The sequence below is a fragment of the Lontra canadensis genome, unplaced genomic scaffold, assembly GCF_010015895.1.
Source record: "Lontra canadensis isolate GAN:19392208 unplaced genomic scaffold, GSC_riverotter_1.0 scaffold35, whole genome shotgun sequence".
Lineage (NCBI taxonomy): Eukaryota > Metazoa > Chordata > Mammalia > Carnivora > Mustelidae > Lontra > Lontra canadensis.
In genome coordinates this window covers 10211494-10320884 of record NW_022631029.1, presented here as the reverse complement: position 1 = coordinate 10320884, position 109391 = coordinate 10211494, and the positions used below count along the sequence as shown (strand labels likewise).

Sequence of the window (109391 nt, the reverse complement as noted above, 5' to 3'; positions counted from 1 at the left end):
CACACACACACACACACACACACACACACACATATTGAGGACAGGGCAGACAAACACTCAAACTTCTGCCACTGGCTCGGCCCTCCTATCCTGCTCTTGCCTGGAACTTGACACCCTGCACTAACACTCACACTCCCAAGGGCAAGGATTGAAACAGGGAGGTTGTCAGAGGAGCAACAGGGCGCAGGCATCTCCACGTAGGGATCGTACCCCCAGACTACGACCCCGCCATCAGAGGAAACTCCACACCAGTAGAGAAGGAAAGGAAGCGGTGCCCTGTATCCGGGGGGTGCCTACTCCCCTCTTCCCTAAACCTCCCTGGCCTAGTTCACGTGACTCGCCTCAGCTTGCCTCCAGGTCACGAACCATGTGCCAGCTAGGCTGTCCAGAGCCCAAGTAGGCGAAAGGGAGACACTTCCCAGGGAGAGGGCGTGCCAGCCCTGGCCCAGAGCCCCTCATACCCCTGGAGACGAGGGCACAGCCAGGGTGGAGGGGACCAGCAGGAGCAGCCCCAGGCCTCGCTGTTCTCTATGGCTTTTTATTCCTATGTGATTTTACTGCTCACTCATATAGGGATTGGAGCCGTGGTGTACGGCGGGGGCGGCCAGCGGAGGGCTCGGATCCTGAGCAAGGGGGCCCAGAGAGAGGTAGGATGGCAGCCCTGCCCTCTCCTACCACAGGCTGCTAGCCTAGCCAAGGGAAGCCTTCCTCTTGCTCTCTTCCCCCACTGACCTCTTCCCTAGCCAACAGGTAACAGGGGGGCATGTGGCTGCTGGACCCCCTCCATCCTCTGACCCACCATCTCAGCACTGGAGACCCCCACTGCAAGGCTGGCACCAGGAACTGCACCGTGTCCCAAAGCAGCAGCTACAGAAACCGGGACTTCAGCTTGAGGAAATGGGCCTGACACAAGGAAACAAGGTCCAGAATCCTGCGTGGTGGCGAATAGCCGTTGGACACACAAAGGGCAGCTCAACCAACAGTGTGGCCTGTCCCTAAGGGCTGTCCAAACACAGAAGGGGAGATCAGCCCTAGCGGCTAGTGGCTCACACCCAGCAAGGTATGTGGCACAGCCTGGAGGCTGTAATGGGGAGACCACAGGGGTCACAGATGGACAGCTGGCCCATCCCTCTCAGACCCCACAGGCTGCAGGCCTTTGGCCTGTCCTCCAAGGGGTCTCTGCTGGCCTACAATGAGTGTGTCAGAGGCCAAGCTCTACCTTCCTAAGCTCCTGTTTCAGGGAAACAAGTGCGGAGTGTGCCCTGCAGAGAGGGGGATAGGGAACCTCTAGAGAGGCGCAGTGCTGGGGCTACAGCCTGACCCCATTTCCAGCAGCTCGGAGTCTTTGCTCTGAGGGAGAAGACACAGAGAACCCATAGTGTGGCTCTGTTTATTTGCAGCCCTTCTCACTTCAACCCATAGAAAAGACACTCAAGAGCTCGGCAGAGGGGCTGCCTGCTGTTGGGGAGAAGACCAGGAATAGGCAACGGGCCAAGGGGCTCATCCCAATCTTCAGGGTTAGCTGCTGTCATGGCCAAGAGGAGGGAAAGGAGAGGGCCCCCATCTGCCAGTCTGGCTGGGGGAACGAGCACAGAAAAGAGGCCCAGGGTCAACAGAGCAGCCACTGCCAAGGACAGAAGGGGCCCTCAGGCCTGGTTAGGCCTTGGGGACCAACGCTGTTCTGCCCCAGGTTGCTGCCCTGTAGGTCTCCTCTGTACTCAACCATGATCCATGCCATCACCACGGCCGCAGGAACAGGAGATGGGCGTCCATGACGTTGGTCCCAGTCAGCCCCGTGTGCAGCAGGTGCGCCCCGCCTCGGAAGCAGCGGAAGAAGGTATGAGAGTCATTGCGGGATAGGAAGGCAGCCACGTCCAGGCCCTCAGCAGCAGCCTGGCTGGCAAGCTCGGGTACGACCCAGGCCCCAGCTGCCTCTGTGGGCCCATCCTGTCCATCAGTGCCACCACTCAAAAACAGCACCTCCAGAGACCCCAGTGGCTGTTGTCCCAGCTCTGCTCCGACACGCAGAGCCAGTTCCTGGTTCCGGCCACCCTTTCCTGAGCCCTGCAACTGCACAGTGGGCTCACCACCAGCCAACAGGCAGACAGGGCCTCTGGCCCCCATCACGGCCTCCAGGGCCTCCTTGAGCTGCAGGTCTGGGAGCTGGAGCTCAGCTGCCAGCTCCCAGAGTTGTGCCTCCTCCTCCACGGAGGCCCCAGTCCCAGGCTGGGTGAGGTGGGTTCCGGCCACTCGGGTGAGCAACCCGTAGAACCGGGCCACACTTTTCACGTCACCCTGTATGGCTGCACTCAGCACCACGGCCCGGTACCCAAGTGCCTCGGCCTGCCGCTGGGCCTCAGCGAGGGCCAGCGCATTTGAGCCAATGATCACGTTGAGCACGTGACCACAGCTGTGTGGCCTGTGAGGGTCAGAGTCAGACCGAGCCAACACGGTCTTCACTGAACGGGGCAGGGCAGCTCGAAGGCCATAGTGATTGAGGATGTGCAGGCAGTCTTGCACGCTGTGGATGCTGGCCACGGTGGGACCGCTGGCGATCACCTCCACCGGGTCCCCCACCACGTCTGACAAAATCAGGCTCACCACCTGGGGAAGGGTCGCAGAGGCAAGGCTCAGTCCCTCCAGTGCCTCACCCCACGGTCACTGAGGACAAGCTGCCACGTATTCTAACCCCTCTCCTGGGGGTCTGCAGACCATGTGGCCATCTGGACACCCCACTCCCATCCTCTCTGGGGCCCCTCCCAGCCAGCCCTGTGGACTCCCACGCCGGGATCCTGCCAATTTGTATGCTGTTCCAGGCTTTTGTCTCCCTGGCACGTGGGTCTGGCTCTACCAGCCCAGGGATGCCTAGGGAAGCAGGGACCCACACACCTGGGCAGGGTAGGCAGCTTGAGCCAGCCCCCCACCCTTGAGCTGGGACAAGGCCTTCCGGATGGTGTTTAGCTCCTGGATGTTGGCTCCACGGGCTGCCAGCAGCTTGGTGAGTGTCTGCTTTTCTTCCAGTGTCACAGGCGGAATAGGGGCAGGGAGCAAGGCTGAGCCCCCACCTGCAGAGACAGTGAAGAAATTGGACAGAGGGGATAAGACTGCAAAGGAATCTCTCCACTTAAGGAAGCAGGCAAGCAGTACCCACATTAGGGAAGGGGCTGCTGGAAAGCTGGGGTTAGGGTGACCCCGTGTGGACATGTACGGAATGTGTATACAGTCACCACAACCTGGGCACCTGAGGCTGTGCTCTGCTTCGCAGCCCAGGTCCCAGCAGGCACTGGAAGAACTATTCCTTTAGCGCTTGAAATAGTGTAGACCAAGAGGAGACATTGAGACCAAGGACGGATTACATAGGAGCTAGAGACCTGGGTTCTAGCCCCAGGTCACACTGGCACAGCTGGCAGCAACAGCAGGGACAATTTACCCATGACACCCTGAGTTACATGCTCCCTATATTCCCTCCCATGGTCACCAAACAAAATCAGTCAGGGGAGGACCCCACAGCTCCAAGGAGGCCAGATAACCTGCCCAGGGCCACCCAGAGGTCAGCCATCCAAGCTCCTTACTGTCTCCCTTGCTCTGGGACCCTGGGGGTTCAGACCAACCATCTCTCGCAGACCTGGTATTTGCAACCACAACAACAACAACAACAACAACAACAACAACCACCACCACCACCACCACCACCACCACCACCACCACCACCCCCCCGCTACACTGTCCTGAGCCAGTCTGGCACCCACACCTGAAATGAGTACAAGCAGGAGATCGTCAGCTGTGAGACCTTCGGCCAGTTGCCGGATGGCCAGTGCAGCCCGAAGTGCATCTCGGTCTGGCAGGTTGTCCTCTGCACCCTCAAATACCTGGACACGGCTGTGTGGCTTCAGCAGCATCTCCCTGGAGAGAGAGAGAGAGAACAGACAGCAAGAGATGAGGTGGGCTTCTTTCCTCCCACCTGATTTCTCAGCTGTATGGGTGAGGAAGACCAACTGACACCCATCCCGGAGCCAGTCCAGACCCTGAACAAATGGGATGCTGGTGAGGGAGGGAGGCCTGATCCAGCACTGGGTTTGGGCCTAGCTTCCCCTCCCGGGGCACAGTGGGCAGAAGCCTCCCCCCAGGGCTCTTACTGCTTGCCAGAATGCTCCATAGCAGCACGAATCCCCTTGGGCACGCTGATCACACCCTGCACGAGATGCTGGCCCAGGAGCTCCTCTGCTGCAGCAGCCATGCCTAGCACAGCCTTGCCAAAGCCCACCAGATAGAGGTTTTGACGCAGCTGAAAGCTCCGATCCCGCACCTTCAGCAGCCCACTGCCAGGATCCAAGCACAGTGCCCGGTGCAGCATGGGGCCTGGAAGCACGGCCCCCACAGTGCTCTCGAAGAGCTGCTGTGCCTGCTCTGCCAGGGCCATGCCGCTGGCCAGCCGGACCACCGGGCTCCCCATGAGGAGCGGGCGTAAGAGGGCTCGGGCCACGCAGGGCAGAACCTGCAGGACCACAGCCATGCCCCACTGCTCTCAGCACCACTGGGCACCCATGGCTGCCTAGGGGAAAGAAAGCACCAGTGAGGCTGCTGGAAGCAAGACCAGAGACAGACAACCCCCACAACAGCCACCTCTCTGAGGGCTTAGGGCCGCTGGACCCCACAGGGGCTGCTAGTGGGCCATCTGCCAGCCCAAGACTTTCTGAGGCCCTCAGCTGCCTGATCTCATGCCAGTTCTCAGAACCCAAGCCTGCCACCTACCATAGCCTCCTCTTCAGCAGGTTATCCTCTGGCCCTCTGGCCACTCTGCCCTGAGTCCAAAGGTCCTGTTAGCTGAGCCCTCCCCCTAGGCCACCCGTTCTGGCCAGAGAGTTAATCATTCACAGAGGCAGCAATTCCTATCCGCAAGGTCCTGCCCCAACCCTTTTCCACCCCCTGTACTTCTGAGCGTTCATCCAGAGGCAAAACCCCTTTCTGGGACAGCGTCCCTGCCCCTTTATCACTTCTGTTGCCAAGAGGCTGCTGGCTGTCCCACCAACTGACTGAGCCTTACGACCTGCAGCATGCTCTGTGTCACTGGCTCACAGATCTGGGCTGGGGAGGCTGGGAAGGCTAGGTCTGTGTGGGGAGGCTGTAGGCTCACAGGAGCACTGACAGGCAGGCTCAGAGCACATCCTCAGGACACACAGCCTGAGGAATCCCAGCAGTCCAAGGTCAGTCTAGCAAAATGTTCAGGTTCAAATGAGAAGTGGCAGCAAAGACTGGCTCATGCAGGAAACTTAGAGAAGTCCCTAGACACCACACTGAGGCGGGGCCCAAGCTGCAGGACAGAAAAGAACACCCTTCCACCTACCTGGCTGGCCAGACCCAGCCCTGCCGAGAACACGCATTTCACTCTAACAAGACAAGTCTTGGGTCATACATACCACCCACCCACAGGAGTGAGAGCTGAGTGTCTGGAGCAGGAAAGACCAGGCTCCTACAGCTGAGGCCAAATAGTCTTTTTCCCCACTGGGCAAGGTAAAGGCCAAAGAAGCCTTGGGGTGAAGGTCAGGAGGCTGTAAAGGAGTTCAGGGACAATGAAGCCCCAAAGAGATCATCTCTAAAAAAGGCATCTACTTTAACAATGCCCACCGTAAATGCTAGTGGCCGACTGCAGCAGCAAGCGTGGACAGCAGGGGAAGGAGGCTGGGAATCAGGCTCCAGCTCCACCATGGTGACAGCTCCTTTCTTCACTGGGCGTCATGTGCAAAATGAGAGGTGGGATCAAAGACTAATGCTTCCCCCTTGACATCCTTGGCCTCTCTGAAGCTGCGAGGTTAATACAGAAAGCCTGAATTCAAGACACTTTATCCCACACTCAAAAAAACCTAACAACCTGTAGCCCTCAGCCATCTCGCCAGCATGGTTCTCACCTTTCCCGTAAGACCAATGCTGCTTGACTCCAGCCCTGAAAGGGAACACAGAGGACGCTGCCTTGGGGACTCAGAAAATGGGCTCAGCTTTTGCCAGGAAGCCCCTGGGACTGGCCCATTGGGCTAGGAACCAAAAGCGGCTTAGAAACTAGCAACAACTTGACAGCCTGGGTGAACTTTGTACCTGTTTCCCAGATGGACACAAGCCTAGAGGACCCCAGCCCGGCCACGGTCTACCAGGGCCCAGGAGAGGATGGGGGTGAGAATGGAGGGTCTTCAAGGGTTAAAATACAAGACGTCCAGTTAAATTTGAACTTCAAATAAACGAGAAAGTTTTAAGAATGTAAGTATGTTCCACACAATATTTGAGACATGCCTACACTAAATAATTATTGGTTGCTTATCTGAAATTCAAATTTCAGAGCTGCTAACCAGCCACTCTCCAGCCAGGACAACCTTCCAAACTAACTCTCAAGCACTCCAGAACCAACCGTGGAAACCCCGCGAAGCCCCTCCTTGACTCCGCCCCGCCACCAAGTAGGGCTGGAGCCACTTCCGGCCTTCTCCAGCCGCACGTGCCCCGGAAGTAACGTCAGTCTCAGGTCTTTGCTAGGGAAGTGGCTGCTGAGAGATGTCCGGTGGTGACCGGAGAAAGAAGTGCCCGCCGCCACCTGGACCCGCCACTGCCCGGCCCATGGACTGCTTCCGTGGGCCTTCGCGCCGTGGACTTACAGCTCCACGGCTCCCGGCCGCAGTTTCCGGTGCCGGGGGCCGGAAGTACTCCCGGGTGGGCGGAGCGGAATCCGGAAGTGTGGTGGGAGGGGCGGGGTTGGCGTGCCGGCGGGAGCTGGACGCGGTGCGGTGGGTAGAAGGAGTCCCGGCTGGGGGATTGGCTCCGCCCTGACCTCTGGCAGGCTTGGATGGAATACCCTTTTGGCTTCATTGCCTTCGTCTCTGCAGTGGGGGCAACAATCCCTGATTTATCGATTGCCTTAACCGTCCGCTGCTTTATCCCCTAGGAGCCCATCCGTCAGCACGTACATTCCTTGCTCCTGTTAGGTGCCTGGCACAGGACTGAGCAGACGGGCTGAGAATTACTACTTCCCCACAATCCACCCCTCTTGGAGCCAGATTAAATCACCCTGGCTCTTCCCCACCGCTATAATCCCCCAACAATTTTGTGTTCGCCCCTCTCCCTCTTGGCCAACCTAGTAACAGCTCGGACTTGGCAAGTTCAGTCCCGTGATCCTTGAACACACAAGCTGTGTATAAACAACGAATGACCCTGGGCCAGCCTGTGTGCACCCTTGAGCCCTGTGGAGGCCGAGAAAATTAAGGCCATCCCACCTCAAGTTTAACGTTAGCACAAGTACAGCCCTCTTAGCTTCGGCATCCATCTCAGCTGTGACCAGGGGCTGAACTCTACCCTATTTTAGTTACAGAAAAAACCGCTATACCCCACCCTGCAAAAACCCCGGCAACAGCTAATCAGCTTGCTGCAGGGAAGTCTGAAATTTCCCCACTTCCCCCCAAGCCTCCGGTAACCACACATAAAAACCCCTTGCTTGGCAGGTCTGGGGCTCTCGCTCCTGTGCCTCTGTGCTGGTGACAGTCGTGAGCCAGGGCTCGAATCCGAATAAAGACCCTTGTGTGTTTGCATCGGTGTTGGCTCCTTGGTGGTCTCTCAGACTCGAAACTTGGGCACAACAAGCCCGACTTGATGCCTTCCCACATTCGAAAGACAAGGGCTGACCAGACTCTAAAGACACAAAAGAGTGCATTTTTATTTTTTTAATTTTTTTAAAAAAGATTTTATTTATTTGACACATTCGAAAGACAAGGGCTGACCAGACTCTAAAGACACAAAAGAGTGCATTTTTATTTTTTTAATTTTTTTAAAAAAAGATTTTATTTATTTATTTGACACAGAGAGAGAGATCACAAGTAGACAGAGCAGCAGGCAGAGAGAGAAGGAGAAGCAGGCTCCCTGCCAAGCAGAGAGCCGCATGTGGGGCTCGATCCCAGAACCCTGGGATCATGACCCTAGCCGAGCTTAACCCACTGAGCCACCCAGGTGCCCCAAGAGTGCATTTTTAAAACTGATGTTTTCTTGGGGAGGAAGGGAAGGGAGTTACATCACAAATCACACAGTAGACTTTCCAAAAAATCTTAAACATATGCCCCCCCTTCCCTTTTTTTTTTTTTAAAGATTTTATTTATTTATTTGACAGACTGAGATCACAAGTAGGCAGAGGCAAGCAGAGAGAGAGAGAGGAAGAAGCAGGCTCCCCACCGAGCAGAGAGCCCGATGTGGGACTTGATCCCAGGACCCCGAGATCATGACCTGAGCTGTAGGCAGAGGCTCAACCCACTGAGCCACGCAGGCGCCCCCCGCTTCCCTTTTGCAGTTGCCACATCTCTCCATATCATGTTCTGCTCTCATGAACTCCTACCTCCTTCCTAACTTTGTCTGGATTTTTCTTTCCGTTTATAATAGGACCTCTTATTCCCTATCATTCTCTCCCAAACTTCCCCACTCCATCCTTTAAATGAAGGCACCTTCAGGAGGATCTGCCCTCTTTAGATGTGGGGAGATGATAAATACTTGAGTGTTCAGTTTTTCCTTGCTTATAGTAAGAAGTCTTTATCCATTTTGAATTTATTCATTCCTCCACCATGCAACAGACATTTCCTGACCTATGTGGGTCAAATACTATAGCTACGGGGATGAGTAAGAAGTGGTACTTTTCTGTTGATAATTTTTCTTTGCTTTTGTAATGATAGTCCCACACTGCTAGAAGGAATGTGTATTTAAGGACCTGTTTCATTATTTACTGCCAGAGATGGATGAACAGACACCACTTACGGTGCCATTGCTATTCTGTTGGAGTGTAAGCAGGATTATGCCCATTTTTGAAATCCCCCATCCCAGCTTTGTGCAGTGGCAGTATCGTAGCCAATGAGGTTTATCCGAGGCGCGATTATTGCCAATTGAAATCCCCCATCCCATCCCATAGCTACTCACAAGATATATTTAACATCAGGTTTAGATGCCCACTGGACTGTGAGGTCTTAGAAGGTGATGACTTGGTCTAATTCATATTTACATCTCTACTGCCTTGCATAGGACCAGGCAGGGTCCTATAGCTGGGATTGCTTTTTTTTTTCTTTTGTCCCCCCACTTTATTTCCTTCTTTTTTTTTTAATATTTTATTTATTTATTTGACAGACAGAAATCACAAGCAGGCAGAGAGGCAGGCAGAGGGAGAGGAAGGGAAGCAGACTCCCTGCTGAGCAGAGAGCCCAATGCAGGGCTCGATCCCAGGACCCCGAGATCATGACCTGAGCCGAAGGCAGCGGCTTAACCCACTGAGCCACCCAGGCGCCCCTATTTCCTTCTTTTTTTAATGAATTGACTAGAGAATACTGAAGTACTCGGCTACAAAGTGCTGCAGACCCAAGCTGGAAAGAATCTCACAAAAGGAAAAGAGATGGTGGTGAGTAGAAGTAGAAGCCTTCATGAAGCAGTGGGATTTAAGTCTAAGAAAACAATTAGGCTCATGAGACTGCATACACATACCTTGAGAGTAGGCATGAATATGTCTACCTTTTTTTATATATGATGTTAGCTATTTTATTGTTTCCAAGATTTTATTTATTTATTTGAGAGAGAGAGAGAGCATACGCAGAGGAAGGGGCAGATAGCAGACTCCCTGCTGAGCTTGGAGCCCAACGCAGGGCTCCATCCCAGGACCCTGAGATCATGACTGAAGGGGAAGTCAGAAGCTTAACTGACCAAGCCAACCAGGCTCCCCTGTCTATAGTATTTTTAAGTGCACTTGGGCTAAATAAGTAGAGCTAAATAAGTATCAATGTCAAAAATGTGACAGGCGATTTCAGTCCAAGGAAATAACTGGTTGTGTAAACGAACATGATGCAGGGGTGGGGTGCCTGGGTGGCTCAGTTGGTTGAGCATCCAACTCTTGGTTTCAGCTCAGGTCATGATCTCATGGGTTGTGAGATCGAGCTCTACCTAAGGCGAATGCACGCTCTCTCTCTCTCTCTCTCTCTTACTCTGAAAATAAATCTTAAAAAAAATAAAGTGATTGTAGGAGAGGAAAAAACTTTTCCCTCTATTCTCTTAGGTTCAGTGGCTGATATTCTGGGACAAACTAAACTGACAGAAGACAGATTAACAGGAGAAAAAAAGTTTCTTTCCTATGTATATGGGGGGGCCTCACAGAAACAAAGTAAAAACCCCAAAGAAACCATTAGGCCTGAGAGCTTATATACCATTTTCAACAAAGAGTGATAAATTTGAGAAATGTGACAAGACAAAAGGAGTTCAAACTTCTCGGGGCAGTAAATTGTGGGAAAGTATACATGGGGGAAACTAATGGAAGATAAGGATTGCTGTAGTAAGATTTGTTTGTACAGATTCACCTTGGCCTTGGCTTTTCATCTCCTGGTACAGGCAGGACTCCTTTCTCATGGGAAATTTATGACCTGCTTTTAGGTAGGAAGGAGGAGGGCAGGGAGCCTTTTCTGCATCTATTCTCAAATGCCTTCAACTCAAAATAATCCTTATTCCGAAGTGGCATGTTTTGGGGTGGCATATTCTAATCCCCTTCAAATGGACCTGAGATATTCAGCCCAGAGCTGTTAGGATCTAAAAACCCGTTGATAAGAGAATTTATACAAATAAGTTATAGTACTTCTAAACACATTAAAAATGGTTTTCTAATGTTACTAAGACTTATATACATGTTACTTTTTTGCAGTGCTATTTTATGTTTTAAAAAAAAATTTGAGGGGCGCCTGGGTGGCTCAGTGGGTTAAAGCCTCTGCCTTCAGCTCAGGTCATGATCCCAGGGTCCTGGGATCAAGCCCCGCATTGGGCTCTCTGATTAACAGGGAGCCTGCTTCCTCTTCTCTCTCTCTCTCTGCCTGCCTCTCTGCCTACTTGTGATCTGTCTATCAAATAAATAAATAAAATCTTTAAAAAAAAAATAAAGACTATACCTAAGAAAGCATTAAAAAAAAAAAAAAACTATTGAAAAGACCACTTAAGGGGCACCTGGATGGCTCAGTGGGTTAAAGTCTCTGCCTCCGGCTCAGGTCATGATCCCAGGGTCCTGGGATCGAGCCCCGCATCGAGCTCTCTGCTCAGCAGGGAGTCTGCTTGCTCCTCTCTCTGACTGCCTCTCTGCCTACTTATAATCGCTGTCTGTCAAATAAATAAATAAAATCTTAAAAAAAAAAAAAAAGAAAGAAAGAAAAGACCACTTAAGGGGCGCCTGGCTGGCTTATTTGATAGAACACATGACTTTTGATCCTGGGGTTGTGAGTTCAAGTCCCACACAGGGTGTAGAACTTACTTTAAAAAAAAAAAAAAAAAGATCACTTAAGTCAAGTATAAGCCTTCCCCATTATTCAAGCAAGCCAAAAGAGAGAAGGCAATGTCCTGGGGTAAGTACTCATACACGTTTGAGAGAGAGTTTACTAAATTTATTGATTTGGATTAAGCTTTAACTTAAATGTTCCCATTTAGAGCAAAGGAGGAGGTCCCCCCGTGTGATGTTAGGTCATCAGTGACCAAGGGAAGGTGGTACTAATGGCCCCCATCTCCACTAACAGTGCTGCATCTCAGGAGTTCAATGTGGATAAAGTACTTGGTCCCTATAACTCTGAAATCACCCTCCCACCCCTGCACACAAGCTCAGGAGGCTCACTGGGGTAGTGAATGGTACAAATACAAATGAACAGTGCTCAGTCTTGGGCTTTCTGACTTGGAACTTTGCTATAAGTAAGTCCGGCTTGAGGGAGAAACTGATTAAATGTGACTGCAGCCATCTGAGGTTTCAGATGCCTGAGGAGGTCAAGAGTGCTAGTGCATACTGTCAGTCCAGCAGAGCCAGCAGCCAGCCCCCTAAACTACCCACTCCTCTATCAACATCCACCCTGCTGTCCTCCAACCTCAAACCAGGGCGGTGGTTACAAGTGCTATTTACCACCCAAGTCCAGTTCTCTCCCCCTCCAGCACTTCCTGGCCCCCTTTTGCTTGAGAAGGGTCATTCGACTAGTTCTGGGCAGTGAGTAGCAAGTAGAATCGGTGTGATTCATTTGGGGGCAGTTAACTGCCCAAGTGAGGCCTTCCTGAGCATTCTTCCCCTGGACTTGGCAACCAGCAACATTCAAGATGGTGGCTTCTTTGCCAACCTAAGCCCTGAGTGACTGATGGGAAGAGCCACCCTGCCAACCTACAAAGGATGGGTATTGAAAGTGGAAAATAAACCTTTGATGTTTAGAGCCACTAAGATGTGGGAAAACAAAACAAAACAAAACAAAAGTCACTAAGATGTGGGGGACTGTGTTATTGCGCCGCGACCTAGCCTATGCTGGCTGATATGCACACTTTACCCTGTTGCAACTCGGTTTCAGGTGCATCTTAGAATCTTGATCTACTCTTGGTATCGTATCATCTGGAAAACATTGGTTCTCACTGGCGTTCATCCTGCTAGATGCACCAAGAGCTGAAGAATATCTTGCTGTGCATTCACAAACCCAGGAGAGGCTTACGCTCTAACCACTACTACAAGGCAGGAGCACAAAGCAGAAAGCAGCTTACACGAAGATAAGTTCTTTGCCTCAGTCTTGGGTTTCTGTGGCACAGCAGATTTTCCGTCCATCAGTTCATGCGGAGTCTTTCTTCTTTATTGCATTTTAATTGTGACTGGACAAAAATAAATGATAGCAAGGATTCAGGACCGGCAAGAAATGTAGGATGGATGTAGAACCAAGCATAGTGAATAGGAACGTATTTGGTCTTTTCTCCAGTAAGATGCACTCAGTTTGGAGATTCAGTGTGGAAAGATTGTGAATATCATACTGCATCTGTAAGAGAATCTATGACATTCTGTCACCTTAAAGTCCACTGTGAAAATAAAGTCATGATTTTTAAAATGTATTTATTTATAAAACCGGAGATAAGTCAGAGGCTCTCCGTCCTCAGCTCCAAACTGGAAGCAGGTGCCTCCGCAGGGAGGCACTCCTGAGTTCGATGTGAGGATGGGGTAGTGAAGGGCCACTTGATGGGAGGGAGAGGGTCAGGAGGCAGGGAGGGGCAGAGCTGACTTTACTGAAGGCCGTGAAACCCCTCAGCTATTTTCTTTGGTAGAAGGGGTGGGGGATCCAATCGGTGCACCCGGAAGCAACTCCGCAGGGACCAATGGGGGCTGCTTAAGTTCGATCAGAAAGGGTTTTTAAGCCTTTTGAAACAGTTCTGTAGGCTTAGAGGCAGAGGCCCTGGGGCTCTAGGCAGCCCTTCCTGGATCTGGGCAGTCTAGGCTTATCTGGGAAGAACCCATCCCTTCCTTCCAGAACAAAAAGGCATTGTTTACCAACAATGGACTTTTTAAAATGTGAATGATTACCTACCCTTTGCCCTAGAAACAGGGCTGGAACGTTCCAGTCGGAAGCAGAATGTGAATCCAGGCTCCAGGCTTATTGGCTGTGTGACTCTGGAAAAGTTACCTGAACTCTCAGAACGTCAGTCCTCATCATTAAAATGGGATTGAGGGCATTAAATTAACAAGTATTTTAAAGTGCATACAGGGGGTGCCTGGGTGGCTAAGTTGGTTAAGGATCTGACTCCTGATCTCAGCTCAGGTCTTGATCTCAGATCCTGCGAGTTCGAGTCCTACATTCAAGCCCTGCGCTGGGCTTAGGGGCTCCATTATGAGCATGGTGCCTACTTTAAAAATTTAAAATAAAAATAACAGTGTACGGGGGCACCTGGGTGGCTCAGCCAGTTAAGCGTTTGCCTTTGGCTCAGGTCATGATCCCAGGATCCTGGGATCGAGCCCCGCATCGGGCTCCCCGCTTTGCGGGGAACCTGCTTCTCCTTCTCCCCCACTTATGCTCTCTCTGTGTGTCTCTCAAATAAATAAACCTATTTTTTTTTATTTAAAAATAATGTATGTAGAAAGGCTCTAAGTTGCAGCTGGACCAGCTTTGTGGGTGTGTGTCCTGTGCAATTCACACAGGGAACCAAGGTCAGAAGGGTTCCACACTTGAATATTGAATATTGTTGAATATTCTACTGCTGCTGTCTTGCATTTGTTAAATTTTTCGAGAAGGGGCCCATATTTGTATTTTATACCAGGCAGTGCAAATCATGTGGTTGGTCGTGCTACCTGGAGAAGATGCCCTCCTTTCAGATTCCCCTGGTCTGGAGCTCAGGATCTCTCTGAAGAATTCCAGTAAGTGGCCACATGTTAGGAGTGCCAACGCTCCACACCAGGTGTGGGGGGGGGGGGACAGAGGTGGCACTACGCTTCCTGAGCAGTGCTGAGGCTGTCCTGAGAAAGTCTGAGTCCCCTTGCCAGGACAGACACATCCTGGCCACTTGGCTCAGGGGAGCTCTTTAAGCAAGAGACCTAGAAACCCTGGGCTGGGCTCACTCAGTAGCTGAGGGCCACACTTTGAGTCTTCCACAGGCTGATCCCTTGGGGAACTGAACACTGCCTATAATTCAGGCAGGGTACAAGCCACATGAATTATATGAAATCAGCCCAGGGTTCCTGGGGGAGGGGGGAATCAAATGTTCTAATCGTTTAAAATGCTCTTAAGTATATATTAATTTGATCAACAGAAGGAAAAAACAAAAAACCAGTAGAAAATATGTTTCACTGAATGAAACCCCTGCTGAGGTGCCTTTAATGCCACTGGAAGAGGTTTATAACTTCCATTTTGATGAGGGAGAGAAGGCTGACTGAGGACAAAGCAAAAGGCTGACACCTTGCAATCTCCCCCTCACCCCCACCACTCCTGGGTGGGACAAATGTGACATTTTTTTTTTAAGATTTTATTTATTTATTTAACAGATGGAGATCACAAGTAGTCAGAGAAGCAGGCAGAGAGAAAGGAGGAAGCAGGATCCCTGCTGAGCAGAAAGCCCCATGTGGGGCTCGATCCGAGGACCCTGGGACCATGATCCAAGCTGAAGGCAGAGGCTTTAAACCACTGAGCCGCCCAGGCGCCCCCAAATGTGACATTCTTTAGGAATCTCCCAACTATCTTGATATTAATGGCTTGTTAAAAGGGAAAGACAACCTTGATCAACGCCGCAAGACCTCCGGTATCTGGTACCTCATAGGCCCTCTTTAGCATATGACAGTGTTCTGTTGAAACCTCCCTTTCCCTTACCTTCCCCCAACCGCGTGGTACATAACCTGCCATCCCTCACAACCCGGGGCAGCAGCTCTCCCTGCCCACGGGTCCTGTCCCCGTGCTTTAATAAACCACCATTTTGCACCAAAGATGTCTCAAGAATTCTTTCTTGGTCATCTGTTCCGGACCTCACCCCACCGAACCTCATATGTTCTAGAACTTTATCCATTTGATGTCAGGTGTTCCCTCCACTCCTGGCCATCATTATTTCCTCTTGGTGGTAAGTGAAATAAATGAAGCATTCATTTAGCGAATCAGGCAGTTTGTCAGGTACGAAGTGGTTCTCTGCGAACGGAGAGTGACAGCCGAAACGTGCTGTGTTGTCACCGTGGGCGGCAATTGTGTTCCAACCTTCTGCTCCTCCTCTGTGGCCATTCTGTGTACACACACACACACACACACACACACACCCCTTCCCAGAGAAGAGTCACCTAACTCTGGGTATTGTGAGGGCTGGGTTTTAGAAGTTGAGGGGGAGGGGGCGCCTGGGTGGCTCAGTGGGTTGGGGCCTCTGCCTTCGGCTCAGGTCATGATCCTGTGGTCCTGGGATCGAGCCCCACATCAGGCTCTCTGCTCAGCAGGGAGCCTGCTTCCTCCTCTCTCTCTGCCAGCCTCTCACCTACTTGTGATCTTTGTCTGTCAAATAAATAAATGAAATCTTAAAAAAAAAAAAAAAGTTGAGGGGGAGAAGGAAACACCACCAGTAAAGGGTGCCTCTTTGACACCTGGACTGTTTTAGCGGAAGGCAATCGAGACCTAGCCGACTCTGAAAAAGCTTCTCACCTCTCCCTCAGCTGCCTACGGAATTCAGAGAGGGGGACCTGTAACAGGAAGGGAGCTGTTACCAGAGATAACTGTTTACATCAGAAAGTCTTACCTGCAGGGCATGGCAAACATTTGTTTACCAACCGTTTGTGAATTGTCTTCCTCCACCTTCCAGCCCCCGCCCCCTACCCTTTTCTCCTTAGCTCGGATGGTAAAGAAACCTCAAAGGCGGGAGCGCCCAGCTCGCTCTGTGGGAAGCCTGCGACTCCTGTACTGACGATTGTTGAGTTTGAGCCCCACGTTGGGTGCAGAGTTTAAGTGAATAAATAAAATAATAATTTTATTTTAATAAAATAAAAAATAAATTAAGTGAATAACTAAAAACTAAAAACAACAACAAAAACCCAAAACCCTCCATTGCCTGACTGTTGAGGGGCCAAGGGCACACTGCCCAAAATAGGCCACTTGGATATACTGCTTATTTTAAATAAAATTTACTGAAGAGAAACCTATAGCAGTTCTGTCCCCCTGAAAGCAGGAAATAAATCTCCCCGGTGAAAGGCGCCCTCCCTGTACCAGGAGCTAAAGAGACATCCTTATCATCAGAGATGGGAAATTTAGAGCCCAGAAGGCTATATATACAGCTCTTGTTACTTTTTACTAATTTATGACCCCACCCCAAATTCTGTTTAGAATTCCTTACTAACTGAAGCTCCCAAAGTGAAGTTTTCTTTGGTCTGTCAATTCCTCATAGATTTATTCTCTTTGTGTAAAGAGTATAAGCACTGCTCACCTTGGTTATTTCTTAAGGTCTCAGTTCCATAACCGGGCCTCCAGGCACGTGTGATGAAACTTTGTTTTTTCCCTCCTGTTAATCTGTCTCATGTCAACTTAATTCTTAGTCCAGCTGGAGGAGTTTGGGAGTAGAGAAGACTTTTTTCGTCCCTTCTGTTGGCATAGTTGGCGGGGTACTTGAACTCGCCGGACATCACTCACTCCAGATCCAGCAGCAGCTCAGAGATCCCGGACATCTGACATACAACTGGCCAAAGGTAATATTTCTTACCTTGTCAGCTCCCTGGAGTCTCTGTGGAGTCCGATGGAGCCAGAGTGGGGAGAATCTTTTTTTTCTTTTTCCCCTTTCTCTAAATACCGATTAGCAGAAGATATTGTAGAAGAAAAACCTTGGCTTAGCAACTCTTTGTAAAAAATTTGTTAGAGTAGCCTTTGGTTATTGGTCCATTTCCTCCCAGAGATTGTCTTTGTTTTCTTTCTCTGTGTCTTTTGTGTTGTTTGTCATAAAAAGGAATTACCATAGGGCAGAGCACAGACAGAGGCCCAGTACGCTTGCTGTTCCAGCTGGCCTCTAGAAGGGAATCTATTGGGACAAACTTTGTTGTGGATCCTCTATGTAAAGACAGGATGAGGTTTTTCTTTTTGTTTTGGTCTGTGTCCTAAGAGCTTGGCTTTGTGACCTGCTAGAACGTTCTCTCTGGTCTCTGCCTGCGGGAGGGTATACTTACCAGAGTGCACTTTGGTGGCCCGTGCAGGAGATGCAGTTGTAAGTCGCCCTCTTGTCTGCCCATGACAGCCTGCAGGGGAATTTGTCATAAAAGGTCCCAGAGCATAAGGAGCCTTTGTTGTCTAACCTTTGTTGCTTGTCAGTGCTGGAAAAATTCTATTCCAGTAGCACCTGCCCAGTGACATAGTTTAGTGGGTCTACGACTAGAGGCATCCTTCAATTTCAAGGGAGACCGGAGACATCCTTACCTCCTGTGCAATGAAAGTCTTTGTTCTTACACTAATTTGGGAGTGAACTTCTGGATCATGGAGACTGCATCATCCATGCCCTCTCCAGATGCCTCTTGCATCTTTGGTTAAGCCATTAAAAGGCTTATTGGGGGCGCTTGGGTAGCTCCATCGTTAAGTGTCTGCCTTCTGCTTATGTCATGATCCCAGGTCCTGGGATTGAGCCGCAGGCATCGGGCTTCCTGCTCAGTGGGGAACCTGCTTCTCCCTTTCCCACTCCCTCCGCTTGTGTTCCCTCTCTCGCTGTGTCTCTCTCTCTGTCAAATAAATAAAATATTTTTTAAAAATAAATAAAATAAAAAGGCTTCTTGGTTTGAGTCACTATTAATGGATCCTATTCATCAATGGTGAGACGATAAATCCTTAAATTGTCTTTATTTGAAAAAAACAAAAACAAAAACCCTTTACAAAGAGAACTCTCAAGGTGCCTGGGTGGCTTAGTCAGTTAAGCTTCTAACTCTTGATCTCAGCTCAGATCTTGATCTCAGGGTCATGAGTTCAAGCCCTGTGTTGAAAAAAAAGAACTCCTCTCTTAAAAAAAAAAAAGGGCGGAGGTGGGGAGCCACTGCGCTCAGAGTGGCTCAGTTGGTTAAGTGTCTACCTTAAGATCAGGTCTTGATCCTGGGCACCTTGCTCAGCCGGAGTCTGCCTCTCTCTCTGCTCATGCTATTTCACTTGCTCAATCTCTCCAATAAATAAATAAAATCTTAGGGGGAAAAAAAAGAAATCTCAATTGTCTTGTTAGAATAATGCTAGCCTTAGGATTCCCTTGACAAAAAAAAAGACTTGGGGCACCTAAGTGGCTCAGTCGGTTAAGTGACTGCATGCAGCTGCATGTTGGTAAATTTACAAACCTCACCTATTTCTCTAAATATGTTTATGGATATTATACTTTTCTTAAAGTAGTCTCCTTGCCCAGTATGGGGCTTGAACCCACCCTGAGATCAAGAGTCACATGCTCTCAGCAGGGGAGTCTGCTTCCCTCCCCTCACCCCTCATGCTCTCTCACTCACCCTCTTTCAAATAAATAAAATCTTTTTTTTTTTAATTAGACTTAAGACAAATAAATGACTACAACTAAGGTAAATTTACTTTCTCAAAATCCAGTCCCACCCGCCGATTTTAACTTAACTTCTCTTTCCCTAAAAGACTTGCAGAGAGCATTCCAGCCTAATCTCTAGGTTCAAAACATACAGGCTAATCTTGTAAATGCCACAAGCCAGAAAGTGAATTTAGCAGAAGCACCTGGGACAGGCAGTAGGGCTCACTTTGCTGTAATCAAGTCTGCCAGCTTCAGGCATTTCTATGCAATAACCTTCACAGATTTATTGGACACCACCTCCCTACTCTCCCGCGCCCCCATTTCAAAGAACTCCTATCCCTTGAAGAGCAGCAGACTTTTTAAATAATAAAGACCTTTTTCCTCCACTCTCAAAAGATCCTACCAAATTTAGAGAGGATTTAGAAAGACTAATTGCTCTTCACAACCCCACTCACAGAGACCTTGACTAGCTGCTAAGGGGAGTTCTTCCGGCCCAAGATTATACTATGGTCATTACACAGGTCACTTTACCTCCTTGAAGAAAACCCCCTCCCCCTTCACAGAAGAAACAGGTGACCAAAATTTCTCCTAGACCCTCCTACAAATGATCTGCAAAAGGGCAATATTCAGAGACGAATAAAAGCCTAGGTTAGGGCACCTGGGTGGCTCAGTGGGTTAAGCCTCTGCCTTCAGCTGGGGTCAAGGATCCTGGGATTGTGCCTCCGCATTGGGCTCTCTGTTCAGCGGGAAGCCTGCTCCCCACCCCACCCCCGCCCCCCTTCTGCCTCTCTGCCTACTTGTGACTTCTCTCTGTATCAAATTAAAAAAAAAAAAAAAGGCTAGGTTAAACTGTTGTACTCAGAAAGAAGGCTTTTGTTAAAATGCTTTAAGCAGACTGTACAAAGGCATAGATCTTTTAATTCCGATGTTAGATTTAAAAATCTCCATGATAAAAAGAAACAAACTTAGTTAAAAGTTGGACCAATCCCTTGATATTCAGGCTGTGATCCAGTTCTTTGGGGGAATTAAAAATGTCTTTGTCTTACAAATATCTATAAAACCAGATATTCAGTCGTAGAAGCAAGTCACAGCCAACCTTGCTTTACAAACCTCACCTATTTCTCTAAATATGTTTATGGATATTATACTTTTCTTAAAGTAGTCTCCTTGCCCAGTATGGGGCTTGAACCCACCCTGAGATCAAGAGTCACATGCTCTACCAACTGAGACAGCCATGTTTATGGATATTATAAAAGATCAAGATACTAGAACAAAATTGTCCTATACTTAGAAAACACCATTTACATTCTTTCTCTGCCCCTTAAAGTTATAAATCTTATATCTTTGAAATGACATAGCCTACAACTGCCTGAGAAGAAAGGGGAAGAAATTGGGGACAGGGGTAGGCCTTTTAAAATACAAGTTGTTAAAAGGCTCAATAAGACGGCACCTCTGATAACAGGCAGATATGCTCCAAATGTGAGATACTTTGTCCACTTCCGGATGGTCTTGCTAAAATTAATTTGTAAAAGGGCTCTATTTAGTTGGTATGAAGGCAAGTGCTTGTAAAGATTGGGCATTCTAAAATTCAGAAATCTAGAAACTGAACCAAATGTTTTTCAAGTTTATATAATCTGGAACATATTTGGTACCAAAGCTAATTTAAAGTTGGTTTAATCAGGGTAGACATGTCTTTAAAGTTATCAGCTGAAAATTAAAACTCTTTTTTCGTGGGGCGCCTGGGTGGCTCAGTGGGTTAGAGCCTCTGCCTTCGGCTTGGGTCATGATCTCAGGGTCCTGGGATTGAGCCCCACATCTCTGAGTCTCTGCTCAGCAGGAAGCCTGCTTCTCCCTCTCTCTCTTTCTGCCTACTTGTGATCTCTGACTGTCAAATAATTAAATAAAATCTTTTTTAAAAAAAAACTTTTTTTTTTTTAATTTTATTTATCTCTCAGAGAGTATGAGCACAAGCACTGGGAGTGGCAGGCAGAGGGAAAAACAGGCTCCCCACTGAGCAGGGACCCTGATGCAAGACTTGATCCCAGCACCCTGGGATCATGACCTGAGCTGAAGGCAGACATTTAACCAACTGAGCCACCCAGGCGTCCTGAAAATTGAAACTCTTATTCTGCCTATGTTTATTTAAAGTCAAGTAAGCTGATGTTACCTCTGTTACAAATTTTTTAAAAATAATAGTGGTAGTTTGAAAGAATGACTAACTTTGAAGTCTCAAGGTTTTTTGTTGTTTTTTTTTTCTTATTTATTTATTTGACAGACAGAGATCACAAATAGGCAGAAAGGCAGACAGAGAGAGAGGAGGAAGCAGGCTTCCTGCCAAGCAGAGAGCCCGATGCAGGGCTTGATCCCAGGACCCTGACATCATGACCCGAGCCGAAGGCAGAGGCTTAACCCATTGAGCCACCCAGGTGCCCCTGGAGTCTCAACGTTTTTATAGGTAGTCTAAGCATAATTGTCAAGAACAAGTAAATTAAATGGATGTAAAGAAGATAAAAAACTTTTAGGTAAGCTTTTTAAATAGTTTCTCCCAATCTTTTTGGAACCTGAAACTTTAAAGATTTGCTAAGTTAAATAATTCATTTAATATCTAATAATTCATTTGATTAATTTAATTTAAATCATTTAATTTTAAATTAAATTAAGTTTAATGTCTCATTGCCAAACAATATAAAATTATAAACATTGAGTATTGGACATAGGTTTATCGACTTTTGTTTTATTACAAAGAAATGAAAGATAAATTTGGGTCTGTTGGAAAACAGGTTTTGAGCTCTAATGAAATATTACACTATAAAGAAACACGTTTCTAAATTATGAAATGTATTTTTTAAAAGATTTTATTTATCTATTTTACATGAGAGAAAGAGGGAGCATGCAAGCGGTGGGGGGAGGTGCAGAGGGAATGGGAGAGAAACTCAAGCAGGCGCCCTGCTGAGCACAGAGCCCCATGTGAGGCTCAGTCTCAGGACCCTGAGATCATGACCTGAGCTGAAACCAAAAATTGGATGCTCAACTGACTGAGCCACCCAAGTGCCCCAGAATTATGAAATGTATTCATAATTTTACCAATCTAAAGAGTTCTAGTTTAACAATTCACAATTGCTTACTTCTGAACTTTTCACTAGAAATTGAGGTTTCTAAGAGTTAGGCATTCTAATAAATGTAGTAATTAAGATGACTCAAAATAATAACGGAAAGCAACTCTGTACACAAGGAAAATAAGATATGTGCTTTTGGTAAGAAAAATATGTGAAGAATGGGAACACATTTTCATTGAGGGAAAAGAAAATAATTTTGTCCTAAAGTGAGGCTGGTTATATAAAGAAGAAAAACTTAGGACAAAATCTGAAAGTAAAAAGAAAGTTATACGAGCTCTGGGTGGCTCAGTTGGTTAAGCGTCTGCCTTCGCCTCTGGGTGGCTCAGTTGGTTAAGCGTCTGCCTTCCCCTAAGGTCATGATCTCAGGGATCTCATGATTCCCTGGAAATCAAGTCCCACATTGGGATCCTTGCTCAGCAGAGGTCTGCTTCTCCCTTTCCCTCTGTGCTCACTCTCTCTCTCAAGTAAATAATTAAAATCTTTAAAAAGAAAAAAGAGGGGCACCTGGGTGGCGCAGTCAGTTAAGTATCTGCCTTCAGCTCAGGTCATGATCCCAGGGTCCTGGGATTGAGCCCCACATCGGGCTCTCTGCTCGGCAGGGAGTCTGCTTCCTCCTCTATCTCTGCCTGCCTCTGCCTACTTGTGATCTCTCTCTCTCTCTCTCTCTCTCTCAATTAAATAAAATACTTAAAAAAAAAGTTGTAAAATATTTATGAAAAAAAAAAAGAATCTTTGGTAAGAAACTTCTGTGGTCAGTAATGGCCACTTAGAATAAATGTATTTATTATTTTTTTAAAAGATTTTATTTATTTATTTGACAGAGAGAGAGATCACAAGTAGGCAGAGGCAGGCAGAGATAGAGGAGGAAGCAGGCTCCCTGCCGAGCAGAGAGCCCGATGTGGGGCTTGATCCCGGAACCCGGGATCATGACCTGAGCTGAAGGCAGAGGCTTTAACCCATTGAGCCACCCAGGCTAAAAAACCCAAAGTGAGGGTTTAAAAAAAAAAAAAAAAAAGATTTTATTTATTTATTTGACGGAGAAAGACACAGTGAGAGAAGGAACACAAGCAGGGGGAGTGGGAGAGGGAGAAGCAGGCTCCCCACTGAGCAGGGAGCCCGATGCAGGGCTCCATCCCAGGACCCTGGGATCATGACCTGAGCCCAAGGCAGATGCTTAATGACTGAGCCATCCAGGCACCCCTAAAAATAATTTTTTTTTATATTTATATTTACCCTGAGATTAAACCCTGAATCTTCTTAGTATTAAAAGAGCTAAGTTTGGGACACCTGCGTGGCTCAGTGGGTTAAGCCTCCACCTTCGGCTTGGGTCATGATCTCAGGGCTCTCTGCTCCATGGGGAGCCTGCTTCCTCCTCTCTCTCTGCCTGCCTCTCTGCCTGCTTGTGATCTCTGTCAAATAAAGAAATAAAAATCTTTTAAAAAATAAGTAAATAAAAGCTAAGTTTGGGGCACCTGGGTGGCTCAGTCGGTTAAGTGTCTGCCTTCAGCTTGGGTCATGACCCTCGGATCCTGGGATTGAGCCCCACATCAAGTTCTCTGCTCAGTGGGGTCCTACTTCTCCCTCTCCCTGCCGCTCCTGCTTGTACTCCCTCCCTCCTCTCTGTCTTAAAAAAAAAAAAAAAAAAAAAAAGGGAGCTAAGTTTTATTCATAACAATGCAACCTTCTGTATTTGCCTTTAAAATCTTCTATTGTCACTTTGGTTAAATAGATAAATACTGTTTCATAATGATCTCTGATCCAGGTTAGCCAAATATTCAAACATTATGGTATTTTTTGGACAAACTTCCCAAAATCAAATTCTAAAATTAAGTCTTTTGACCATAATCTAGTTCCAGAGAGCTCCCGGAGCATTTAAAAGATTTTGTGAGAGATTAAACTAATTAGGTTTATTTCAAATGTTGAATTACCTGGGAAGCATTGTCAAGTTAGTGTTCTTAAAATTTTATGAAACTCCTAGAAATTTGATATGTTGTGGTATGTTATTAGCATTAAGTGCTGTATGTCACAGACATAACTGAATTTCCTTGTCGATCGCATTGTAATGAACTTTAATCAGATCTTTAACCATGGCCATTTTTAACTCTTTTATCATTTAAAGAGTAACGCTTTTACTCAGACGCTTTTACTAAAGGTTCCTACAAACGTGTTTGATCTTCAGAGAGATTCATGGAAAAGACTTTTTAACAAATATAGGTTTCTGATAACCCTTAGATCATAAAACTGAACTGCTTAAGAATTTCCAGAACTGGTGGAAGAAGTGGATTCAAGCAGAACAAGAATTAATAACATGGGATTAAAGAGACTGAGGAGGATGGTTGTATTTTTATTAAATTTTGTTTAAAACTTTGCTGATTTTTTTTTAAGGTTTTATTTATTTATTTGACAGAGAGAGACACAGCGAGAGAGGGAACACAAGCGGAGGAGTGGGAGAGGGAGAAGGAGGCTTCCCACAGAGCAGGGAGCCCAGGGCATGGCCTGATCCCAGGATCCTGGGATCATGACCTGAGCCAAAGGTGGCTGTTTAATGGCTGAGCCATCCAGGCTCCCCAAAACTTTGGTGACTTTAAAAAGTTTATTTATTTATTTGAGAGTGTGCATGTGCAAGAGCAGGAGGCGGAGTGGAGGTGGCACTAGGTAGGGGCTGAGGGAGAGGGAGATAGAGAATCCCAAGCAGACTCCAAGCTCAGTGCAGAGCCCCACATGGGACCTGATCCCATGACTCTGAGATCACCACCTGAGCACAAACCAAGAGTTGAATGCCCAACCGACTGAGCGACCCAAGCGCCCCACATTCCTGATTTTTTTTAATGTTTTATTTTTCCAGGTTTAAGGAAACTTTCTCTTCGCTACCTGATTATAGCAATTGATAAAATAGACCTTGGTGACCAAATGGAAACATTTTATTTTCTCCCTACCTGATCCCTCCAGAATTCAGAACTCTCAGTAAGAATTCTTATATTTTCATGGCAATGTGTTTATTTGCCTAAGTTCAATGAGAAACTGTTCTCCTTGTAACGGGACACAGTTGGAAGCATCAATTATATTATCAAGGCTTTGGAATGTCTATTTGAGAGACATGCATAGACTCAGATATGACCAGATAGCTTTAAGGACTTAAGGTTGACACTATGGAGCCAAAAAAGGCCCTTAGATAAAAAGCCCGGTACCTTACTTCTGGGGTTCCTAGCAGCCTTTACCAGGTGCATAAAGAAGGTTACTTCCTGGCAGGTGCAGAACTCAGGATATTTGGGGGACCAAAAGAGAGGAATTAACTCAGATCTGTAAGTATTGCAGGTAAAGTCTGATGGTAAGTATTTGGCTTAACTTCTGGCCTCAAGACGTTAAAAGTTCAACCTAGAGGGGTACCTGGCTGGTTGTTGGTGGAGCATTTGACTCTTGATCTCTTAGGGTTGTGACATCAAGCCCCATGTTGGGCATAAAGCTTACTTAAAAATAATAAAGTTGAAAGATGCATTAAAAAAAAAAAGTTCAACCTAGAAAATTCCTTATTAGAAACTTCCAGAGGCACATGGGTGGCTCAGTTGGTTAAGCGTCTGCCTTCAGCTCAGGTCATGGTCCTGAGCATCAGCCGGGAGTCTGCTACTCCTTCTCTCTCTCTCTCTCCCTTTCAAATAAATAAAATCTTAAAAAAAAAAATTCCAGCAAAGCAAGTTTAAAAGCCTGTATGACCAATCACTATTCTTGCTGCACTTACAAAGAATCAGGCCAAGTTGTTGTTTTTTTTTAATGATTTTATTTATTTGTTTGAGAGAGAGACAGATAGTGACAGAGATAGTGAGAGAGAGAGCACAGGCAGGGAGAAAAGGGAGAAGCAGGCTCCCACTGAGCAGGGAGCCTGATACAGGGCTCAATCCCGGGATTCTGGGATCATGGCCTGAGCTGAAGGCAGATGCTTAATGCCTCACCAATGGGTGCCCCAAGGCCAAGTTTTTTGAAACTAGACTTATTTTGCAAACAAATTGCAAAATAAGTCTAATTTGATGACAGTCTTCGGTTTAAAAAAAAAAAAAAGGTGATTTCAGAGAGCAAAATTATGTTCCCATAATACACCTGTGTAAATATTGGATTCTAATACAGCTTATTATAAACTGGACTAGATCCTGACTTCTAGCTTCTTCGAACTCCTGGCTACAACTCTCCAAACTGTTTTTTTCTTTTCTCTCATCCTTTTGACTTGGAAATATTTGATAACACTGCCCATTTCCCCGAAGCCCTGAAAACCAAATACGAACAACTTTATATAAACATCAGAGAAATCAGCACAACAGCTTGAATATAGACAATCTTTACGCCTGTTGCTCTGTGGGCCACTCAAGAGATTGCCAGAGACATTGGAACTACTGACCAGGAAAATCTGTCAGACTGTCACTTTTTGTTCTCTATCTGAAGATGCTTTGAGCTTGACATCTAGAACTCTTGACTGGCTTGCCTAAAAATTCAAAACCTGGTTTACAGTTTGATCTAATCATTAATCATTACTTTTCTTTTGTTTCTATAGGAATGCCTCTTATTTAATACCTTATCTGAATCCTAGGCCTAATTTTAAGAACACACCTGCATCATTGCCCCCGAGAAATGAGTTTAGCTGAACTAACCTATTGTCAAGACTAAGAGACTGATTCAATCAGATGGAACAGTCTAGCAGCTCAACTTTGAATGTACGAAATTTCCAGGGAAGTTTCAAAGGAGGAAACTCTAGGGGCCCAGGGCAGGCTGCCCCAAAATATGCCACTTGGACATACTTATTTTATATAAAAGTTATTGAAGAGACAACATATGTGGGAAGGACACTCAGAGCTTCCTCTGTCCTACCGGAAAGCAGGAAATAAATCTCCCCGGTGAAAGGCGCCCTCCCTGTACTAGGAGCTAAAGAGACATTCTTATCACCAGAGATGGGAAATTTAGAGCCCAGAAGGCTATATAAACAACACTTACTTTTTACTAACTTATGACCCCAGCCCAAATGCTGCTTAAAATTCCTTATTAACTGAAGCTCCCAAAGTGAAGTTTTCTTTGGTCTGTCAATTCCTCACAGATTTATTCTCTTTGTGTGAAGTATAAAAACAGCCTGCCCTGATCATTTCCTGGTCTCATTTTCATAACTGGGCTTCTGTGCACAAAAAAAACATTTGTTTTTTTCTCCTGTTAATCTGTCTCATGTCAACTTAATTCTTAGTCCAGCTGGAAGAGCTTGAGAGTAGAGAATTTTTCCTTCCCTTAATGCCTTTGACTCTGTCTTTGTGGGGTTCCCAAACCTACATACGTAGTTAAATTTGTTTTTCTCCTGTTGACCTGTCCTATTTCAAAGATTTTATTTATTCAGTTATTTGAGAGACAGAGAGAGTACAAGCTTGGGTGCCATTGAGGGGAGGGGCAGGGGGCAGAAGCAGAGGGGAAGGGAAAGAATCCCAAGCAGACTCCACACTGAGTGGGGCTCATGAGATCATGAGATCATGACCTGAGCCAATATCAAGCTTAAATGACTGAGCCACCCAGGCGCCCTTGTCTTATTTCAATTTAATTATTAGACCAGCCAACAAACCTAGAAGGAAAGAAGGGAAAACTTTTCCTCCAAAACCATCTTAATCAGCTCCAGGGAAGCCTGGAGAAGTGGGCATTCTTTTTTTTTTTTTTTTTAATATTTTATTTATTTATTTGACAGAGAGAGAGAGATAACAAGTAGGCAGAGAGGCAGGCAGGAAGCAGGCTACCTGCTGAGCAGAGAGCCTGATGCAGGGCTCGATCCCAGGACCCTGACATCATGACCTGAGCTGAAGGCAGAGGCTTTAACCCACTGAGCCACCCATGCACCCCAGGAATACCCCATTGGGCATTCTGTCTCAGAAATTTATCTCAAAGAATTGGAATTCATAAGGAGCCCTCAGTTTTAGAAGCTATATTGTTTAGGAGACATTCCACTTTAAGTTGTGTAGCATTAAGTTTAAAAATGTAATAAATGGGCCAATCCTAACCCAATTGTGATACTAATTTCACAATATGTAAGTGTATTCAATAATCATCATCTTGTACAGCTTACGTAATGTTACATGTCAATGATGATACCTCAATACAGTTGGGAAAAAACCTTTCCACATAGCTTAAAATATAAGGAATAATTGTTATTTCACATAACAAGTGATCTCAAGGTAGGATGGCTGTAGGGTTGGTGTGCAGGTCACAAAGACGGGAGATCAGTGTCTTGGGGCTGCCCTAACAGTTACACAAAGTGGGTGGCTTAAAATAATAGGATTTTATTGTCTCAGTTCTGGAGGCCAGTAGTCCAAAGTCCAAAATCAAGTTGTTAGCAGAGTCATGTTCCCTCTGAAACCTACAGGAGAGACTTGCATCTCTACCTCCAATGTCACCTTGCTGTCTTCCTTCCGTCTCTTTTTATAAGGACACCAGTTGTATTGGATTTAGGGCCCACCTGACTCCAGTATGAGCTAATCTTTACTAATTACATCTACTACAAATCTATTTCCAAATCTGGTCACATTCTGGGGGGTGAGGACTTCAATATACCTTTTGGGGGGACACAGTTCAACCCATAACAGACCTTTCCCAACTTTCTGCTCTGCCATTCTCATCCTCCTGGCTTGCCTTTAGGCTGCCTTCCTCATGGTCCAATGTGGCTACGGCAGTCCCAGACATCACCTCCGGCACAGCAGTGAGCACCAGATGGAGAGGGATCATCTCCTCCTTGTATCTCTTTTAGAAGCAAAGAAACCTTCCAAGGCCCCCGTCCCCAGGACACTTCCGCTCATTTCTCAATGGCAATAGTATCATCACACCTGTAAGCCTAATCCCATCACTGGGAAGGGAAACAAGACCACTCATCCTGATCGGCTTAGATCAGAGGTTCTCAAATTCGAAAAAGTCTCAGGATCACCTGGAGGGCTTGTGGACTGCTGGCCTCCACCTGCAGAGCTTCTGGTTCAGTAGGTCTGCTGTGAGTTCTAAGGATTTGACTTTTTGATGAGTTCTCAGGCAAGGCTGCTGCTGCTGGTCGGAGACCACACTTTGAGAAGAACGAGTGGTTTAAACTTAGCAGGATTTATCTCAGAGAACTGGGGTCAACTCTTGGAAAATGCATTGCTATCCAGAGGAGGGAGGAATACCTGGGGGGGGGGGGGAAGAAGAAGAATTAGGATTTCATCAGAAAAGAGCCAAGAGGAGGAAACTCTTTGGTAGGCAACCAGTAGTATCTGCCATACAGTGGCCAAAGAGCAGCTAGGAAGAGACCAGGAGTGTGTCCAGACGGGTGAGAAGAGAGAGCAGAATGGTCAAGGGGCCATAGAGAAGAGATTGGGGAGTGGTCAACCCCATTAATGTCACAGACAGGAAAAGGAGTGTAAGCACTGAAAAGTGATTAGTGGATTGGACCACTAGAAGATGTTTATATTAGCAAGAGCAGTTTCATTTTGAAGACAACACACAGGAATGATCATACGAAATACAGAAATTAACTCCCTTATACTACTGGTGGGAATGCAAAGCGGTGCAGCCACTCTGGAAAACAGTATGGAAGTTCTTTAAAAAGTTAAAAATAGATCTACCCTATGTTCCAGCAATTGTACTACTAGGAACTTCCTCAAAGGATACAAAAGTACTAATTCAAAAGGATACATGTGCCTCCATGTTTGTGGCAGCATTATCTACAATAGTGAAAATATGAAACAGCCCAAGTGTTCATCAACTGACGAATGGGTAAGGAAGAGGTGGTATGTATACATAGACAATAAAAATGGAATATTACTCAGCCATGAAAAGAATGAAATCTTGCCTTTTGGCAAGGACACAGATGAAACTAGAGAGTATATCGTAAGTGACATGTCAGTCAGAGCAAAACAAATACTACATGATTTCACTCATAGGTGGAATTTAAGAAAACAAAACAAATGATCCTAAGGGGAAAAGAGAGGCAGACCAAGAAACAGACTCTCAACTACAGAGAACAAACTAACTGATGGTTACCAGAGGGGAGGTGGGTGGGGGGAGGGGTTAGTAGGTGATGGGGATTAAGAAGGGCACTTGCGATGACCACCAGCTATTGTAATGAAGTGGTGAATCACTATATTGTATACCCGAAACTAGTATTACAATGTATGTTAACTAGAATGTGAACCAAAACTTTTAAAAAAGTAAAATAAAATACTGTGAGTTCAAACAAAAGGTTAACTTTTAAATCCTAATAAAATTTTCTAGCTGGGGGGCCCCTGGGTGGCTCAGAGGGTTAAAGCCTCTGCCTTCGGCTCAGATCATGATCCCAGTGTCCTGGGATCAAGCCCCACATCGGGCTCTCTCCTTGGCGGGGAGACTGCTTCCTCTTCTCTTTCTCTGCCTGCCTCTCTGCCTACTTGTGATCTCTCTCTGTCGAAAAAATAAATAAAATCTTTAAAAAAATTTTTCCTATCTGGAATTATTATTAAGGTTCATTTTAGATTCATCATGATTATTTCACAAATTCAGCTTAATTGTTTAAAGTACATAAATCCTCTCTCTTGGTCAAAACTTTTTTTTTTTTTAAAGATTTATTTACTTGAGAGAGAGACAGTGAAAGAGAGCATGGGAGGGGAGAAGCAGACTCCCCATGGAGCTAGGACCCTGATGTGGGACTTGATACGGACACTCCAGGATCATGACTTGAGCCTGAAGGCAGTTGCTTAACCAACTGAGCCACCCAGGCGCCCTTGGTCAAAACTTCTGATGGTCTTTTCCTCTTTCCGTAAAAGCCAAACCAATCAAACTTTTGTTATAATCAAACTGAAACAATCAGTTTACCTTTGTCTTTTTTTGCATGACATGACACTATTTTCTGGTGAATTGAACTTGATATTATACATTCTCTTTGGCATTTTTGCTTGTTCTCCCCCTCCTCCTTTTTTGTTTGCCTTGTTTTCTTTTTACTTTACTTCTACTTGGAATGTACTTCTCCGTGAGCCTCTTTTGAAATGAATTTTGAAGTCAACTGGGCAAAATTAATTCAAATGTTAAAGTAGCAGACGTTTCCTTTCTCAGTTACTTTTGTCATACAGTCGTGGCTGGTATCTCAATTTCCAGACAGAATTAGATACACCAAGGTGAGCATTACTGGTCCCTTATATTTTGTTGCAGATTCAAAATAATGAGGCACAATTAGAAACATTCTTATTTAATGGTGGTGTTACTGTTCTGAACACAATCTGGGCACATAATCCAAGTGGGCATTTCAGTTCCTTTAATGATTTTTCCATTGGGTGAACACCTGACAAATTCCTCATTTTACGCAGGCTCCCGTGGACCAGATGTTGGAGAAGACGGGGTATGCACAGGGGTTCAAAAGTCACATAATTTCTCATTGAATGTGTGGGGACAGGGAGTATATGGGACATTTCTCTATCTTCCTCTTAATTTTGACATGAACCTACAATTGCTTCAAAAAAATTAAGTCTGGGGCACCTGGGTGGCTCAGTATGTTAAGTATCCAACTCTTGATTTTAGCTCAGGTCATGGTCTCAGGGTGGTGAGGTCAAGCCCAACCCTGGGTGGAACCCACACTTGGCATGGAGTTGGCTTAAGATTTGCTCTCCCAGAATAAATGAAACAAGATGGGATTGGGAGAGAGACAAACCATAAGTGACTCTTAATCTCACAAAACAAACTGAGGGTTGATGGGGGGGGGTGGGAGGAGGGGGGTGGGGTTATGGACATTGGGGAGGGTATGTGCTATGGTGAGTGCTGTGAAGTGTGTAAACCTGGCGATTCACAGACCTGTACCCCTGGGGATAAAAATATATTATATGTCTATAAAAAATAATAATAAAAATATATATATAGAAACCTAACAGAACACTTAAAAAAAAAAAAAAGATTCGTTCTCCCTCTCCCTTTGCCTTCCCGCTGCTCTCAGTCTCTCCATCTATCTCTTTGTTGGTCTCTCTCTCCCTAAAATCAATCAACCAATCAACTAACCAATCTAAAAAAAATTAAGTCTTAGAAGAAAGAGAGAGAAAACGGAAAAAAGATAAATGGGCCTATTGAATATCTGAAATCCTTTGGCTAAATTCTCTTATTTAATTAAAAATACAAGTGGAGCCAGACCTTGGCTGGACCCTAGATAAAATGAGAGGCAAAATTACTTTACAAACACATGATGGAATAGTATGTAGCCATTCACAATGGTTATGTAGTTCTGTACTTATTGATCTGGAAGATGTTCATAGCATTATATTAAAAGGGTAGGTTATAAATGAGCCCATTAAAAATATATTTCAGGGGAAAGTCTGAAAAACTCTACATCAAGATGGTAAAATTTATGTCATGTATGTTTTACCCTAATAAAAACAAATATAACAGTAGTTACTTCTGGATGCTATGGTTTTTTAACTACTAATTTGTATTTTTTAAGTGGGCTTTTTTTTTTTTTTGGCAATGAGTGTGTAATTTACTTGTATGAAAACCAAGTAAATAAATAAAATGATTTTTTTAAAAAGGAAAAATTTTTAAAAATTAGTCTGATGCTCTTTAAGATGCACTCTGACTGCAGCTTTCCCCTCTACCCATCCCCCACTGGAGCCAGTCTTTCTGGGTCACCTTTTAAAGTCCAGCCTTTAAGGCACTGTTGGACTGGAAGCTAGGAGAGCCCCACTCTAACAGGGCAGGGAGCCAGACGAGGAATGTGAAACAGGCTGAGCCATTTCAGGACACTCTTAAAATATGAAAAAATGACTTTTTCCATCCCCAAAATAATTCAGGGACTCAAGTCTTGGGAGGAAACTTCAGTCTTAACAGTGAAATCTGGGCAAGGTACAGGAAGTACAAAACTCAAAAGGTATCCTACGGAGATTTCTTTCAGCCGACAACATTCAGTTGTTTCATAAGAGGGATTTTAAAAAATGGTATTTCATTGGGTATATTCACTTCCCGAAAGTTCCAGGACATGGCACCATATCTGTTCTTATTGCCATTTAACCATTCAAAGCCGACTCTAATAAAGAAGCACAAATTGCAGGGAAGCGAGAGCTTCAGGGCACAGAGGACTTTTCTTCCATTGCTTTGCAGTTTGGAAAGTTGCCATCCATTCGGGTTTCACTCAAACAGCCTTTTGCCAGATCCCAGAACAAATTGTAGCCCCAAGTTCTGCTCTTTGTCAGGAGGCAACTGCAGTCCAGACATAGCCAGGATCTTGCCCTCTCCCTTCAAAGAACAACTTCTCTTTATGTGTAGGGTTCCTGGCTCTCATTTTGCCCAGGGACATCTCTTAGTTCTTTCTAGAAAGACTCACCTGTCCCAGGGTTTCTGTTTTGTTTTTACCATTATCCAGGTTATTTCTGGATCTCCTAATATCAGTGATTTTAATGTTTAAGCCTTTCCACTCCACTTTTCTTCCTCTATAGCCGCTGCAGTTTAGTGAAGCAAAATAAACAGGCCTGTCTCCATTGCTACAGACCCCAGGCCATTAATCTTTGAGGAGGGGCTGCCCACAAGTTAGAGATCTACCAACTCTCTCACAGGTTGCACTGAGTTTGACCCCTTGCACAGAAAAGTTAAAGCCAACGTGCCCGGTACCTATTTTGTGATCAGGTATCGCTTTCCTTTGTTAGAGATCAACTTTCCTTCCCTTTATGGCAAAGAATCCTTAAACCACTGAGACAATCCCATTGACTACAAAGAGGATAATGCAACTGTTCTATATTTTGAATGTGGTGGTGGGTGTCAAAACTTACTGAACTGGGTGTCAAAACTTACAAAACTATCCATTTAAAAGGCCGGTTTTTACTGTACAGAAATTATACCTTGATTAAGAACACCACCAATTCAGGGCGCCTGGGTGGCTCAGTGGGTTAAGACCTCTGCCTTCGGCTCAGGTCGTGATCCCAGGGTCTTGGGATCGAGCCCCGCATCGGGCTCTCTCCTCTGCAGGGAGCCTGCTTCCTCCTCTCTCTCTCTCTGCCTGCCTCTCTGCCTACTTGTGATCTCTGTCTAATTAAAAAAAAAAAAAAAAGAACACCACCAATTCGGTTTACTAACATGGAATAATGCGTAACATATAATACTGACCTAGGAAAAAAGATGGTTGCGTTTAAAGTTTATGTTGATACATGAAAAAGGGGGAAGAAATCCGGAGAACTTAAAACCCTATTTTGTTGAACGACGTAACTTTCCCTTTTAAAAATTTCTTTGTAGGGGCACCTGGGTGGCTCAGTCCTTAAGCACCTGCCTTCAGCTCAGGTCATGATCCTGGAGTCCTGGGATTAAGCCCCACATCAGGCTCCCTGCTCGGGGGAAGCCTGTTTTTCCCTCTTCCACTCCCCCTGCTCGTGTTCCTTCTCTCACTGTATCTCTCTCTGTCAAATAAATAAATAAAAATCCTTAAAAATTTTTTTTAAAAAGTTGGGGTGCCTGGGTGGCTCAGTGGGTTAAAGCCTCTGCCTTTGGCTCAGGTCATGATCTCAGGGTCCTGGGATCGAGCCCCACATCGGGCTCTCTGCTCAGCGGGGATCCTGCTTCCTCCTCTCTCTCTGCCTGCCTCTCTGCCTACTTGTGATCTCTGTCAAATAAATAAGTAAAATCTTAAAAAAAATTTTTTTAAAGTTTCTTTGTAATCGGTGCTATGAGTTTTGAGGCTATAAATACGTCTTAAAACTTTAAGTGTTTATAAAAATGTGTCGAGCTGTACACTTAAAATTAGTTCACCTTATGCACGTCATGTTACGAGTCAATTAAAAAGTTTTTAAGGAAAGTTTAAAGAAAACTTCTGGGTAGTAGTCACAAGGGTATATATCCAAATGGAAAAAAAAAACACTTATTAAAATTTGTGCAGTCTACCGTATAGTCTACCTAAAAAAAAAACAAAACCCACAAAAAAAACCCCACCCCACTCTGAAACAAACTATGCTGGCGCTGCCGTGCACGACCAAAGCCCAGCAGCGATCGGTACACTGACTCACCCCCAGAACAAGCCTCCAGTGGCGCAGCTGACCCCCGCAATATCTGCTCCCCAAGGCCTGCGGTAGGCGGGGAGCCTCTCGGAGGGGCTGCGATCCCGCACAAAGGCCCATGGCTCCCCGGCACCAGCGGCCTTCGGGCCCACCCAGAAAGCCTGTGGACATGCCCGCGGACATGCCCGCCCCCCGGGCCCCACGGCTGGCCAGGGAATCGCCGCCTCGGGCCACCCCGCCACTCCACTCCTGGGCGGCCGCACTGACGTCATCGCCCCGCCGCCCCGCCTCGCGCCGCCGTTTCGCCCCGCCCCTTTTCCCGGCGTGCGCCGCGGTGAGGCTCCTCGCCCTCGGCTTCTGCCTGTCGTCCCAAGATGGCGGACACAATGAGCCGGCGCGGCGCCGGTTGGCCCTGAGGTGACTGTGAGGAGGAACGGTCCGCGAGCCCTCGCAGTCCGGGCAGAAAAGCGTCGCACGTGCAGGAGGAAGAAGGGAGGAGGTGGCCCGACTGTCGGCCGCCTTTGCCATCGCCGCCGGCGCGGTGCCCGCCCCGCCCGGATCGGCCCCTCGGCAGCCAGCCCGCCCGCCCGCCCGCTCCCCGCCGGGCCCCGCCCCAGCCCTGCGCCGCCGCCGCCGCTTCCAGCAGCCGCCGCCATGAAGCTGACCGACAGCGTGCTGCGGAGTTTCCGCGTCGCCAAGGTGTTCCGCGAGAACTCGGACAAGATTAACTGCTTCGACTTCAGCCCCAACGGCGAGACGGTCATCTCGAGCAGCGACGACGACTCCATCGTGCTCTATGACTGCCAGGAGGGCAAGTGAGTGCGGCGGTGGCCCTGGGCCCGAGTACGACGTCGGTCGGTCCCACCCTCCTTCCCTACCGTGGCCCCGCGCTCGCCCCCGCCGCCCGCCCCCGCCCCGCTGCCCTCCCCCGGCCTGTTTTGCACTCGCCGTTGCCAGGGCCAGGGCCAGGGCCGCTTCCACTCCGAAGCCGCCCAGGAGACCTTTAATTTTCTTTTCAAAAAAATAACGAGAGTGATAGTAACAACGTTACTATTTTGTATGCCTAAGGCCTCCTAGAAAACCGCTCCTGCGTCGCTTGCCAAATCCCACCTTGACCTTGACCTTTAAACGCCCGGTCTGCCCACTTCGGCCCCAGCAGGTAGCTTTTCCGCTCCTCCGACTGTCAGAGGTGCCCGTCAGCTCTGGCCGCCGCGCGGAACCGCAAAGGCTGCTCTCCTACCTCAGTCAGCAGCGTCACAGCTCGCTCTCTCTGCTCTCCTCGGTGACCTCGATTCAGCCCTGGCACTCCGCCCATCTCCTGCCCCTCAGCTTCCCGAGGCCTTCTGCCGGAAGGCCGCTTGGGTTGCAGTTCTTAGCTGTCAGGATTTATTTGTGGTGCCTCTTTGGGCGCTCTGCCTTCCTTTCTGTTCCAAATCATTCTCTTACTCCTTGAGATCCGCTGCCCGCATTTGTAGTTAACTTCTGAACAGCATCAGAAACTTTTCCTTTTTGCCAGAAAAAAAACAACTTGTCTGTCTCATCTCGACCTAAATGGGAACCTGCTATGAAAACAAAGAAAGCATCCTATAACAATTTCGTGTTTCCTCTTACACTTTTTGTTTTTTAATTACACTTTATGGTCCGCTTGGAATTACCAGAATTCAGGGTCTGATCCCGAAAATTCTAAATTCTGTGTTGCCCCAAGTCCTCTGGAGACCCACTGTCTTCCATCTCTGTAAAGTCACAAATGTAAATGCACATTTTGCCCTTTAATCTGGGCTTCTGTCAGCTTTGTCTCTCACCCTTTGTAGACCTGCACTCTCCTTGCTAAACTGTGAGCACTTTTGGAGGAGAAACTGGTTTAGGCTAGATTTGATTTTCCTCAGCCACTTTCCCCGAGTAGGCTTGTGCATGTTTTCGTTGAATTTGGTGGCCACTGGTTTTGTCAGATTTCATTTTGTTCCTGGCTGCAGGTAATATTTTTTGAATTCTCGGGAGTTTTCTCTATTTTCTCCAGCTGTTCCTTTTGGCTACTGATTTTTTAAATGATTTTATTTATTTATTTATTTATTTATTTGACAGATCACAAGTAGGCAGAGAGGTAGGTAGAGAGAGAGGGAAGTGGGCTTCCTGCTGAGCAGAGAGCCCTGGGCCTGAAGTGGGTCTCCTGATCCCAGGACCTGGAGATCATGACCTGAGCTGAAGGCAGAGGCTTAACCCACTGAGCCACCCTGGCGCCTGCCTATTGTTTTAAAACCAATGTCTTCTATAAACTTTCTTTTGGAACTTGTCTCTTCATTTGTGAATTTGGTTATCTAAAGTAACGCTGTTTTGGTCTAAGCTCTATCTTCTCAGGTTTTTCCCGCCGGGCCTATGAAAAAGTGTTACGTAACTGGCTCTGACTCTGCCTGTAGTATGCGGAAGAGTGGCCTGTAGTGGTGGTCTTGGGGGAGGAGAGAATTGTTAGCTGGACCATTATTCATTCAGTAGGTGGATTTCTGTCCAGGTCTGGCCATTTGAATCAGATTGGAAGAGAGTAACATAGAGTTGGAGTGGGCATCAGGGTTGCTGGGTCCTGGAGCTAGAAGTAACTTGAAGCTGGCAGGCTTGAAATGTTGAGTGCTTGTGCACAGATTAGAACTTCTTCCTGTAACCTGAGGAGAGATGTATATTCTCATTCAAAGGAAATGACGGTTGTGACATGTGACAGCATTTCTTAGCAGTTTGTCTCCCTGTGTGGCATAGTATCTACTTGTTGGGAGCAATGACTTAGAAGTCATGTCTTGTTAAAAGTAAAATGTTAATTTCATGACCTAATGTGGTTTATTCACTCATGTAGCAGTTTTACATAATTACAAACTTGCAGAAAAGTTACAACAGTATTTCAGATATCTCCCATATCATCCAGTAATCAGTTACGTTTTACCTCTTTTGTTTTATCACTCTGTATGTAAGTATTGAGGTAAGCATATTTTTCTGAATCATTAGGGAATAAATTGGAGGTGTCAAGCTCCTTATCTCTGAACACTTCAACATGGGTTTCCTAACATTTTTTACATAACCAGAGCACAGCTACCCAAATTAGAAAATTTAACGTTGATAGGGGCGCCTGGATGGCTCAGTTGGTTAAGCAACTGCCTTTGGCTCAGGTCATGATCCTGGAGTCCTGGGATCAAGTCCCACATGGGGCTCCTTGCTCAGCGGGGAATCTGCTTGTCCCTCTGACCTCTCCCCTCTCATGTTCTTTCTCTCAAATAAATAAGTAAAATCTTAAAAAAAAAAAAAGTCAAAAAAATAAAAAGAAAATTTAGCATTGATATAATAGTATAGGATACACTCTTCTAAATTTTCTCTTATTAGTGAATTGTGACACTGTGATCTGTGGTAAGAGAGTGGCCTGGTAGTTAGGAGACCTGGGCTCTAGTTTGGCCTTGTGACCAAATATTTAGGTATTTAACAGTGGTCAGATCACTTTAGATGACCTCTTTCACCTTTAAGAGTCCACGATCCTGGGGCGCCTGGGTGGCTCAGTGGGTTGAGCCGCTGCCTTCGGCTCAGGTCATGATCTCGGGGTCCTGGGATCAAGTCCCGCATCAGGCTCTCTGCTCAGCAGGGAACCTGCTTCTCTCTCTCTCTCTCTCTCTCTCTCTCTCTGCCTGCCTCTCTGTCTACTTGTGATCTCTCTCTGTCAAATAAATAAATAAAATCTTAAAAAAAAAAAAAAAAAGAGTCCACGATCCTAAGTAGTAATGTGAAGGAAAAATATGCAGCTAATCTAAGTCAGTGAACATTGGTAGAAGAATCATGGTTTTTTGGAAGGCATAGTATCTCAACTAGATGATACTAATGTTAGAATTTGGGAGCTTGAAAATGGCTAACACGGGGTTCCTTATGCTTAATATTTTCCAGTTTTTTGTTCATTTTGTCCATGTTAACATTCACCAAGTGATTTTCCAACTTGAAAGAATAAGAAAGATACTATCTGCTAGATGATGAAAATTATTCATAGAGAAGGCTTTATTATAATTTACTCATACCTGATCACAAGAATCATAGTTTGTGGAAAGAAACTTCGCAAAATATTCATGGAAAAATGTAGTGCATGGGCTTCTTAAAGATCCTGTGAAACGAACATAAAAATCAGGCCTTTGCTTTCAAACTAGGAAGTGATATGAGGTAAAAATTTCTGTTATGAAGAACAAATCTTAGGTTAGTGTTCTTGATAAATTTGAGACAAATAGACCATATATAAGTGGAACTGAAATTTCCTTTAAACTACACCCTTTAATGTTGGCTCTTCACTGTTTTAGACTGATTTACTGGGATAAGTAAGCTTCTTTTTCTACTTGTAGAAACAAAGTCAGTGATTCTTAAGAGCAAGAACACATGCCTGTGCATGCATGTGCTCACTCACTGTTTACCACACTGTAACCCCACAGCAGAACTCAGGATGATGGACTCAGCAGGGTAGCTTTTGGGCTGATCTCTTTAGCTGAGCTTTCAGTTAAAGGTGAGAAAGTGGAAAATTCAGTGCATGTTGAGTGAGAAGTCTTGTTTGGAAATAGGGTTTAGGTATCGAAATTCTTGACCTCCCTGACATTAACAAAAATTGAAAGTGTAAATATTTGACTTCTTAAAGCTGCCGGAATAATCTGATTGTTTAGCATCTAGGTTCCATTGAGAGGGTGAACTTCTTTCTTTTTCAAAATTGGAACTCTTGGTAAACATTGGTACAGGATTTATGAAATTCTCCTACACCTAAATGTAGAACATGGTGAAGTTTTTGGTCAGATTTTGCTGAGACCTGTTTTAGCTTGATCTTTGATCTTTAAGGTTCTATAGAGGGAAACACCAAAGATCTTGAAATGCATTGGTAACCTCTAGCTTGGAAGTATGTGTTTTGCTTTAAAAAAGAAAAGAACCACTGACTAGTTTTTTCCTAGGGAGCGTTAGCCTTGCCTTCCTTCTATAAGGCTCAGTAAGTATTTCAGACTTGCAGGATAGGAAGGATGGATAGCTTCTGCAACAGCAGTTATATTAGGAAAGGCAAGCAGTTTTGCGTCTGATTTCAGTTTTGATAAATCATTTCTTCTTGAAAAAAAATACCTTATTTCTAAATGAATGGCTTAAGAAAAGTTCTGGTCTCTTCGGTATGACATATTCCCATATCCCTCTTTGTTACAAGTTGTGACTTGTGTTTTATGTGCCTTTCTTCCCAAAGAGATGTACTTTTTTTCAAAACTTAACTTCTGAACATTGTAGTAAAGACTCATTTGAGCCCTCAGATTTACTTACACTTCATAACCTCAGCATTTGGTGTTCAGAGGTGAAAGTCTGTTGCACTTGATTGAGTCATTTATTTCCTCCCTTTTGGAAGAAATTCTGTTTCTTTCCAGTGTTAGAGTTTCCCAAGAGTCGTCATCCTTGCCACGTCATTCAAGTGCTTCTTTCTATATGACGATCCTAGATTTTGGTGATGGAGGATTTTGATGGTTTTTCTTTCTCCCATTTCCTCGTCAGACCAAAGAGAACTCTGTACAGTAAGAAATACGGCGTGGACCTCATCAGATATACCCATGCAGCAAACACAGTCGTGTACAGCTCTAACAAAATAGACGGTAAGCAAGCCTTCTTTTTAGGAAGTTATGGTCATGATTTCTTTTGTTAAATAGTTCTTGGAATCTTTGTGACTACTTCTGCTTTGGTTAGAGTTACTTTAATTTAAATATTTTCCTGTGATGTTAGCAGTGCCAACATTGTTACAACTCAAGGGATGCTGGAAGTAATCCATTAGTACTTTTGAAGAACTTGAAATGAACTATGAAAGGTCTCCAGATTAGAATGGAGAGTGGGTATAGGAAACAATGAATTATATTTATAGTTTGTACTTCTTTAAACTTGAAAGAATACTTTTAGAATAAATACAAGGAAAGAATACTTGACATACAGCAAGTGGTAAATAACCACAAATGCTTGAACTATGGTAATTTAGGGACCTCAGAAGAGTTTTCTGTTGTATGCCTACCTTTTATGGTCTGTGTCATAAAGGACAGTGTATTGACCTTTATTATCTTTGATTCCAGGGACTTTTTTAGATACGAATTTTGTCCCTTTTCACTTTTATTTATTTTTAAAGATTTTATTTTTAAGTAACCATGGCCACACCTGATGTGGGGCTAGAACCCATGACCCCAAGATCAAGAGTTGTATGCTCTACTGACTGAGCCAATCAGGCGTGCCTTCCCCTTTTAATTTTTAAATAAAATTAGTATCTTTGAAGAGTAAAAAGTTATTTTTAGAAATTTATTTATTTTTTAGAGAGCATGATGGGGGTGAAGGGAGGGAGAGAGAGACTCTTAAGCAGGCTCCACACTCAGCACAGAGCCCAGCACGGAACCCAGTGTGGACCCAACTTGGGGCTCGATCTCAGGACCCTGAGATTATGACCTGACTGAAATCAGGAGTTGGACGCTTAACTGACTGAGCCACCCAGGTGCCCCTGCAGTTAAATTTTTCTAATGTCATCCAACAAAGATTGCTTAGACTGCTATTTTGGCTATGCCTATCTCAGGGCAGATGGGCAGAAATCTTTTTTTTTTTTTTTTTTTTTTCTTTTTTTAATGAGACTTTTCTGCCTGTACTTGATTTTTAGTAAGTATATCATTTCTACTTTTCATGCCTCTATTTCAGAAGTGGTTTTCTAAGTAAGCAGTGCAGTTGATGCTTTTGGACAAGAATATAAATCATTAGGATCCTGAGGAAACATATCTATGTGATCATCTGAATGACTGGTATACTTCTTCTGTTGGGGTATTTTTCTGGGGGAATAAATGAGAGGATTCTCCAAATATGGTGCAAAATGAGGCAAATGTGTAGCACTTGCAGCTTTGCTGCCAGGCCTCTGCTGTGAGGACGTTGCCCTTCCTGTCTCGAGTGCATCCCGAAGAGTTCCTCCAACGCTCCGTTTCCTTTTGCCTGATTCCAGGCTGAGGTAGTAGTTTGTACAGTTTGAGGGTCTATGATACCACCCGGTACAGGAGATAACTGTACAGGCCACTGCCTTGCCAGGAACAGCGCACCAGCTACTGAGTGGGGCGGAGAGGATGGCGACGCCCTGCTCATCTCTGGGAGAACAGGTAATGGGGAGGAAGTCTTTTCTCCTTAGGGCAGGTGGGTCGTTAATAGAAGTAGAACAACCAGGAAGATTTTGTAGTTGTCATTCTAGAACTTGGAAGATTTTCAAAGAAAACTATATTAGAATTCCGTTTTGGAGCATACAAAGGGTACGATTTCCCCTCTCCCCGGTCGGATGCCCGGATGCCTTTTTATTAGAAAGTACCCCTGTGAACCACTGTAATGACGTGGTGCTTTCAGCCTCTTTGTTTCTGTGTTCTGTTTGCCTCTAGAATGTACTTTTTGTCCTTTCCTGTTTGTGTTTTGGCACCATTTCTTATTGCCTCCTTCTCAACGATTGCTTCTTATTCCTAGTCTTTTGGGGGACATAGCACTTTATCCAGTTCTGTTTTTTATGGCACTTCATTCCCTTGCTGCCACCGTCTTTTTTGTTTACTTTTTCAGATAGAATCCCTTGGTTTTTAAGAGTGTTTGTCTTTTTCTCCCCAAGTACAAGCCTCTGTGATTATTGCTTTCTTTGATACTGACAAAATCTCACTGCTCTGACTTGTTGGTATATTCATGAGTTTGATTTTTAAATCTCTTTAACCCAAATTTCCTCATTTGTTCTTTTGGTTATTATTATTATTTTGGTATTATTATTATTATTAATAGACTTCTTTGATGCACAAAGGACCAGTGGATAGTTGGTTAATTTAAAAAGTAGTAGGACATTACTACTCTTTCCATTTGTTCAGTTTTTTTTTTAATGATTTTTTTTTAAGATTTTATTTATTTATTTGGCAGACAGGGATCACAAGTTGGCAGAGAGACAGAGAGAGGAGGAAGCAGGCTCCCTGCTGAGCAGAGAGCCTGATGTGGGGCTTGATCCCAAGACCCTGAGATCATGACCTGAGCCGAAGGCAGAGGCTTTAACCCACTGAGCCACCCAGGCGCCCCAATGACTTTTTTTTTTTAAAGATTTTATTTATTAGAGTGAGAGAGCACAAGAAGGGGATTAGGGGCAGAGGGAGAAGCAGACTCCCCACTGAACAGGGAGCCCAATGTGGGCTCCTGGGATTCCGGGATCACGACCTGAGCCGAAGGCAGATGCCCAACCAACTGAACCACCCAGGTGCCCCTCCATTTGATTAGTTTTCATGTAATTGTATATCCAGTTAACATTTAGGTCAGGGTTGGATGACCACTATTGGAGAACCCTGGACAGAAGTGTTATGCCAGAGTCCAGTCTGTCTAATCCTCAGTTTAGCCTGGCTGTTAAATTCTTTGAGCCTGCTTCTCAGCAGCTAAATGTTTTTCTTTAAGGCTCGCCATTCTTATTTATTTATTTATTTATTTTTGAGATTTCATTTATTTACTTGACAGCAGTCACAAGTAGACAAAGAGGCAGGCAGAGAGAGAGGGAGAAATAGGCTCCCTGCCGAGCAGAGAGCCTGACGTGGGGCTCGATCTGAGGACCCTGAGACCACGACCCGAGCTGAAGGCAGAGGCTTAACCCACTGAGCCACCCAGGCGTCCCAAGGCTTGCCATTCTGTGGGCACTGAAACTATTGTGATTTGGGGGGATGGTGTGGGCAGGGTATTTTCGCAGGAGAGGTTGCACTGTAACTGTGCAGAAGCCAAAGATGGTGGTTAACAATGATTTTAAACATTGTTCTAAGTGACATCAACTTGAGAACTCTGCTTTTGAATTACGTGAAATCTGTCGTGCCCATTCTTTAGCTGTGGAGAGGAATTACTTAACCTTATTTATTCACACCTTGCTTAAGTTAGGGAAAACAATGAATTCTTTGACCTTGTTTTTAAGATGAAAATACAAAGTAATTCCTTTAAAAATAATAGGATATCATCATGCCTTATTTGTCTTCTTACAGATACTATTCGTTACCTGTCCTTGCATGACAACAAATACATCAGATACTTCCCTGGACATAGCAAAAGGTAAGAACCAGGTGTTACAGAAGTAGATAGTTCTTTTATCCCTGAAGTTATCCAGAGACTAAGAGAGTAGAGAGATTGGTGAACTGAAGCTAGTTCCTTACTGCTGTTTAGCATCCTTCTTAGTCTTCTCTTCTTAACCCTCCCTAAAACAGTCAACACCTGATTAGCTGAGGTTGTGGAAGCAGGGTTGGAACTTAATTAGGAAGAAAGTGGATTAAAGATATTCAGTGGAAACATAGGTAGTACAAATTATGTTCATCATTTAGGAACTGCAAGCAAATGGTCCCTTAATGAAAGGACCATTTACATGTACGAGGCCTCTTCCAGTATTGGTGGCCCCATTTCAGTAGGCCCCTACTTTACATAAATGTGTTCCATGTGAAGATCTTAATGAGGATGCAGAAATATTTTGAAAGTCCAAAAGCTTGTTTCCTTCTACTTTGTAATGCATTTTGTTTCTTTCTCCTACCCCAGTTCCCCCAGTGTCTTTTTCCTTCAGTTTTTTCAAGTTTGGGTTGAATGTTGAACATTTTCCTTTGGATGATACTTAATCACTGAGGGTATTTCCTTGTCCCTTGTTTGCAAATATACATTAACCTAGTACAAGTTGGGAGTGGCACAGAACCCTGACAGGAGGTGGACCAAGAGCGCCCTGTTTCTGTCTGCACTTCTGATTGGGCCGGGCAGATCTGTGTTGCTGAAGATGAAAAGTGGCACAATAGTTACAGTTCTAAACAAAGAATGGCTTGTGACAAGTAGATCTTTTTACTTGTTTGTAGTCAAATTAATGTTCACGAATGTACTATCTGTAATTATAAGTCGATAGCAGTTGTTTAAAATTCTTTCCAATTATCCCTCCTCCTGATGTTCTGATTGTTAGATGACTTTGTGCCTCTTTTGTTGTTTTGAGGAAATCAAGGCCATCCCAAATGAGTTCTTTTCAACTTCTATCCCTTCTGTCTCTTTCTTGGAACCTTTTCCGTAAAAAAAAAAATAGCCTTTCTTCCTTGACCGGACCATCCTCCCTCTTTCTGCTTGCTTCCATCTTAACTAGACCTTTCCTTTCTGCCTACAAACTTAACTTGGTCTTCCTTATTTTGAATCTATTTCTTGAACCTATCTCCCACTCCTTTTAGCTGTCAAACATGAAAGAATAATCTGCGTACTCCCGTCTCCACCTCCTCACACTCATTCACTGTTTAAATCACTCAGTCCCAGAGTCATTTATGGCACTTTTTCCAAGCCATTTTATTTTCCTTTCCCTGCTGCCTCCAGTTAAAATCTGCCTTGGGGTTTGGTTTGGTTTTGGTTTTTTGGCTTTTTTTGGTGCTCAACTTCTTGGTAACTTTTTTTTTTTCCTTTGGCAGTGTACTTTTCCCATCTTGGTTCTACTCTTGCTATTCTTAGCCTCTCTTTTCTCCTTTTGACTTTAAATAAGGTTCTACCTTTGTTTTTCTTCCTCTTTTGACATTTTTCCCGGTATCTCCATCACTCATTTCATTCACCTCTACTCAGATGGCTTCCCAAATCAGTATGTTTAGCTCATGTTTATCCTGACTTCCAGATTCAATTTCCACCTGCAGGTTTTATATACATCCACGTAGGCATTTCTTTCATGTCTCCACCTGACAGGTACAGCATGCCATCCCTCGTCATTACATGCCTTGGGCAAGCTCCTCTCTGTTTGTCTCATATTTCTTCATTACTGTCCCTTCTAATTATCCTGACTCAAAGCCTGTTACCTGTTTGCTTTCTTTCTCCTGCTTTCACATCTAGTGAGCTGTTAATCCTGTTGATTCTGCCTAGGTTTAACCTCATGTGTCACTCAGCTCTGTACTCTCTCCTTTCCTTCTGCCCCCGGCTCATGCCCTGTCAAGTGAATTATTGGCAGATCCTAATTAATCTTCCTGTCCTTCCTCATCCTGCTTTTAGCATCCTGTATTACAGCTCTGACCACTTCACAGTTGGTGTCTGGAAGCTTTAATGGTTCTTCACATCTGTCTGTTCCTCCCCTCTGTAGTCAGGCTCACCTTCCTCAAGCTCTGACGCATTTTCTTAGCATTATCTCCTAACACTTGAGTTGAGGTGAACTCCGTGCTGCTTCCTGAATGTGGGCCTCATCTTTCCTGTCTGGCACCTTTTTTGTAAAGGCATCTCCCATTGAAATTCTGTCCACTACATGTGCTGCTTCTTCCAAAAAGCCTTCTCTGTCCCTTTCTTGGATTTTTCTGGACTAGACAGTTAAGCTTTCTTAGAGTTGAGATTTTGCTTCTCGTTGCATTCCCTTTACTTCTCAGCATAGAACCTTGTGCCAAGATAGACTTCCTCTGAGCTTTTGACCTGAGTACCATGGCATTAAAATTACATGCCCATATGCATTCTGCTCACTCTGCTTTATTACCACCTCAGCATTCCCAGGAAATTTTGGTTTACAGTATCTTTAAATGTTTAGATTGAGGAACTAGTATGAATATTAGTTGAGTTATATTGCAAGAAATTTTTCTTTAGGTAAAAACTTAGAAAAGAGTACCTTTTCTCATTTTCTGTTCATGGCTTAAATTGTAATTCTTTCCAGTGGAACCAAAATTTCCTGAACCCCTTTCATGTCATCCAGAACTTGAACTTTTTCTATCTCTCTGTTTCTGGATTTTAAAAAAAAAATCCGTTCACAAATGAGCCGTGCAATTTGGTCGTCTTTTTACTTCAAACTTTTGTCAAAATGAAATAGCACAATGTTTCCTTTATAATCTTCATCTATGACACCAGTTCATGTATCTATGAAGTGTTTTTTTGTTTGTTTTTTTTGTTTGTTTCTTAAGATTTTTTTAAATTTATTTATTTGACAGATCACAAGTAGGCAGAGAGGCAGGCAGAGACAGGAGGAGGAGGCAGGCTCCCTGCTGAGCAGAGAGCCCGATGCGGGACTCGATCCCAGGACCCTGAGATCATGACCTGAGCCGAAGGCAGAGGCTTTAACCACTGAGCCACCCAGGCGCCCCTCTATGAAGTGTTTTTATAGCCAAACCCGCATGTGAAACTACTCTTCATAATCCAGAAGGAAGAGTTATCCAAATGTTTGTTTTCACAAGGGGTTTTCTCTATAGGTGGTACTGACTGTAGAATCATAGGTACCATACAGGTCATAGCTCCCCTCAGTTGGGTCTGTGGTGTGCTCTGAGAGGCAGGTGAAGTAGAGCCACATGCTGTCCTTCCTCGCATGCCAGGCCCAAGTGCTTGGGAGGTGGCAGGTGTCTTCAGAGCAGGGTGTGGCAGGGTGAGAACGTAAGCAGAGGGGACAGGAGAGCTAGGGGTGAGCCTTTGGAAGAAGTGTCTTTTTGTGAGTGACTCTTAATGCTGTAACCCATAAGGGGGACCGGTATCAGAAATACAGTTGCCATTAGCATAGGCCTGTGGCTTAGTAAGTGTGGTCCCCAAACCAACAGTCTCACCGTCACCTAGGAGCTTGTTTGAAGTGCAAGTTCTCCGTCCTTACCACAGACCTGCTGGATTAGAGGGTCTGGGAGCTGATCCCAGTAATCTGCATTTCAATCCACCCTCCGGTGATGCTGATGGTACTCAGGTTTGAGACTGTTGATGTAGTCCGCAAAACTCTAGTTAAGGAATCATGAGGGTTTTTTGTTTGTTTTGTTTTTTTTTTTTATATATATATATATTTTTTTTTTAAAGATTTTATTTATTTATTTGACAGAGGGAGAGATCACAAGTAGGCAGGAAGGCAGGCAGAGAGAGAGAGGAAGGGAAGCAGGCTCCCCACGGAGCAGAGAGCCCGATGCGGGGCTCGATCCCAGGACCCTGGGATCATGACCTGAGCCGAAGGCAGAGGCTTTAACCTCTGAGCCACCCAGGCGCCCCTGTTTTGTTTTTTTGATTGATATATAGTTTAGTACCATGAATCCACACAGTTTAGGTTTTCGGTATATTCACAGAGTTGGGCAACCGTCACCACGAATCCAGAACATTTTCATCACTCCCAAATAGAAACCCTGCACCCTATTCCCTTAGCAGTCACTCCCTATTCCCCCTCCTCCATGTCCCCAGCAACCACAAATCTACTTTCTATAGCTTTGCTTATTCTGAACATTTTGGGTAAATGAGACGAGACAGTGTGTGGCCATATTTTATGTCCAGTTCTTTCACTTAACCATGTTTCCAAGATGCATACATGTTGTCGCCTGAATCAGTGCTTCATTTCTTTTTATTATTAGCAAATGATATTTCATTGTATGGATATACCACATTTTGCTTTTCCATTCATTAGTTGATGGGCATTTGGGTTGTTTCCACTTTTTGGCCAATGCAAATAATGCTGCTGTGGACATATGTGTACATTTTTGTATAGACATACATTTTCATTTTTCTTGGATATATGCCTAGAAGTGCAATTCGGGGTCATATAGTACTTACCTATCTGTAACTTTTTGATGAACTGTAAAACCTAAAAAGCAGCTGCACCATTTTACATGCTAGTCAGCAGTGCAGGAGGGTTCTGGTTCTCCATATCCTCAGCAGCATTGTTATTTCTCTTGTGAAGTAGTATCTCCTTCTGGTTCGATTTACATTGGACTCTTACATTTTTATGCTGTAGTTTTAAATTTCTCTTTTCTTTGCTGTTTCATTCATAGGGCTTTTCGTTATATTAGTTGCCTTTGGTTATTCCAGATTGCTTGTGTACATATGTTTCTTAAAATGGCAGTTTTGGGAGAACAGGTGTATGTAGGTAGACAACTACCTGTGGTTTAGAGTTCACATCCAATTTTTGCAGATATTTTGCTTCAACTCCTATTTATCTTGATGCATTGCAGGGTGGTGGCCTTGTCCATGTCACCTGTGGATGACACTTTCATTTCTGGGTCTCTTGATAAGACCATTCGACTCTGGGATCTCCGGTCTCCTAACTGCCAGGTAATGGTACTCACAGTTACACTTTGAGTGTTCTCTATGGTAGGCAATGTCGTCAGCTCTTCCTCTCAAGGGAGAAAGTATATTGGTTCCATTTTGAGATCCCAGAGTCTTTCTAAACTTTGGAGAAAATCTGTCTTCCTGGTGGGTAGCTCATAACTAAGCAAATACCCTAATCCAGCACATACTGCATTATGCTCTGTGGCTTTTTGCTTTCAAGACTGTTTTCCTGAAACCCGCGAGCTATAGCTTTATTCTCAAGGGATTTGTTTTTATTTGAATTCAGTGTTTATAGAATTGTACAGTTAGGGTTGATGAAGCCAGTTGTATGGAGACCTGTTTGTAAAAAGCCTCATTTTAGTTAGTTCTGTTTGCTTTTTCCGTTCCCTAAGTAGGCAGGTGCCTATCTGTGTTCCTTTCTTAAGTTTTCATTGGAAGAAGTAAATTATATAGTGGTAGGATCCTGGGTTCATTAACTTTTTTTCTTATTTTTTCTTAGGGTCTCATGCATCTACAAGGCAAACCTGTTTGTTCCTTTGATCCAGAAGGGTTAATTTTTGCTGCAGGTGTCAATTCTGAAATGGTCAAACTTTATGACCTTCGCTCTTTTGATAAGGTAAAATTTTTAAGTCTTTGAGCTATCTCGGTATTACAGAAGTGTTGAAGGGTAAGAGGACAGCCCTTTCTATGGTGGAAGAGGTATGTGGTAGACATTAGAGAATGTCAGAGCAATAATTCTCCTTTTCTTAGTCAAAAAGGAATCTAAAGGGACAGAATGAGAGTTGGCTCTGGCAGGAGGAGCACTGATGGGCCTTGGGCTGGGGTTGCTGTCTTTATCGTTTCAGGGGCCATTTGCGACTTTTAAGATGCAGTACGATCGGACTTGTGAGTGGACAGGACTCAAGTTCAGCAATGATGGTAAACTCATCCTCATCTCCACCAATGGCAGCTTCATCCGTCTCATCGATGCATTCAAGGGAGTGGTGATGCACACCTTTGGGGTGAGCTGACAGCCTTTGAGCATGGCTGTTCCTGTGCTTCTACCTCCTGGGCTGAGAGTTATGCCAGCTGGTTGATGGAGACCAGCAATTATCTTGGCCTCACTGATGGAGGCACAGGCTTGCATTTTCATTCTGAACATGACCTTAACTTCTCTTGGATTCTGAGACACTCACTTCTCACATAGTGACCCAAGTTTGGTGTTCAGATACAAAATAATTCTTTTTTTTTTTTTTTTTTTTAAGATTTCACTTATTTATTTGACAGAGAGTGCGCGAGAGAGAGCACAAGAAGGGGGAGTGGGAGAGGGAGAAGCAGGCTTCCCGCTGAGCAAGGAGCCCAATGCGGGACTTAGACCCTGGGATCATGACCTGAGCAGGAGGCAGACCTTAACCAACTGAGCCACCCAGGTGTCCCCAAATTAATTCTTAGCCGTAATAATTTTCTTGCCTCATTGAATGTGGAGTTGGAGATGGGGGTGAATTGTAAAGGATGGCAGTCTTGTGTGGAGCATTGGTGACACTATGCATGAAGAAGAGAGGGTTTCATGGAAAGGAAGGTGATTGTGAGCTAGCTCCGTGTTTGCAGGCAATTATTTTATGTTAACAGGGCTGTGATAAGAGAGCTATTCTTATTTTTAGGGTTATGCCAACAGCAAAGCTGTCACTCTGGAGGCCTCGTTTACTCCAGACTCCCAGTTTATTATGATCGGTAAGCTTTCTTTATCCCCCCCCCCCTTTGGGGGTATTTCTCTGGTACTGTGCATTTATTTGCATATTTTTATTAGTTCTAACTAATTAGGATACACTCTTACTCTTTTGACAGACGTTCTTAGATTTCTGTATAGCATGTTACACCAAAGGTGTAATGTCTTTATCCTCATTTTGCAGTTCCTTACCAGGAACTGGCATTAATGTTGGTCTTCCCTGGATCAGCATGAGTTTAGCTCTACAGGCACAATCTTACTAGTAGTACTAACTTTCTTTTTTTTTTTTTTTTTTTTAAAGATTTTATTTATTGATTTGACAGAGAGAGATCACAAGTAGACAGAGAGGCAGGCAGAGAGAGAGAGAGAGAGAGAGAGAGAGGGAAGCAGGCTCCCTGCTGAGCAGAGAGCCCGATGCGGGACTCGATCCCAGGACCCTGAGATCATGACCTGAGCCGAAGGCAGCGGCTTAACCCACTGAGCCACCCAGGCGCCCAGTACTAACTTTCTAATTGAACCCTACTTTCGGTTGTCAGTGGCTCAATGCTGGTAGGGTGTGATGGTATTCAGCCCCCTTTTTACGTGAGAAAATTGAAGTTAGAGGGGCAGCGACTTGCTCAGGAACAAATAATTAGAGTTAAGATCAGTTTCCAGAGTGTCCTTTCTTCACTGCCTCTCTTCCCTCAATTTCTGATGAGGGGCCAGGTCCTGAAGCTTGGCTTTTCTCCAGATGTCAGTCTGTGTCTTCCCACTTGCCTTTGCATTGCACCTTGACTGTTGTATTTTCCCTTATCATTCCCTTTAGGTTCAGAGGATGGCAAGATCCATGTCTGGAATGGAGAGAGTGGTATAAAAGTAGCTGTATTGGATGGCAAACACACAGGCCCCATTACCTGTTTGCAGTTCAACCCCAAGTTCATGACCTTTGCCAGTGCATGTTCCAACATGGTATGTGAACATGGGAGATGCCTCCCACTTAGGGGCCCTTTCTAGTTGGGGTGGTGGGTGGTTTAGTGAGCACAGCAAGCTGTGTTCTAAATAGGTATGTGACAAGCTTCCAGGTTCTTGTTCCTCAATTGGTGGCTTCTCTGATCCACCTAAAATCTGATCTCCGCTTGGACTAGTCTTTCACTTTTTTTTCCCCCCCAATTGATTGATTTATTTCAGGGGTGGGCAGCAGAAGGAGAGGGAGAAGCAGACTCCTGCTGAGCAGGGAGCCCAACTCAGGGCTTGATCCTGGGACCCTGACATCACGACCTGAGCCGAAATCGAGTCGGATGCTTAGGGACTCATCTTTCACTTTTACTTTTACCCTTCTTTTCTGATCTGAGATCACCTCTGTATTGCTGGGAGATCTTAGGCTTTTTGTTGTTTGTTTGTTTGTTTGTTTGTTTTAAGATTTTATTTATTTATTTGACAGATCACAAGTAGGCAGAGAGGCAGGCAGAGAGAGAAGGGGGTGAAGCAGGCTCCCCGCTGAGCAGAAAGCCCAGATGCAACCCTGATAACATGACCTGAGCTGAAGGCAGAGGCTTAACCCATTGAGCTATCCGGGTACCACATCAGGCCAGTTTTTGCTATGGCCCCTGGATTTATACCCAAACTACTTGGGTCTGTGCCTGGTAGTTTTTTTGCCTTTTATTTTCTTTTAAGATTTTACTTATTTGAGAGAAAGAGCATATACAGGAGTGGGGGGGGGCGCAGAAGGAGAGGGAGAAGCAGACTCCCTGCTGAGCAGGGAGCCTGATGTGGGGCTCAATCTCAGGACGTCAGGATCATGACCTGAGCCAAAGGCAGATGCATAACTAACCAACTAAGCCACTCAGGCGTCCATTTTTTGGTCTTTTAAAATACTTTGAATCAGCCTTTTGTGGCTGCAGGCTCTTAGTGTGCCATTGCTTTGGTTTATGCTGAATTCCTCAGTAATTCATACAGTTGATCATAACTATTTAGAATTTCCTCTACACCTCTGTCTCTTCATAGGCAAGGTGGGCAGAAAAAAGTGAAGTGTGTCTCAGTCTCACGTTTGTTTTGGCATCACTTAAATCTACCTGGGTATTTGAGGATGAGGGATTTCGCTTCTAGCCTACCCAGAACACATTGCCCCCCTTAGCTCTTTTTATTTGTTTTCTCTTTTTCCAACTAAGGAAACAGTGTTAGAAGGAAATGCTGCAAAACTATCCAGTTCAATCCCTCTCACTTTTTTACAGCTTAGGAAGGAGAGGGCCTGTTGGGAGGTCACCTGGCAGATTAGCAATGAGTCCAGGTTACCCAGACATCTACGTCCCAGACAGCTTTCTTGTTTTTCCTTGCCACTCGGGCACTGGAGTGGGAGGTAGACAGTGTTGGAGACAGAATCAGCTTACTTTCGCATGGAGGGGGTGTTTCTCCGTAGGTTGCCAGGATGGATTGGTCATGGGGTAAGGCCACCAGCCACAATCCCTCCCCCATTGGGTTTGGGCAGCGTGATGCTGTGGATAGGGGTAAGAACCTTGAGCAGAGCGGAGAGAGGCTTGGCTTTTTTTTTTTTTTTTTTTTTTTTTAAGATTTTATTTATTTATTTGACAGAGAGAGATCACAAGTAGACAGAGAAGCAGGCAGAGAGAGAGAGGGAAGCAGACTCCCTGCTGAGCAGGGAGCCCGATGCGGGACTCGATCCCAGGACCCTGAGATCATGACCTGAGCCGAAGGCAGCGGCTTAACCCACTGAGCCACCCAGGCGCCCCGAGGCTTGGCTTTTAAAAGTTGACTTCTGTTTCTCCTTACAGGCCTTCTGGTTGCCCACCATTGATGACTGACCTAGGTGCTGCTTGGCTGTTTGTGTACAGTGAGGGTGGCCAACAGGAAAGAACTCAGAGGGGATTGAGATAATGAATTGGATCATTTGACTGGGCTGGAGAGCATCCTTCCACATGGCCTTCCCGTGGATGTGCTGTACATCTGCTCAAAAGAAAGTACTTTGCCGAGCTTCTTCAAAAAGACTCTTGGTGTGGCAGGTTCTATCAGGACTTAGATTTTCCAGCTGTCACTGCACTGAGCTCCTCCAAAGGAGTGACCAGATTCATGATTAGGGTATACTGGGGCCCTCAAGACGCCTTCAATTTTGAATGTATTTGCTGCTGAAGAGCCGGTGAAGTTGTTAATTCTGCACATCCCTTTTCCCACCCCCATAAATGCATGGGAAGCCACAGTTCTGGTTTTGAGATGCTAAGGGCAGCTCAGCACCCCTTGCCCTCACCCTGCATGTCTTGTTACTGGGTCTCCCTGTGTCATTGTGGCATTATTGCACAACCATCATGTTACTTAGGTGCCAAACATTTACAGAAATAAGTCTTCATATATCTTGGGGGTAAGAAAGGGACAGATTCAGAAAGAAGGACCTTGCTTGCCAGGAAGCCTTGTGAGTTAGTCATCTGAGGGTGGGTGATCTGGGCATGCCTCAAAGCTCTGAGTGTTGGGTGGGAAATGGCCCAAGAGTCTGAAAGGGAGGGAAGTAGGGGTTGCAGGTAGTTCCCATGGCTGGGCGGTTCAGCGGTAGCCTGGTGTGATCCCCATCAAGACAAACCGGTCTTTCTGGGCGCCTGCCCAGCTTGGTTTTGTACAAAAGCAAGGTGGGAGTCTATTTTTGTATATGAGATACATCACGCTTTCCTGTGGGCCAGTATTGTGGAGTGAGTCTGAGTTGTTTACACTGATGCCTTCCCTGCCCACCACAAATTGTGTACAGAGTCTCCAGATGATTCCACCCCTTTCCCAGCTCCTAAGCAAGAGCTGGCTCTAGGCCTGTGTTATATGTTATATTTAGCCTTTTTATATAATGACATGGGGTTTCTGTTGTTTGTATTTTAGCACAGTGTGTACACCTTCATTTAAATATATCCGTGGGTGCATACGTATATATGTATATGTATGTATGCATATATATATATGTATATAGAATATGTCACTTCTCAGAGTTCAGCAGAAGGAGGTGGAGTCCGGCAGCCCGGGAGAAAGACTGCATCCTTGCTAATAGTGTTTGCCACAAGTGTTAGTGAGTCTTCTCTATTACCTTTTTCCTTTGGGAGACAGAACGAAGCAAAGCTTCAAGTGTTTGCTGTTCCCATGGCAGCTAAACGAGGGTATTGGGATAACTTCCCTTGTGTTCCTCAAGCCGCACTTTGGGGCCCTTTCTGCAGTATTTGCCCCCTTTTTGCTCGGTGATGCTCTGTCTGCGCCTGCACGTGTGTGACAGTCACTCTTGCATGCCTTTTGTGTCTGGCTTCTGATGTCTGGGGACAAGATGCTGGAACCAGAGCATTTTCAGTTTGTTGGAAGCTGCTTTTCCAATTACAGGCCATTCCTGTTACCTGGTATGTCTGCTTGCTTCTTTTCCTTGCCTTCTCTTGGAAGGGGGAGAGGTCTTGATCAGGGTTGAGATGAGCTAAGGCTGGCTCATGGCCTTTCCTTCCCCTGCCACCTTAGAGCAGGACCAGTGGCATGTTATTTCACTAAGTTCCCAAACATGTAAGCAGGTCACATGTTCCCTGCAGATACAGAAACAGGCTCAACAAGGTTATGACTTGCCCAAGAGTACATAGCGGCTAAGGGGAAGCAAGCCATTAGCTGCTTTTGTTCAGCAGCAGGAATAGGCTGTGAATTGCTAGCAATTATAGTTTCGTTTTGTTAGCGGTTACTTTTCACTGGTTCCTCAAACTTAAAGGGCAAGGGGCATGCATCTTTCCAAAACATAGACTGGAATCTGCAGCTTCTCTGCAGTGCCACCCACTCTCTGTAGCTCTGCCTTCTCAGAGTGGAGGGACTTTTCGAAACCAGATGATCTGAGCTATTACTGCTGCCCACTCCTGGCTCTCCAGGATAGAAAATTCATGGTAAGAGTAACTGTTCAGAGAGTGCCTGAGACCGGGGGTTTACCAGAAGGGCTGCATAATTCAATACTTGTAACCACAGCAGCCACTTGCCCGTCAGCAAGGAAGACGATTTCTGTTGAGCTTCTGGTGTCCAGAGCTGAGGTACCACATCCTTTGAGATATGCATGGCACTGCCTCTTTCTAGGGACCTGTGGCTAAAGAGCTGGCTCCTGAGTGTGCAAGGGAAGATAAGGCTAGAAGTGACGAGACGATGTGGTGGGAATAAGGCAGAAATAAAGGGGCAGAGGGGCTGCGGCTGCAGGGGTGCTGTCAGTGGAGCCAGGGGTACCCTAGCTCTCTGAGGTAGGAGGGGCCGCACCCATACTCTCGAGAGTCCAGGCCAAAGCCACCGATTTGTATGTGACACCGTACTGCTCAACCACCAGCCAGTGGGTGGTGTTGGTTTTTTGTTTTTTTTATTTTTATTTTTATTATTTTTTTAAGGGGGAAAAAATTTCCCTGTTGCAATCATACTTAATGCATATTGAAGAAATTTGGGGAATTTTAAAATGAATCAGTTTGCCACCCAAATGCTACAACTGTTAATCTTTTGGTGTTACATGTTCCTCTAGACATTTCTGTGCATAGATTTTTGGTGTGTTTACATAGTTGTTACTCTACTGTATATACAATTTTATGTCCCTTTTGTACTTAACATATAAACATTTTTTCCATGTTATCGGTCTTAAACAGAATTTTATGGCTGTAGCCTCTCTGTTGAGTTTCTATAGCATTGTTTGCCTGGTTCTTAGAGTTGGAGGGAGGGGTGGGTTGTCTCCTGTTAGTCCTCCTGACTCACCTGGGTCTCATGATGATGCCATGCGGATGGATTGTCGGGCTCGCTGGGACTGTCCCCTCCCTGGTGACCAAGGTCTGGAGGCTTGTGGGAAGGACCCCTAGACCCAGACCTCAATGCGTAGCAGCCTGGGTCTTGACCACAGGCTCTAATAAGCAGCCACAGGGCCAGAAATGAGTGGGAAGAGCCAACTTGCGCCAGCATCGAAGTAGCCTTTCAGACTGCCTGGCATAGTACCTCGGGCTGCCTTTCATTCCCCATTGTTACCTCAGTGCTCGATCAGATTGGCAGCCTCTAGCTGGAATAAAGTTTGTCCTGCCAGGCCCTGGCTTCCGTGGAGCAAGGAGAATGGGGCCTCTTTGAGGCTCCTGCTGTAGTTCTGGCAGAGGACCTGGCCAGTAGCTTGATGACCACCGTGAGTTGGTAACTCCTAGAGTCCATGCACTAACTCCGTATCCTCAGAGCTGCCTGCCACTTCTTGGCTCCCTTGAACCAGAGAAGACATCCTCGGGCCTGCCACTCTGCCCATGGTCGTAGGAGGGTGGCCAAGGGTTACGAAGAGCCTCGGAGGGAACATCCCAGCTTGTGAGCGATAGGCCGCGCATAGGTTCTCCCGGCAGACTGCTCAAGGAGGCAGCCCACATGGCCTGGTGGGGGCCTGCCGCATCACGTGGCTCTGCTGAGACACTCCGACACGGTAGGTGAATGTGGTGGTCCCTGCAGCCGCCACTCCTGTAGGTGAGGCATGCCTGCAGTCCAGAGACCTGCCATGCCCGCTCCCTGGGCTTCAGCCTTGTGTGAGGAGCAAGAGCAGGCAGCAGGCTGCCAAGGTGAGCTGCCTGAGCAGTTGATGTGGGGGAGAGGCAGGCGCGGGGTGCTGCCCACACTGCCGGGGGGCGGGGGCGGCTGCTGAAGACAGGAAGTGGAACTGCAGGCTGGTAAGGCGCGCTGTGCCTCGGCTAGCCGCCCAACTGGAGCAGGCCTGGAGAAGCTGCCCGCGCTTCAGGGGCCCCTGGGGTGTCAGGACCTAGCTGTGGACATACGGAAGTCCAGAAGTGTGGGGCTGTGGGACAGGACTGAAAAATGAGAAATTTTGGTAGTTTTCCCTACCCCTTCCCTGGAGAATGTATAGGAAATGAGAGTCTAAAATGAGTTAATGAGGGGCTCCTGGCTGGCTAATTCAGTAGAACATGTGACTCTTGATCTCAGGATCATGAGTTCAAGCTCCACACTGGGCATGGAGCTTACTTTAAAAAAAAAAAAAAAAAGGCAAAAAATATAAAGTGAGTTAATGGGTAGGAAAGGGGGCTTGAGAACCTCCCCGATAGTATAAACATGTAAGTTTTACCTTCAGTTCTGGTGCCTCTTAGCCCATGTCCCTCCTGGCCCCCATCTGGAGTTGCAAGTTGCCTGAATAGAATTTATCCCAGTTGTAAACTAAAGTAGGAGTGTGAGGCTGAGGTCATAAAGGTGGTCGCCTTGTAATTCAACAAATGCTCCCAAGCACCCGGGCCTTGGCAAGTGCTAGGTGATGACAGTCTTGTGGGGAAGGTGAAGAACTAAGCTGTTATCAGACAGCAAGCTCTGGAACACTGATTTGTCTCCAGCTAATTCTTGGTTTATTGAAATCGTCATGCAAAACCAAGTTAATGTTGATGTACCAGAAGGTACTTCAACCCAGGGGCCCGCAGATGGTGGCAGACACTTTTCTGTTCCCTGAACCACAGTTCTCTCACTGGGGCTCACCCCATACTGGGGACTAGAAAGGCCCTCGGAGAAAATGCAGTCCTGACTATAGGCAGACTTGCAAGGGGGAGCAAAGACGGATTCTTTGGAAAGTAACAAGAATGAGCAAAAAAGTGTACTATAATGCCAAGCTTTACAGCAGTTCATGATTCACAAGGGCTCTTCACACAAACATTTAATTATGGGGAGGGGTCGGGGAGCAACAAAATCACATTGCTGGCACATCAGCTTGGGGCAGGGCTGGGGCCAGGAGGGAGTGATCAGGGACATTCCTGGCTTAGCAAACTGTGGGGCTCCTCTTGCCTCTTTCTGTTCTGCCCCACCTTTCGCACCTGGGCCTGGGCCTCACCTCCGGTGGCAGAGGGGAGTGGGGCAGGACCTGGGCTGTCTCTCAACGGGCTGATTTAAGATGGCTGTTGAGCAGACAGGAGGCTACCCACAGCTTCCCATGAGGCACCCTCCATAGGCTTTGGAGGTTACTGAGTAAATACTCTGACATTCATGGGTTAGAGACCTAGATTCAAACAGGCTCTTCTGCCCCTCCTAGCATTCATGGCCAGCATCCTTAGTCCGGCTGTCCCCATCTGGGAATAACGTTGAGTTGCAAAGACCCTGTCAGAGGAGCCCCACCTGGGTTTCCTACGTTGTAAAGGGAGGTTACTGATAACTGCGCTCTTGCCCTGCCTGCCCGAAGAGGGACCTGGGGAGCAGGGCTCTCCGTACTCTTCCAGCTCTGACTGCCTGCTGTAAATGCTCTCCTTGAGATGGGCTGGGGTGCGGGATCAACCCATCGTGTCTGGGGCAGGGCAGGTAGGCCTGCTGTTGACTGATGGAGGGATGCCCGGACTATACCCGGCCCCAGAGTGGTTCTGGGGTATAGTGTCTGAATCCTCAGTGGCCATCGCTCCTCTGGCCCTGGTTGTGCAAGGGAATCACAAACACCGAGATGTCATCGTAGGACACCTGCCCTTCTCCTGTGGGACCGTCGTCCTTTCCCTGTGTGCTGTGTATCAGCATTTGGGCCAGCTCCAAGAACCTGTGGAGCCAGAGCAGAGATGCAAGGGCACCCCTCAGGGAGAACTTGTGTACAGCTGGACATGTGGGGACCCAAACAATGCAGTCCAGCTGTGGGGCCAGGCAAGGACACAAGCATGGGATGGCCACAAGCATGGGATGGCCACAGTCTGGACCATGGAGATTTTGGTCCTGGGGATTTCTGAACCCAGAGATTTTGGGGACCCACCATCACCCCCCAGAAGCCTGAGATAGCTCTCTCTGCTCCTGACCACCTGTCCTGAGCCAGGTTCATCACCAGTGCTGTCTTCTCGGCCACAACTACTTCCTGGTGTCACTAAAGCTACAGTACCTGTGTGGGTCCTCTCGGTTGCCAGGGAGGAAGCTCCGCACTAGCTGTGCCACCTGCTCATTGGACAGGACATCCCAGAGACCATCAGTTGCCATGACAACCACATCCTCCTCCTGCAGCTCCAGTTGGTCCATATCCAGTACGGTTACCTGCAAGTTAAGCCTGAGGGTCCCTCAGCACTCCCTTCCCGGCTCCCGCCAGCCTCGTCGTCTGCCTTTCTGGGCGGACGGAAGCTGGTGTGGACGGTCTGTGGGCCACTCACCTGTGGGACAGAGAGCAAGAAGGGCTTGAGCTGAATGTTTGTGTCCAGGACTCTGAGCTGATGGTCTCCCAGGCCCCGGGAGACGGCCAATGTTCCCAGTAACCGAGCCTGGGGACAAGAGAGACGTAAGGTGACAGCTGTTTGCTGTCAGATGTGCAAATAAAGCACACAGAAGCGCACCGTGGCCCTCAGGTGCCCTGGGCTGAGGGACAGACATCCTGTAGCCTTGGGGCAAACTCCGTGACCCCAGCTATAGTCCACCCAACAAGGAAGAAGGGAGCTCCCCCCTCTCCAGGGAGCAATTTAAGAGGGGTTCTTAAGAGGGGGCCATTCACTGACCTGCCTACCCTGCCCATGGATCAGTGGGTACTTGAGATCCGACTTCTCCACACACTTGTAGCTCCTACCAGGGTCAGACCCAGCATCAACCCAGGCCCCACCGACCCCCTCACCTCCCGCACCACGGAGCCCACCCTGCCCAGGCTGAAAGAGGACAGCCCCAAGTCCACACACTGGGCCTGGACACCAGGGCTCTCCCCACTGTCTCCCAAGCCCACCTCGCTCACCAGCCCCTCATGTGGTGATCCCGGAACAAAACCTTCTGCCCCAAGTCATCGCCCTTCAGTCGCCGGGGGAACTCCAGTCGGGTGAACTCACCAGCCAGAAGCTCGGGGTAGACAAAGGCCTTGGGTAGGGAGGCCAGGCACAGATCAGGCTCTCTGGTGGCCTCTGGTGACTGGGGACTCACAAGTTGGGGCTCCACAGCCTCCCTCTGCAAGACACCTACCAGCTGCTGGATCCGCTGCCTCTCAGTCTCTGGGGTGAACTCAGAGCTCAGGGGCCGGACCTCATCTTTTCGTACCAATATGGCCCTGGACGGGGTTGACAAAGAGAGGTCTGTGGGGCAGACTCCGCCCTCGTTCATGGCCTCCATCCTGTCGGCCCCTCCTCCAGCCACCAGGGACCAGCTCTGCCTATGCCAATCTCTTGCTCAAAGTCCCCATGACTACCTACAGCCTGCAGAATAAAGGCTCAGGCCTCCTGCCCTCCCTGGCATCTGCTGTCCATTCAGCTGACACGCCAGGTATGTAAGCAACTCAGCCAGTCAGTCCCCATTTCCATCCCTCCACTTCCAGCCCCCTTTCATTGTCCCCCGTGCCTCTGGTGCCCACCTGCCCGCCCCACCCTGCCTACCCTCTGGCTCTTACCTGCTGTCCCCAGCATTGGCCACATACAGCTTTCCCTGCAGGGACACAGCCACCAGGGCTGTGCAGCCGCCCACCTGGCCTGAGGCCTCCAGCTCCCGCCCGATCACCTCATCCTGGGGCAAACCGAAGCCACCTGAGCTGCTGCCGGCACTGCCATCTGTCCCCAATCCCCACCCCAGAGTTCACTTCCCCACCAGCAAGCATGGTGGTCCCCACCCAAGGTCTAGCTCTGACTCCAGGATCCTTGTGGTCAGAGGATCTAGGCGTATCCCCTGGGAGGGAGGGAAGTCCTAATCAGCACTGAGGAAGGGAAAGCCTCCCCTGCACCAAGAAGGACCAGAGGGGTGCACGAGGTATGGGGCACGGAAAAGCCCCTGGCGTGTACCAGACAACTGGATAAATGGGAGGGCTTATGATGATAGTGATGATCACTACTAACAAGCCAACCCCATCCTGTCCTCCCAATGCAAAGATCCCAGGAAACCACTGGTGTGGGCAGGGATGCCCCTCAGGTCCCTGCCCCTTCCCCAGGCAAAGGCCACACTCACACATTCCTGGAAGGCACTCTCCAGAGCCCCGATCACCAAGTCTTCCGCCCTAATGCCCTTTTCTTCCACAAACTGGGGATCACTGGCGCAGACGCAATGGCCGCTGAGGTGCATGGGGGGCCGAGCGGCCACTACGCCCTCCACCACGGCCTCCAGCTGCCGGCGCAGGCAGGAGTGCAGGGTGTTGGCAGCCAGGATGGCCGCAGCCGGACCGCCATGCCCATCAAACAGGGCCCAGTAATGACCTGTCAGGAGCTGCGCCAGAAGGGCTTGGCATCAGGCTCTGCCTAGCTTCGCCAGTTGTCCCCCCGGCCCAGAGTGGGACACTAGAGCAAGAACCTCAACTTGCAGTCCTGGTCCCAGCCTGTAAGATGGGCATAGGCCCAGATGCACTCACCTCCTCTGAGCACAAGGCCAGCCACTCCTGGTCCTCTTCGGCCCCAAACTCACATCTCCGTATGCACAGCTGCCCACAGGCCGCCTGATCCTCATTGAACTCAGATTTCTCTGCATTGATGATCCTGAGGCCGGTAAGTGACCAGTGACCCTTCAGGGACACACCCATGTCCCCATGGGCAGAGACCAGAGCTGGTACACAGAAGGAGCCAGCCCTACCTCTGAGGCAGCAGCCCCCATGCTGCCCCTGACACACACCTGGACAGTGTTAAGTTTCCTAACTGATCAGTAGCTTCAGAGTAAGGGAAAACTTTGGGGCCCAGATGCCCTGGGAGACTACTAGCTGACCTGGGCTGGGAGGTGGGGGGGGGGCTGCCTTGGGAGATCTGGGCTCCTTTGCCTGTCCTCCGCCCCATCTCAGCCAGATTTGCAGTCCCATACAGCACAGGTCACAACCCAGGGTGAGGTGCATGCCTGCAGGTGAGGGATAGCTCCAAGGCCCACAGTGCTGGAACTCGGTCCAGTTTCCCTGCCTCACCTTGGAAGCCCCAGAGGTGCAGGTCCTTCCCAAGTCGCAAGCCTCTCTGAGGGAGGCTGGAGTTCCAAAGAAAAGGGTGGGACGGGGATTGGCGGGGGGCGGGGGAGGAGGCTGTCAAGAGTCCCAGGGGAGGAGGCTGTCAAGAGTCCCAGGGGAGGACAGGAGGGAAGTATCCACAGGCTGGGGGGTGGGGGCATTCGCTAAGTTTAGGCTCTTTTCCAGGTTGGTCCGGCTCTGGGGCTGACCCAGCAGGGCCGGGGCGGGAGGGAACTCGAGGGGCGGGGTGGGGGAGCCCGAGGGACGGGAGTAGGGATCCGAGGGGTGGGGGTGGGGTCCCGGGGCGGGGCACTCACTCCGCGTAGCCTGCATTCCACGGAAGCGCGCGGCCCCGCGCCGGGCTGCGCACGGGCCGGGCGTCCGGTCTGCGCGGGGCGTCGGCGGTTCCGGGGCCCGAGCCCGAGCCGCGCAGAAAGCGGGGCCGCCGGTAGGGCACTGGGCTTGCGCGCGGCCGGGGGGGCCGCGGCGCGGGGAGCGGACCCCCCGGCAGAAAGCGGCGCCGGAACCAGCCGGCGGACATGGCGCGGCGGCAGGGGGCTGCCCGCGGGGCGCCGGGCGGGAGGAGGAAGCGGGGCGGGGGCGGGGCCGGGGGCGGGGCGGTGACGCCCCCAAACCCCAGCCTTCCGCGGGGAGTGCGCGCGCGGCCTGGGCACCCGCGGGACTGCTGAGCCTCGTCACGGCCCCAAGAAGCCGAGGCTGTTGTCAAGCCCACTTCACGGGCAAGAAAACTGAGGCCTCGAGAAGCCAAGCGGCCTGCCCGCGTCACACACCCGCCCGAGCAGGCCGGGTGCGGCTCCACACGCGGGGGGCGCTGGCCCTGGCCACGGGAAAGGCCTTCCTGGCCACCCCCCACCCAGCGAAGTGACGGGGTCGTAAGGAGGCAGCCGGGGCGTCCAAGCCGCCCCCCGCCCCGCGCAGCAGAGCCTCTGGCCTCCTCCTGCTGGGCCCCAGCCTTGCGCAAGGGGAAGATGGGAACAGGATGTGCTTGGAGGTGTCAGACTGAGGCCTTGAGTAAGTCTCAGAGCACTGGGTTCTCCCAGGTGGCCTTCATTCACCACCCCCGTAGTCTGTCACCTTCCGCTCCCAGATGGGCCTTGGTGGTCACCCTGGCCTTTCTCATCATCCCCAGTTAGGGGACAGCCTCTCAAATGACTCCCCCCCCCCCACCCAACTCAAGATAACCTCTGTGGACAGACAGCAGGCTCTTCACTGGAGTGTCCGTGGCTGGTGGACAAAGGGAACTCGTGGTCCCCAAAAGTCTCCAACCCGAGTGCAGACTTGGAACTAAGGAAGTGAAAGACTTTCATCTTTGCTGGAGGAGAGATGTTGCAGTCTCTTCCCCGCTGACCAGCTGTCACGGTGGGGTCAGCTGCAGTGTCTCCCTTCACACCTGTCTGTTAACAGAGGCTTTGTCACCCTTCTGTCACTTATGCCCAACTCCTGGCACAGGACTGTTCTTTCTGTCTCATAAGGGGGTCTCTAAGGCCACAGAGGAGAAGTGTCCTGATGCCAGGGTGTGCTGTTTCCATTATGACAGTTCAGCTGACTCAGAACACCCCCCCCCCCCCCGCCCAGGGGATTTCTCTTCCCCTTTCCGCCTCCAGAAAGGCAGGCTTGCCACCTCAAAGTCCCTGAGCCCCTTAGCCCAGGGTCCCCGGGGAGAGCTGCAGGAGGAGTCCCTTCCTTTGCCTCCACTGCTAAGCCTGGAACATACAGGTTCATAAGGCCCTACTTCTCTGGGTGCCAGCCCTGCCTCGCTGGGGGGTTTCCCTGCCCAGGGAGGGTTGTTCTTGAGACAAGAAGCTGTGCCCCATGTCCCCTCCCTCAGATGACTCCAGTCCAGAGCAGCCTGGGGGCTAACTTACTGACCCCACTGTGTGCACTGGGCCCCACACTGGGGACAGGCATGCAGCACTAATGGAGATGGGCTCCCCTGCTCTGGTGGTGAAGTCCTGGTGGATGGTGCTTGATCCAGCTGGCAAGGGGGTGGGGAAAAGTCAGAAAAAGCTTTCTAGAGGACACCTGAGCTACGCCCTATCATTGGAACAGAAAGACCAGGGACCAGGGACCCAGGGTGGGGCAGACCTACCTGAGGAGGCAGACCTCCTTGCCCCCACCAGCTAATGGCTCAGAGGGTTTTAAAATCTAAAATGACACAGGCTCCAACCCACTGTCTTGGGCTTCCCTGGGTGGGATGAATCTGATCCTCTCAAGTCTATTTAGAGAAGCTCTAGGTGTCAGAGGTGGTCTGTTGCTCAGTATAGCTGTGGAGTCCTATGGCGGTCCCATCCTCCCTATCCCAAGGTGGCCTGAGTGTTCTGTCAGTGCCACAGAGGCTCCTCTGGCCTCTACTCTTGTTTGGATCCCAAGCCTGACTATCTTAGTTTTCTACCTCATTTTGCTGAAGCACATCCTCTAACAACTTTCCAAGAAAGGATGACTGGAAGGTAATTCCCCGGGTCCTTGCAAGTCTGAAAAGGTTTGTCTCAAAAGCCACCCCCCGCTTTAAAGTAAGCTCTACACCCTTCACGGGGCAAAAGCCTTTGCTTTTACTGATATTTTGTTTCAGAATTCTGACTTCTCTCTTCATTGTCTTTTGACTGTTGCTGCTTCTACAATCCAGTGCGCCTCTCATTCCCAGACTTTTGGATTGGCCGTTTGCCTTTTTCTTTCTCCAGAAATTTCCAGGCACTTCCGTCTCTGTTGTCTGAAATTGTAGGCGAGGTTCCTTGGGGGTGGGTCTCTCTTCATTCCTGGGCTGAGCCCATCCTGGGGGCCATGCAAATCCTCACCCTCCGGCAACACCCTTCTCCCGACTGTTCAGATGAACCCAAGCTTCCCCTGTTCCTGGCCAGACGCCTCTCCTCAGTTAACTCAGCCAGCTTGTGGGGGATGGAGGTGGGAGGAGCAAGTTTAAAAGAAAAAGATTTTATGCTACATTTTTTTCACTCACAATGAGAATAGTTTTTGTTGAGTCCCAAGACTCAAAATTTCAAAGATGGGGTGCCTGACTGGCTCAGTAGAATATGCTACACTTGATCTCAGGGTCATGAGTTCAAGTCCCAAATTGGGCATAGAGATTACTTTGGACAAAAAAAAAAAAAAAAAAAAAAGCCTTAAAAAAACCCCCAAATTCAAAAGGTATGAAAATGTATTTAGTAACAAGTCTCTGCACACAACCCCATCCCCTCCCTGGCCATGCAGTTCCTCTCCCGGGAGACATCCAGTACTACTAGTTTCTTGCGGATCCTTCCAGAGATGCCAGATATTCTGTGCAAATTCAAGCAAAAAAAAAAAAAAAAATTGCCTGTAAGACAAGAAATAATGAGTGTTGGCGAGGATGTGGGGAATTCTTGTGCACTGTTGGTAGGACTGTAAATGGGTTGCAGCCACTGTGGAAAACAGTATGGAGGTTCCTCAAAATTAAAAATAGAACCCTATGATCCAGCAACTTCACTTCTGGGTCTTTATCTGAAGAAAGTGAAATCAACATCTTGAAACCATGGGCACCTTCACGTTCACGTCAGCATTATTTACAATAGCTAAGACATGGAAACAATCAGTGTCCACTGAGGGATGAATGGATGAAGACAGTGCAGAGCGCGCGTGTGTACGTGTGTGCACGCACGGATATTACTCAGCCATAAAACAAAGGGAATTCCGCCATTTGCAACAACATAAATGGACCATGAGTGCATTATGCTAAATAAGTCAGAAAAAGGTAAACAGTGCATGATTTCACTGTATTTGGAATCTAAACAAACAAATCCCAAATTCATAGACACAGAGGACAGATTGCTGGTTGTCAGAGGTTGGGGGTGGGGGTTGGAAAAATGGGGGGAAGTTGGTCAAAAGATACAAACTTCCAGTTATAAGGTAAGTAAATTCTGGGAATGTAATCTATAGCATGGTGACTATAGTTAACACTGCTGTATTGCACATCTAAAAGTTGGTAAGAGAGCAGATCTTAAAAGTTCTCATCACAAGAAAAATAGTTGTTAACTCCCATGGTGACAGATGTTAACTAAACTTACTGTGATCGTTTCATGAAATATACAAATATTAAATCACGTTGTACACCTAAAACTGATACAATGTGATATATCAATTATATCTCACTTTAAATAATTTTAAAATTACATATATGTAAAATCTTTCCTCCTCCCCTCCTTTTCTTTACACAAGTGATAGTGTACTCTATGCCATGAGCTACACCTGACATTTTCATAGAAGATAGTTCTTTTAGTATTAGTCCTTGAAGAGCTGCCTTATTGTTAAGGCTACAGAGTAGTCTCTGCAAAAATGCAGATTTTAGATAGCTAGCCTCTCAGTGGTGGACATTCAGCTGGTTTTTAGTTATTTGCTTTACATTTTTTTGTGGGGGCGTATTGGTAGAATCAGTTCCTAGTAATGGAACTGTTGGGCCAAAGGCATATGCGTTGTTCATACCAGCACTATTCACAATAGCCCAAAGGTGGAAATGACAAAAACGTCATGGACAAATGGATAAACAAATTGTGGAATACACAGGCAATGGAACATTATTCAGCTATAAAAAAAAAAAAAACAAGTACTGTCGCATGCCACAATATAGATGAGCATTATGCTAAGTGAAAAAAGCCAGATATAAAAGGTCTCGCGTTTTATGCTTCCATTCAAATGAAATATCCAGAATAGGTCAATCCATGGAAACAGAAAGCAGACTGCAGGTGGCCAGAGGCTGGAGGAGGGAGGAACGGGAGTAACTGCTTGATGAATACCGTTTTCTTTTGGAGTGATGAAAATGTTTTAGAACTAGAGATGGTGGTTGTACAACATAGTGAATGTACTGACTTGATCACTTTAAGATGGTTAATTTTTTTTAAAAGATTTTATTTGACAGAGCGCACAAGCAGGGGGAGAGGCAGAGGGAGAGGAAGAAGCAGGCTCCCCATTGAGCAGGGAGCAGGGAGCAGGGGATGGGGCTCCATCCCAGGATCCTGAGATCATGACCTGAGCCAAAGGCAGACACTCAACTGACTGAGCCATCCAGGTGCCCTGGTTAATTTTATGTTATGTGTATTTCACCTCAATTCATAAAAGGAGGGGAGCATACACGTTCACAATTTTGTAGATATTGTCCTACATGAAGGTTGCATCGATTTGCTCTCCCATTAACCTATTTTTCCATCATTTGACCATGACAATTTTTCACTGAAGTTTTTAACTTTCCCTATAGGTAAAGATATGCAAGTCTAGTTCGACTTCCATTTATCTTAGTGAGAAAGGATAATCAATTTTCCATAGTTCTGAGAGACCTATTTGTATTTCTTTTTCTGTGGATAGTCTGTATCCTTTGCCCAGTTTCTTAGGGAGCCATTGGGTTTTTTCTTATTGATTTCAGAACTCTTGATTTATTTATTCTTAAGATTTTATTTATTTATGTATTGAGAGAAAGACAGAGAGTGAGGGGAGGGGCAGAGGGAGACAGAGAATCTCCAGCGGACTCCCCACTGAGCAGGGAGCCCACCTCCGAACTCAACCCCTGACCCTGAGACCATGACCTGAGCCAAAATCAAGAGTCTGACGTCCAACTGACTGAGCCACTCAGATGCCCCAGAGCTCTATTTTGAAATGAGATACAAGGGGCGCCTGGGTGGCTCAGTGGGTTAAAGCCTCTGCCTTCGGCTCAGGTCATGATTCCAGAGTCCTGGGATCGAGCTCCGCATGGAGCCCCGCATGGAGCCCCGCATGGAGCCCCGCATGGAGCCCCGCATGGAGCCCCGCATGGAGCCCCGCATGGAGCCCCGCATGGAGCCCCGCATGGAGCCCCGAATCGGGCTCTCTGCTCAGCAGGGAGTCTGCTTCCCTTCCTCTCTCTCTGTCTGCCTCTCTGCCTACTTGTGATCTCTGTCAAATAAATAAATAAAATCTTAAAAAAAAAAGGAAATGAGATACAAGTATGTTTTTGGTAGCCAATTAAAGTTTGTTGTGTTTTGGTTTTGATGGTGGCTTTTTCCATATAGATTTTTAATTTTTAATGTAAAGGAATTTATCGATTTTTTTTCCGATTTTTTTTCTTTTATGGCTGCTGAATTTGGTGACATACTCAGAAAGCCTCCTTCACTCCAAGATTCTAGAAAATGTCCTCTTTGTTCTTCAGTATTTTTATAGCTCACTTTAAAAAAAAAATTAAACCTTGGATCCACCTGAAAAAAAAAAAAAACCAAAATAAAACAGCATGTTCTAATAATTTCAGTGGCTGACTCTGTGTTGGGAAACATCAGAAAGGGGCAACCAACCTGTTCCTGGATACTGTGTTCATCCTGGGCTCATGTGAGTTGCTGTATGCAGCTTTCTCATCTTTCTGCCTGAAACCAGATCTCAACCAGGGTTGGAGTCTGGGCATTCTGCTGGCCCTTGGGCTCCTTGCCTGCATCCCAGGCTGTGAAGCTGAGCAGGACTGGGCTAGAACCCATATCCCAAGGAGTTTCCTTCCCTCATCAAACCCTCCTAACTGAGGTGTGAGATACTAATGGAGGGGATGAGGACCACTGCCCAATAGGATTTCTCATCTTTTGACTGTTCCACTGCCTTCAGTAAAGGAAACTAAGTTTCTGGGGACACTCACTACCTTGTGACCTACATCAAATCACTCTATCTCTCCAAACCTCTGATTCTTCAACTGTAAAAGACAGTAACACCTCCCTCCTAGGGGTGTCATGAAGATTAAATAAATGTGCCCAGTACATAGAAGGGTGCAACACATAGACTCTAATTTTTTTTTTAAGTAAATACTACACCTGATATGGGGCTGAAAACTCACAACCTTGAGACCCAGAGTCTCATGCTCTACTGACTGAACCAGCCAGGTGCCCCAAGACTAATTTGTTCATTCATTTGTTTATTTGGCAAATATCACTGAACACTTACCAATGCTGCGCACTGTTTTAGGTATTGGGGATACACCAGGGGCAAAAACTTAACTACTGGTAGAGGAAAAACAATAAAAAAGCAGATAAATATAGGTATTAGGCAGCAATAAAAACAAAGGGAATGATGCAGGCAGGGGTTAGTCTGGCAGCAGGGGAGACCGCGCCGTGAAGGTAGTCACAGTTCATCCAGTGACGGACATTTCTAAGGGGAATATAATATTATTATTCTTCATGAACCTGTTTTCTTGGGTAATTCCTGTTTCCAAGAACTTGAGGCTCTTCTGTGTCTGTGGAATTGCCCAGTGCTCCCATGGAGGTGGCCAGGTCTGAGAGTTGATGTAATTGTTGGCTCTGGTCCCTCTGTGATGTGATGGGACAGGGCTGAGTCGGGGACGTGCCCGTGAGCTATTCTCCCAAGGGCAGCCCGTGAGGCCACACAGTTTTTATGGTCCATTGCGAATTCTGGGGTGGCCAACGTGAGCACACTGCACAGGCTCAGGCCTCAGGGTGTGCACAGGAAGAAAAACAAGAAAATCCTGAGCCTGGGTGGCTCAGTCGGTTAAGCATCTGCCTTCTGCTCAGGTCCTGATCTTGGGGTTCTGGAATCTGGGACCACATCGGGCTCTCCGCTCAGCAGCAAATCTGTTTCTCCCTCTTCCTCTGTGATCTCTCTCACTCAGATAAATAGATAAAATAAGAAAAGGATGGAAGGAAGGAAGGAAAAAGAAAGAAAAAGGAAGGAAGGAAAAGAAAGAAAAAGAAAAAATTCTTCAGGCTGCCTGGGTGGCTCTGTGGGTTAAGCAACCAACTCTCCATTTCTGAGCAGGTCATGATCTCAGAGTTGTGGATCAAGCCTGGCATTGGGCTCTGCACTGAGCGATGAGACTGCTTAAGATTCTCTCTCCCGCTCTGTATCCCTCCCCCCACCCCGCACAGGCGCTCTCTCTCTCTCTCTCAAAAAGAAAAAAAAAAGAAAATCCTTCAGTTTTGTGTTTGCTGGACTCTCAGGAAATGAGAAACCCAGGGCTTGGGGCACACAGAGGAGGGCGCCATGCTCCTTACTCAGGGTGGGGTAGTGGGACAGTGAGCATGGAGCTCAAGCCGGCGCCAGTCACTAGGCAGGCCCCACACTCCATCATCAACTCCCAACAACCCCAAGACCCAAAACATGGCCTCCTTCCCAACCTTCCCAGCAAGCCGGGACAGGCTCTGATTGGACTGACTGAGGTCACGTGTTCACCACTGACTCACAGAGGCCTGGAAGCTACATTATGTTGATTGGCCGGTCCCAGCAGGGCGATGCCACGGGAAGGCCAAGACGCTGGGTCTGGAGCCAGAAGTTGATTAGGAGTTGGGAAGCTCGTCAGTCGGCAAGCCCTGGCCCTCCTTCAACCTCTGGGCCTTTTCACATGTAGTTTCCTCTTCTCAGAAAACTTTTCCCTCTGCTCTACTAGGCTGACCTCCAGGTCTCCACCCAAACTTCACCTCCTGGTGGCTCCTTGCACTCTGGGCTGGGCCCTCGCTGCCACAGGTTCATCTGCTAACTACCTGGTATGTCAGTCGGCCTCCCACTGTCAGGACAGGCCTGTAGCCACGCCAGCCTTGAGGTGCCTCGAGGAGCCTCGAGGAGCTTCGCAGGAGGGGCACAGGAAACGTCTCTAGGAAAAGGGATGCGGCACAAACATACGCGCGCACATCCGCACACGAACCTGCTTCCCGGCCATAAAAGGCCATAAGTGGGGCGCAGATCCCACCCCAACTGGAAACCCACCTATCCCGGGGCGCACAGACGCGCGCGCACTCCCGGACGCGCCCCAGCCAGACACCCACCCACTAGGCTCAGGGCGCACACACACCCCCGCGTGCGCCCACGCATGCTCGACCCCACGCAGTCCCTGTTCTTTGCCACAAACAGGCCCGCGCAGGCGCGCGGCCTCACCGACCGACTCCCGGCGCTGGGCCCACCCGGAACAAGGCGCACGGTGCGCGCACGCGCGGCCCCGAGTTCCCGCCCCCATCCCGGCCTCGCCCGTCGGGGGCGGGGCGCGCTGGGCCGGGTCCTGCGGCACCGCCCGGGAAGCTGCGCGAGGCTGGGCGGTCGCCGCCACATCCTCCTCCTTCTCCCGGGCCGGGCGAGCGGATCGGGTCCAGGGCTGAGCCGAGGGCTCCAAGGGCGCGGGCGGAGCGGGGCACGGAGCCATGGCGCACCAGACGGGCATCCACGGTGAGGGCGGATGGTGGGCGGGCAGGGGCCAGAGGGGCTCCGCTCGCGGCTGCGCCCCCTCCCTGGCGCTCAGCCCCTCTCCTCACTGTTACCAGCCTGGGGAAGCTTCCTGTTCTCTTTTGCAGCCGCGGGTCGCCTGGGGTGGGCACATCTGGGGGCGTGCGACTTACTGTGCATAGTTGGGAGTGGGTGTACGTGTAGGTGCACCGCTGGAGTGGAACTATCAGTGTGCCCATCTGGGGGTGGGTGTGCCTATGTGTACCCATCTGTATATTTTTGTTCCTTTCAGGGGGTGGGCGTACCGGACGTACACATCTGGGGGGATGCGCGCGCATGTGCACTTGTCCTGTGTTTGCACATCTGGATGTGCCTGCTTGTGTTATGTCTAGGGTGCTTCATGCACAGGCACTAATAGCTGATTGAATGACCACTGTCGCATGGAACCATCTTTAGGCATCAGTGTTCTGTGACTATGGGCACATGTCTGTGGGTGTCTGTGTGTGTGTGTGTGCACAGTTGGGCTACATCTCAATGTGCTTTTGTTACCACGGATGGCTGTTACCAGATGTATCTGTGTAGGCTTCTGTGGATTTGTGCCTGTGTGAGGATGGGTCCCTGACCTTTGGCTCCTCATAGGACCCTCACACGTTCGAGCAAGTTAGACTAGGAAAAACTGGGGACAGGGCCTTCAAAGTGGGATGGGGAGAGTTGCTAATCTGACCTTGACCTCTTACCTCCCTACCATTTTCCACTTTGATCTCCTGAGACTGCCCCAGCCAGGGTTGGAAAGTCCCAGCTCCAGGCTGGAGGTAGAAAAGAGGGTCCACATTTGGGGTTTGTGAGGGAGGGTCCTGGCTTTAGAGATTCCAGGCGAATGCCCCCTACCCTAAGTTTCTCCAGCCTAGAGTGTCACCCCCTCCCCCAAGGGCCTAGTTTCCTCTTTACACAGGCTGGGGAGAAGCAGTGGCCAGGAGCCAGGTATTCTGACCCTACCCGGGTCTGAGTGTCCCCCTCTGTCACTGGCTTGGGAGGCGGGCCTGGCCTGTGGGAAAGGCGCAGGCTGCTTGCCCAGACAGCCGACAGCCTGGTGGTTTGGCCCTCAGCCACTCCTCCTCCCACCACACAAGGATCCCAGCCCGGGGACACCACCACCATCGACCAGCTGCCTGGATGTCAGCTTGGCTTGTGGTCGTAGTGGCTACTTGGTGGCTAGACAAGCTAGAGGGTTTCCCTGGCTCCGCCCCACAGGACCAGAAAAGGCAGGGGTCTGGGTCAGGGCCAGCCTCCTGCCAGTGGGCCAGCCTCTCCAGAAGGAGCTGGAGGAGCTGGAGGGTGGCTTCGTGACTCAGCCCCACAGAAGGGAACAGCTCCCCCTGGACTTGCCCCTTCCTTCCCCTTTGTCTGGTCACTGTTGCTGCCTCCATCTGAGAGGGCATCGGAAGTCAGGGCCCCTCCTCCCTTCTCAGGACTGACACGTCCCATGGCCAAGGCCCTGCCTCACGCCTTCATTTCCCACATGGTGAGACAGGCCTGCTTAGGGGATCACTGGGCACTGGGCTGCCCCCAGCCCTCCTGCCTACGAGCAGCCGACTCCTTCCCCTTTCTGGCCCGGGGAGCTGGCAGGTGAGATCAAATACCCTGGATGCCCAGATGCCAGCCCAGTCGTGGCCATAAGTGTGGATCTGGTGACCTCAGAGCAGGGCAGGGGGTGGGGGACTTGTAACTTGAGGCTTAGCAGGGTGGAGGGTGGGCAGGGCAGCAGAGGTGGGGGCAGGGAGGTGGGAGAGCATGAATCTTTGATGATAGGGGCTCAGATGTCCCAGGCCTGGCCTCTGGATTATTGATGGTGGCTGAGGAGTCATGGAGGGGGTTGTCTCTTCCACTACTGGGGTGTCACTCTGTCCTAGTAACTCTAGAAGGGGCGTGGCAGCCTCTCCCTTAGGGGAGCTTCTTGACTTTACCTCCCAGAAGGTCTGACCAGGTGGAAAGGGCCGCTCAGCACAGCCTGCCCGGCCATCATTACAGTAAACGATTTAATGATTATTTAATGATTGTTATTTGTAGAGGCCCCATTACTGAACATTTTTCCCCATTTACTCCTTAGCATGGCTCTCTACAGTTTAGGACTCTTAGCTCCACAGTATAGATGAGTTTGAGGCTCAGCAAGGTCAGAGGTCACACACAGCTATGGGAAAGGTGGAGACCCAGAGGCCAGGCTTTACCTCGGGGACCTGCTTGGGGTCTGCTGATAGGCAGCTCTGTCCTGGCCCAGTGGGGCTGTGTCTCCATCCCATGGTGGTCGGTTGCTACGCGCCCAGCAGCCACGGAGGGTGGTAAACAGCCCGAGATCTCAGGCTCATGGTCACTCTGCCTGAAGGGCCCTGAGGACATGACCCGAGTTTGTTTTCCTAAAGGTGCCCCCCCACACCCCCAAGTTGCCCAGTCTGGGCCCTATAAATATTCTCTGACCTCAGACCTCCCGCTGTGTTCCTGCAGAATTCTGACCCTTGGGTAGCTTCAAGGTCACGCTGGCCTGGCCCAGCACACCCAGAGACCCATGTCGGGCCCTTCCCCACTTGGACTTTGGTATCTGTGTCTGAACCACTGGTAGATCTGTGACATCCCTAGTTCTCACCTCTGCCCTTGGGATCCTTTTGGCTGTCACCTTCCAGCTCTGTGACTTAAGGACCAAGACAGGGTCTGTTTTGGAGAGTTCCTTCCTGATCGCTGCTCCTCCTTGTCGGGGAGCCTTCTGGACTGCCTCAGGGCTGGGGCTTCGTTGCCTCTGGCAGGCCTGTGCTTGGGCTGGGCTCCCTGCCTTTCAGGGTGAGGCAGCCTGGTTGAGGGGCTGGGGCCGAGTGGGCAGGCCTGTGTGTTTGTTACTCTGGGCACTGTGTCCCTGTGTAGGTGGGCGTGTCTAAATGTGTGTGTCCCCTTACGTTTGACCAGCTGAGTGGGTTTTCCTGTGTGAGGGCGTTTGCGTCTCTTTTCCACTCTGTCAGGTACGGATTTATTTGTTACGTTCACACGTGCTGGACTGAGTAGGGATCCGATGGCATACACAACAGGGGAGGCATGTGTGCCTGTGTGTGTGTATGTGTGTGTGTGTTCATGGACATAGTGGTCTGTTGACAGTGGGGGCATTTGTTGACCTATTTCTGTGTTTGTGGATCCGACAGAGTGTCACAGGCCGGTTCAGTGCTGGGCCTACGTAGGGGGCAGGGGACAGATGGGGGCCGTTCGCTCTGGGAGGCCTGGCCTGTCCCAGAGCCCGCCCCGCCCTTGAGTGGGCTGGCCCATCCCCACCTCCCCTGTCATCAGAGCTATCTCAGCCAGCGGGCCACACTGTTGGCTAAATTTGGGAGCTTCTGTTCATGGGCCGTGTCAGGTTCCCAGTCACATGGGGGGCCCTATTTAACCCGGCTCCCAGCTCCACCAGCAGACCCCACAGGACAGAGCGGGCCCTGAACGTGTCCCAGTCCACCCTGCTCACCCTGCCTGCTCGTCTCTCACCATGTTTCTTGTTCTCATAGCCACCGAGGAGCTGAAGGAATTCTTCGCTAAGGCTCGGGCGGGCTCTGTCCGGCTCATCAAAGTCGTCATTGAGGATGGTGAGTGTCCCCTACTGCTCCCCGTTGGACGAGCTAGGGCGTAGGCTTGTGGCTGGACTGCACTGCTTCTCTGGGAGCTGCTTGGACCTTGGCCTCCAGCCCCTTCAGGACCTCACTCTTTCCATCTGGGGATAGGAGGTGCTTTTAGGAGAGGAGTGGAGGTGTATATGATCATTACCCTGTTACATAGAGCAGGGAGTCAAAAGCTGGGGAGGCAGCAAGAACCCTGCCAGGGGTCCTGTCCAGCTCCCCAGAGGCTGCATAGGGGTCAGAGCCCCAGTTGGGATGCTGGGCTGGGCATGGGGGCAGGGGACCAGTGAGGCCAGGTGCTGCCCCATGTGGCGAGTGCCACTCACCTCCCTCTGTGATCGGCAGGCTGGCCTGGCTTGGCTGCTGGCCGGGGGCTGGGGGGAGTCCCAAGGAGAAACCAGGGGCCCTGCCCTTGGGAAGTGCCCCTGCAACAAGGCAAAGCGACTCGTGCCCAGCTTGCTTTGGGAACGTGACGCGGGGATTCCAGGCTTGGCCAGGCCTTGGCCTGGACGCTGGGACCCCGAGGCTTACATATAGGGGTTGCAGGTGGGTGAGCTGGAGCTGAGGTCTGAAGTGGGGGGAGGGTTTGAGGAGGTAGAGGACTACCTGAGGCTTGGTGGTGATACCTCCACCTTCCCTTCGTGCCGAGGGGTTGTCCCTGGATGTGAGGGAGGCGGACACTGGGAGTGGGCCGGGCCCCCCCCCCATTGAATCCTTCCAGTACTCGGTAGACAGCAGTTGTGAGCCCTTTGGAGGGACCCCCCGAATGGGCTTGGTCCCCAGCTGACTTTTCACCCATTGAATTGGTGCAAAGCACAGACCCAGAATTCACCCCAGGCTTCAGTGCCAGAGCTATGCTAGGTTTTGCCCAGGGTCCCTGAGTTCAGATGCCCTCAGATACTGGGTCAGGGTCACTGTGGTAGGTCAAGAGTAAAGGCTTCCTGGGGTGACAAGCCATAAGCCCCCTGCCCCACAAAGAGAGAGACTCATTGGCCCTAGTCCTCAGCCTCCCGCTTGCCTCCCAGACAGGACGTCCATGTGTTTAGCCGGAGGGATCTCTGGGTGGGCGCTTAGCTCCGTTCTGCATTGTGGTTGGTGGGGCACCTGGGAGTCCCCAGAAAGGTTCAGGCCCCCAACAGGCGGCCACGGCCCACCTCCTATCGAGTGAGGCTTGAGCACCTTCTAGGGAATCTGTCCATCCCACTTCTTAGGTAAAACTTCTCATTTTGAAAACGTTGGCAACAAATTAAACACTTTGGCAGTGCTGTGGGGCCCACTGTGCCTGCTGGTTTTCACCCTTGATCCCATCTGAGTTCTGGGAGGATCTGTGAGGAGGCCGAGACCTGCAAAGAGGTGTCTGGGCTAGGGGGCCTGACATGTCTGGGCTCCAGACAGCTAGGCCCCTTGCCTTCATCAGGAGGGCCTGGTGGTAGGCACTCCATGGCCATGTGGCGATCACCCCATTCCGGTGCACACCTGGGCTGGTGTTTGGTGCCCTGCTATGGCCCTGTGGTTGGGTAGATCAAATGGATGTCCAGCCTCGATGGCCCATTCTGCCCAAGTGCACTAGCCAGGGAGGTGGCCAGCCTGTTGGCCCCAGGTGCTAACAGGTTTCTGACTTTTTGGGGAGAGGACTTCAGCTGGCTGGTGGCAGCAGGATACCCGTTTGTGTAGTGTCTGGGAGGAGCTCCGGTCTCCCTCTTTGCTCCTGCAGCTCCCTGTGGCCTGAGGCTGGACCCCCCGCCTCCCTCAGCAAGGTCGTTCTGAGAAGGGTGGGCGGTTGGTGGCCATGGCCAACAGAAGTGGCGTGTCTCCTAGTGCTGGTCAGTGTTTGGGCATCTGCGGACGCGTTCTCGTCTCCTCGTGCTGGTCAGCGTTTGGGCATCTGTGGACCGGTTCTCGAGCCTGTGTCTGTGTGCATGGGTGCGCAGTTGTGGAGCTGGTGGTGCTGGGCCCTCGTTCATTCATTGACTCATTCAGGGGTTCATTCCCATCGCCTCATCATTCAGGGACTTGCGAGCTCCTGGGGAAGGTGGTGGGGTGGACAGCAGATCTGTGCCCCAGCCGAGGAGGTCCGCAGTCCAAGGTGAGCGTGGGAGATGGCTACTCCTTGGCTCACTCGGCCTCTGCCCCCAGAGCAGCTCGTGTTGGGTGCCTCACGGGAGCTGATGGGCACCTGGGAGCAGGACTACGACAGGGCTGTGCTGCCGCTGCTGGACACCCAGGAACCCTGCTATCTGCTCTACCGCCTGGACTCCCAGAACGCCCAGGGCTTTGAGTGGCTCTTCCTTGCCTGGTCACCTGACAATTCTCCCGTGAGTCCTGGGGACTCCTGCCCATCCCGCAGATCAGGGGAGAGGGAAGCTGGGTCTGAGCACGAGACCAAGGCCCTGCCCTGAGGATTCTGGGTGGGGAGACACCAGGTCCTGCCCCAGAGTCTGAGAGAGGGCAAGGCTCTGTGCTGGGAGCCTGGCCTCTCTCGGAGGCCTCCCAGACACCTCAGCCTGGCTCTGGGAGGCAAAGAGGTCCTTGCCCTGTGCTGCGCCCTCTGCTGGGTATATGGGCACAAAGCCATGCCCCAGTCCCTACCCAGAGCCTCCTGCCCCAGAGGCTCCTGCTCCTCCCCAGAGAGTTAGCCCTGCCTGGAGGGGTCTCATGGCTCAGCTTCTGCCCTCCAGGTGCGGCTGAAGATGTTGTATGCAGCCACACGGGCCACAGTGAAGAAGGAGTTTGGGGGCGGCCACATCAAGGATGAGCTTTTTGGGACTGTGAAGGTAGGCCCCCTGGGCCAGACTCCACCAGGCGGGGATTACAGGCCCACAGAGGGTGGGATGTGACACAGGGTCACCCAGGAAGTGGGTGCCAGGCATGGGGAGGTGTGGGGAGGCATGGGGAACGCTGGGAGAATCCAGGGTCTGCCAGCTGGCATGCTCAGTGGGCTTCTGCCAGCCCACCCCAAGGTACCATTCATGCTTCTGCACGGCAGGACGACCTCTCCTTTGCTGGGTACCAGAAGCACCTCTCGTCCTGTGCGGCACCTGCCCCACTGACGTCAGCTGAGAGAGAGCTTCAGCAGATCCGTATTAATGAGGTAGATGCATGGGACCGGATGGGCGGAAGTCCCGGCCTGAGGCCCTCGAGGTCTCATGAGGCCCAGCTGGCTGGTCTGTGCTCCAGGAGGTCTACCTCCTGGTCAGGCAGGTCAGGGCCTCCCTCACTCTTTCCCCGCCCCCAGGTGAAGACAGAGATCAGTGTGGAAAGCAAGCACCAGACCCTGCAGGGCCTCACCTTCCCACTGCAGCCGGCTGCCCAGAGGGCCCTGCAGCAGCTCAGACAGAAGACCGTCAACTACATCCAGCTGGTGGGTGTCCGTCCTGCCCCAGATACACGGTGCTGTGGCGCTGGTCCTGCTGGGACCCATGTACGGGGCGGGGGGTGGGTGACCAGCCCCCCAACTCTGTGCAGTAGTGGTACTCACTGTGCCCCGCCCCTTCTCCGTCCCTACACGGTCCTCTTCGGAGTGCTACCCCAGAGACGGTGTCCCCCTGCCTTGCTCAGTCCTTGCTTACCTGTGGGGACATCTGTGACATACTGTCCCTCACTCTGGCCTCTTCACTGCACACACATACTCACCCTGGAGTGCATGTTGACCTCTCAGACCTGAGCCCTGCCTGTCCGAGATGCCCTCTGCAGCCCCCGCAGCTGCCCCCTCTCCTCAGGGCCTCCTGGTCCAGTGGCCAGGCTTCCCCCTTTCTTTATTTCTTCTTTTTTTTTTTTTTCCCTTAAGATTTATTTATTTATTTGAGAGAGAGCATGAGCTGATGGGGAAGGGCAGAGGGAGAGGGAGAAAGAGAATTGAGTGTGGAGCCCGACCCGGGCTCAGTCCCGTGGCCCTGAGATCATGACCGGAGCCAAAATCAAAAGTTGGACGCTTAACTGACTGAGCCACCCAGGCATCCCTTGCCCTTTCTTTTGTTCTTCCTTTTCTTTTCTTTTCTTTTCTTTTTTTTTAAAGTAAGCTCTACACCCAGCCTGGGGCTTGAACAGACCCAAGAGTCATATGCTCCACCCACTGAGCCAGCCAGGTCCCCATGCCTCCCCCACCAAGCAGAATGGTTCCTTCCGTCTGATGCGTGTTCTGCGAGAAGCCTCACCCCTGAGAATAGGCCTGCCTGATAGTGTGGTGCCTCCCTCCGGTCAAGGCCTTCCCAGCAATCCTGTCCACTGCCCTTAGTGGACCTTCCTCCTCTAGCAGAGCTTTCAATAGGGCAGAGGTAGGGGCCCAGGTGTGGCCTCTTCACAGGGACCCCCATGGCAGGATGGCCACTGGGGTGGGGAGTCCTGAGAGAGGGAGACCACAGACAGGCTCTGCCTTAGCTCCTGCCTGTCCCCTTGGGGACTTCTTGTTCCCTAGGGTGGGCCCAGGCCTTCGCCTGCTAATGTTCTCCCATCTTCCCTTGCTCTGGGCAGAAGCTGGACCTGGAGCGGGAGACAATCGAGCTGGTACACACGGAGCCCACAGAAGTGGCCCAGCTGCCCTCAAGGGTTCCCCGAGACGCTGCCCGTTACCACTTCTTCCTCTACAAGCACACCCATGAGGGTGACCCCCTCGAGTCTGTGGGTGAGTGAGTGGCCACAGCAGGGCTCCCATGCCTTCATCTGGACCGGAGCTGGGTGGCCTTGCTGCAGGGGGCGTGGCTCAGCAGGCCTCCCTGCTCAGCTCACGCCCCACCCCTCACCCCCGCAGTGTTCATCTACTCGATGCCGGGGTACAAGTGCAGCATCAAGGAGCGCATGCTCTATTCCAGCTGCAAGAGTCGCCTCCTTGACTCTGTGGAGCAGGACTTCCAGCTGGAGATCTCCAAGAAGGTGGGTGCCCATTCCCCAGAGTCTCACTGCCCAAGGGCCAGTACCACCACCCTCCACCAGGGCGCCGGAGTCCCAAGGCAGTGGTCGGGGTTTAGGGGGTTAGTGCTGTGTTCCATGGGTGGGGATGGGGCCAGCTGACCGGTGGTGTGGACAAGCCCAGCCTTGGCCGCCCACAACTCTCCTCTGCTTGGGTCTGGAAGGCAGGTACGGGGTCTCCAAGGCATGCAGGACAGCAGGCCCCAACTCTTTGTTCCTGGGGGTGGCATTCCAAATGGGGATCTGGGAGAAGACCCCAGGGCTGGAGTGTGAGAGGTCACAGGGGTGCCCCAGGAGTGGGGGTGAGCCAGGGTGATGTGTGCCTTGCCCCATGCAGATCGAGATTGGCGATGGGGCGGAGCTGACGGCCGAGTTCCTCTACGACGAGGTGCACCCCAAACAACACGCCTTCAAGCAGGCCTTCGCCAAGCCCAAGGGCCCAGGGGGCAAGCGGGGCCACAAGCGCCTTATCCGTGGCCCCGGCGAGAATGGGGATGACAGCTAGGTGGCCGGACCTGAGCCATGCCGGCATGTGGACTGTGGGGCTCTGCGTCCCACTGCTCCCAGCCACCTGCCTCCTTCCCAGCCTGGGCTCCAGGGGAGGCTTACGTTCCTTGGGGCAGGAGGGCTGGTGACAGAACATTCTTGCAGCTTCCGAGGGCCACTGGGCTGGCATTTTGTGACCTTCCCCTTGTTGCTGTCCCTGCCTCTCATCTGTGTGCCCAAGGGGTCTGGGGACCCTGCCTGGCTGGCTCAAGGGGGCTGGGTAGGGAGCCTGGAATGAGCTTGGCCCCCAGGGGGAACTGAGACTAGGGTCCTAGCATAGCCCAATAGCCTTTGGCCACAGGGGTGGGTTCAGTCAGGGCTAGGGTAGGGGTCACTGAAGGACAGATGGTTGAATGCTGTATTTTTTAAAGAATAAAATATTTTTAAATCAACATCTGACTCTGGCCCTGAGGAGTTACCTCTGGCCCTGGGAATTGGGAAACTGTCTATAGTTGGCCCCTCTGAACTCGGACGGGGCCCGTCAGCCCACTCAGGCTGCTGGGTGGGGTTCCAGCACTCCTGGCTACAGGTGTATGGCAGTGTGTGTGAGTGTGTGTGTGTGTCTCTGTGGACACAAGCCTCACACGGGTCCCTGTTGATGGAAGCTCAGCCTGAGAGGCAGGCACACCTTCGCCATGATACAGGGCATCTGGGTGTATTTGTTTCCTGTGACTGCTGTAACAGTACCACAAACTTAGTGGCCCAAACCCACACAGATTTACTGTCTTAACATTTCCTGTCAATCTAACAAAAAGCTAAAGTCTGACAGGGCTGCTCTCCAGCTGTTGGCAGGACTCGTTCCTTCTGGAGGCCTCAGGGGAGACTGTTACCTCACCTTCTCCAGCCTGAAAGGCTGCCCACATTCCTTGGCTCCTGGCCCCGCTTCCCTCTTTGAAACCAGAGCGGTAGCACCTTCTCTGGGAGTCCGCTTCCCTCTGCTTCCGGTCACACGGCCTCTGTCTGTCGGCAGATCCTCCTCAGTCTCTGTCTTCCAAGGGTCCTCGTGATTATGTTCACTTCCCCACTTCCCAGTTACTCTCCCCCCTCAGGACCGTTCACTTAACCCCACCTGCAAGGCCCCTTTTATCCTGTATAGGAAAGGATCCACAGGTTTGGGGATTAGGCTGTGGATCTCCTTGGGCCGTTCTTTAGGCTGCCACCCTGGATCTGCTCTGCCTGCTGGGCTTCCTGGGCTCTTTTTGTTCTGCGCATGCATGCAGACCTGAGCTCTGTCAGCTCCTTGGTCCTTTCTGCTACTTGTGTTCCTGCCCCCGCGGGTCTGGCTCCCTGGTCCCAGGGACTCTGGGAGAGTCTGCTTCAGGCTCAGGATTCAGCAGGAGCCAGATCTTCAGTCCGTGCCTATGAGAAGGGGGTGAGAGCCGCCCCCCCCCCCATCCCAGGAGGGAGGTGTGCAAGGATGGGGACAGGAGGAGCCTGTGGCTGGGATTCAGCTGCTGAGTGGGCACAGTCTTTCTCTTGGAAGCATGTCTTAGGCTGGGGCTCAGGGCAGGGTCCCATCCCTGAGGCCTTTTGCAGCACCTGCTCAAGACCCTAGAGTTACAGAGAGAGCTAAAACCCCAGCTAGGACCCAGAGAAGGAGGCCTATCCTTGCCCACCCCACACACTGGTTCCCAGGTGGGCAGGAAGACAGAGCATTGCCCCCACACTGGCTGAAGCCCTGGGCCTGCATGCCAGCTGGATGCCTGGCAGCCTGGAGCCTGCCTGCTGTGATAGCCACCCAAAAGTGGGCATGGAGAAGCGGGGGGTGGGGGTAGGCAGGTGTCCATTCCTGCCTCCTCCCAACAGAAGCTCTATTTTTTCATTCATTAATTCATCCAGCCATCATTCAGAAACACTGTGCTTGCCCAGAGCTGAGTGCCAGAGACTCATGGACCCAGCAAATATCCATCATCTACGTTGTTCTGGGCAGTATGCTGGACCCTGGGTATACAGACCAAAGACTCTTGCCATTAAGAAGCAGACGTTCCAGGGGCGCCTGGGTGGCTCAGCTGGTTGTCTCGCTTTGGCTCAGGTCATGATCTCAGGGTCCTGGGATGAAGCCCTGCATTGGGCTCTCTGCTCAGTAGGGAGTCTGCTTCTCCCTCTCCCTCTGCCTCTCTCCCTGCTTGTGCTCTCTCTCTCTCTCTCTTTCTTTCTCTCTCTCAAATAAATACATAAAATCTTAAAAAAAAAAAAGAGAAGCAGATATTCCAGCAGGGGAATAACACAATATACAATAAACCACAGTAAAATCAATGATATGATGTGTTAACAGGTAAAAAGTTATGACAATGAAAAGCAGCAAGTAAAGGGGCTGAGAAGTGCCAGATCTCAGGGAAGGCCTCCAGAGGGTCATGTGTGAGCCAAGATACAAAGGAAGCAATGGAGGGAGCCAATCGAATATCTAGGAAAAGTGTTTCCAGGCAGAACAAATAGTAAGTCCAAAGGTCCTGGGGCAGGAGATTGCATGGGAGTTTTCTCTCAAGGGGCAGGAGGCCACTGTGGCTGGAGATTGGTCAGGGAAGCAATGGGAGGCCAGATCCCATAGGACCTTGTTGGCCATTATGTGGACTGTGTCTTGGATTCCAGAAAGGGCCGGGAAGGAGTCTGAGCCAAATAAGGGCCTAGTGTGACTTAGGGGCCAAATGTGTACAGGCCGTGGTGTGTGAGTGCAGAAGCAGGGCAATCTGTGAGGTTGCAGTGACTGCACTGGTCTAGGCGAGAGATGATGGTGGCTCATGCCAGCCCAGTGAATGTGAAGGTGGTGGGCAACGGGCAGATTCTGAAGCTGAAGCCAATGGGACTTGCCAGGGGCCCAGGTCACCCTGAGGCTTTGGGCCGGAGTCATCTGTCAGGATTAGCTGGGTCATAGGGAGCATGGTAGTAGCTGTCCCAGCGGGCCTGGCCATGGGGCAGGTGCTGTGACGGGACCCTGGGCACACTGGGGACACAGAAGAGGAGGCCCTGTCCCTGGAGGAAGTGGCAGGCTGCGGTGGAAGCAGGTGCGGCCAAGCTGCTACTTGTGTTCCATGCCGAACCCCCAGGCATACCAGCCCCCAGAAGCTCTGGGGACAGGGCTGAGGGAGCAGGAAAGGGTAGGTATGGGAGCCTCTAGCCCAAGAGAGCTCCCTTTGGGGCAGTGGCCACAGGCTGAGGTGTGAGGGGGCCAGCCCTCTGGGGACAGGGAGCACCCTGGCGGGAGTGTCAGCGTGCCCAGGCCACATCTGCCGCCACCCCCAATCCCAGTCTTCCACTGACCTGAGACGGGGCTCTGGGCCTCTGCTTCTCCCCAGACTTTCCCTGACCACGGGTGTGAGCCCCACTGGGGCTGTGGTGAATTATTAGGCTGGGGTGGGGGTGGAGGGAATGGAAAGAGGAAGTACTGAAGGGGCTGTTTGCCATCTGCCTATGCAAATGGACTCTGAGTCAGCGCACCCCCCCAACCCTTTCTCTCTAGGCCTCATGGGGGCGAGGGAGGGGGCTGCTGGGTTTTTTCTTAATTCTCACTTCCTCTGTTCTCTGAGCTGATGAGGGAAGGGGCTGTGAGCGCCAAGCATCCTTTCCTGCAGCTGCTGCCTAGTCTGCGGGCCAGACCCTCTGGAGAAGCCCCCGCTCCCTGTCATGGTAGGACAGTGGCCCTCAACTCCATGGGGAAGGGGGCAGTGGGAAGTGGTGGGGGGTGGGGTTTGGTGGCTGTAGACAGTAATGAAAGGGCTGTCCCCCTACATGGCCCTGGGGACACGCACTGAACCCTGAAGACATCAGAGCAGAAGTCTTCTCTGAGCAATGACACCTGAACCCATCGTGTGGCTGGGGTGGCTGAGGCCTGGGGCTTTCTTTGCTCAGTGGTGGTTCTGGGGCAAGCCAGGTGGACACCCAGGACTAGGCTCTGTCTGACCCTGTGCTGCCCATCCTGTCTGATCCATTCTGACCTACTGTGGGATGGATGCTTGGTCTGGGAGAGGTGGGGGGAGGGGGAAGAGTTGGGCAGTGTCCACCCCCCCACCCCAGCCAGGGCCACTGGTGGTACTCAGCCCAGACCCCAGCAGGAGACCCTCATGCCCGCCTGGGACTTGGTCAGAGGCAGAAGGAGGCATTGGGGGAGGCTGGTGGAAGACATGGAAGGCTTTCCAGGGCAGCTGGGTGGAAGGGAGCCAGGTGTCCCTGGCTCAGGAGGAAAGAGAAGTGGCCCCTGAGGGAGGAAAAGGAAAGGTGGGGGAGAACCCGGTAGGCCTGTCTAGCTGGGGCTTTGTTTTGAGTGAAAGTTCTAGATTGTGAGATTGGATTCCAAGTCTCAGAAGCGGCTCTGACTTGAAGGCTGGGTCTGAGACCTGAGCCTTAGAGGCGGGGTGGTTGCTGGGCAGAGAGGCAGGAGCCTCCCTGGGTGGGGGTCTTGGAGAGAGGGGTTGGGGATGCTGTTGGGAGCCCCCAGGAAGTGGGGCAGGTGGAGGCAGGGCTGAGGCTCACTCTCACAGGCCGGCAGGGCCCCTGCTCTGGTGCCCTGCACCCCCTGTCTCTCCTGGTGCAGGCTGCCACGCTGGCCATGGTCCTGGCCCCAGGCGCCCTGCCTCCCTTCCTGCCCTGCGAGCTCCAGCCCCACGGCCTGGTGGATTGTAAATGGCTCTTCCTCAAGTCTGTGCCCCGCTTCTCGGCGGCCGCGCCCCGTGGGAACATCACCAGCCTCTGGCTGCACTCCAACCGCATCCACCACCTCCACGACTCCGACTTTGTCCACCTGTCCGGCCTGCGGCGTCTCAACCTCAAGTGGAACTGCCCCCCGGCCGGCCTCAGCCCCATGCACTTCCCCTGCCACATGACCATCGAGCCCAACACCTTCCTGGCTGTGCCCACCCTGGAGGAACTGAACCTCAGCTACAATGGCATCAGCACCGTGCCTGCCCTGCCCAGCTCCCTCAAGTCCCTGGTCCTGAGCCGCACCAACATCCTGACACTGGACTCCGCCAGCCTCGCGGGCCTGCACGCCCTGCGCCACCTCTACCTGGACGGCAACTGCTACTACAAGAACCCCTGCCAGGAGGCCTTGCAGGTGGCCCCAGGCGCCCTCCTAGGCCTGAGCAACCTCACACACCTGTCGCTCAAGTACAACAACCTGACCGTGGTGCCTCGCCGCCTGCCCCCCAGCCTGGAGTCCCTGCTTCTGTCCTACAACCACATTGTCACCCTGGTCCCCGATGACCTGGCCAATTTGACTGCCCTGCGCGTGCTGGACATGGGTGGGAACTGTCGCCGCTGCGACCATGCCCGCAATCCCTGCAGGGAGTGCCCCAAAGGGTTCCCCAAGCTGCACCAGGACACCTTCAGCCATCTGAGCCACCTCGAAGGCCTGGTGTTGAAGGACAGCTCCCTCCACAGCCTGGATCCCAGGTGGTTCCGCAGCCTGGGCAACCTCCTGAAGCTGGACCTGAGCGAGAACTTCCTGTACGACTGCATCACCAAGACCAAGGCCTTCCACGGCCTGGGCCGGCTGCGCAAACTCAACCTGTCCTTCAACTACCACAAGAAGGTGTCCTTCGCCCACCTGCCCCTGGCACCCTCCTTCGGGAGCCTGCGGTCCCTGTGGAAGCTGGACATGCACGGCATCTTCTTCCGCTCGCTCAGTGAGACCACGCTCCGGCCGTTGGCCCACCTGCAGGTGCTCCGGCACCTGCGCCTGCAGCTCAACTTCATCAGCCAGGCCCAGCTCAGCATCTTTGGGGCCTTCCCGGGCCTGCGCTACGTGGACCTGTCCGACAACCGCATCAGTGGGGCCGCGGAGCCACCGGCGGCCGTGGGGCAGGTGGGCGGGGTGGAGCGAGGCTGGAGGCTGCCAGGGGACCTGGCTCCAGGCCCGCGGGGCCCACAGGGTCCCCCGAGCTCTGAGGACTTCATGCCGAGCTGCAAGCTGCTCCGCTTCACCCTGGACCTGTCACGGAACAACGTGGTGACAGTCCAGTCGGAGATGTTCACCCAGCTCTCGCGCCTGCAGTGCCTGTGCCTGAGTCACAACAGCATCTCGCAGGCGGTCAACGGCTCCCAGTTCACGCCGCTCACCAGCCTGCGGGTGCTGGACTTGTCCCATAACAAGCTGGACCTGTACCACGGCGGCTCCTTCACGGAGCTGCCGCGGCTCGAGGCCCTGGACCTCAGCTACAACAGCCAGCCCTTCAGCATGCGCGGCGTGGGCCACAACCTCAGCTTCGTGGCGCAGCTGCCGGCCCTGCGCTACCTCAGCCTGGCGCACAACGACATCCACAGCCGCGTGTCCCAGCAGCTGCGCAGCGCCTCGCTGCGGGCCCTGGACTTCAGCGGCAACGCCCTGAGCCAGATGTGGGCCGAGGGGGACCTCTACCTCCGCTTCTTCCAAGGCCTGAGGAACCTGGTCCGGCTGGACCTGTCCCAGAATCGCCTGCACACCCTCCTGCCCCGCAACCTGGCCCACCTGCCCAGGGGCTTGCGGCTGCTGCGTCTCCGCGACAATTACCTGGCTTTCTTCAACTGGAGCAGCCTGGCTCTCCTCCCCAGGCTGGAGGCCCTGGACCTGGCGGGGAACCAGCTGAAGGCCCTGAGCAACGGCACCCTGCCTAACGGCACCCTGCTGCAGAGGCTGGACCTCAGCGGCAACAGCATCGGCTTCGTGGACCCCGGCTTCTTCGCCCTGGCCGAGGGGCTGCGAGAGATCAACCTCAGCGCCAACGCCCTCAAGACGGTGGAGCCCTCCTGGTTTGGCCCCGTGGCCGGCGCCCTGAAAGTCCTGGACGTGACCGCCAACCCCTTGCACTGCGCCTGCGGGGCGGCCTTCGTGGACTTCTTGCTGGAGGTCCAGGCCGCCGTGCCCGGCCTGCCCAGCCACGTGCGCTGTGGCAGCCCCGGCCAGCTGCAGGGTCGCAGCATCTTCGCGCAGGACCTGCGCCTCTGCCTGGACGAGGCCCTCTCCTGGGACTGTTTCGGCCTCTCGCTGCTGACCGTGGCCCTGAGCCTGGCTGTGCCCGTGCTCCACCACATGTGTGGCTGGGACCTCTGGTACTGCTTCCACCTGGGCCTGGCCTGGCTGCCGCGGCGCGGGCGGCAGCAGGGCGCCGACGCCCTGCCCTACGATGCCTTCGTGGTGTTCGACAAGGCGCAGAGCTCGGTGGCCGACTGGGTGTACAACGAGCTGCGGGTCCAGCTGGAGGAGCGCCGCGGGCGCCGGGCGCTGCGCCTGTGTCTGGAGGAGCGCGACTGGCTGCCTGGCAAGACGCTCTTCGAGAACTTGTGGACCTCTGTGTACAGCAGCCGCAAGACGCTCTTCGTGCTGGCCCACACGGACAGCGTCAGCGGCCTCTTGCGCGCCAGCTTCCTGCTGGCTCAGCAGCGCCTGCTGGAGGACCGCAAGGATGTCGTGGTGCTGGTGATCCTGTGCCCTGATGCCCACCGCTCCCGCTATGTGCGGCTGCGCCAGCGCCTCTGCCGCCAGAGCGTCCTCCTCTGGCCCCAGCAACCTCGCGGCCAGCGCAGCTTCTGGGCCCAGCTGGGCACGGCCCTGACCAGGGACAACCGCCACTTCTATAACCGGAACTTCTGCCGCGGCCCTACGACGGCCGAATAGCCCTGGGACAGTCCAGCATGCCACCCCACCTCCACCTGGCCTGTCTGCCCCACGCCACTGCTCTGCCTCCCCCGCTCCCATCCCTGGCATACAGCAGGTGCTCAATAAATGCTACTGGTAGGCCAGACGGCTCACCCGGAGCTCACCGGAGGTTCGGGTGGGAGGAAAGAAGGGAGAATGCACCAGCGAAGCTTTCCTTCCTGCAGTGAGGAGGGACAAGACGTGGTTGGGGAGAAATGGCCAAGCAGGAAAAGGGAGGGCCCAGAGAACGCAGGTGTGCAGGGGAGGGAAGGTGCTAAGGGCATTTGTGTTTATGAGCATCTTCTCAGGGGAGTTTGAGGAAGGTCACTGACCGTGGTCTTGGTCCTTCCCAGAGAACAAGCTGGGTCTCCTGTCCCGTTCAGACCCCTCCCCATGTGCCCTCCCCCTTCCCTTCCCAGGCCGCACCAGGGCAGCCCTCTGTTAGATATCGGCCTCGGGATCTGCCTCCCACACCCGCAGGACTGAAAATATCTTGAGCGCAGAGCCCCTGCAGGCCGGCTTCATTTCTGGCCCCAAGCAAAGTCCTGAGAGGCAGCAGCCCTGGTGAGTGTCCATTCCCATTGGCAGCCATGTGAGGGTGTGGGTGGGTGGTGGGGAAGCTTTGTGCTCAGTTCAGAGGGGGCATTTGCGCCCTCTGGTGGCCAAGCCTGTGCTGTGCCAGGGAGGCTGGCTAGGTTGGGAAGAAAGAAGCCTCTGGGGAGATCCCCGCAGCAGGGAGCTGGGAGCCACAGAAGATTCTAGAGAGAGCTCACAATCCATCGCTTTCTGTTTTCAACTAGAGTACATGCTGGGTCTCTCTGTTCTGACGTCAAAGGGACACCTGGGTGAGCCACCACCTGGCTACAAAGGTGGGACCCGCCTTCCCTGCCCCTGCCTCTCTCTGCTGATTGCACTGGGGTGGGAGGCACAGCCACATCTGAGAGGATGGAAGATGTGTCTGTGTTTCTAGTTCTGCTATCCAGTGTGGAGTTCCAGATGCTGCTTGGACCACCAGTGTTTGGAGACAGCCGAGTGTTGGGAGGGGAGGTGCTGTGGGTCAGGTCAGGCCCAGACCCTTGGAGGTCACTTTGTTCTGGGCTGCTGCCTCACTGTCCCCACAACTGAACCTGCACTTTGAGGAGCAGATGAGACGTGTGTAGCCAGATAGCTGGCACTGGGGCCAGGGGTGGTAGGAGAGTGGAACTAGCTTGGGCAGGCTCAGGACTGTTGGGGGCCAGCCTGGCCACTCCAGGCTTCTGGGTTGGAAGGTTGATGCTGGCCGCAGATTTGGCTAATTTTACATAGCCTGACTGTGGGTAGCCCTGCGGTTTTGGGGGTGGGGTACTGCTTTGCCCCCTCTCCGGGTCATAGCTAGGAGAGGAATGTAGGCCAACTGCCTCTTTCTGACTTGGGCACAGGGGCTCCTGTGGTAGGCTGGTGGCCCCTGTTATCTGCTTGCCTGACAGAAAGAGGGGTGCTTAGATGGCTCAGTTGGTTAAGCATCTGCCTTTGGCTCAGGTCATGATCCCAGGGTCCTGGGATCAAGTCCTGCATCAGACTCCTTGCTCAGTGGGGAGTCTACTTCCCCCTCTGCCTGCTGCTCCCCTGCTTGTTGTACTCTCCCTCTCTGACAAATAAATAGGATCTTAAAAAAGAAGAAGGAGGAGAAGGAGAAGAAAGGAGAAAAAAGAAAGACAGAAAGGGTCTGATCCACCAATTAGAAGTCCCACATGGGGGACACCTGGGTGGCTCAGTGGGTTAAGCCTCTGCTTTTGGCTCAGGTCATGATCTCAGGGTCCTGGGATCGAGTCCCGCATCGGGCTCTCTGCTCGGTAGGGAGCCTGCTTCCCCTTCTCTCTCTCTGCCTGCCTCTCTGCCTACTTGTGATTTCTGTCTGTCAAATAAATAAATAAAATCTTAAAAAAAAAAAAAAAGAAGTCCCACATGGGCTCTGTCCTGTCTTGAGAGGGTCTATTAGCTTCTGGAGGAGTGGGGTGAGGCGTGGCATTGCCCCACATGCTTCCTTGGCCTGTACCTGGAGAGGAAAGAAAACAAGAACTGTCTTTCAGTCAGGCTGGAGTCTAGGGGAGGCCCCAGCCACATGGCTTGTGGGCTGATCTGGCCACATCCAGGGCCCCCACAGTTTGGGTGTGGGAGCTCCATCCACCTGTGTCTCAGGACAGCTGAGTCTGTCCTCAGGCGGTTCCCAGATAAGAATCCTCATGTACCCACCCACCCACTCATGCTCACAGTCCTGGTTCTTTTGGGGCTTGGGACTCAGAAGAACATTTTGAAAATGAAGCACGGGGCTATGGTAGGATGGTTGGCTTGGCTTAGGTGAGTCTGAGGGTCCATGGCCCTTGGTTCAACCTGCAGAAAAAATTGCAGCCATTGTCTGTGGTATCAGAAGGGGTAGAGCTCCGTTATCCTAGGTCCCAGGCTCAGGTGGGGCTGGGGGAGAGGCAGCCGCCGCTGCACTGTGCTCAGGAAGGGCGCTCATGCTTGACCTCCACACTGCCGGACATCGTCAACCACGAGCACTAGCTGCGACTTGGCCCTGTGAGGCCGGGGAAGAGTGGGACTCGGGTCAGGCTACCTGGGCTAACTGTTGGCCCTGCCTTTTGGATTATCTCAGGCAGGCGACCTCCCCTTTGGAGTCTCAGTTTGCTCATCTGTCAGTGAGGGTGGCCAGGGTCACTGTCCCCGTTGTTAAGAAGGCTTGGTGCTAACGCGCGTGAAGGTCTGAGAAACGAGCAGCCCTCGGCCATCATTTTTAGGTAAGGGGCTTCTGCTTAGGGCAGCTAACGGATGCAGCTTTGCTATGTTCTCTGTAACCCCAGGACTGGTTCTCCATCCGGAGCACTGAATGGGGTTCAGAGGCAGATGTGGTTGAATCAGACACCTGAGAAGCTGGGAGCGGGACCCTGGTGTTGCCTCCCGTGCTTTTGGCTGTCATGGGGGCAGTGAGTATTAGACAGACGTCTGGGCACAAGACTTAGGAAAACCTGTTAGGAGGAAAGCATAAATGTAAGGACATTCTCCCTGCTAAGATTAGAAATGACAACTCTCTCTTTTCCCTCAAGAGTACTTTCATGCTCCAGGATCTTTTTTTTCTTGGAAAACTTTTTTTAAAAGATTTTATTTATTTATTTGGCAGAGAGAGGCATCAGGGGGAGTGCGAATACAAGCGGGGGAGTGGGAGAGGGAGAAGCAGGCTTCCTGCTGAGCAGAGAGCCCGATGCAGGGCTCCATCCCAGGACCCAGGGTTCATGACCCGAGCCGAAGGCAGACGCTTAACGAATGAGCCACCCAGGTGCCCCTTCTTGGAAAACTTCTGTGACATCACACATTTCCAAACTCAAGTCCTTATTATGATGTGGGAGCAGAAGGCCGGCAGAAGACAAGCCACAAGCTGATATACCCTGCGACCTCCCCCCACCCGTCACTCCTGGGCGGGATGCATGTGACCCTCTTCCAGGAATCTCCTTGCTAACAACCTAGCATCTTGAGGGTCTTCTTTAACATGAAAATCCTTTTGAAACCTCGCTTTTCCTTATTTCCCCCAACTCCCAGTATATAATTCTCTACTTCGCAAGACCCTGGGGCTGCAGCCCTTTCTGTCCACAGGTCCTGTCCCTGTGCTTTAATAAAACCATCTTTTTGCACCAAAAAGGTCTCAAGAATTCTTTCTTGGCTCTGAACCTCACCCCACCAAGCCTCCCCTATATTCCCAAACAACAACAGTTAGAAGCCCTGCGCCGTATTTTGGAGCAGTTCACAAACCCTGTCTGCTTCCTGCAGATGGGCCCATCATCCTGTGTTCTCGTAGCCCCGAGTGGCAGAGAGGAGAAAAGGGAGGGGGCGACCCCACTGATCCAGCCGAGTCTGGGTCTTACGAGAAGGAGGGGGGTGTCTTGCTAAGTGTTCAGAGAGAAACAGGACTGGAGCTAGAGTTGCCCTGAGAGGAAGAGGTGGAGGGAGTTCCGGGTGTGGGAGCGTGGAGGACAATGGGCAAGTCCAGCCGGCGCTCATGAGGGAACGCGGCTGGGAAAGCAAGTGAGGCATGTTTCCCGAGCAGAAAGGAACCCTGTGCTGATTGCAAGGTGATGTGACTTCCATCACGCTCAGTGGTCTGCCTAGATATGTGGCTTTGTTTGATGTGACCATGACTTGGCTGCTCTCTCCAGGGCCAGTCGGGAGAAGGGTGTGTCCCGGGAAGGCATACCAGCCCAGCCGTGTCCAGGGATGAGAGAGCACAGCTGCTCTTCTGGAGGTAAGAGACGGGGGCAAGGCCAAGCATTCTCTGTCCTCCAGCTGCTTCTTGTTTCTTCAGCTCACCTCTGCTTTCTGGTGAAGTAGACTTGGATGTTTCCCTTGGTCCCCATGATGGGCTGAATGTGTACTCCGCGAATTCATGCGTTACAGCCCTAACCTCAATGTGGTGACATTTAGAGAAGGGACCTTTGGAAGATAATTAGATGGGGTCAGGAGGATGGGCCCTCATGATAGGATTAATGGCCTTAGGAGAAAGAGAAAGGAGATCTCACTCCACCCACGTCTCCACCCACGTGTGAGGAAAGGTCATGTGAATTTTTTTTTTTTTTAAGATTTTATTTATTTGACAGAGAGAGATCACAAGTAGGCAGAGAGGCAAGCAGAGAGAGAGAGAGGAGGAAGCAGGCTCCCCGCCGAGCAGAGAGCCCGATGCGGGACTTGACCCCAGAACCCCGAGATCATGACCTGAGCCGAAGGCAGAGGCTTAACCCACTGAGCCACCCAGGCGCCCCAGGTCATGTGAATTTAATAGCAAGGAATGGTCTGCAAGCCGGGCAGAAGGCCCTCACCAGGACCTCAGTCTGCTAGCACCTTGGAGTTGACCTAGTCGGCCTCTATTACTGTGAGAAATGGTGGTCTCCTGGTGTCTGGTTTCTGGTAGCCAGAGCGAAGAAAGCCCCCTTTCCCTCATTCAACACACATCTATTTGCTCAGGGCCTGCTGTGTATCAGGTGCTGTGTTGGGCGCTAAGGATATAGCAGTGCTTGAGAAGAAAGACAGGGCAGATGACCCATAGGGGCAAAGTCATTGCAGGTGGTGACCAGTGCTTTGAAGGGGAGCATAGGAGGAGGTCAAGTGATGGTAAGAACACAGCAGGGCTGGGCTGCCTTATCCTGGGGGCTCAGGGAAGTTCTCAGGACCCTTGTCCTGTGTAAAGAGAGGCAGACACGCCATGATCCAGAGCAGCAAACTCCAGGGAGGAAACAAGGGCTAACACCAAGGCCCAGAAGTGGGGAGCACCTGGGGGAGCTGAGGCCTGGGAATGCGTGTCAACACATGAAGCAGAGTGAACAGATGAAGCGGGATGGGTCCCAACCTCAGAGAATGTGCTCAGCCTGTGTGAGGAAGCTAGAATTCAACCTGAGTGCCACTGGAAGGCCTAGGAAAGTTTTCTGCAGGGGAGGAACGTAATCTGCTTTATAATTTTATTTTATTTATCTTAATTAACATATAATGTATTATTTGTTTCAGGGGTACTGCTTTATAATTTTAAAAGCTCTATCGGGTTGCCAGGTGGGGGTCAAGGCTGGGGCAGATGCCAGGATGACAGCAGCACCACGGGGATCACAGCAGCAGGGGTGACAAGCGGCCTGGCCTGAGATGGAGCTTACCGGTAGAACTTAGAGGACTCAAGTGAGTCTCAGGTGAGGAAAGACAGCTGACATCTCTGTGAGCAGTCGACATAAGCAGGTAGACGCTGGGGAGACGGGGAGAGAAGGCAGGGGAGGAGCTGGCTGGACCGGGTGCCCCCTGGACCTGTGTGGTTCCAGCAGCTCGATGGACGGTGGTCAGCAATGATCAGCTGGAACTGGAAACCCAGGGCTGGGGGAGGTCATGTGGCGTGAGAGAAGCGTCAAGGGCAGTGACAGAGGAAGCTGTAGGTGCTCAGCCTTCAAAGGAGGACCAGCTCACGGAGGAGGAGGGCCACGTTCAGGAGAGGTCAGTGGCACAGAAGCTCAGAGCAGGAAGCTGTGAAAGGGCCAGGGACAGCCAGCCACCTCAAAGACCACCGGGAGGGTCAATGAGCGGAAACCAGAAACGCTGGATTTGGTGAGACAGAGGTAAGACCCGCTAAGAAAAGAGCAGCCTCCACAGGGAACAGGAAGAAGGACCGAGTGGGGCAGTGAAGCGGAAGAGAGGCGGAGCAGAGGGCTGTGGCAGCAGCCGGAAGCGGGTGTAGATGAAGAGCTTCTTTTTATTTATTTATTTTTAAAGGTTTTACTTATTTGACAGAGAGAGAGAGCAGAGGCCACAGGCAAGGGGAGTGGGAGAGGGAGAAGCAGGTTTCCTGCTAAGCAGGAAGCCCGATACGGGGCTCCATCCTAGGACCCTGGGATCGCAACCTGAGTCAAAGACAGACGCTTAACCGACTGAGCCGCCCAGGCGCCCCGAGCTTGTTTATTTTTAAGGTGGACAACAAAGCCTGCTGCAGGTGAAGGGGGACAAATCCATGACCGAGGGGGTTAGAGAGGGTCGTAGGAAGGCCCTGGGAGCCAGGAAACGCAGAATACACGCGGAAGGAGTCAGAGAGGGGCATGAACACCTGCGCCGCCCCTGCAGCATCACAGGTGGAGGGGGCAGACAAACGTTCCCTCCTGATGGTGACCTCCTGAGGGAAGCCTGAGGTCAAGGGGGTAGCAGGTAAGGGAAAGCAGGGAGGAGACAGCTGTGGCAGGTGGCTCAGAGGCAGAGTGACGCAGCCGGGCCGGGGTGGGGGTGGGGGGTGCGGCCGGGGCTGTGGCTGGCTGGGCGGCTGAGTGGCACAGAGTGGCTGCAGCCACCCTGGGCAGCAGAGAGGCAGCTGGGCTCGAGCGGAGGAGGGAGCGCTGCCACCCCAGCGGGGCCTGAAGCCGCTGCCAGAGGGCCGGTGCATGTCTGTCACTTCACACAGCGCAGCTACACAGACCACACTGAAAGGGATGACAAAAATGGTTTCTTTGATTCAGTAGCCAGTAACAGGAGAACCCATCGCTTACACACGAATTTATTTGCACGATTGTGCTTTTACTATAGATTAAAATTTTAATATAACTTAATTCACATATAAAGACACCTCTGGGGACTGTGTGGATACGACATGGCCTGGGGTTAAGTGAGTAACTGAGGTCATGACACACTCAGGCCTGGGCAGACACCAGCTTGCTCATGCCAGAGAAGTAGGATTTCTCTCTCTCACTCATCACTTCGAAATGCAGCGGCCTCCTGCAGAAGTTGCACTCGGCTGAGGAATGCGGCTTGAGTTCCAGCCCCACTCGCTTCCACGTGGCCAGCAGGTTCTCTGTGAGGAGAAACAGTTTTCAAAAATTGAAGGGAGTATGCATCCAAGAGAAGTGCAAACACAGGTCCACACAGAAAGTCGAACACAAATGTTGGCAGTAGTGTTCTCTCCCTAACAGTCAAAAAGCAGAAACAACCTAAATGTCCACTGACTGATGCACAAACACCATGGGGTGTACCCGCACCAAAGATCATTTGGAACTAGAAAGAGGATTCATGCTACAACGTGGATGGGCCCGGAGAACACTGTGCTGTCAAAGCAGCCAGACACACAGGACCCATGCAGTGTTACACGGAAAGGAAAGCATGGGCACCTCCACGGGGCAGAGAGGGTGTCAGCAGCTGACAGGGGCTAGGAAAGGGGGAATCACGCAGTGGCTGCTTGTGGGTATACGGTCTCCCTCGGGGATGATGAAAATGTTCTGGAATCAGACAGCGTGGATGGTTACACAACATCACGATGTACTTAGAATCCCTGGAACTGTATACTTTATAAATGTATTTTAAAAGATTTTATTTATTTGCTAGAGAGAGAGTGCACGTGAGAGTAAGCAAGAGCAGAAGCAGGGGGTGCTGCAGGCAGAGGGAGAAGCAGGCTCCCCGAGAGCAGGCAGCCTGATGCGGGACTCCTGGGGTCGTGACCTGAGCCGAAGGCAGCCGCTTCACCAACTGAGCCACCCAGGCCCCTGGAACTGCATACTTTAAAAGGGTAAAATTAAGGGTGCCTAGGTGGCTCAGTCGGTGAAGTGTCAGGGACTCTTCTTGATTTTGGCTCAGGTTGTGATCTTGGGGTCATGAGATCGAGCCCTACACTGTCGGGCTTCGTGCTCAGAGGGGAGTCTACTTGGGATTATCTTCCTCTCTCTCCCTTTGCCTGTCCCCCTTCCCCTCCCTGCGATCGAGCACTCTTTCTCTCTAAAATAAATGACTCTTAAAAAAAAAACACAGGGTGACATTTGTGGTATGTGAATTATATCTCAATAAAGCTGTTAAAAAAAAATAAGTAAAAACTGAAAAACAAAACCCAACTCTGGCTTTGCTGTCCAGAGCTTCGGGGCAGAAGCCGCTCCAACACTGTCCCACTACGCTGAGCCTTCCTGGCAGAACGGCTCCAGAGCCTGCAAGGCAGCAAGACCATCTTGGGGGCAGGAGGCCAAGGCGACCATGGCTGAGAGCAGCCCCTCAATCTTTGCCTTGAGTTTGGACACAGAGGGGGCTGGGATGGCTGAACAGAACTGCAGCTGTATAAGATATTGAACAATTACTCTTACGAGAAGAGGTTAGGTCAGGGGTTGCCTCAGGGACTATACATCAGAGAATGGGACAGAAGCACAAAGCTGAGCTCCAGAGGGCCAGGGCGGACTCAGGCCTTCAGAGGCCCCTCTACTCCCTGCACTAGCCACTTGTGTGCATCCCTGAAATCAACCCAACAAGGGGGCACTGGAAACAGTGGATGGATGAGCAGGGACGAGCCCTCAGAGCTTCTAAGTTGTGTCTTAACCGCCTAAAGCGAATCCAACCACCAAATGTCTTTTACAGGGTTATACCATCTGAGAGCATTCTCAATTACTTGGAGAGAAGAAACGAATCTGAAGCCCTTTGAAGGGCTTCAGTTACGCACACCGCAAGGACGGCTTTGTGCAACTTTCCAGCGAGGCCCCGCTGCTCTGCATGTACTCACCAAGGAAGTAGCTCATCATCTGCGGTGTATGGTGGGGAGTGGGGGCAATCCGCAGGAGCTCCTCCCCCCGGGGCACCGTGGGGTAGTTGATGGCTTGGACATAGATGTTATGTCTGCTCATTAGCTCGTCACAGACTTCGGTGTTTTTAGCGGCATCTGCAACCTAAGGTTGAAAACAGAAGGTAAGGTCACCGCAAGACAGACCACCCCTCAGCAGCGATCTAATGAACACAGCCCGTGGGAGGCTCAGGCTCCAGCGGTGATGCCAGCTGCCACTTAAAGGGCCCAGGAGTGCTTAGTATGGACCAGAGACCTGAGGGCTCATTAGAAGGAGAGTTCACACTCACTGCCCTGCCGGGCTGCAACTCCAGCTGCCACCAGCTGATCCTCCTACCCAGGGATGTGTGTAACCGTGGGAATGAAGCGGCTTTGATTATACTGGCTATATTAATTCTACTAATTCAACTGTGACACCAACAGGGCTACTGTTCACAGTGGAAAGGGCAAGACCGATTTTGAAATTAACTGAATAAAAAGTCAGACTTCAAAGCTAGCCAAGTGGAGCCTTCAGGAACTTTTCAGACAGAAGCTCTTTTAAGGCTAGTGCTCGGGAGAAGGAACCTCTGCCCTAGCCCGCTGGGTTCAAAGCCTCCATTCTCACTGTGAAGTCAGCCCAAGGCAGAAACTGAGCAGAGGGCCATGGACTACAGCCCCTTGCCACGCGCCATTACCCGGACAGGGATGATGTGACTGGGGCAGTGGACGACCGGGAGGCCTGCGTCCATGAGCATCTGCCTCATGAGCTTGACGTTGCGCTGGTGCTGGCGGCGCAGCGCCCGCCCCTCGGCGCTCTTGAGGATCCGCACGGACTCCAGGGCTCCGGCCAGCAGCATGGGCGGCAAGGAGGTGGTGAAGATGAAGCCAGCCGCATAGGACCGTACGGTGTCAATCAGAGAACTTGTGCTGGCGATGTACCCTCCGACACAGCCAAAGGCTTTGCCTGCGAGGAAACAGTCTCATTTATTCCGGCAACAGCCCCAGCATGTGCCCAGCAGGGCGCTGCAGAGCCTCAGAGCCCTTTCCTCTTTATCCTCTCTACGTGCCCTAAGACTCAAGTCCAGCCTGAGGACTTGAGAGAAGACTCAAGTCCTCTCTGAAAAGGAGAGAGTGGAGGTTAGAGTCCTCCCCTAATCACAGGACCGAAGCACAGGTCTCCGCAGCAGTCCTGATGCTGAGCCATCTGTCCCCATGTGCCTGAACAGCAAGCTGCAGCCGCACTTCCCCTGCCTTTCCCACCTGCACTTCCTTCTCTGCCAGGTGCCACCTGCCACAGCATGCACAGTGTGCGCCGCTCTCTCTGTCCTCTCACCGTGAGCAGCACCCCGGAGCTGGAATGTAACCCAGCTAAGAGGTGAGTTGTTTTGGTACAACCAGTATTATTTCCTACCAAAGTCAACACAGAATTCTGATAAGCGGCACTGCCCAGAGAAACATGAAAACTCAGAACTCGTTAGGGTTGATTGAGGGCCAACCTCAGTTCTTAATTCTCCTTAATTCCTTTTGTATAATCTGTATCTCAAATTTCAGGATTAAGGACTGCAGAAGAGTCCTTCTAGATGTTAACATTGTGTTCTGTAATGAACATTCCTGCTTGAACCCCATGCAGGGCGGGGTTGGTGTAAGCTCTTAAACAGTGGGAAGTTTCTCTCCCCAGCCCGTTCCAGCACACAGAGACTATACATACCTCACAGAGCCCCTGGCACGGGAGCTCGGGGGCAGAAAAGGGCTGCTGGAATGAAGACACATGAACGAGTGCTTTCCTCCTCACAAGGCTCTGCCCTGCAACCCCTTGGCTCTCCTGGTCAACCCAATGCTCCCGGCCCCCTGACCGTGCCAAAGGACACTCTTTTTTGCCTCCCTTCCTTTACCAAGTGCAGGCTGTGAACTGGCATTTTAGCTAAGTGTTACCTGGGTCTCCCAACTGCCTTACTAACTTTGAAATCCTTAGATTTGTTTCATTCACATTTTCACTCTCTAGAGTCCTCACAGGCAGAGAATGTCTATGGTAATTGCACACAAATCACAAAAACTGAGGTAAGGTCTGTTATCTCCATCATATAAGTTGCCCTACTTTGCACAAGTCGTTAGGCCACCTCACTTTTATGAGAAACCTACATTTACTTGTTTTCGCTAACTGGAAGAAATCTGAAGAGGACTTTCACTTTTGCAATAAAAGGTGAAAAGTGAAAATAGCCTCTGGTGTGTGGCAGCGAGCCACAAGAGAGGCAATGCGCACCCCAAGCAGCGAGAGCGGCCCCGCCAAGCCCCGGCCCCGGGAACCGCTCAGCATGCCAGCGGCCCAGCTTTGACCTCGGTCTGTAAGCAGATGTGTCTTTGCTTTACGCCATTTTGGCTCATGCAAGGTTTCAAAGGAACACTCTACTTTTCGGGTAGTGGGGAAATCTGTATTGGTGAGGAAGCTGAGGGGCAGAGAGAGGAAGCAGCAGCCCAAGGTCACACAGCTGGGGAGTCAGGCAGACAGGATTCACAGCTAGCAGGCAGCACGGAGACAGCGCCCAGCTCCGTGACACAACGCTTCTCACCCAGGAGGAGCAAATACAAACTAGAGAGATCAGTGCTTCACGACACCTGAACCTCCAGGTCCTCATGAATGCTCCAAGAGAACAGCACTACGTCTTTTTTGTTTTTCTTTTAATACAACAACAATCTGAAGTATAGAAAGTGAAGGCTGTTGCCATGCCATGTAGCTAGAACTACAACCACATTTGGAATGAGCTTGAAGTATAGAAAGTGAAGGCTGTTGCCATGCCATGTAGCTAGAACCACAACTACATTTGGAATGAGCTTGAATGGCAACAAATAACATTTCTGTCATGTGAGGCTGAGACTTACTTTGGCTCTGGGAGCCATGCCTCCATGATTCAAGGAATTCTGCTAAGCTGTACCACCACTGAGAAGACAGAAACTCATCCAGAAAGTGGCCCAGGTTTCACAGACCATCGCCTTGTCTCCTCACCTGATCCCAGATAGTCCTTGACCTTGTTCGAATACAATTTTAGTGCAGATTACAGAATGTGCAGAGTATACATACCAAGCGTTCCAGAAATGATGTCCATTTTCGGCATAACTCCATCCCGATCGCCAATCCCTCCGCCTCGAGCCCCGTACAGTCCCACTGCATGGACCTCATCCACGAAGGTGATTGCTCCAAACTCATGCGCCACATCACACAGCTCTTCCAGCGGACACACTGCTCCTGAGGGAAGAACACAGACTACGCTGAAGAGCTCACTACTTCACAATTTCTGTTTTGGTAAGAGTCAGAACAAAATAACGTCTGTTCTAAAGGTATCACTTTTAATATTGGGAAAAACAATGAACTTCCCCCAGTTTCTAGGTCATCTTGGGGTCTCAGAGCCTAGTAAGAGCCAGAATAAAAAAATCTACATTCACCCAAACCTATACAATATCCATCAAATACAAAACCCTAGCAGAGTAAGAAGAAATTGCAAAGACAAAATAAACATCACACTTTCAAAGAGTCCAGGCCTAGTTTTTCATCTAAGGTTTCAGACAGTCCTCTACTTAGACTTACCATCCATGGAGTGGACGGTTTCAAATGCGACAATCTTGGGGACTGAAGGGTCAGATCTTTGCAGCAGCTCTCTGAGGTGGCTGACGTCATTGTGGCGGAAGATGTACTTTGGCACCCGGCTGTTTCGAATCCCTTGGATCATGGAGGCATGGTTCCCAGAATCAGAGTAAATCTCACAGCCTAACATGATAAAAACAAAAACAAAACACTACTTATTGCCATCTGCACCAAAGACAAATTATTTCTTAGACAGGGACAACGGACTTTGCCCTCAACGTGCCACTTTGCCTGGGAGGAAATACTCCTGGCCAGTTTCTTCCTGGGAAAATCGTGAGCTAGTGCTTCCCCTCTGAAAAGACCCACAGGTGTAGAATAACCCAATGGAAGACAACCAATCTGCTTTTAAATCTGGCCACCTCATTCCAAACTCCATCAAAAGGTAACCATGAGTGAGTAAGAGAATTCTCCAAAGGATTTTCTTTGAATACTGAAGCAATCAGCTTTAAGGACAAGCCCTTCATTAGTACCATTTGCTACTGCAACCTCTCACAATAAGTGAGCACTTCATGTTTCAAGAAGAAATGCTCCCAGATACTAACATTGCTCTTAACTGTTTTTGGGAAGCCCTCTGTGTTGTCAATATCCCTGCTATTCCCTGAGAAACCTCAAAGCTCTAAAAGCACTCAGGACAAGCTTCCTTACCCGGCATCATCTTAGCCAGAGTGAAGAGGGTTGAGTCGTTGGCCACAAAGCACGAGGAAAACAAGAGTGCTGCATCTTTGCCGTGCAAATCGGCCAGCTCCTGCTCCAGGTCCACGTGGAATTTACTGGTTCCAGAGATATTTCTAGTACCACCTGCTCCAGCACCATGCTGTTTCAAAGTGTCCCTTTTATTTAAAAAAAAAAAAAAAAAAAAGGGGGGGGGGGCAGACAGAAAATAAGCCTCATGGTTCTGAACACTATGTGAATCATTCCTTTCCCCAGGAGCTAGGACACTGAATCTTAAGTTCATCTAGCAAGTCTCTCATGGTGAAACCAGGGGCCAGAAGTTTCAGCTGACTTCACCTTTAGACTAGGTGGCAGGTGTCAACACCAGGGTGAGGATATCGTAAGTACCTCTAGGGATCATCAAGAACAAGTGTTTATCAGTCATTAGGTACTTAGTATTAGCTGATTCCTAAGGCGTGTTTTCTCTGACAAACATCCTTCTCTCCAGACACAATTATCAGTCTCTACAGGCATATCTTGGATGGTGGTTACCTGAACCTAAACCCTCCAGAAACCAGACACATAATGTCAGGAGAGATCTATTACTCTACCTCAGACTGGACTCTCTTTAGCAAGCCTCCTTAGAGATTTTGGCAAGCAACTCTCTCAAGTGTCTCTAGCCATGGCCAACCTCCAGAAGCACATGAGTGCCAGGACCTAACATCCTCGTTAATGTCTTTCCTGCAGTGCTGCTAGATTTGTACCTCTCCATTCACCTGTGCAGAGAGGCCCGGGCTTGAAGGCACACCCACTTGAGGAGTGGTAGGAAGTGAACGGACACGAGTAGTCAATGAGACCATACACTCGAACCCTCACACACAAAGGGGCTCCACCACCTACTTGTGAATTCCAGTCTAAAAGTCATCTGTAGATATCTTTAAAGGCTTAAGACAGTATTTTGTTATGGCACACTTTCAGCTTCTGAATATTGCCCCCCATAGATGATCCAATCCCTCTACATCAATGTCTTGCCAAATAACATCAGTGGTATCTGAAAGCTGAGGGCTACTTACATGACTGCCCCGCATACTCGTGGATGACGACTCATTCCTAGGTAGTCATTGCTACACCAGACTGACACCTGCTTTTTGGTGATCAGGGAGTCCGAATAGTCATCTGCCATGGGGAAAATGTGAGCTCTCCGGTTCACAGTTTTAAAAACTCGATAGGTATGGTCATTTTTTTTCTCTTCAATTTTCTTCTCAAAGAAATGATCATATTGAAAAGTTGAAACAGCTAAAAACCAAACAAAAGACAGGACAGAATGGCGGTTAGGAAGCACGTCTGGCTTTTGGCAAAAGATCTGGCTCCCAACCCATGACCCCAGTTTGGTCATCCAGCAGCAGAGCAATTCTGGACAAATGTGAGTCATTCCTTTCCCCAGGAGCTAGGACACTGAATCTTCCATTCAACCAGAAAGTCTCTCGTGGTGAAATGAGGTATTCATGATATCCTCTCGACAAATTAATGCTCATGTGAGCAACTCATAGGATAACTTCATCTTGAGAACATGAAGGTCTCAAATGAGACTGCATGTGTGAACCGCTTAGCACAGGGCTGGGGCAGAGAAGGGTAGGTATTAAGGTTACCAACAGGGTTGTATTTACTATGGCCAAGAACACCTACCAGCATCAAGCAAGAGACATGGTTTTTAACCCTCAACTTACCATACAATTTTGTTTAATCTAACATATGTCTACATTAAAAACCCTCTCATGCATCAGGCAAATAACAATGAGACCTACATTTTGGCAAGTTATCTTGAAGAAGATGGGACACTCTTTCTGGTCTTTGCTTTCGCATGATATCCTGGAAGTTCTTCAGCAATCCACCTGGCTCCCCTTCGTCAGCCTTTACACTAATTACACTGGGGTTCACGGAGGTCTGGGCAACCTCTGTAACAAAAGTAACAAGAAGAAAAGGGGACCAACATTCTATTCTGAGCTCACAGTACTTTCCAGAAATATTGTCAAAAATGAATTACTGCCTAGTTCACCAAAAAGAGCTGATCATAACCAAAGTTAGTAGGAACTGAGCGTATGAAGCTTTTCTTCTCCGCTTCTGTTTTAATGGCCAATGCCTGGTGGTGTCTTGTTTTCAGAGCTACCAGACAGCTTTAATGAATATTAGAATCCAAAGCTTTCTAACCGGGTGGCTGGTCTTCCCCACCTTCCCACTCCACCCAACCCTAATCTCACTTTTCTTCATAGAAGACAATTCCAGCCATATGCATCATTTCTGCTGGTGAGGTTTTCTGGGGACTCTGGTTCTCTGTGGCTAGAGCCACAAGTGGAATTAAGTGACCATCAGTAAGACCCACAGTCTGGGGTTACTGCAGTCAGTTACTGCAGAACACTCTTTTTTACCTTTTATCCCACTGGACGGCAGGAAAGAAACAAAGGGCAACTGGTAACAGCTTATGCCAGCAGGGTATTTTCAGAAATGAAGCAATTACTATAAAAACTGGTCACACCCTATACACACACCCCAGAAAGTCTGTCCCACATTTTCTCATGCAGTCCTCTGACTGCCTATCTTGAAGACCTTCTTCCCTGGCCCTAAAAGAGGAAGTTTTTTTATACAAATGCTACCCTAACAATAGCTCATACATAAATCTGAAAGATCAAAAGAGCCAGAGGGACCTCTAGGTTCTTCCCAATGGTGCCAGTCCTGTGTTTACCTTTCCTCACGGCATGCATTTCCTGCACATCCTCCTGAAGCTCGAGACTGGCTTTGCGGAAGACACTGCTGCCCTTCTGGCTCATCTGGGCTGCCAGGAAAGGGCATTTGCTTGCAGTGCCCTGGCTCGTGGCAAGGGAGGGATGTCCAGACGGACACTGTGTGCCATGTGGAGTCTGCTGGGATCCGTCGGCAGCCTGCTGAACTTCGGCTTTGGCAGTTTTGTCCTCTGAGGGGGTGGGGGTGTGAAATGGAAAAAGCGAAGCCATCAGATCTCGTTGCACAATACAAGAAAGCCCCTTGTTTCTCATACGGCCTCAAAGACAAGCTGTATACTTACTCTACCCCCACTTTTCAGGGGCCAGTTTATTTTTATTAGGTTCTGATAATTGAACTGTTTTCTTTTTTTTTTTTTTAAAGATTTTATTTATTTATTTGACAGAGAGAGAGAGAGAGATCACAAGCAGGCAGAGAGGCAGGCAGAGAGAGAGAGAGGGGGAAGCAGGCTCCCCAGTGAGCAGAGAGCCTGATGCGGGGCTCGATCCCAGGACCCTGGGATCATGACCCGAGCTGAAGGCAGAGGCTTTAACCCACTGAGCCACCCAGGCGCCTCTGAACTGTTTTCTCGTTTGCCTCACTGGAAACAATGTTCCTGTGAAGAGTTAACTGGCACAATCCAGCTATGTCTCAAACCACATTTCTCCCATATAAATCCACCAAAAAGTAGTGTTTTCTAGCTTCAGCTAGCCTAGACTTCTTGAGCTGGAGGATTTCCAGTAAATCTACCCGAAAGACACATAGCATATTTCATGACAGAACACAATCTTGAAGGTAAATAGAGGTGTCCATACAATTATTTCTCTGCTAATATTTTTGCAACAGATTCTTCACAAAGCAGCTTGCTGTTGCTTAACTTATAAACTGACTTTTTTCTTTTTTTTTTTTTTAAGATTTTATTTATTTGTCAGAGAGAGAGGGAGAGCGAGCGAGCACAGGCAGACAGAATGGCAGGCAGAGGCAGAGGGAGAAGCAGGCTCTCCGCCGAGCAAGGAGCCCGATGTGGGACTCGATCCCAGGACGCTGGGATCATGACCTGAGCCGAAGGCAGCTGCTTAACCAACTGAGCCACCCAGGCGCCCCTAAACTGACTTTTTCTTAACAAAAGACATTCAGCTAAAAGTGAGGTCTTTCGATTGTTGTCTAACAGAGTTCAAGTTATTAGTTTGGGGAGGAAAAAAACCACAGGGATATCACAGTCACACACTTCATCTACTTGCTCATCTAAATGCATCAAAAAGTGCCCGGAGTTAACATAGTTGGCTGGCAACTGTGCTTCTAGTCACAATGACTTCCCTCTCCCCTAGAGCGAATTCATTCACCCTTCTTCTAGTAAAGTCTTATTCTGCATCATCCTGGAATACTGTGAGTCAGAAGCTAACCTTTCCTACAACTTGGGGAAGAGACATGTCTCAATACAGTTTTTATTAAAATCTCCTATGAAGTCAAAAAAATTGCTTTGAAGTTTATTTCATTTATTATAAAAGTAATACACAGTTGCTGTGGGAAATCTAGAATGACAGTGTTCTGCCCCTCAAAAATAGCCATTACAGGCATCTTGGTAAATTTTATTTTTTCCCCCCTATGTACAAATTAAAAAAAAAGTTTTACTTATTCTACATGTACTTGCTTATTTTGCCCTTTTTGTTATAAAGGTCTGCCTAAGCTAGTAAATAGTTTGTGAATGTCATCTGAATGGTTGCATAAGAGTCCACCAAGTGACCAAGCCATGTTACACTCAACTTCCTCTATGCCAGGGACAGAACTGTTAAGAATATTTTGATTGTTCAATTAAAAGAAGAAAAACAAAACTAACTCCTAAGAGGAAAAAGGAAAAGAAATCCTACAAAGGATTAAATCCCTTCTGCTTACAGAAAAAAAAAGAACACACAAAAAAACACTCCATTCTTACAAGGAACACATCCAGAGAATATACTGAAGAGAGCCTTTAAGATAAATTATTCTCTAGGATTAAGTGAAACTTGAAAAGCCTCCTCCTCTCCTGGTAGAGCCAAAGCAAAACAAAAGCCAACTCTGATCTCTTTATTCAAAACAAAAATTTTAAAATTCACATATAAAATAAGGATTCATGTGTTTAAAAAAAAAATCACTACTTTAACAAATTCTGTATGATTCTTTTTACTGAGGTGCCTACAGCAGTCAAATTCAGAGACAAAAAGTAGAATGGTGTTGACCAGGGGGTGGGGAAGGGCAGTTAAGAGTTCAAGAGCAGAGTTTCAGTTGTTTAGGATGTTGAAGAGCTCTGACAATTGGACGGTGGTGACAGTAATATGAATGTACTTAATACCACTGAACTGTTCAATTGGTAAGAGATGATAAAAGTTTTATGTTAGGTGAATTTTAACACAATAAAAAATAATTTTTAAAAAGAAAAAAAAAATCACAATTTTTTAAAGTCACAACTTTAAAAGCCAAAAGCTTCCACTCAATTTTGCTGTAAGCCTAAAACTGCTCCAAAAAGTCTATTAATTAAAAAAGAAAAAAGCCAAAGGGCCAAATATTTAATGAAGGAAAGGTTAAAACAGAACATTTCAACTTTTTTTTTTTTAAGATTTTTTTTTTATTTATTTGACAGACAGATCACAAGTAGGCAGAGAGGCAGGCAGAGAGAGAGAGGAGGAGGAGGCAGGCTCCCTGCTGAGCAGAGAGCCCGATGCGGGACTCGATCCTAGGACCCTGAGATCATGACCTGAGCCGAAGGCAGAGGATTTAACCACTGAGCCACCCAGGCGCCCCTCAACTTTTTTTTTTTTTTTTAAGTAGCATGGAGCCCAATGTGGGGCTTGAACTCGTGACCCTGAGATCAAGACCTGAGCTGAGATCAAGAGTCCGACGCTTCACAAACTGAGCCACCCAGGCGCCCCAGAATATTCCAGCTTCATATTTACACAAATGAGGTACTGATGAACACTAAAACTCCAACAGACACTGACATGCGATCCAGAAACCTGTAAAGGGCACACTGGCCACCGTCTCACTTTTAAAGTTGGGAAAATTAAAAGTGCCTAACTTGCGGGGTTAGGATGACAATTATGAGATACTCGGGTTACCGTGACCTTCGTCACAATGTGGACTAGAAGCGCTTCCAGTCTGGTGATGAATGCAAACACCACCACCTCCTACTTTGCTGCCAATGACACTTACTCTCATTAGCTGGAGGAGTTTCCTTGACCTGCTGGCAGTGTACTGCTGAAGTGGACAGGGCCCGAGTGGCTGGTTTGGCCCCAAATTCCATCATCTTAGGGCAGTTTTGGGCATAGAACAACAGAGATTTTCCTGCCTTCTGCAGAAAAGCCTGAGGCACTCGGGATAAGAATGGGCAGCGGCGAACAACAGTCTCCATGTCCGAGAGGGTACACTGATCCTACAGAAAGACAATGAGTGACATCAACACTTGTTAATAATCGGGCAAATACCACCGCAAGGCCACAGGTGTCACCTGCAGTTTACAGCAACGGTACCCTTCTAACAAGTCTGAAAATCGTCTAAGGACGGCGCTCCTGTGGGACTCAACTAAGGAGTGGTAACAGTTACTCTACCCAGGTCACCAACTTCTTCTTTCATTCCCAGTTCTACACAAAAGCACCTGCAAAGCAACTTTACCAAGTGAAGTAAATGCCGATGATTAACCACCAAGGGGCTGGAACAACGAGGGACAAGTTGGGAACAGGTTTGGGAGGTCAGGGAGACGCAGAGCACAGATAAGACACCTTGGCATACACCCAGGTGAAGTGAGGCTAGGGAAGAAGCCACCATCACCCATCCAGGCAGAGAGGACTCCCAGGGATCCTGAACTTCTCCTGGTCCTCACATCCCCAAACCTGAGGAAGGCACCCAGCTGGGCTCTGGGTCCCTGAGCCAAGGATTTCCCAGAGGTCATACCCCACAGCTCCAACAGGACAGAACTGAGAAGAAGGGGATATAAAGAGCAGAGGTAGGAGGGGACGCGGTTGGGGCTAACTGGGGAGAGGCAGGAGGTATAAAATCGAAGGCATTAGGTCTGGAGTTAGGTGGTGGTCCTGGGCAGGGGGAGGTCAGAGGTTATCGGGGGTCGAGAGCTCGAGAATAACGGGAAAAAGGAATTCTAAAGAAGTGGCCCATTAAAAGGCAATGTAAGAAGGGGGCCGAATGGAGGAAACTGAGGCAGCCCAATGGGCTAAGGGTCTGGGAGATGAACGCTGAACCCAAGGAGGCGGGTGACGGGAGCAGTGGGGGATGGGGTCCCGACGACCGGGCGAGAGGGGCGCGGGCTGGCAGGACACGCGGAGGCTTCCCTGGCCGGCGCCGCACCCAGAGCGCCGGCCCTCACCTGCGCGGGAGACTGCGGAGGAGGAGGAGGAAGAGGAGGAGGCGGCGGCGGCGGCGGCAGGTAGCCAAACCAAGGGGAAACAACCCGTTGCCCTTGTCGGAGAGAAGCCTCAGGCCGCTACAGCCGTCGTCCTAATATAGAGCCGGAGGGAGCGCTGCGCATGCGCCTTGGGCGCAGACTTCCTTCACGCAGGCGCCCTGCGTCGCGCTCCCAGAGTAGGAGGGGCGGGGCGGGGCAGAGCAGGGAGGGTGGGGTGGGACCTGGGCTTTCCGGGATAGTCCGCTCCTAGGAGTGGGGGCACGGCGGTTGATCACGGACTTCATCCTATAGCCCCTTCTCCCTTCCCTACTAAGTGCCCTATGCTTCAGAACCCTACGCTTCCATGTAGGGCATAAAAAGGCAGAGTCGGAAGGGAAGTACTCCTGGAGACAACTGGAGGGTTATGGGGTTGTAGAAACCCCTTGGATATAGAAGGAGTGTAAAGAAGGGGGTTCCGGCCACGGTCTAAAGCAGGATCCGTCCCATCTGTGACTAAGGGCTTCCTGGAAGAGGTGGAGGTGTAGTTGCTCAAGGATGGAGTGGTTGTAGGAGTGGTGTGTGTGGGTGCGTGCGCGCGCGCGCGCGCGTGTGTGTGTGTGTGTGTGTGTGTGTGTGTGTGTTGGGGGGACTCCTGGAGGGGGAGTTTTTGGAGTGTGGAGGAGCAGAAGCGGAAGGAGACCCACCTGTGGCACTTT

At 49.8% G+C, this 109391-nt stretch overlaps 5 protein-coding genes and 1 pseudogene across 17 annotated transcripts; 3 read left to right on the top strand and 3 right to left on the bottom strand.

Moving 5' to 3' along the window:
• Positions 1 to 1374: 1374 nt before the first annotated feature.
• GLYCTK (glycerate kinase) lies at positions 1375 to 7488 on the bottom strand. Of its 7 annotated transcripts, none has more exons than XM_032868234.1 (6): positions 7254 to 7352; positions 6639 to 6860; positions 4496 to 4552; positions 3752 to 3903; positions 2890 to 3065; positions 1375 to 2604 (listed from the first exon to the last, which is right to left on the bottom strand). In XM_032868234.1, exons 1-6 carry the CDS (start codon positions 7301 to 7303, stop codon positions 1738 to 1740), a joined length of 1524 nt encoding a protein of 507 aa, XP_032724125.1. In that variant the 5' UTR covers positions 7304 to 7352; the 3' UTR covers positions 1375 to 1737. The 7 variants fall into 7 exon arrangements, with proteins under 7 accessions (XP_032724125.1, XP_032724122.1, XP_032724123.1 ...); XM_032868231.1 differs by lacking the exon at positions 7254 to 7352 and adding an exon at positions 6091 to 6220 and having other exon boundaries at positions 4137 to 4552; positions 6639 to 6679; XM_032868232.1 differs by lacking the exons at positions 6639 to 6860; positions 7254 to 7352 and adding an exon at positions 7467 to 7488 and having other exon boundaries at positions 4137 to 4552.
• Positions 7489 to 8836: 1348 nt separating this feature from the next.
• Positions 8837 to 8959, top strand: LOC116874135 (annotated as a pseudogene).
• A 26215-nt stretch (positions 8960 to 35174) lies between these two features.
• On the top strand, positions 35175 to 54470 carry WDR82 (WD repeat domain 82). 2 transcript variants are annotated; one of them, XM_032868236.1, is made up of 9 exons: positions 35179 to 35646; positions 40352 to 40449; positions 43840 to 43906; positions 48730 to 48829; positions 49326 to 49442; positions 49672 to 49827; positions 50467 to 50536; positions 51337 to 51479; positions 53300 to 54470. In XM_032868236.1, the coding sequence occupies exons 1-9, from the start codon at positions 35486 to 35488 to the stop codon at positions 53327 to 53329; spliced, it is 942 nt and encodes a 313-aa protein (XP_032724127.1). In that variant the 5' UTR covers positions 35179 to 35485; the 3' UTR covers positions 53330 to 54470. The 2 variants fall into 2 exon arrangements, with proteins under 2 accessions (XP_032724129.1, XP_032724127.1); XM_032868238.1 differs by lacking the exons at positions 50467 to 50536; positions 51337 to 51479; positions 53300 to 54470 and adding an exon at positions 49884 to 50044 and having other exon boundaries at positions 35175 to 35646.
• A 3611-nt stretch (positions 54471 to 58081) lies between these two features.
• PPM1M (protein phosphatase, Mg2+/Mn2+ dependent 1M) lies at positions 58082 to 62912 on the bottom strand. 4 transcript variants are annotated; one of them, XM_032868226.1, is made up of 10 exons: positions 62655 to 62912; positions 61765 to 61888; positions 61368 to 61622; positions 60820 to 60932; positions 60399 to 60483; positions 60178 to 60296; positions 59951 to 60014; positions 59612 to 59719; positions 59350 to 59498; positions 58082 to 59019 (listed from the first exon to the last, which is right to left on the bottom strand). In XM_032868226.1, exons 1-10 carry the CDS (start codon positions 62876 to 62878, stop codon positions 58875 to 58877), a joined length of 1386 nt encoding a protein of 461 aa, XP_032724117.1. In that variant the 5' UTR covers positions 62879 to 62912; the 3' UTR covers positions 58082 to 58874. The 4 variants fall into 4 exon arrangements, with proteins under 4 accessions (XP_032724117.1, XP_032724116.1, XP_032724118.1 ...); XM_032868225.1 differs by having other exon boundaries at positions 60178 to 60483; XM_032868227.1 differs by lacking the exon at positions 59612 to 59719 and having other exon boundaries at positions 60178 to 60483.
• An 8397-nt stretch (positions 62913 to 71309) lies between these two features.
• LOC116873939 (twinfilin-2) lies at positions 71310 to 88300 on the top strand. 3 transcript variants are annotated; one of them, XM_032868224.1, is made up of 9 exons: positions 71310 to 71496; positions 75030 to 75107; positions 77274 to 77452; positions 77816 to 77911; positions 78124 to 78228; positions 78373 to 78498; positions 79608 to 79758; positions 79885 to 80006; positions 85072 to 88300. In XM_032868224.1, the coding sequence occupies exons 1-9, from the start codon at positions 71472 to 71474 to the stop codon at positions 88171 to 88173; spliced, it is 3984 nt and encodes a 1327-aa protein (XP_032724115.1). In that variant the 5' UTR covers positions 71310 to 71471; the 3' UTR covers positions 88174 to 88300. The 3 variants fall into 3 exon arrangements, with proteins under 3 accessions (XP_032724115.1, XP_032724114.1, XP_032724112.1); XM_032868223.1 differs by lacking the exon at positions 85072 to 88300 and adding an exon at positions 80380 to 80980 and having other exon boundaries at positions 71336 to 71496; XM_032868221.1 differs by lacking the exons at positions 71310 to 71496; positions 75030 to 75107; positions 77274 to 77452; ... (3 more) ...; positions 79608 to 79758; positions 79885 to 80006 and adding an exon at positions 83625 to 84212.
• A 7066-nt stretch (positions 88301 to 95366) lies between these two features.
• On the bottom strand, positions 95367 to 108738 carry ALAS1 (5'-aminolevulinate synthase 1). Its single transcript, XM_032868220.1, has 11 exons — positions 108658 to 108738; positions 107493 to 107712; positions 104272 to 104499; positions 103337 to 103486; positions 102605 to 102827; positions 101526 to 101710; positions 100824 to 101003; positions 100320 to 100484; positions 97939 to 98207; positions 97208 to 97370; positions 95367 to 95527 (listed from the first exon to the last, which is right to left on the bottom strand). The coding sequence occupies exons 2-11, from the start codon at positions 107689 to 107691 to the stop codon at positions 95367 to 95369; spliced, it is 1923 nt and encodes a 640-aa protein (XP_032724111.1). The 5' UTR covers positions 107692 to 107712; positions 108658 to 108738.
• Between the last annotated feature and the right edge of the window lie 653 nt (positions 108739 to 109391).

Excerpts from the sequence above, each read along its gene's own strand:
- GLYCTK (XM_032868232.1), bottom strand. The coding sequence starts at position 4,513 with ATGGCTGTGGTCCTGCAGGTTCTGCCCTGCGTGGCCCGAGCCCTCTTA. Across the intron at positions 3,066-3,751 it reads CCTGCTTGTACTCATTTCAG|GTGGGGGCTCAGCCTTGCTC; the intron begins GTGTGGGTGCCA and ends CTGTCTCTGCAG. Across the intron at positions 2,605-2,889 it reads AAGCTGCCTACCCTGCCCAG|GTGGTGAGCCTGATTTTGTC; the intron begins GTGTGTGGGTCC and ends ACCCTTCCCCAG.
- WDR82 (XM_032868236.1), top strand. The coding sequence starts at position 35,486 with ATGAAGCTGACCGACAGCGTGCTGCGGAGTTTCCGCGTCGCCAAGGTG. Across the intron at positions 35,647-40,351 it reads TATGACTGCCAGGAGGGCAA|ACCAAAGAGAACTCTGTACA; the intron begins GTGAGTGCGGCG and ends TTTCCTCGTCAG. Across the intron at positions 49,828-50,466 it reads TGGTGATGCACACCTTTGGG|GGTTATGCCAACAGCAAAGC; the intron begins GTGAGCTGACAG and ends TCTTATTTTTAG.
- PPM1M (XM_032868225.1), bottom strand. The coding sequence starts at position 62,878 with ATGTCCGCCGGCTGGTTCCGGCGCCGCTTTCTGCCGGGGGGTCCGCTC. Across the intron at positions 60,484-60,819 it reads GCCAATGCTGGGGACAGCAG|GGCCATATTGGTACGAAAAG; the intron begins GTAAGAGCCAGA and ends AACCCCGTCCAG. Across the intron at positions 59,499-59,611 it reads TCTTGCTCTCTGTCCCACAG|GTAACCGTACTGGATATGGA; the intron begins GTGAGTGGCCCA and ends CTTAACTTGCAG.
- LOC116873939 (XM_032868224.1), top strand. The coding sequence starts at position 71,472 with ATGGCGCACCAGACGGGCATCCACG. Across the intron at positions 77,453-77,815 it reads GGTCACCTGACAATTCTCCC|GTGCGGCTGAAGATGTTGTA; the intron begins GTGAGTCCTGGG and ends TCTGCCCTCCAG. Across the intron at positions 80,007-85,071 it reads AGCTGGAGATCTCCAAGAAG|GGCCCCTGCTCTGGTGCCCT; the intron begins GTGGGTGCCCAT and ends ACAGGCCGGCAG.
- ALAS1 (XM_032868220.1), bottom strand. The coding sequence starts at position 107,691 with ATGGAGACTGTTGTTCGCCGCTGCCCATTCTTATCCCGAGTGCCTCAG. Across the intron at positions 104,500-107,492 it reads AACTCCTCCAGCTAATGAGA|AGGACAAAACTGCCAAAGCC; the intron begins GTAAGTGTCATT and ends CCACCCCCTCAG. Across the intron at positions 95,528-97,207 it reads GATGATGAGCTACTTCCTTG|AGAACCTGCTGGCCACGTGG; the intron begins GTGAGTACATGC and ends TTCTCCTCACAG.